At 36.9% G+C, this 142,201-nt stretch overlaps 11 protein-coding genes across 18 annotated transcripts in view; 5 read left to right on the plus strand and 6 right to left on the minus strand.

The window, feature by feature from the left end:
• The first annotated feature begins 282 nt into the window (after positions 1-282).
• On the plus strand, positions 283-25,106 carry gabrb1 (gamma-aminobutyric acid type A receptor subunit beta1). 4 transcript variants are annotated; one of them, XM_079854788.1, is made up of 10 exons: positions 283-368; positions 1,064-1,234; positions 3,214-3,305; positions 3,421-3,488; positions 13,693-13,913; positions 16,156-16,238; positions 20,694-20,828; positions 21,992-22,144; positions 22,312-22,550; positions 22,953-23,408. In XM_079854788.1, the coding sequence occupies exons 3-10, from the start codon at positions 3,233-3,235 to the stop codon at positions 23,298-23,300; spliced, it is 1,320 nt and encodes a 439-aa protein (XP_079710914.1). In that variant the 5' UTR covers positions 283-368; positions 1,064-1,234; positions 3,214-3,232; the 3' UTR covers positions 23,301-23,408. The 4 variants fall into 4 exon arrangements, with proteins under 4 accessions (XP_079710914.1, XP_079710915.1, XP_079710913.1 ...); XM_079854789.1 differs by having other exon boundaries at positions 328-500; XM_079854787.1 differs by lacking the exons at positions 283-368; positions 1,064-1,234 and adding exons at positions 2,015-2,845; positions 24,617-25,106 and having other exon boundaries at positions 22,953-23,186.
• Positions 25,107-26,867: 1,761 nt separating this feature from the next.
• commd8 (COMM domain containing 8) lies at positions 26,868-30,006 on the minus strand. 2 transcript variants are annotated; one of them, XM_079855268.1, is made up of 6 exons: positions 29,795-30,006; positions 28,993-29,149; positions 28,534-28,689; positions 28,260-28,412; positions 27,996-28,151; positions 26,868-27,290 (listed from the first exon to the last, which is right to left on the minus strand). In XM_079855268.1, the coding sequence occupies exons 2-6, from the start codon at positions 29,035-29,037 to the stop codon at positions 27,270-27,272; spliced, it is 531 nt and encodes a 176-aa protein (XP_079711394.1). In that variant the 5' UTR covers positions 29,038-29,149; positions 29,795-30,006; the 3' UTR covers positions 26,868-27,269. The 2 variants fall into 2 exon arrangements, with proteins under 2 accessions (XP_079711394.1, XP_079711393.1); XM_079855267.1 differs by lacking the exon at positions 29,795-30,006 and having other exon boundaries at positions 28,993-29,278.
• On the plus strand, positions 29,642-59,829 carry atp10d (ATPase phospholipid transporting 10D). Of its 2 annotated transcripts, none has more exons than XM_079855264.1 (23): positions 29,642-29,824; positions 32,396-32,741; positions 32,839-33,033; positions 42,090-42,294; positions 43,478-43,563; positions 43,643-43,749; positions 43,862-43,993; positions 44,730-44,842; positions 45,207-45,459; positions 46,765-46,979; positions 47,138-47,314; positions 47,941-48,577; positions 49,183-49,280; positions 49,433-49,559; positions 49,653-49,837; positions 50,862-51,132; positions 51,216-51,292; positions 51,617-51,742; positions 51,827-52,027; positions 52,225-52,305; positions 52,650-52,754; positions 57,431-57,618; positions 58,572-59,829. In XM_079855264.1, the coding sequence occupies exons 2-23, from the start codon at positions 32,455-32,457 to the stop codon at positions 58,783-58,785; spliced, it is 4,080 nt and encodes a 1,359-aa protein (XP_079711390.1). In that variant the 5' UTR covers positions 29,642-29,824; positions 32,396-32,454; the 3' UTR covers positions 58,786-59,829. The 2 variants fall into 2 exon arrangements, with proteins under 2 accessions (XP_079711390.1, XP_079711391.1); XM_079855265.1 differs by having other exon boundaries at positions 29,673-29,727.
• Positions 59,830-62,324: 2,495 nt separating this feature from the next.
• On the plus strand, positions 62,325-70,934 carry dapp1 (dual adaptor of phosphotyrosine and 3-phosphoinositides). Its single transcript, XM_079855619.1, has 9 exons — positions 62,325-62,545; positions 63,501-63,623; positions 64,431-64,564; positions 64,657-64,787; positions 67,823-67,870; positions 68,059-68,121; positions 68,212-68,297; positions 69,474-69,561; positions 69,761-70,934. The coding sequence occupies exons 1-9, from the start codon at positions 62,487-62,489 to the stop codon at positions 69,782-69,784; spliced, it is 756 nt and encodes a 251-aa protein (XP_079711745.1). The 5' UTR covers positions 62,325-62,486; the 3' UTR covers positions 69,785-70,934.
• Positions 70,906-72,357, minus strand: lamtor3 (late endosomal/lysosomal adaptor, MAPK and MTOR activator 3). Its single transcript, XM_079855620.1, has 7 exons — positions 72,273-72,357; positions 72,064-72,109; positions 71,952-71,986; positions 71,800-71,858; positions 71,583-71,716; positions 71,329-71,392; positions 70,906-71,222 (listed from the first exon to the last, which is right to left on the minus strand). The coding sequence occupies exons 2-7, from the start codon at positions 72,076-72,078 to the stop codon at positions 71,149-71,151; spliced, it is 381 nt and encodes a 126-aa protein (XP_079711746.1). The 5' UTR covers positions 72,079-72,109; positions 72,273-72,357; the 3' UTR covers positions 70,906-71,148.
• A 1,094-nt stretch (positions 72,358-73,451) lies between these two features.
• Positions 73,452-80,437, plus strand: rrh (retinal pigment epithelium-derived rhodopsin homolog). 2 transcript variants are annotated; one of them, XM_079856327.1, is made up of 7 exons: positions 73,452-73,723; positions 77,438-77,628; positions 78,011-78,110; positions 78,240-78,393; positions 78,556-78,724; positions 79,722-79,900; positions 79,978-80,437. In XM_079856327.1, the coding sequence occupies exons 1-7, from the start codon at positions 73,597-73,599 to the stop codon at positions 80,081-80,083; spliced, it is 1,026 nt and encodes a 341-aa protein (XP_079712453.1). In that variant the 5' UTR covers positions 73,452-73,596; the 3' UTR covers positions 80,084-80,437. The 2 variants fall into 2 exon arrangements, with proteins under 2 accessions (XP_079712453.1, XP_079712454.1); XM_079856328.1 differs by lacking the exon at positions 73,452-73,723 and adding an exon at positions 74,737-74,750.
• On the minus strand, positions 80,391-95,397 carry enpep (glutamyl aminopeptidase). The gene is made up of 20 exons (XM_079856321.1): positions 94,418-95,397; positions 92,585-92,726; positions 90,622-90,753; positions 90,415-90,535; positions 89,237-89,391; positions 88,063-88,176; positions 87,815-87,949; positions 87,662-87,727; positions 87,512-87,577; positions 87,086-87,246; positions 86,436-86,509; positions 86,196-86,332; positions 85,348-85,403; positions 85,013-85,163; positions 84,753-84,826; positions 82,700-82,804; positions 82,432-82,605; positions 81,155-81,295; positions 80,976-81,057; positions 80,391-80,870 (listed from the first exon to the last, which is right to left on the minus strand). The coding sequence occupies exons 1-20, from the start codon at positions 95,041-95,043 to the stop codon at positions 80,724-80,726; spliced, it is 2,859 nt and encodes a 952-aa protein (XP_079712447.1). The 5' UTR covers positions 95,044-95,397; the 3' UTR covers positions 80,391-80,723.
• A 6,401-nt stretch (positions 95,398-101,798) lies between these two features.
• On the minus strand, positions 101,799-106,467 carry lrit3b (leucine-rich repeat, immunoglobulin-like and transmembrane domains 3b). Its single transcript, XM_079856324.1, has 4 exons — positions 106,265-106,467; positions 105,218-105,672; positions 104,379-104,684; positions 101,799-102,518 (listed from the first exon to the last, which is right to left on the minus strand). The coding sequence occupies exons 1-4, from the start codon at positions 106,387-106,389 to the stop codon at positions 102,187-102,189; spliced, it is 1,218 nt and encodes a 405-aa protein (XP_079712450.1). The 5' UTR covers positions 106,390-106,467; the 3' UTR covers positions 101,799-102,186.
• Positions 106,468-107,547: 1,080 nt separating this feature from the next.
• On the plus strand, positions 107,548-118,382 carry metap1 (methionyl aminopeptidase 1). 2 transcript variants are annotated; one of them, XM_079856323.1, is made up of 12 exons: positions 107,589-107,789; positions 109,668-109,719; positions 109,853-109,962; positions 110,117-110,177; positions 112,079-112,102; positions 113,865-113,956; positions 115,050-115,133; positions 115,775-115,913; positions 116,324-116,455; positions 116,660-116,803; positions 116,933-116,998; positions 117,505-118,382. In XM_079856323.1, the coding sequence occupies exons 1-12, from the start codon at positions 107,676-107,678 to the stop codon at positions 117,669-117,671; spliced, it is 1,185 nt and encodes a 394-aa protein (XP_079712449.1). In that variant the 5' UTR covers positions 107,589-107,675; the 3' UTR covers positions 117,672-118,382. The 2 variants fall into 2 exon arrangements, with proteins under 2 accessions (XP_079712448.1, XP_079712449.1); XM_079856322.1 differs by lacking the exon at positions 112,079-112,102 and having other exon boundaries at positions 107,548-107,789.
• Positions 118,383-118,541: 159 nt separating this feature from the next.
• Positions 118,542-128,852, minus strand: adh8b (alcohol dehydrogenase 8b). Its single transcript, XM_079856326.1, has 9 exons — positions 128,723-128,852; positions 127,206-127,307; positions 126,958-127,099; positions 125,417-125,504; positions 124,962-125,181; positions 119,465-119,725; positions 119,216-119,345; positions 118,998-119,136; positions 118,542-118,923 (listed from the first exon to the last, which is right to left on the minus strand). Exons 1-9 carry the CDS (start codon positions 128,738-128,740, stop codon positions 118,893-118,895), a joined length of 1,131 nt encoding a protein of 376 aa, XP_079712452.1. The 5' UTR covers positions 128,741-128,852; the 3' UTR covers positions 118,542-118,892.
• A 7,427-nt stretch (positions 128,853-136,279) lies between these two features.
• Positions 136,280-142,201, minus strand: part of LOC307149758 (alcohol dehydrogenase 1-like) — a 6,297-nt gene continuing 375 nt past the window's right edge. The window contains exons 2-9 of the mRNA XM_079856325.1: positions 141,298-141,399; positions 141,067-141,208; positions 139,838-139,925; positions 139,537-139,756; positions 137,817-138,077; positions 137,566-137,698; positions 137,334-137,472; positions 136,280-137,231 (exon numbers count right to left, since the gene is read on the minus strand). Coding sequence (XP_079712451.1) covers positions 137,201-137,231; positions 137,334-137,472; positions 137,566-137,698; positions 137,817-138,077; positions 139,537-139,756; positions 139,838-139,925; positions 141,067-141,208; positions 141,298-141,399 — 1,116 coding nt within the window. The 3' untranslated portion in view covers positions 136,280-137,200. The remainder of the gene's footprint in view (positions 137,232-137,333; positions 137,473-137,565; positions 137,699-137,816; positions 138,078-139,536; positions 139,757-139,837; positions 139,926-141,066; positions 141,209-141,297; positions 141,400-142,201) is intronic.

The raw sequence follows: 142,201 nt of genomic DNA on the forward strand, positions 1-142,201 counted from the left end.
TTACTGCCACCGTCTGGGTCATATTTTGCCCTCTCATTTTTTTTTATTGATTGACAAAATATTGTATAGTGCATCATTTTATTTTATTTTTCAAATAGGAAGACTTTATGATTTGTTATGTGTGCAATGCCAGACCTGATAGGTTTATCATCCTGAAAATGTCCCAAAACTGCCATTTTATCCACAAGCAGTGAATTGCTGATTAAAAACCTGCCAATGAATGTGCCATCAAAATAGACGAATACAGACACTGACCTTGCTTTGAACCTTTAGCTTTTTATAGAGTGAGTCCTCCAGTGAGCCCATGACTGGTGTCCCTGAATCTGTAACACAACAGCCGACTGAAAGCCAGTGAGGAGAATCAGCAGGTAAATGATCAGGATGGTATTTTTCACTCACTCACTTATACTGTGTGCCGTTGTATTTGTGGTCTGTGGTTTTCCCAGTAGAGAGCCACTTCTCAATAAGGCTTGATGGACACACACTGTGAGGAATAGAAGGTGAATGTGATTCAATATTGATTCTTTGCTCTAGTTTGGGTTGATGCAATGTCTACAGTACGTGTGTGCATGTGTTCAAATTGGTGTGGCTGCTCATTTACCAAAGAGAAGTCAGAAGAAGATCAAATTGACATTTTGATTAAAAATTATGAACTCAAAAAAAGAAATATATCAATAAAAAAAAAAAAAAACATATTGATGAATCGTTCACAGTATAAAGTGCATTTAGAAAATAGATAGGGTAATTTTCCATTTCATGTCGACTTTAACCTCAGGTAAGGAAGTGGTTATCAACCGGTTTTGCTTCAAGACATTTTTTGACATCAAGAGGCAACCCCACAAAATACCCTAAGTAAATGTCTTTAAAATCACTGAAATAAGTGTAATGAATTGCAAAGAATATAAAAAATATTGATATAACTGAATGGGAAACTAAAGTTTCAAAGCTACAACGAATTCTGGCATCACGTTCTGTCAGCATTTCCTTTAATCATTCCACGTCTTTTTACTTTTAAGTCTGCATTGCTTTGAAATCTTTGGCATTTTTGAATATTTTCTTCTAGCTGGATCAACTGAGCTCCTTATCTGCACCGTTCACTCCAGTGCCCTCTTACACAGATCCTTCTGCTGTTCCAAGACCTAATTTCCCACCAGGCTTGGACTTTGTGCACTTGAGGATTTAAAGATCTCCAAAACCTACTTTCCTACCAACCCTCTTCTTCATGATATTTCAGGTCAGCTCAAAACTTATTATTATTATTTATTTTTTTGAAGGCTCTTTACAAAGCCAATACATATGGCTGAGCATCCGGGCATAACACTTAATGTCCAGAGGGGAAGAAAGCAGCCTGCCATCGTGTCTCAAACTCTTTGCTCCATTAAACAATAAATCTTCTTCCCATCGGCCCTGACATGCAGTTTAGTTCCTGTCAGGCAAAGTAGACGACTTGATAGCAGTAGTTATTTATATTGTAGTTTAGCGGACACTTTCGACTGAAACTCTCCCTGTCATATCATAGAAAATATACTGTATGATAGACTACTTTACAAATTGTCGATTTCAGTTTTGAATTAAAAGCATGAAGGTCCAAACCTAAACTTAACCCTGCAAGCAGATCATATGAAAATGAATGAGATAGAATCCACACAATTTAAATATAGGCTACAGTAAAATACAAATCACCATGAGAGTGAGTTTAATATTTCTTTAGTTTTTCTTATTCTATGTTACTGTTAGTCTGTTTAAAGATGTGAAACAACAAACAAAGCTTAATAAAAAAACAGAAAGCTTAAGTTATTGGTCCCAATGTTGCACTGCATTGCAAACACTTCAATTGGAATCCACAGGAAGCCATCACAGTAGACGATTTCACATAGGCCTATATTTTTAAAGAATAGAAAATGAAAGTAGGCTACCAAAAATAGTGGTTGAAAACAATATTCCATTTTTAGAGAAAACAAGTTTGCTTGTAAATGGACTTTACCCACTGTTACTGTGACAACAAAACCCTGTCTCGCCTATTCCTTTATTTGCCTATGCTGTATCTGCCTTTATTATTTAATAAATTATCAATTTAGGTTCCTGCTCTCCGTTTATAATAGATAACGACTATTAGCCTAAATTAAATACAGTCAAAATTATTAGTTAGTTTGACTTGTCTGTTTGAACAGAATCGCTATACTTAATACACACGGTCGACTGTTCTTTCCTCACATCAGCGCCAGCGGTAACGCCTGTCCTTCCCGGCCGACACATTAATTATTCCATCAGTCTCCATGGAGATCTGCAGATATTAATGCGTTTTTCGCAGTGCCCGCTGTTTTAATGCGTTTCCCGAGTTTCTAACAAATAATTCACTCTGTCTCGGGCGCGTGATGCACAGCAAATTGAAAGATGGCGCGAAAGAGCTCTTGAGCCGGCGCGCGCGTTCAGGTGCACACACGTCAGCTCTGCCTGCTCCTCGGATTGAATGAATAATTTTAGATGCACGGAAGGGATAGGCGCATAATCTAAACGCGACTGTACGTTCAAGCTTCTGTGCCATGAGCTGTCGTGTCCAGTGACCCGCTGGCGATGGGATCTGACCGGCATACTGATACGCTCCGACAGCAGCGTCAGCACCGGGGAGCGCGACAGCCGCAAGAACACCTCGCGCGCCACTTTGGATTTGGATCACGTTGCTGTGTAGTTGAAATCGCTGGAGCGCTTCTTCAGACTAAGTTTGGGATATTGCAACTCGGTCGATTAGAGAGATGTTGATCGCTCGGGATCAGTGGCGCGCGGGGATCTTGTGTCTCTTCATGCTCGTGGCTTTGACGCTTGGCCGTAGCCCGCCAGCGAACAGGTAAGACATAACGTGCTTGTGTATCTGTATGATCATCAGTCTGACTGCTTTCCCTGCAGAGCCATGTTAAACCAGCCAAAGATGGTTTGCTGGTCTCAGCTGGTCTCCCTGCCTGTTGGCTGGTTTTAGCGTGGTTTTGGGCACTTTTCAGATGGTCAGGAATGGATGAAAACCAGTTTCACTTGCTTGGCCAGCCTGAGGGACTATCTAGAGCAGCTGGGCTATACTGGTAGACCAGCTAAGACCAGGTCGCCCAGGCTAGAAGACAGTTAAAACCAGCTTTGCTGTGCTACAAGACCAGATTTTAGGCTTAAGATGGTTTCTTTCCGCACAGTTGAGTCACAGTTTCTTAAACTACTCTTCCCCAGTGTGAATGAACGGAGCAACATGTCATACGTCAAAGTCACCGTGGATAAACTTCTCAAAGGCTACGACATCCGTCTCAGGCCTGACTTCGGAGGTAAAGACGTTATATTGATTTAAAACACTTTTTTGGATGTGACCATTTTGATGGATGGATAATTGACTGTCATGAGACCATGTTAGAGAGATTGTGGTGTCTGTTTGCTTTGCAGGTCCTCCGGTTGATGTTGTTATGAGTATTGACATCTCTAGTATCGACATGGTGTCAGAAGTGAACATGGTGAGTCCACAGGCTGCTCAGATTGTTTCATAGATGGTGGGCTATTAAGCAAGCAGAAATATCTGTCAACGCAACCTGTTAAGGCTACAGTTAGTAAAGTGGTAGAATAAACTTAAGTTTGCTATTGTAGTCCATTCAGGAAAGAGTTACAAGCTGTTCCTATTTCTTTTACAAGCACAGCTGACTGTAATATTAGATAGACATTGTGTTCATTTTGCATTATGATTGTTTTGGCATTGGAGCTGAACTGACATATTCTTTTACTCTGACTCAGCAAAGCAGGCCAAAATAAGCAATTTTGTGAGGAACTACACACAAGACCCCATATACCCACACCCACAGGATGGTGCAGGTTGAAGTAATGGATTTAAAAAAAAAAATTTAAATACGAGTTAACACAACAAAAGGTTACAAGTATGTGAACATAAGAAAAAAGAAAGGAAAAAGGGGACACATACAAACATGCGCACATACAAATATACATATGTATATATACACACATATAGACATACAGTATATAGGCTACTTCTCTTTTCTGTATTTTTCGGCAGTCTGTAAAAATATACCTTGTCAAATCTAGTTGTACAGTAAATCACGTTTTGATGTGTTTTGTGTGTTTTTTTGTGGAATTCACGCTGAAAACAAATTATGCCGCTCAGTCTTTTTGCCACTTAGTGGGCCTAACCTATCATTTAAAATTATAAAAAAGTTGTACGAATAATAGTAAAATGTGCTCTGAAATAAACTTCAGTTGTAGCCTTGTGCATTTCCACTCTGAAGTCTGAAGACTAATGCACTCTGTGGGATTTCTAGGATACTCAAGTCTAAGGTTGAGGTTGTTACTTTTGTTATGACAAGGTGTCACATTTCTCATGCTGGAAAGAGCTTTTTTTCGTGAATTATGGATAGTGGGCCTGAACAAAAGCCATTTCTGTGGTGATTTGTCATACATTAATTATTTTAGCAGGTGGGAGGCCTTTCAGGGAGGACACATGGTGGAGGGAGTTAGTGAGAGAGAGATAGTTAGCATTTGCAGTGTCTCCCTCAGGACTCGCTGTTTCTAGAAATTCTATGTTTCTAGAAATAATATAGTTTTAAAATAAAAATAAATAAAAATAAATTCAACATGTAAATTACTAGATTAAATATATGCATTGCAGGAATACCACCTGGACCAATTTATGTCAGCTTACTCTCTTGTGGGAAAGTCTGGGTAAGAAACTAACCCAAAACCCAGTTAGTTATTGTGGAGTTGAAGTTACAGTATAAGGTAGAGTTGACTCTGGTGGTTGTTTTCATTCATTCTTGACAGGAAGAAAGGATCTGGCATAACATTGAGTATTCTTATACTCTGTTTTGAAGTTCTTTATCTAACCAGCTTCTCATGATTGCCTTTTATACTGTTGGGCAGAGGGTCAAAACCAAGGCAAAACAATACAAACAATAACAGAATCCAATAGTGTACATGAACGCCACCACAATGTCGTAAATATGAGTGGGAAGCTTGGGATTTTCTTTAAGTCCTGATCTTTACTATTTGGAAATGTGCTGGAATACCACAATATTTAAAGATATTTAGCAGTGATATTGTCAGGCTTTTCTATTTACAGTGAAGTAAGCTAATTGCCTGCACAAAATATGATAGCATTATAATATAACATACGCAACGATAAAGTTTACAGTGGCTTCATAAATTAATTCAAAACATAAAAAAGCAAAACACACCTGATGCACATGCCTTGTTCTTTATTTTCTAGAAGTAGAGTTTAAGAACGTTGCTCTATTTTTGTGTAATTAATTAATAGAAAGTACACCGCCATTTTACTCTTGAACTTGAACGCACCTGCCATCATAAACACGACTTCCCAGTTCCCACCTCGTAAATACGAACTTCCATGGAGGACTTGAACGCACCACAAATCACAGGCAAACAGGGATACCCAGGGAAACGGGCGTAAGATCAAAACCATAACAAGGGAAATGAGAGAGCGCTCAGAAATGCAGTGCGACACTGACAAGATCTTGCAGAGAAAGTAAGCTGAAATGTAATGAAGCATAATAGGGCTTCCCTCGACTAAAGATGTTTCTAGATTATGAATGGAAGACTGTCAAAACATTTAATGTCTTTTGTTGTTTGATTAACATTTATGACACTCACTGCTCTTGAATTAATAACTTTTGTAACCTTAATTGCAAGGATTAATCTGTATTTAATTTATTTTGGGAAGACCATTTAGTGTTATTTTACATTTGATTCCTTATTACATTTCTTTAGTATTTCTTATTTTCTTTATTCTATTTTCATTATTTGTGCTAATGCTTGTAAATTGTTTGTTCTTATTTTATTACTGAGTGTTTACTTGTCTTTTCTGTGAATTCAATTCAGAGTTACTAAATAACTAAATAACTATAAGCATATAATTTTAATAACAGTGATTTATTGGTTATGGACCATTCAATGAAAGTAATTATCAGCTTGCTATCGGCCAGAATTTTAATATCAGTGCACCCCAAGTGCTTTCAGAAAATCAGATATTGATCTCCTTTGGTCCAAACTCTCTCATCCTATTTTCTCCTATTTGTTTGTCTGAAATGAAAACACACATACACTCTGACATGATTTTCATAACACTTCAGGATTGAAGCAGCAGAGATCGACAGACGTGTTTTCTGTTTATTTGCTTTTTATAGCACAGAAAATCGCAGGTTCATAAAGATCTGCAAAAGGTGATTTGGCGGAGGAGTGAGAAAACCCGAATTTAAATAACCAATTTAGAAATGGCGTTAAACTAAAAGATAATCTACCTCAGCTCCCCTAAGAACATTGCAGAAGGTCAGCTGTTCTCAATGCTGTCACAGCTTCATATAGCCAGCTCTTATAAGCTTCTGCATTGATTGTTAATGTACACTGATGGTTACCTCAGTTGCCCTCGTTCACCTCGTCGTGACTGCAGTGTGCGGATACATGTTAAGATTGCAGTAAAAAAGCAGACTCTTTGCCGCAGCATAATGCTGGTGTTTTAGTAACGAGTTGTGTGGACTTAAGCAACAGAGACTTTATGAACTTTCTCAGTCTTGTTGTAAACAATTAATCAGTTTATTCCAAAGAAAAACTTGCATATTGTTGGTTTGATTGCTTCTATTGTTCTCCTCATTTGTAAGTCGCTTTGGATAAAAGTGTCTGCTAAATGATTATGTAAATATAAATGTAAATGTAAAAATACTGGGTGTTCATAAGATTAATCAGGTTATTTTAAAGAAAAAATGGGTGTTCATAATAACAAATAGCTTAAGAAATGACTTTTCTTATCTGCTGACGTCACTTAGGCCATGCAAGCTAACGGATAATTTTAATCAAAATATGTAAGCATTGATTCAGTAAACTTGCATTTGGTCTAGGTCAGGGGTGTCACACTCATTTTAAGTTGAAGGCTGGGTGGGAAAAAATGTAACCATGTGCAGGCCGAATGACCTTTTTTAAACCTTAGTGAGCTGAAAATTAGCCTACAATAATATTAACCATACAAAACTACAAATAATAGTAAAACTAGAAAAAAGGTTCAGGCTGTGCCAATCCAATCATATATCAATATGCATATTCTTTTTCTCACAATACTACATTTATATTTCAGGCCCTGTGTTGATTCATATCATTTCTGAAGATTCATGAAAAAAACTGTCTAAATAAACAAAGTCTAATTTCACATTGACTTTAATGCTGCGTCAAGCCGAATCAAGCCAAAGCAGATTGTTTTCTAGTGATTTTTCTTGATCTTTGTTCTTGTATTATTCGCTACTTTAAATCCTGTTGTGTCCCTCTGAAGTGAGTGTCTCTCTCAGCCTCTATTCTTCTGTTCCTCTGTGATGTCTTCTGTGTGATGGATTGGGCACAGAGAAATGAGTTCATTTTAGACCGCACTGTGAGATAGGGTGTGACTGTGATAGGTATGAGTGCATATGTGTGTGATGTTGTGTTTGTTTAAGCATGTGCTTTTGTTTGTGTCAGGGTGCTCTGTGAAGAAGTTGAGGTGCTGGACTGATGATTTTAAGCGGTTGTCAGGGGCAACAGCTGCTTCTAATAATAGAATCTGAAGGAGGCATTTGTCCTAAGTGAACCTGAGGCACACCCATCCTGTCTCTCTTTCACATTTCTCTCGCTTTCTGACTCGGTCTTCGCTTTCTCTGCTTTTCTGCCGCACTCACATAAATTCACTCAAATGTTGTCATCTTCATGGGACTGCACACTTCATGTCTGAAGAGTAGTTATGGATTTTATTTCTATAAAAAGGGTGATAGTATGAGAAATAAAATGTCCTTGATCTTTTGAAATGAAATAATTCTATAAATCACAAATACATGATATGTTTCAGAACTCAGAACCATCCTCAATTTAAAAAAAAAGACCACATTATTCATACCTGCAAACTTGTCGCTTTTCGGCGACAATCGCCGTTTTCTTGGTCAATTGGGTCATTTACGTGAATCGCGTAGAACCGGAGAGTTTTTGTTTGGGGGGGGGGGGTATATAACGCGTGGTGAGCGCGCTCATAATCCGCCGGCGCGACCACAACATTGTCCAACATCAAATGGCAAACGTAAAGCAAGCGGAACGAAACTGCTCGTGGTTGACGGACCGTTTATCAGTTTGGACCAAAGCAGCGCGAGCCGATCTTGATCAAGCGACACTGTTACTACACAGTGCTAATAAGAGATCCAGTAAAGAAAGCGTTTGAATTCGCCACAGAAGTAATAACATCGCTGCGACTCCTGCGAGATTTAGTGAGAAACATTCAGATTTCTCCGTTATTAACGGATCAAACAGCACTGACGTGGAAACCAGGAATAAACATTGTGGCATGAATGAACTATCCAGCGTCCACAGATCAGCAACATTCACCATGGATTTACCGTAGTAACACTCACTGCAACCATGTAAGTTTGGCAGGAATAGTAGGCTACAATGCCTTAAAGTAACATTACGTTGGTTTTATTTTGACAATGTTATGAATACAATTGCCTCAAATGTTAATCATTCTGAACTAAAATAAACCTTTGTTTATAACTACTACAATATTTTTTCCAAGGAGCTGTTTTGTTTTATATGCTCCTAAGAAGAGTCAATTATAGCTCCAAAATTGCTCAAAGTAAAAATATGTCATACTTTATGATGTTAGTTTTAATTAAAAAAAAGATTTTAAAAAAATTAAATCTTGGAAATTTCTCTGGTATTTCTTTCTTTTTGCTGTATCAAAAATGTACCAAACCGAACCGTGACACAAGTCATATCGAACCGTGAATTTTGTGAACCGTTACACCCCTACTGTTTACACAACAGCTGATGCGAAAGTAAGTGTAACATAAAGCAATTTGGCAAAGTGTTAATCTGTTGTTGCATGGGATTAAACATGAAATTTCTGATTAATAAAGCACTCAGAAATGTGTCATTTGCATTTGTATGTGCCCCCCCCCCCCCCCGTCATTTGCATCGCCCCCCCCCCCCCCCCCCCCGCGCGACACTGTCACCTTTTTTACTCTGAGGAGTTTGCAGGTCTGATTATTATAATTATTATTAATTATAATTATTTGTTATTATATATTATACTTTTTTAAATATTTGTACATTTTATTTTTGAATAATAATAAATTCATAATTCATAAATTAAAATGTAAAACAAATTAATAATAATAATGATAATTATTATTATTAGTTTAGTAGTAGTACACAGCTCCACATTGTGGCCTCCATATGTGGGTCAACCTGCTTCATGTAGAATAAAACAGCTTTTTCTAGGCCACTGTAATGTCTGGAGTCTGAATCGTGTGTCAGTGGACATAAATATATACTGTATATAGAACTGTTCAAAAGTTTGGGGTCAGTAAGCTGTGAATAGCTGCCCGAGAGGCATTTCAAAGATGGCCGCTGAGTAAAATGATTATTGCTTCAAAGGGACTTTGCCTGTACGCAATGCCGTTTGCTTCGGGGGTTGGGCGGAAGTGACTGACCGGCAGTTTCTCTCAGTTTTTCCCCTCTGTTTGGCCTACTGTGTTCGTGGTCATCCAGTTTGAAATGTTGACTGCAAACACGGAGGTTTTTCAGATTTTCCGGCATTGTGTCCATGTTTACGCTTATTTGCAGCCTTTAGCCACTGCCTGCCTACAATGCGCTGGATCCTTCACTGGAAACCAAAAGTAACTCACTCCAGCTTAACTTTTTCTCTCTGAGTACTTGCACCCGGGAACAATACAAGTCGACACCATTATGATTCAAAGTTTGCTAAGAAGTATTTCCTACTAAAGAAAAGTGGTATTTGACTCAGGTAAGCGTGTCCATAGTAGACTGGCGGGCGTGGCCTTGGCAGCTTGTCAAGTGCATTATGGGCGTTGAAGTTTTCCTACCTATTTAACGAAAGGAAAGAGACCAGCCTTTTTTCCCTTTCTCTAGTCAGGTGACAACGGTTTAAAAAATATTTTTCCATTCTACTGTATAGGCAACCAAATTTGATTGAAAGCCCATTTTGCCAGCAGTAAAAGTACCCCTTTAATCCCAACAGAAGAACTAACAATACGTGTAAAAAATGGGTAAACCTGCATGTATCACCTGTCTGTCCTGAAGGATCCTGAAGTTAGAAAAGAGCACCTGTAATAACAAAATTTAACAAAATCACAGTAAACTAGTAGCATTTACAGTTTTCACTTTAAAGTCATGCATATATGCAGTAGGCATCTCAAAAAGTTTTCCCCTCAAAGGCATGTTATGAAGTGATTGCATAGAGATGTTTAATTCACAATATAAGAATATGAGAAGAATTTTAACCAAGTCTTTGCAGTACAGATGAGTCTGGAGAAGCAGTAGTGCCGGACAGGTATACCTGCACCCCTTAGTAGGGCAGCTGAAACATCTTAAGTGTTTTTATAACATCACACATATGGAGAATCTCAGAATACTAATTGATCCAAATTATCTTCATTTTGATTCCTCACTGCTTTTTCTTTATGTGTTTACTGAAAGGTTTTGCATATTCCATTGGTTAATATTGACAGGATCAAATTTTACTGCATTGCAGCAAACAACTTGAACTTGCTAAGAATAGAAACATGACTGTTACTATCCTAACACAAGAACATATATCCTGTTCTATTGCACTATTCAAATGCTTACAAAAAAAGAATATTGAAGAAAAGAAAAATGTAAAAAAATGTATTGACTGAATTTTATTTTTTGCTACATCAGTTTAAATAAACTCTTTAATTAGTTGTGTTATATGTTTGCACAGTTAGTATCTTAAAACTGTTGGACTTTACTTTTAATTGCATGTGGCATTCAGCACTGATTTCATGGTTTTCAACTAACTTGGGTGATTCTGTGTTTTGGTCACAGCAATAATGACAACTTGTACAGGTACAAGGTAAAAACACAATTGTTTCTAAATCTCCACTGTATGATTATTTGATGTGATATAATATGATAGGTCTGATTATTAGATATGATATGCTCTGTCAGAGATTTACTGAGAAGTATTAATTCCGGTGAATGAAGCTAGTTCAATTATTGTGCTTTTTTGCAACATCTCAGTGTGGGTTTTTACAGCTGATTTTAAAGCCAAGGTTTTCTGCCAGAATAACAGATGCTGTGATTGTTTTATAGGGGTTTGTAAGTGTCTCTGAGAAGCAGGGTGATTCCACTCTGTCTGTTTAACATTCACTCTCACTTATCATGTTGGTTTAATGGGATCTCAACTTAATTTATTTCATCTCTTATTCAACTGAGAAACGTGGTGACTGGGGGATGGAGTTAAAGCAGAAGCCTCATTGAAAATGTGACTGCGTTTTACAGTCTAACCTTTGACTTTACAGTTAGTCCCAACACATTTGAGTTCCTAAGAGACCTTTTCATTTTCATAGCAACCTAAATGAAGTGCACAGTCATGTAAGTGGCAATTACTGAGAGCAGACTAGTGTTTGAAATATGGATGTACTGTTGGAACGGGATCTCATTTTAAGTTAGTGATTTCACTGACTTGATTAACTTGACCTCAAAGCAACTTTATTTTCCTTATATTGTGGAGAATGAAGCCCACATTGGTTATAATTTTGTTGTTTTGTCTGCAAAGGAGAGCTTGTCATCTTAGATGATGCTTTGTGTTTTTACACATCTGGAGGCAGTGACTATCTGACCTCATCTGAGAAAAGGTCTTGGCTTGGAAGGCAAGCTCAGCCTCGAGGTGATTGACATCCTCTTTGATATGTCAGAGTGGGGTGAAGATGTAGGTCCTGAGATTACAGATGCAGACAGAAAAGGAAATGAGATAAATAGCAGTGGGATATATTTTAGTATGTGTCTGTGACATATTTTCTTTGAGTGTTAGTGGGGCGTTTGCATATGCTAAAAGGCATGCATGTTTTCGCTGTTGAAACCACTGAGAACACGCACAATTTTAATGTAGTGTGCCTTTTTTTTTTTTTTAGTTTTGAGACTAAAGTTACACTTAAAATTTAATAAAAATGAATTTCATATTGTTAGATTGTGGCAAAATGTTGATCAGATGGAATCCCCACGTCAAAAATAAAGAAATATCAGATCCGACTCCGGACGCCGAATCCCTTCCAGAAGTAATTCCGTTTTGTATGGTTTCCAAACCCACTTAGCGATACCCCTTTAAAACTCATGAAAATAGTGGCAGGCTTCGGGTCCTCCTAGGATTTTATACGGGTTATTCAGCATGTTCTTCTTCAAACCGCAGCAGCGCGTCAGAAACAGAGGACAAGGTCTGTGCATTTATTGATAGATTTTTATGATATCTGCATCTGTGCAGTACTTTGTCATAAATGCTGTTTACACAAAATTTGTTTTTTTATTTTTTGTTCCTTTCATCTAGATGGCATGAGACTTTGTGACTTGTTCTTGCTATACTTTACAGGCCTACTTCAGTACAATAAAATTGTTTTTTATCATAAATCCAAAAGCCAAAAAAAAAAAAAAAAACATGAAAAGAACTATAAAAGGAAGTGAAAATGGCAAAGGAGCTAATGACTGGTCCTCTGCAGCCATCTACTGGTTATATTGGTAATTTCATGTCATTTTAAAACTGTTTTTATTTTCCACCAGGTGAAAAATAAACCCTCCACTAAACCATGACACATTTTCCATGGATAAAAATGAGAAATGTAGATCTTTTTAAAAGTTAATTTTACTGCACAAACGTAGAGTAAAAAAAAAATATATATATTTTATATATATATATATAAAACATTTTTTTTACCCACATATTGGCAATCTAGACAATTACAGTAAACTATGTTTTTTCTATATTCTTAATGATTAATAACGAATATTAGCTGTTTATTTAAAATGAGTAGAAATTAAATCAATATTCAGGTTTTTTTTTTAATACCCTCTCATCATGATGTGCAGTCAGTTCTCCTCAAGATCACAAAGGTGTCATGGCAAAGTAACAACAGGTGAAATTTATCACATAAATAACTAGAACATGATGATGTGCCTTTCAAGTGGAGTCGGAAACATTGTAATTACAAATTTAGAGCACATTAATGACTGAGCTAAGTGGTAGTTATGATTGGAAAATTCAGAAATCTCTGATACATGCGTTGCAGAGTGTTGTGACGGGGCATAATATACAGTAAATAACATTGTATAATATATAATATATTATTTATATTATCTATTTATAGTTATCTTAAATATATCTTTATATGGAGATCAGTGAGCACTTAGCAGAAAGCAAGGCTATAGCGAATTTATAGTGAAATCATTCATAGAAAATTATATTGAATGATTTTGCAAGTTATTTTAGTTTTTCATGCTGTATTTTAGTCGGAAGTATTAAAGGTATGGAATAGCTGATAATTAGCAGTTAATCAGACAACTTTATAGTTTGCTTTATGTAACACAAACATGAAATTTCAATACCATGTATAAATAAGTGATAAAAATGAATAATTCTCATCCTTTTGAATTCAGATGTAGTTGGGTTTATTGTTCACAGTATTATTATTTTGGCCTATTTCTCCATTATGTTTCTGACTTGAATGTGTGACTTTTGTTTTGTAATAATGAATGCCCGATTTGGAGGGACGAGTTTTCCAGGGGCACTTGAAGGCATTTAACAATCAGAAAGAGTCCAGATATTTTTGGTTTTCATTTTGAACTGTAAATTTATCATTTATTTTTGTGTGTGTTTTTCAGGACTATACCATCACCATGTATTTCCAGCAGTCCTGGCGCGATAAGCGTCTGTCCTACACAGGGATCCCTCTAAATCTTACTTTGGATAACCGAGTGGCCGATCAACTCTGGGTGCCTGATACTTACTTCATAAATGACAAGAAATCTTTTGTTCATGGGGTCACTGTGAAGAACCGCATGATTCGTCTACATCCTGATGGGACTGTGCTCTACGGCCTCAGGTCAGAGAGTTTGTGTGTGTGTGCAGTTTTTTTAAAGTATTTTTTTGTTTTACTTCTTCTCTCCCTCATGCATGAGATTAATGTTAGATTATTTTATGTGCGTGCAACTTTACATTTATCTCTGTCTGTATGTGTATGCTGTATTTTTGGCTGACCCTATTACCCTGACTGTCCTGATGTTGCTTTTTTTAGAATTTAAAGCCCAGTGAGAGAAGCGTATCCTGTCTCAGTCAGGGAATATAGGTTCTGTTTACCAAAGAAAGATGAGGCTGTCTCTGTCCTGGTTGAACCAGGCTATTTGAAAATCTTTGGGAGTTTTAATGTTTAAAAAAAATTAGAGATATAAAGTAAAATCAACATTTCAGTAATATTATGACATATTATTACAATTTAAAATAATCTATCTATTTGAATAAATTTTAAAATATAATTTATATCTGTGATAACAAAGCTGAATTTTCAGCATCATTACTCCAGTCTTCAGTGTCAAATGATCCTTCAGAAATCCTTCTAATATTCGGATCTGCTGCTCAGGAGACATTTCTTATTATTATCAATGTTAAAAGCAGTGTAAATGCTTAATATTTTTGTGGAAAATTTATTTTTTTCAGGATTCTTTGATGAATAGAGTGTGCATTACATTATAAATTACTTTACTGTCACTTTTAATCAATTTAATGCATCTATGGTGAATAAAAGTTTGAATTTCCTTCCAAAAAAATAAATGTAATTGACACCAAACTTAAAAAAAAAAAAATTTGTTTTTATGTTTTAAACAAAATACATTTGGTTAGATTTATGCTCAAAATAAGACAAACAACTATTTTAAGAAAATAAACAATCTTTAGTATCCTATAAAGATTAGCTTCTATTATTGTCACTGTAAACAAATAGAGAAAGAACTTTCAGTAGTCATTGTTAAAGGGATAGTTCACCCAAAAATGAAAAATAAACTAATTTACTCACAATCGAGTTGTTCCAAACATATATGAATTTCTGTCTTCTGCTGAACACAAAAGAAGATATTTTGAAGAAAGTTGGTAACAAAACAGGTTTGGTTACACATATTCTACAATCTACATCTTCTTTTGTGTTCAGCAGAAGACAGAAATTCTTACAAGTTTGGAACAACTTGAGGGTGAGTATAAGATGACAGAATTTTCTTTTTTGGGTGAACTATCCCTTTAAATCTACCAAACATAAAAGGAAAATGATGATTAATTAAAGTCAAGATTAATGTCTTTCTGCAGAGGAAAAGCTGCAGTCCTACACTTCTTTCCCTACATAGTGCGATATTCCCCCTCTCTCCATCTTGCTCAATACTGTATAATTTATATCTAATGTACTATGCTTGAGAGGTATGGACATGTGCTGCTCTACATAGGTGCACCTATTAGTGTATGTCTATAAATATATGTGATCACTGATTAGATAACTATCTCTCTGCCAGAAAAACAATACGGAGTATAATAAGGTGTTTTTGTGGGGGTGGATGTACCTGTACGTGTATACAGTGTGTTTGTTTTGCATTTGTCAGGGAAAAGTGCTTTATACCCATTCAGGGCTGCAGAACGAAGAAGCAATTCCATCTTAAGTTGTCAGAAAGTGCAGCAGTCACGCACTGAAAGGCCATCACGTGTGTGTTTCCGTGTTAATTCAAGCTCAACATAATTAAGATCCAGCCAGAGGCATTTCAGAGAGGGGCTGCACGCTGCAGACATGACTGAGACAGCGTTAAGGCAATTACACAGGAGAGGAATAAAGAGGGATGAAACACGAGAGTGATATAACGCAGTGTGCCTGCAGTGTTGTTTTACCAGCAGCTTGTGAGAGAACCTTTAAATGACACGTGAATAAACAATAAGCAAATATTACTGTGTATTACTATCCAATTACTTGCTACATTTCACTTAATGGCGGTTTATAGGGAGATTATTACATTTGTTTTGTAATATGAAGTACACATGTGCTTGTCCAATCATTATTAGTTCAGCATGAATTAAAGTTCTGCAAAGCTTTCCGAATATAAATCTCATTACAGGTGGAAGTAGGTGGCTGTAACACCATCTGCTCTTAAATGTTTCACTTACCTCTTCTGACATCTGGAGAATTTTTCTAAAATAATATAAGTATGTTTGATCAGTCAAAGTCAAAAGCAAACTTGCTATATTACTGTAGACATACTAAACAACTGCTCAATTGTAATAGTATCGTGTTGTTGTTTTTCGCCTCATATCTGTAGGATAACTACCACAGCTGCATGTATGATGGATTTGCGCAGATACCCGCTGGATGAGCAGAACTGCACGCTGGAGATTGAAAGTTGTAAGTGATGTTCACGGTTTAACCGTTAGCATTCATGACTAGCATGCTGAATAGATAGGTTGATTACATATCCACAATTAATCATGTATGTGAGTATTAGCTGAGAAAACCCTAAATGAATATTATTCAAAGTCATTATAGTATCATTAAATAGACTAAAAGTGGTTTTGAATCAATATTTAGTTTATTTTAGTTTTCTTATCATTGAACACAAGACTATCACTGGCCTATAGTTCACACAGTCGAGTTTGTTAAACTGTCCAGGGGTTGCGTTTACCATAAGCTAAGTTTTCTCAAGTTCAGTCATTACCAATATAGTTCAACAATTTAACATTTCCCCAAACCATAGTTCCAATGATTTCATTTACAAACAGCATTGCAAAGTCGTGTGATTGGAACTACAGTTCTTGACCTGTTGAATCATAGTTTCAGTTTAGTATGACATGTGGACTTAGATCATGCTCTTACGCACAATCTCATATATGCAAATTTCATTCCATGTCTTTTAGTTTGTCAGAAGAATGAAAGCGCTGTTTTTGAAGAGTGCATTGGGCGAATGTGCCCTAGAACCCCAGGGAAGCCTGGAGTATGATGCAAGAGTAGGGTGACCACCGTCAAACAAACCAAATGTGGGACGATTATAAGTTTGAGTGGGACAATGTGGGACATGTTACATGTTACATAACCTGAAACTGTTATACAATGTCTATCTAACTTAATAAAAACAGTTGTATTCTGCCTTTCAGCTGATAAAAGTTCTTTGTTCTTTAGTCCCTTCCAGAAAGACCATTACATCACAATTTAACATAACATGTCTTTATTTTACATGTCATTTAAATTCAACATCACTGAGCCCAAAGGCAGCAGGCATCATGCAAATAACTATTTTTGAAACAGTTCTGACCAAGTCCAACTAAAGTCCAACAAAATAAACAATGAACAAATAAAATATAAAACAACATGAAATTAGATCATTGACAGTCTTATATATTAAGAGTATATTAAGCTAAAAACTCTTTTTTTTTTTTTTTAGAAAGGATGTGAATTAAAACAACCACACCAGGCAACAGGTTGATAAATTCTGTTAAATAAAAATTTGAATTGACCGAATTAACCATTTGTTTTCTGACAGGAAACACATGGAACGAATCACTGGTCCACATTTTGATTGACAGCCGTCACAGCCAACTAGTGACCATGTTTACTCCTTTCTTTTCAACCATTGGATAGGATTAAAAAAACGGCTGTTGTATTTGTACTTCTGACGAAGCCCTGTTAAATAAAGGTGAAAAACTACTCCGCAAAAAGAATAAATAAAATGCTTTCTTAAAAAGGCAAAAGAAATCATGCACATTTTCTTAATATGATAATTAAAAACCAATAGACTGATGAAAATGCGGGACATTTTCTCAATATGCGACGGGTGGTCACCCTATGCAAGAGGGAACCTGCGATTGAATCAGACGTCTGGAATTAAAGGAACACTCCACCGTTTTTTGAAATAGGGCTTATTCACCGTCTTTCCTACATTTAGATAGGTGGGCAAACGCATTTTTGTCTCAGTCAGTGCATGCATTGTTTTAGTTTGGCAGCGCCGCCGATAGCTTAGCTTAGCATAATGAATGGAATCCTTTGTTGCCAGCTAGCATGTCATGAGTAAAAGTGATAAAAAAAACAAAAAAAAAACAAACAAACAAGCAATGCAGATTAAGACTAGGCTTTGGAAATTGAACAACAGGAGGAGGAGGTTGCGATCGCTCAACTGCCTGAGGACGTGAGGATGAGAGTCAACACGAACTGGTGGTGAGTATGATATCTCTGCGCCCAAGTAGGAGTGCTTCGCCTGTGCTTCAATATAGCAAGTCAATATCTGCCTAGGAAATCGCCTAGTCTTAATCTGTATTGCTATTTGTACTTGTTGTGAATACGCAGGCCACAAGAAGAACTTCATTTTTTTTTATTTTTTTTTTTTTTATCACTTTTACTCATGACATGCTAGCTGGCAACAAAGGATTCCATTCATTATGCTAAGCTAAGCTAGCGGTGGCGCTTCCAAACTAAAACAATGCATGCACTGAGACAAAAATACGTTTGCCCACCTATCTAAATGTAGGAAAGACGGTGAATAAGCCCTATTTCAAAAAACGGTGGAGTGTTCCTTTAACGCAAAGCAACAAAGAACAAAAATAGCGAAGTAGTCCTCTGATGCCATTTTCAGTATTTACAGCATTTAATGAGAATTCTATGTTGTTGAACAAATGTGGTTTGAACTAAGGGACGTGCTACAAAGTTACTATGGTTTCAGGAAAAGTTGTGACTGGCTGCCTACTGTAGTTAAGTTCTACAACACCAAATTGTACTATGGTAGGTAAGCACTGCAGCGATTTACGCTGTTGTACTGGAAACGCACCCCATGGTAGACCGTTCACACTGGACACGTTCTTGAATTCTGTCTGGGTTTTTTTTGTTCATTTTTTTTTTTATTATGTACATATGCAGAATGGCTTTTCCATCACGTACTCTTCAGCATCTTGTACAATGATTGTCACAATATTAAGACATCTAGTCAAGACACGTCTTAAGCTCTGAGCATATCTCCAACATTCTGTTACATGTGTTTCATCTCACTGTTTTTTAACTCAAGATCACGTCCTTTGTGAACGGCTTCACATGTGAGGATATAAATAAAGGTAGTAATTCCAAGTTGTATTTCTCCTCTGGTAGGAAAATGGGGCATGATTCATTTTATTAATTTTCTTTTCACACCATTCTGTTTAATTAATACCATTAAATTAATATAAAACATTGACAGCTCTAAAAATACTTAGAGAGAAGGTGAATGCAAAAAGTCCACATTTTCAATGAAAGCATTAAATGAAGATGCATGAATTTCTTGCAGCAATGCAGCAAAAACTGGCACAATCAGTTGTATAATCCTAATGCATGTATGCATGCATCATTATACATTTATCAAGAAAAATACCTGCAGAGAATCTGGCTGTGCTGACTAATCTCACCGTTTCATCTTTCTCAGTCTCTGCAAATGTCTTACTCTCTGTCACTCTTTCTTTTTGCTCTCTTTCATCTCCTCCCCTCATCTCTTTTGCACTTTGCCTCTCTCAGTGTGACAGACAGTGTTTGTAATTGGGTGTCTTCTTTGTTGGTCAGACAGCTGTATTCCTGTGAGGCTGCTGTCATGTCAGAGCTCTGAGATGCATATCACCACAGGAAGGAGAAACCTCAACATCACAGCAGACATAAACCATGTCGCTTTCACACGGCAGACATAAATCATGTCACCTTCTCATCATCCCATGGATGATGAGAATGTGGTGAAGGTGACATGATTTATGTGGACAAGATCAGACTTACTGTAATAAGAGACAAAAATACTTTCCACAAATAAGTTAAAAGTAGTTAATAGTTCACCCAAAAATGGAAAATTCTGAAAATAAAAGAAGATAATTTGAAGATTGTTAGTAACCAAACAATTTTGGAGACCATTGACTTCCATAATGGCCAAAAAAACACTCAAAATGTATTTTGGAATACATTTTATTAATATTTCATATTTGGGTGAACCATCCCTTTACGCACATGTCATGGAATAAAGTCTCTTTTATTCTTTTTTTATCAAAAGGTCAGTAAACATTTGTATTCAATTTGTTATGGAGCCTTTCATTTGGATGCTATTCATTTTATGTGAATTTGGCCATTTTTACAAACCTGTTTTTTTTACAAACCAAAATTAGTTTGACACAGTTTGCTTTTAAGAAACTCAGATGCTTAAATCTTTCATTGACTCTTAATGCTTATATCTTTCAACACATACATTTTTTAAATAAAAAAGACAGCTAAATATTTGTAATTGACTCAATATTTAAAGATATGAACCACAATAATTTAATCTCAATTTAGGAGGTTTTTTTTTTTTTTTAATTGGTACTGTCAATACAGTGGAAGAGGAACAGGCCTAAAACATTTTGGAACAGTCATTGGACACCAGAGTGTACCCTTTTTGTAGAAACCAATTAATCCAACATTACAGACTCGAACATTAAAGAGAAGGGGACCGGGAAGAGTAGACCTTCATGAGGATTATCGCTGTGTTTCAGTCACTCAGGAGTATAGGCTGATGTTTCTTTTGATTGGACTTAATGAAAAACGGGAAGAATTGACTATCGTAATACTTTATCTTCTAATTAAGCTTTTATGTTCTACAGTACTATGCTCTCTTGGAGATAAGCGCGCAGAGTCTGCAGGGACAATCTTTAGCAGTTAGACTTGGACCGGACCTCTCACAGAAGTGTTCTCACTGCATTCACATGCTGATTTACACTACTGACAACACAGACTTTGGGAATGTGAGAGAGGCCGCTTTCCCTTTGAGCCAGCATGCTGTTTTGTGGATATATGTGTATTTCTAAATGTTTCTGTCCCTCTTTTGTTTCTCAGATGGCTACACTACAGATGACATTGAGTTCTACTGGCAGGGAGGAAGTTCGGTGACGGGGGTGGACAACATTGAGCTGCCGCAGTTCTCTATTATTGATTATAAAACACTGTCTAAGAAAGCTGTGTTTGCCACAGGTACAGTGCGCTCCCTGCATGTTCATGAGATGATTATACTTTCTTTTGAGATGAGTCAGCCCTCCTCAGTACTGTATGCCAAGATTCTTTCAGTTCACTTCAGTTCAAACATGATTCATTAAAATAGTTGTATATTTGTAAGCACAGAAATTCGAAAGTGGTATGCGTGTCGATGTGTCAACAAAATTATGCAGTTCGCTGCTACATAATGTCTGGTCCAGTTTGCGGCTTATTTTCATCAAGACCCGCCCACTTAGATAGGAATCTATCTGACTGACATGTTAAACGACCAACCACAGTTTGTTTTAGTAAATCTGAAACATAGACCGGTGCACAGACCAGTGCACAAAAAGCTCATTCGAAATATGGTGTAACAGTCTCCACAGTTTGTTGACAAATGCATGCATATACACGACTATTCAAAAGTTTGGGGTCAGTAAAAAAAAAAAAAAACTTTTGAAAGAAATTAATACTTTTATTGACACTGAAGTAATGGCTGTAATGAGTAACTCAAACTCAGCTTTGCCATCACATGAATACATTACATTTTAAAATCTATTAAAATAGAGAAAAAGTTAGTTTAAATTGTAATAATAAACAACTTTATTTTATATAACGCCTTTAAAGCAGCTTCTCAAGGCACTTTACACAATAAAAATACAAAGAGAGAGGGAAAAAATACACAGATAGAAATACAAAGCGTACAAAAAACAAAAGAACACACTGGAATACAAAATAATTAAAACCATCAAGAAAAAGCTAACCTTTTAGGTTTTAGGCTGGATTTAAAAATGCTTCGATTTTGAGCATCTTTAATATAAGAAGGAAGTGCGTTTTAGAGTCTAGGAGCATTGGATGAGAAAGCCCTGTCCCGTACAGATAGAAAACGTGTCTGTGTCTAATGTCACACTGTTACTGTTTTTACTGTATTTTTGGCCAAATAAATGCAGCCTTATTGAGCATATGAGGCTCTATGATATAAAATCTTACCAACCCCAAACTTTTGAATGAATTATTACTGTGTGATTAAATTGAACTGAACTGTGTGTGTACAGAACAGGATTAAGCACTAATATGTGAAATGACAACTAAATTTAGCTGCAGTGTGTAAGTGGCGTTTGTGTACCTCACTGACACAAAACACTTTAATTTCTCACTTTCAGGGTCGTATCCTCGTCTGTCTCTCAGTTTTAAACTGAAGAGAAACATTGGATATTTCATCCTACAGACCTACATGCCTTCAACACTGATCACCATCCTGTCCTGGGTCTCCTTCTGGATCAACTATGATGCTTCAGCTGCAAGAGTTGCACTAGGTGTGTGTGTGTGTGTGTGTGAGAGAGAGAGAGGACACCTAGTACTTCACACCAACTAAAGACACATTTTTCTACACCTCCCTTTTCCCACTTCTTAAATTTACAATTAATGTCAACCAGTTTCTAAATAAGCTTTTTTAAGCATTGTAAAACTGACTTTTTTTTAGGAATCACCACCGTTCTGACTATGACTACAATCAACACTCATCTAAGGGAGACTTTACCCAAGATCCCTTATGTGAAGGCCATAGACATCTATCTGATGGGCTGCTTTGTCTTTGTGTTCCTGGCCTTGCTCGAGTATGCTTTCGTCAACTACATATTCTTCGGCCGTGGTCCACATTTACGGAAGAAAGTGGCAGAAAAAGCTGCAAAAAGCAACAATGAGAAGAGTAACAAAGTTCAGGTGGGTTTTTGACCAGCTCTATGTTTACACTAAGTAATTATTTTGATAAATACAGTAGAGGTGTTGGACTTCACACTGTCTCATATTAGTATATGTAGATTACCTTCATCAAACATTCACAAGTTTATTTTTAAAAACACTAATTTAATAACACTGTTAAATGTAATGTTTAGCAAATCTGATATTTTTTCGTACATTATAATGTGGTCATGCCTAAATTTACTGGATTTTAGTATTTAGTGTTTTATTTTAAATTAAACTCCGACATTGGCCAAAACTTGAAAACATTAATTGTCTCATCAGCATTGGCCAGACTTTTAATATTGATACATCTCTAAATTCTAAATCACTTTTATTTACTAAAATTCAGTTTTATTTATTCCTTCTTTTATATTAATAAAGGTTGATGTCCATGTAAACATTCCCCTGACGAACCTTGATCTTCGCCTTAGTGGGGCAGAGATGTTAGGTGCTCTTGGGGACCCGAGGAACACCATGTTCTCTTATGATAGTGCCAGCATCCAATACCGTAAGCCCCTTACAAGTCGGGACCTCTATGGACGGCCCACTGCCGCTGTCGAGAGGCCAATGGCACGAAAAAAGAGTCATCTTAGGAGGCGAGCCGATCAGCTGAAGGTGAAGATTCCAGACCTGACAGATGTAAACTCCATTGACAAGTGGTCACGTGTCATTTTTCCAATCACCTACACCTTCTTTAACTTAGTATACTGGCTGTATTATGTCCACTAGGGAGCAGCACTGACTCGACCCAGCCATTCACACATCAGGTCAGGCTCTCTTACCCTCCTTGCGGTTTCAACTGCCAGTCAGACAGGAGGAAGAGGTGCATTCTGTAGTTAGCCCTTCTCTGTAAATTATTAAACTATAAAAATATATAATATAAATCTGTATTATAATTTTTCAATAAGTAAATAAGTCAAAATGACTACTCAACTTTTGCTGCTTAATGTAGATTATCATAAATATTAGTTAAAATTGTTGCTGGATTTTTGCACTTTGCTTCTGTGGGATCAATTTCACTGACTTGCAGAAAGTGCAACTACGCAATGGGGAGAAAATATGCTTTTCTTAGCTGACGACTGCATTGCACATCTACTGTAGGTCAGGCAGGCTTGAATTTGTTAAACAGCATTTGAAAGTTGTTTTCATCATTTATCTTTCATATATGAAGGTCTTAAAAGGATGTTCTGGTTTTATTACAAGCTCTGACATTTGTAGCATAAATTTCATTACAACAGAAATTAATTTCGACCTGTCCCTCAGTTTTATTATAAATAATAAATCATTTTCAAATAAAGCTCTTAATTTCAAATTACTTTTATTTATTACTTTTACTTGTAGATATTATTAAAGCGGACGCCTTTGTTTTACAAAAAAGTAGGCTTTTTTTTATTTTTTTATTTAAGAAAAACAATTGTTCAGTTATTTGTGTTTTAGGTCAATATGAGCCAAGCTGAAGATTAAGAAGAGTAGTAAAAGTTTTGTCAACCTAAGTGTCGACCTAATTCTGTTCAATATCTGTGGTATTAGTTTGTGGTTACAGTAAGACACTTACAATAGAAGTATACAGGGCAGGCAATTGAAATAACCACATAACATGAAACGCTATGAAACTTTACACCAGTTGCCATAATGTAATGGTTGAGCACTGCTTACATGGAATTTATGTGCACTATAATTAACTTAATATAAGTTAATTCACCTAGAAAAGTAGTTCCTTCAAAAAATGACATTTTATAGTTGGTAGATGGAGCTTAACTTGAATTAAAACCTGGAACATTTCTTTAAAGCAAGACCTTTATTGTATATATTGTTCAAGTTTGTTGATGAAAGTCTTACCCCAGTTTAGACACATCACATACTGTAGATTAAACCTGTTCTTATAAAGACTTCACTACAAAGAAATGGGCTCATCATTTGGGTTACAGTATTTATAGGGCTTGGTTAAGACTACAACTACAAACAAACTACAAAAATTAATTGTCTTCAGCTCTGGTGTCTATATGTGGCCTAACACACTTTTTGTTCTCTATAATCAAATGTAGTCAATCTGCCAAGAATGGATGTCCTTGCATCAATATGACAACACATGATGACAAGCAGGATGTACAGGAGTTCAAAGTCTGGACAGTATGTAAATTTGTACATTAAAACATATCAGGTATCGGAAGATCTATGATGTCATCAAGTTTTTCTGTACTTTTTCTTATAAGCCAATTAATCCTGCATATTTCATTCAAAGCAGTAGTTGAATTTTTCAGCCCACTTTATATTAAGTGTCTAACTACTGTGTAGTGTGTACTATCATTTATATTAATCATTTCATACAATGCACTTATTATGTTCATACACGTTTCTTACACTGTACGTATATTTAAAAATACCTTCATGAAATTACAGCTGTAATTAATTACTCTGTTGTTGACCCTTCTCTTACACCTTAAGTGAAGTGACATGAAGGCCAAGTATGGTAACCCTCTTTGTCTATTTGTCCTCTGCATTGATTTAACCCATCCAAGTTAGTGCACACAAATTAGGAGTAGTGAGTAGTGAACACTGGGCAGTGATTTGCTGTGGTGCCTGGGGAGCAATTGTGGGTATTGAGGGTGAAAGAGAAGGCTGTTTGTTCAATCCCCTCATCTACATTTGCCTGCCGGAATTGAGAATTTAACCAGCAACCTTGGTCTGACTTTCTAACCATTAGGCCACAAATGCTCCATTAAACCTAAATAAACCTACCCATACCACCAAACCTGTCCCTAACCTTACCAGTATCCCAGCTCAATAGCAGCAAAAGTGTGTTGGGTATCACTTTATTTTACTGTGTTCTTGTTACAGGTTACATGTAGTTACTATAGTAATTACGTGCAACTAACACTAAACCCTCTACTTAACCCTCAACATGAACACAATAAGTGCATTGTACCAAATAAATAAATAGATAGATGTAGGTACATAGTAGTTAAAGACACCTAATATAAAGAGTGACAGTTTAATACTGTAAAGCCCAATAAAATCCAGACTTGATTCATTAGCAAGAGGTTAAAAATTATATAGAGCTTAATTATGTTAGTTCCTATTGTTCAATATTTGACTCGGCACTCCTAACACTATTGCAATCGAAATGTAGCTATGACTTTAGATATAGCCATTGTTAGGGATGTAGTTCTAACTATTTATATAGTAAGTGACTTAACTGTATTTACCTTTCAAATGTCTATTTAGCTTTAAACATATTCACTGCGGGTTATATATTATCCAAGCTCACCAAAATGTCAGATAGGACTTAATAACAAATTAGATTTTTCCTCTTTATGGCTGAACTTGTGCCTTTAAAAAAAAACAAAAAATAAAAACATTTTACAGGGTTTACCATTCAGTAGCTGGGTTGAAATTTTCTGAATGGATTTCCACTTTTCTATAGAACAAAGATTACTCAAGGGTACCACACATAATCAAAATGAAAGGTACTTTCAAGGGCTTTTCCAATGCCCTGCATTAATATTCCATGTAATATTATAAATATATGAATATATATATGCCATGTAAATAAATTGCTTGCATTGCAACACTCTTTTTAGTGTCAATCTGACTGGGACATAGACAGCTCAGTCCAGGAGTGAATTAACTCCATTAAAGATTCTCATTTAAAGCTAATCAAAGAGATCTCAAGAGTGGCAGAATAAAAACAAAGCTCACACACGCTCCAGCCAGAATCAGCATGAAGACACGAACACGTAAAACACATAGAAGTGTAAACATATTTAACTTAGGGGTCTGATAGGCCATATATCACTCACACAACGGCAAATGCCAAAAAAAAGTGTTTTAAACAGTATCCTATTATCCCTGTATGATTTCTGTAATTGCACTCATGCTATTGGCCGTGCAATCTTGTGCAGATGCGGAGTGTGTTGAAGGAGAATGCATTGTCACTGATTGAGACTGATAAGATGATTGTTTTTGAGTGTATGTTTGTATTTAAGCTTAGCAACCACAGTTGTACTTTATTTTAAATCGTAGACATTTTGAATGAATTCAAATAAAATATCCCACTAAGCAAAATGTGAAGAGCTGATTATTGCATTGTTGTTGCATTAACACAGGACATAGGTGTTCTTTTGTGAACTGGGAAGTCTACGAATCATGATGGACACTGATTTAACTGTGGATTGGATTAAAAAGGGTTAATTGTTCTCACAAACCATGTCTGGGGGGTTTCTGCCTTTTATCATTTTATCTGCCTATTACTTATTATGTTGACTCGCGTTGACAAAAAAGGAACAACTCTCAACTCATGTGGTGGCATTAATGTTTTTAATTGCTTTATTTAGAAAGGCATCCCTTGGGGTGTGAAACCAAAATTAATTTGCATTTCATGGAGAATTGAACAAGATCCTGGCATCCGTTTAGCTTTTCATCGTGTAAAATCCTCAGCTTCAAAACTATCCTAGCACCATTAATCACGCAACTTCAAGTCAACTCTAGTCCATAATGATGTAGCTTGAACAATAATATTCAGTCTGTTGAGCTCACTTCATAGGTAGAGAGACTGAGAGATTCCCGGTTCTGTCCATAAGGTTCCTGTTTGCCCGCATGCAGGCATTGTCTCATAATAAAGACATCAGAAATCCTCTCTTTGACAGCAGATGGCACAGAATCATCTTTATAAGGAAATGTACTGGTTGGTATGTATCTTCATTTCAACTGCAGCACCACCTAAAATAAGACACAAAGTCAGTTGGTGCCACTACTGTATAATAAAGTGCCCCTTTTATAATTTTTTGGATGTTGCATTTCATGTAGTGTTATTTAGCTGTTTTGAATGTAGAAGTTCTGCAAAGTTTCAAAGATCAAAGTGAACGATAAATGGGGTTATTGTCTCCCAAAAGAAAGAGCCGATTCTGAACTGCCTGAAACGAGTCATGAGTATGTAATTCCGGCCTTGCTGCGCAAACCTCAAGGTTTGCAGATTTTTTGGCTGCCCCTGAACACCATCTACTTTGACTCGCCCTTAAACACTAGTTTTAGTTGAGGCCTGGAAGATTTTGGTTCATGTTGTCGACATGTCGAGAAGACGCTCTTTTCTGCACTGCGAATTTAAATCCACTTTGTATGCACTTCCGAAAGATGAAGACTTGGGCTTGAATTGATGCGGTAAAACCAACACTATGATAACCGTTCTATCTCTGTGTTTACAAGTGCTGAGGAAGCCTCCTGAAATGCAGATATAAGAGCAGAGTAGGCTCTCGGAAAGGAGGGGTTTAAAGAGACCAAATCCTTTATCTAACCGTTTCAGACACTGTGATAAAAGAGGTGATGCTGCAATAAAGTATATAAGTGTAAACTTATTTTAGGAGACTCCGAAACAAAATTATAAATAGGGGCACTTTAAAAGTCCATTACCTTAACCTTAAGCATTACCTTATTAGCAGCCTCTAGTGAACTGATGAGAGTTTGCAGCTCCTCTTTGTTCATTTCTATATTCACAGATCTCTGAAGTCCATTCTCTTTCAGGTCCAGACTGAGATTGAGCAGAGGAGTGTTTAAAGCTGACAGCTTATCACTGGATAATGCCAGCTAGGAAGGAGAGGGGGGAGGAAGCAAGAAAGCAATATTAGCAAATGGAAAAATCAATAGATTTTCTTATCACTATGATTAATGCACACGTGTATGTGCTTGGTGCACCTTTAACTGCCAGTTAAAGTCCTGTAGCTGTGTGCTAGAGATGGCATTAGTTCTCTCCACCAGAGCATGTCTGATCTCATCAAACCTGGACCGCACACACTGGACAACAGCCTCAGCCCGTGCTGTGTCCAAATCACTCAGCAGTTCCTGGATCTTCAGACGTGCACATAATGAATCAGATGTTTAGTCAACCAATAAATCTATTTGAACATTTATATGATTCTGTACACAGTTAGACACGTTCATATGTCTATTCAGATTCTCCTCTACTAACCTCTTGATCTGAGCAGCCCCTTCCTACAGCAAAGCGGATGAGAGAAGAGAGAGTGTTCATTAACTCCACCCATTCTGTCAGACTCCACCGATCACCGTAATCTGTTTGCCTCGGGCCACTCCGCCCGCACACCCCATCCACCACCCTGTGCATGAGCTTACAAAAGAAATGAGGAATTGAAGTTTTCAGGGTTCAAATTCAAAACAAAGATTACTGTATAAGGAGTTTCATCTAGAATGACGCATTTTTAAACAACAGATAGCATAATCATTTTTGTAAAAATATGTGATCCCAACTGTTTTTAAAAAAGTAAACAAACAAAACAATTCACAAGCCAAAAACTATACCAAGCACTGACCCGGCTGATCTCAAGCTGATGGTGTGCTACTGGTGTCGAAACAGAATCAATACAACTATCTGTGCATTTATATAACTTCATAAATAGCATTATATACTTACTTTAGGACATTCTTCAGATGATAATTTGTCGAGCAATTTTATCATTATGCTGTCAGTCGTCTTCCTCAGCGTCAAAGATGTCAGCTGACCGAAATGTCACGTGACTTCATATTCTGTCGGCTGTCGCGTCAGTGCCTTCAAGGATGTCGTTTGTACTCTGGGGTTTATTAATGAAACATTTGACATGCTACTTAAAATTTACGTGTTAAAGTCCAACAAACTATTTCACTGTTGTCACATTTATACATTAATGTCAACTTGAACGAACCCGGAACTATTCGCTCACAAAATTTCAAATTAAAAGTTCATGTTAAAAGTACATTTACCAGAGAATGTGCATTTACTAGATTTCGATTTGAAATTAGATTCACATTTATTTAAATGAATTAATTAAACTTATTCGGACTATTTTTCGCCAAGCAAAAGAACAGGTTTTGTACAGACAAACTTTTCATATGTCTTAAAAGGAAAAAAAAAAAACTTAACGTTAGATGTAATATTTCACTCAAAATCCCTTTTGAAAATGCTGGTAATCAACGATTACTACGATTTTAAGTTTAAAAAAAATTTAAAAAATTGTTTAGATTGCCAAAGCATGATAATTACTTGCAATAATAATACTAACACCGGAGAGAAACTTGTGGGTGTTGTAGTGGTGACTGTGTGGGTGACCATGAACACGGCAGCACGCAGGGTTCTCGCGCGCAAGGCGGGCTGTTGCAGTTCTCCGATTCAGTAGATTACTCTATTTAATGTGCTCTGATGCATGATTTGTGCATGATTTGTACAGGATTTTACTTACTCTGAAATGTGGGCAGTCCGTGACTCGACGGTAAGTTTAAGGCTTTGTTATCTGGAATATGTGTTGGGTCCTTTAAGAAAGTAACAGTTACATCTTGGGCCATAATGCCGCCGACATAAGCATTTTATGATTTTACACTCCTTTTGACCTGTACTTACTCACTCGAGGTCACATACACATTTATTGTACCTGCTTTATATGTGTCTGCGGATGTGTTTCCGGATGTGTAAAATGAAGCTTTTCTTTTTTTTAAAGGCAAAATTTGAAGCATCACCATGTTTTCATCACAATCTTTTCTCGTCTTAAAAGTAGCACATGATTCAGGTTGTGTAATTAAGTTACAACAGTTGTTGGTCAACTCAAAACAATGTAATGTTTTGTTTAAACAATTTTTTAACTGTTTAAATTTTACAGAAAAGCGTACAATAGTCTGTTTAATGCCAAGTTTGATTGTGACAACTTAGGCTACCCCATATCATGTGACAATATGGCTATTTAGTTTTCAATGACATATATTTTTTTCCCTCTGCAGTAATGTTGAAAATGTCCGATAGTTTTTTTAAGTCAATAGGGTAGGCTATGTGTCTAGCTATAGATGTATAGTTCTAAATGGATCCATATGTGTATATAGATGTGTCCATAGATAGTCTGTATAGATACAGAATGTCAAATGTGAACCTAGCCTGAGAAATACTTGGGTAATAAATGTGTAAGCAAATGATCTCAGAGGCCTATGTGAGCTTCCTAAAGTGTTTTTTGCCAGTTTCTCAGTTTATTTGAGAATTTTTGTTTATCCATAAAACATTCAGTATTACATTTGATGCATGAATTTCTAAGTCCTGAAGTAAATGTAAGAATAACTTTCAATAGTTATATTGCAAGATGAATATTTACTGGACTGAAACAACTTTGGTTTATCCATTCATCATTTATTTATGTATTCATTTTTAGAAAAAAAACTTTAAAATGTGAGTATCATATATGACACAACAGGCCTCTGAGCAATGCTTATTTGTACAAGTCAATCATCATTGTATTGCACTGCATTAATATGTTTTGCCCCCCACAGTTAAAACTACAGAACTTTAGAACACATTATTGGAAGATATAGAATAGAGTGATAACTAATATTTATGTGCAATTTACATTTTATGTGTAATAAAACCTCACTAATTTACATTACAAGCTATCCAAATGTAATCTAATTTTTAGGTCATATAAATAACAACTGCACCAAATTGCATATTTTTGCAAAGTTTGTGCCCTTGAATAAAACTGAGGTGTTTTTTTTCTCCTCAAGTATAAGCTCCATATTCTAATTATATCATACTATATGAGACATAAAAGCATGATGTATCGAATATGATACAAAACATAAAACAAATATGCAAGCCAAAAAAAAAGGTTTTCTGGTTATTACTTCAAATGTCAGACTTTCCAGGTTTCGAGATTTGACAAATAAAATCTATTAATTATCATTTTGATTTGGCAAAAGTTTTTTAAAGGTTCTGTCATAGCTTCTGCATTAATTTTCATATATCTGAGTCTGTGGTAGAGTAGTGAGTTTAATGTAAAACTCGAGGTTGGGGACCAAATCTGTTCTGTGGGGTGCGGACTGGAGTCAGTCCTAGAGCCTCCAAACAAATCTTTGGAGGATTAGACCATTTCCTTTCCTAGAGCTCTTTCTATCTGGGTCTATTGGAGACGACTGATAGATTTCTTAGGCGTGCCGAAAGAACACCACAGACAGAGTACAATGGGGGAAAATCTCACAGTAAAACAAGCAGCTGTGAAAAATATGATACACCGATGGTTTACCAGATGAGAAGTTTATCTATGTATCATCTTTTTACTCTTTTAATTCCTTTTATAGCCTAACTGTATCATCTTTTTTATTTCTTTCAATTGCTTTTATAACTGTTTTAATTTTCCTTGCTTTTATTTTGTGATTATTTTAATTCCTTCTGTGTTAAGCACTTTGAATTACCATAGTGTATGAAATGTGCTATATAAATAAGCTTGCCTTGCCTTAGAAGATACTATTTCGGAATTGGTATAGAATGATGTGGTTAGCCTAGTCAAACATGTTGAATGTTGGGTAGAGGATAGAATATGCTAGTTCTAGGTTAGTTAAGCTAGATAAAGTCCTCATCTAATGCTTGTTTACAATTGTTTGTTTCCAACATTTCACATAACTAGTTAAATGAAACATATCCATGGCCACCTATTATCTGCACACTGTGTGTGTTTATATAGTCGTTTTAGGGTGTCATTTTTCTGCTTCCTCGTTTCAGGTCATGTTATTCTTGCAACATGTCCACCAAAGACCTTCAGAAAAATGAAACCTCTTGTATCTTGGCCTGTGTGAGCTGCTTCATTTGAAACAAATCAAACACTCCTTCCTCTTTCCATGCTGTAGGGAAGTGTGTGGTTAACTTGAAAATGGCATTAACTACAGGCAGAACTTCTGCCTTTTAGCAAACTTAAGCCTGTTCAACAGGTTTTATGCTTTCAAAAAGAGAAGAAATGGCAGATTGCAAGGAGTAGGACTATACTCTATGGATTTATAGCAATTGTATGTGTGTGTTTATGTGTGTTCAGGGCGAGGGCTGTGTGTAGTGCAGACAGGGACCTCACCATTTTGTCTTGCTGTCGTCCTCATGGAGCGGCTCCACTGGGTTCGACACAGATGTATGCAGCTGATATCCACAGACAGGAGGGGCTGGTACTCTCCTCCTTCATCACTTCCACCTAAGAGCAGTCTGGACGCTCAAGACCCTCTGGTTCAGCGGCTCAGTGGAAAGAGAAGAGTGGTGGTATCACAACGTGGCCCACAACATGCGGAGTACCACAGCTTCTCCAAGGGCTTTCAAGACAACAGCATCCGGACAACCAAGTATACACTCATCAGTTTCATACCCATGAATCTGTTCCAGCAGTTTCACAGGTGAGCTGAAAATATTATGTCTAAATGATTTAATGGTTGGTGTGTTTGTATTTAGAAGTTTTTGTTTGTTACTGACACATTTGGGTTCTTGCAATAGATCGGCAAATCTGTACTTCCTGTTCCTGGTGTTGCTGAATTGGGTCCCAGTGGTGGAAGCATTTCAGAAGGAGATTACCATGATTCCCCTAGCCGTGGTGCTCACCGTCATTGCCTTCAAAGATGCCATGGAGGATTACAGACGTTACCGATACGACAAGAAAATAAACAACACACTGACACATGTCTACAGCGGGTCAGTATGTGTTCGATCCTGTTTATCTGGTGTTGTCAGTGTTTCTGGTATGTGTTTTTTTTTTTTGTGAGTTTTTCCTGGTGAAAAAAAAAATGCCAAGCATACTTACAGTCAGACAAATTCAGTATACTTCAAGTGTGTTAATGATTAGTTAACTTGAAGTGTGCTATTTTGGAACAACTAATTTTGTACTACGTATATTTTACTTTTAGTATTAAATTGTTGTAAAGCATAACTTTAAGTGTATTTAGTGTACTTTTGTGTGCTAAATTGGAACAACTTCAAATATACTTAGTATACTTTAAGTATATGCCTGTGTAGGGACTAATTACATGCTTGATTATTGATATTAAAGTGTACTTTATTCGTGTTACAAGTACATTACAAATTCATTATGAGTGTCTTCGAAATATGCAAGCAATATACCAAGTGTATTATATTTGAGTAAAAAGTATATGCTCAGTAATACCTTTTGCTTATTCCAAATACTACAAATTGCACACTTTGTCTTCAGTAACAAATGCACGTTAATAAACAAATATTACTTAGCTATACTTTGTACAATATACTATTGTATACTATAATGTATTTTGAAAGTATACTTTCAATGCATTGTTACAATGATAATTTTCAGCACACAGTTAAAAATATACCTAAAATATATTTTTAAGTAAAGTGCAAATAAATACACTTTAAAAAAATAAACAGAATCTAAAACGTATCTTTAGAAAATATACGCAAGTACAATTATTTTAAAATGTGTTAAACGTTATATTGTGAAAATAGGTAAAAGCATGATGCTAAAATACTTTTAATATATTAGACGGAGTAAGTGTGCATCATTCTCAAAACATGAGGTCTGCTATTTAGAACACAATTTAAAGCAGAATTATCAAAAAGCTAACCTCGTTGTAGTTAAAACATTAAAACATAGCATGCCACAGGAAATGTGTTCAAAGCACCGCATCCACTACAAATATTCCTATTTATTGTAACTTCTGGATAATCATTTCAGTGCTTAACTCCATAAATGAGAGTATTTAATGTAAATGTGTTTATCAAAATGATTTAGTTTTTATAAATCTCGAAATGTGCGTGGAAAATGCTCATTTCTATGCCCATTTTGTGCATACGCAATGTTTAGGCTATACATCAGGCCCCGGCTCTTACATTTTACATTTAATGTCCTTTAATCCATTACAAGCTCTTAGTTAACACGACTGTAAGATTAGTTACTACGATTGCTAAATGTAAATGTATTTTTAGATAAAATGCATGATAAAATGCATTTAATTTCAGTTTTAGTTAAGAATAACAATGTTGGGAATGAGCTTCAATGTGAAAAAACTATATATATATATATAGTACCAGTCAAAAGTTTGGAAACATTACTATTTTTAATGTTTTTGAAAGAAGTCTCTTATGCTCATCAAGCCTGCAGTTAAAAAAAAACAAAAAAAAAAAACAGTAATATTATGAAATATTATTACAATTTAAAATAATGGTTCTCTTTTTTTAATATACTTTAAAATGTAATTTATTTTTGTGATGCAAAGCTGAATTTTCATCAGCAAGTACTCCAGTCTTTGGTGTCTTATGATCCTTCAGAAATCATTCTAATATGATGATTTGATACTCAGTTATTTTCAATGATGGAAACAGTTGTGCTGTTTAATATATTTTTTTGGAATACTTTTTTCAGGATTCATTGATGAGTAAAACGTTAACAGCATTTATTCATAAAAACAGCATTTATTCAAAATAAAAACATATCTAACAATATAAATCATTACCATCACCTTTTATCAATTTAACGCATCCTTGTTGAATTAAAGTACTAATTTCTTTAAAAAAAAATAGTTATTGTTCCCAAACTTTTGAACGGTAGTGTATCTTGTTACAAAAGATTTCTATTCTAAATAAATACAGTTCTTTTTAACTTTTTATTCATCAAATAATCCTGAAAAAAGTATCTCAGGTTATAAAAAAAATATTAAGCAGCACAACTGTTTCCAACATTGATCATAAATCAGCATATTAGAATGATTTCTGAAGGATCATAAGACACCAAAGACTGGCATAAGAGACTTCTTTCAAAAACATTAAAAATAGTAATGTTTCCAAACTTTTGACTGGTACTGTATATGTATGTGTGTGTGTATGTTGTTCTGCATCTTGTGACAGTGGCGTATTAAAGGGATCATATCATGAGGAACACATTTTTCCTTCATCTTTTGAGATAAAGAAATTCATTGTACTGTGAAAACACTTAACTTTCAGCTCAAATTTTCTTCACCAGCATTAAAGACTGAAGCCGATCTGTAAAAATGGCTCGTTCTGAAATCTTTCATTTTTTTTGATAAGAGAAATGTTACGTTCCCTATTGGTATTTTCTAGGGGAAAAAGGGAAGTAACCTTTTAAAGCTAAAGTTAACAGATCTGTGTCCCAGCACACAATACACAAAGTAAAATTTACAATACATTAATTTACAAGAAACAAGTGATTACATAAATACAATGAAAGAATCCTAAACATACAACTCCAAAAGAAAGAAAAGAAATAAAGCTTTTCCTTCAGGAGCGGGTAAAGCCAAAACAACAAACAAAAGATCACTACCTAGAAGGAAATCTAATTAATCTACAACAATAAATACAAATAAACAACAGAACTCTTACCTTACTTCCTAACTAACAAAAACAGGAGAAAATGAGAATAAAAGAAAATGGCACCCACTCCCTACTGCTCCAACACTCAATAATGGGCAAGCAATTCAAAGCTGTACACTACAGCCACAAGACATTTAAGCTGACCTTGGTTTAAGCTTAACACATCAAAGCTGCCACTACAGCCATAACAACACATTTAAGCTTAACATACACCAACAAGAGCAACACTCCGAGTCTGGTAACACCAACAGTCTCAGGCTCTTGGGAGAAGAAATCTCTCCCAGTCTCTCTCTCCGGCTCTGCTTAAATACTAGATCCTCTTGCCATTGATGAGGAACAGCTGGTAGGTCCCATCACCTAGATTAGGACAGGGAGGAGCACAAGAAATTTCACAAAACATACAACAAAACTACAACTCCCAGCAGGCCGTTGGGTCCATTGGCAGCACACACTCTCAATAAATCAATGAATGACACTTACACATTATAAAACACAAATGCATACGTCCTGGGACGTAACAAAAACTAATAACATTTGACTATATGTACACATCAGTGCAGTCTATCCAGTTTTTAGAAACCTAACCCAAGTAATGGTCAGGTAATACAAGACAAATCAGGAAGCTAGTAAGAGTAAAAAGGTGTAGAAAATCTTCAGAACTGTTACATCGCACTGTGTAGCATCGGTCTCTCTGCATATCCTTCAGAAGGATCCCAATGTTAGAAATCAATTAAACTATAACTAAGTTTAGCTTTACTGCTAAAAAACTGCGGTGACGAAAACCAATCGTGGTGTCTGCTCACAGTGCCTGTCTCTGTGCCAAAACACACCACAAAGACTACAGCCAGCGGCCAGCTAGCATGTACAGCAGGTGGCACTTACAGCACATTGAAACAGCAGTAGTCTGTATTCATCATTCAAAAAGGGAAACTGGAAGTGCTAGGACTGTGAATATACATTGAGAAAATACTGTCCCAAATGGCACCCTAAGCACTTGCGGTCTTCCTACGAGTCTGCACTTTCTTGACATAACGCCGCTTTGACTGTCGGGAAGAAGTGCGCATCTGAGGGCGCATATAGACCGCAAAGGGGGCGCTCGCGAGCATCCTTCTGAAACCTAAAATGAGAAACGGGTTACCCTACGGTCTCATGGACTTAACGGACACGCGCACGTGGCGGCCATTGTAAGTCCACAAGACTGTAAGTGCATATGAAATGTGCCATTTGGGACAGGGCCTGTGTGTGCCCTCTTGACCTTGTCATTGGCTTGCTTTCGTCATATTCGGTTTTCTGGTTTGCTAAGCAAAACAGCCAATCAGAGTGATCCCTCTCATCGACAGCTCTGATGCCGAGTCAACATGCTCAATTGGCTGAAAAGATGGCAATGTTGGCTTGACATTGGCAGACAACTGACTGTCCACTTGGTGTCACAGCCTTTAAATTGTTGTAATAGGTAGTAAAAATGGCTTTTTTTCCATAAACGTGGAACTCCCCACTATTCTCATTAAGAAGTGTTGACACACAGATTCACTATTCAAACACTGTGCCTCTGAGATGAGGAGCTTATTTCCAAGAAATGACATTGCATAATTCCCATATTGTGCAAAACTTCCCTCTATGCTCTCAAGGACTTTACCCGTTAGAATTATTGATTCTCCTTTGTTCCTTGTCCTTCCTCAGTCATCTATGTAAAGAAATTAGCTGATAAAGGGTATTTTTCTATAACAATGCTTCAGTATTTCCTTAAAGAGATATTTTAATGATCTCTAGTGTCTTGATGTTAAACTTAATGTAGTTGTGAAAGTCTGTAATTTCACAGTTATGCCCCTCCCACTTCTTAAGCCAGTGCTCATTTCTTATAACACATCTGACACAGGACACCCTGCTTTCCTTCTCTCTTTGTTTGACTATGGCCACTATAAAATACTAAAAATAAATATCTCACATACAGTATCTACAACATGCAATTAAAATAGCCTTAATAAAGCAATGGTTGTAATTGTATGCAGTCCTTATTAAGTTTTATAGTAATAATAATAAACATCTAGGCTTCAAAAGTCCAGGGCTCAGGGTGATAGATAGTGTAGCTTGTGTTCTCTGTCCGAGATAAACGTCACACTGCAAACGTGTTGCTTATTTACCAGCCCTCGGTTTTTCGGTCTGAAAACTGCCTCAGAGTCATAAAAAGCTCTACGTCTAGTTTGTTTATGATGCCTGGGAGTGTTTCCTGGAGAAGGAGCGGCCCGGGCTATATGTTATAGATCATTACAGGTTTCTGAACCACACACTACTGTTGAGACAAAGGTTTTGAAGGGCACTTCTCACTTCTTAGATGTCAGATCTTGCACATGATGATCTTTAATGGACAGAATCATAAACATGAATTAAACTAGTTGATGGTGAGACCTGTTGGACATGCTGGGGATAGAGAAACTTCCTGAATTGGCTGGACCATTCTTACAGACTGTCTTCCCGGAGCAGAGGAGTCAAGCTGCCATGATTCAGTCGTTAGACCTAGATCAAGGTGTCATGGCAAAAGATCTGACCAAAAACAGAAGGCTTGTCATGCCAAGTTGGACTGAAAATGAAGAGGTAAAGGAATTACAGCAGTCGTACTGCAGGAATAAGGTCCGGACGACTAAGTACACCTTCCTGTCCTTCATCCCCAAGAATCTTTTCGAGCAACTTCATCGTTTTGCCAATGTATACTTCATCATCTTGGCTGCATTGAACTTTGTGCCTATTGTAAACGCGTTCCAGCCAGAGATCTCCATCATTCCTATTGTCTTCGTGATGTCCATAACTGCTGTTAAAGACCTTTGGGAGGACCAACGGCGGAAGAAGTCTGACCGAAAGGTCAATAACTGCTTATGTGATGTGTATGACAGGTAAAAGCATGAAACATTCTGAATGTCAAAATTGAAAATATACACCTAATACACAAAATCTATAACCGTAAAGTACGTCAGTTTGTACTTTAACCTATTTGGTTAGGTGGCTGATATCTGCTATCAGTGGATCATGGCATAGCGCATATGTATTCAATATATATATATATGCTTTTTTGTTCTTCAACAGCATGTTTGCCATGTAGTAAGGTATTATTTAATCTAGCTGTGAGGTGACTTGACCCAGATATTTTACTTTAGACAGTTTCTTGATCCTGACACTGGCTTGTTCTTCAAACAGTTCGGAGGTTTGGCTTAATACCCTCAGTCACTGTAAAATGCAACAAACTTTGGTTTCTTCAAATACAGCCATTTGAATTTGCATGTTAAAGTGTCACAGCTACAATGTGTCTTCTAATCTGCTGCAAATTGCAGTTACATGTTTATTTCCAACCTGTGTCCTGTGCTATAACCCACATACGTCATTTTTTTATTAGTGCAGCTCTTAGTTAATGGTTAGCTTCAAGTATAGTTATTATTGATCTGTTTTATTTTATAAATTTAAATTAATATCTCTTGATTAAAGGTTTATTTTAAGCTTTGATATTCTGCATTTCAGAATGTATTTTAATTAAGGGTTAATACTATATATATAATATACTCTATTATACTGTGTAGTCATGTTGATCCTGTACACAGTTGCCGTTCACAGACAGCTGACTTTAGTGTTTATATTTTGCCTTCTTGCACTAATGTCCCGATAAATATTGTACCAAAGCGTTGTGTTATCTGACATTTGGTTCTAGCTAAGCTGTTAATGCTGCTCAGTGTAAAAAGGTTCCCATGTGATCGTCTTGCCACAGGAGGTCATATTTGTTTTTCTGTTCTGGAGCTGTTACTGTGGGTGACAATGAAGCGCAGGGCTTACTTGATTACTATGGCATTGAGGCTGGTGTGTTTATTTTAGTAGGAATAAAACAGTAATGTTGAATATGCTTTGTGCTTAAATCATATGGCACATCAGTGTACAGAAACAAAGCATCATTGGAAATGCATATACTGTACAGCATGTATGTTTTTGTCACTCTGCAGGTATATATTAAATACTTTTTGTTGTAGGTTTGTTTCACAATGGTTCTGCAGATAGTCAATAATACCACCAGCAAGAATGGTTTTCAGGGCCATCAATATTGAGAGGACTGTTTTAACTAATATTAACACATTTTACAGGTCTTTCTGGAATACTGTATTCTGCAGTGATTCTGCTGTCTAATATTTTTGTTTAATAAGCACTAAACTGTATATATGCGTTTGTTATTTCTGGAAGCCAATTTCCTACATAACTTTAATAGTTTATTGTCTTTCTTGCTTATTTTGTATAACTAGTGCAAAAAATGCCCGTGCAAAATCAGTTTTTGTGTGTGTTTTTAGTAATTGTTGGTTTGGTGTGTTTGAGTGCTCATTGTTACAATTACACAGCAAAAGTTCAGTGACATTTTTTTTTTGTGCATGGTAGAAAGCACACAGTGAACTCTGAGAAAACGCTGCGCTTGAGTAAACAGTTTGTGTATAGGCCACTACAAATGATGCCCGTGAAAGAGACTGTAAACGCATTGAATAGGATATGTTTAGTTGGTGAATAGCATAGGCTACTATTACACAGTAGCGATAACGTTAAGCGCACCAGAATGAAATATAATATTCAGAAGTAAACAGCATAGCTGACTTACAGATTCAGTTAACATCCACAAATGAATAAGCGTGTCGATTCAGGGAGCAGTGCAAAATGCCCGTGCAAAATCAGTTTTTGTGTGTGTTTTTAGTAATTGTTGGTTTCTTGGTAAAGAAAACACATTTTTACTCAAATTAATCAAAATGGATTTATCACGTTTTGGATCCAAACTATAATATTCAGAAGTAAACAGTGTAGCTGACAGATTGTCAGAATGTTTATTTTTAAACCACAACCTTCTTGGGGCTTCTTTGACCGATACAACTCTCTAGTGTCAGAATGTTTATTTTTAAACCACAACCTTATAAAAATGATATATTTAACGATATCTTTATCATTTCTCATCCAAACAACGTCAAACTTGGCACTGCACTTACTCGTGACCGTAGCGAGACACCTGTCAAGTTTGAAATCAACAAATGATGCCCGTGAAAGAGACTGTGAACGCATTGAATAGGATATGTTTAGTTGGTGAATAGCATAGGCTACTATTACACAGTAGCAATAACATTAAGCGCACCAGAATGAAATATAATATTCAGAAACAGCATAGCTGACATATAGATTCAGTTAACATCCAACATCCACAAATGAATAAGCGTGTTGATTCAGGGAGCAGTGCAAAGTGCCCGTGCAAAATCAGTTTTTGTGTGTGTTTTTAGTAATTGTTGGTTTCTTGGTAAAGAAAACACATTTTTACTCCAATTAATCAAAATGGATTTATCACGTTTTGGAACCAAACTATAATATTCAGAAGTAAACAGTGTAGCTGACAGATTGTCAGAATGTTTATTTTTAAACCACAACCTTCTTGGGGCTTCTTTGACCGATACAACTCTCTAGTGTCAGAATGTTTATTTTTAAACCACAACCTTATAAAAATGATATATTTAACGATATCTTTAGCATTTCTCATCCAAACAACGTCAAACTTGGCACTGCACTTACTCGTGACCGTAGCGAGTCACCTGTCAAGTTTGAAATCCATCGGACTAACGGTTCGAGAGATATGTGGTTAACAGACACACAGACAGACAGACAGACACACACACACACACACACACAGACAGACAGACGTTTCTGTAATTTATAGAGAGATGAAATAATTTCAACATTTTAAATAAGCAGAGTACTGTATGTACAGTAATCTACAGTCAGCCAATCATTATCACAAAATAAACCCCTTCAGGATCATACGTGACCCCGTTGCTTTGCACCAGGGTCCTGATCGGTGTGCTGAGGTGTATTATGGGATAATAACTTAAAGTTTATTAACTTTTTATTACAGTAAAATATATATAACAATTTTGTACAGCCATGCACAAAACAATCAATATTCCACATCTTATGTTTTGATACCAATCCATTCCAATCCAAATGTTTAACAAAATGTAAAAAATGTAACATGTAGTTACGATTGTCTGTCTTTAATTCTGTATTAATAGCATCAGCCAGGGAAGATTGATAGTCTGCTCTGAAAAAACCCCCCAATGAGATTCCATTGTCATCCGACTGTTAAAGTAGACTGATTTTTATCACTTAATCACTTTAATCGTATGCATAATATTTAAGATATTATTTCACCAAAACTGGTGTTTGAACTGCATGTTTGAAAATGAGTGTTGAGAAAAGCAAAACAATTAGTGAATTACCGCTCTGTTTCAATTATTCTAGAAAAGTGCCTTTCTTCATTTGTGTCTTCTGATGTGTTTATCTAATATTAATAGTGAATCCAAATAAAGCATTTCAATTGTGTGTTTGTATTGAAGGAAGCATCTGCGGTATGTTGAACGCCGGTGGGCGGAGGTGTGTGTTGGTGATCTGGTCCGTCTCTGCTGTAATGAGATCATTCCTGCTGACATGGTGCTGTTGCACTCATCTGACTCTAATGGAGTGTGTCACATCGAGACTGCCAACCTGGATGGAGAAACCAACCTCAAACAGAGGCAGGTGGTCCGTGACCTGCCACAACAGGTGTGTGCCTATGCATTTCATTGTTATCTTCATCACCATTGTTTTTGTTAGTTCTCCATAAATATATGAGGTAAAATATGTTTTGCTGTATTTTTCCACCCTATCTTTAATGTAAGAGCGGACTCGGCCATGTAAATTGAATGTGTGTGTCTTCCCGAGCAATCCGCTTCCAGTCATTTTTAGCTGTACAAAACAGCTTGTTATGCTGCTTGATATTGCAAACTGGTATTTCTTTCCATATTATTTTAATGTATTGTCATAATTATAAACACTGGTTTGTAGCACAAATAGTTTTACTGTTTACTGCAATTTGTTATTCTTCTAGTTATTTACCTATAGCGGCTAATAAAACGGAAATCTCGCAATTCACAGAAAATAGATTAATTCCACATTGCAAAAACAATGTATAAAGGTAACTGTTTTTGTACTGAAATCTATATAGCTTTTTAAAGGAAAGAAAATGCATTTCATATATACAAAAGTGGCCTAAAGAGATGTCCGGCCTTCTTCAAAATCTTCACCCTTTGTCCAAATGTTATTAAAATAGTATAATTTTATAAGCATGTTGCGTAGTCGTGCTTGGAGTCAATTATTTTATTTTTGATAACACAATGAAACATGCCAAGTTGTGTGGACATAATTTTTGGCCAGGCTGTCATACAAAGAAATTATGAACACATGGAAAAACAAGAGAGAATCAATGAAATATGAATAACTGATTATGTTGTAGTCAGTGTATGCTTCTCCTGTGAGCTTTTTGTTTTTCTATACATTCTTTTTTTGCATAGTAAAATAAAACCTGTGGCTTTAGTTTGCCCTTTTTTTTGCCAAATAATTTGTTTTGTTATTCATTTTTTAAATATTTAAAAATATATATTTAAAGTATTTCTCTCAAATTTTGATGGTTTAATAGAACTTTTAGGGTTTTTAAAAACAAATATAGCCTCTGGACATCACTTTTGGCCTCTACTGTAGACAATTACTTTAAATCACATCATCTAATGTTCTCTGAATTTCTTAATGTTTTTGTGGGGCATAAAGTAGGGTGTAACCATCATTGCAAAGAAAAAAGTCTCTGAAATGCTGAAATTCTTAAAAGAAAATTAAATGTATTAAATTGTTTGGCATAAAAACCTCTTTGAATAATGTGTTTAAAAAATGTGTGAATGTGATCTTCCTTTAGGGATCTGAATTTATTCCAGAAAACTACAGCAGTCGCATTGAGTGTGAAAATCCCAACAATGACCTGAGACGGTTCAGAGGCTTCATGTGAGTAAGCAGTAAACTGCTTCTGTAAATGATAAACAAGGCATTTTAAAGATTTTTTTTAATTTTTGTATGTTCACAGGGAGCATCCTGGTAAAGGACGGGTTGGACTCCATAGTGAAAACCTGCTCCTGAGGAGCTGCACTGTGAGGAACACGGAGACTGTGATTGGCATTGTAGTCTATGCAGGTCACTTTCACATCAAAAGATATGATGAGATTGTAGAAAGATAAAGAGCTTCACATTAAAAGATATGATGAGATTGTAGAAAGATAAAGAGCTTGTGTGTGATTGTATGCAGGTCACGAGACAAAAGCGATGCAGAATAACAGTGGGCCACGCTACAAACGAAGTAAACTGGAGCGCAGACTCAACATGGACGTCCTCTGGAGTGTCGCACTACTGCTACTTATGTGCCTTATCTCTGCTGTAGGTCAGTATTATGGTCATTGGAGTATTTGTGTCAGCATTTAAACTATTAAGTACTAGGTAGAGCTGCACGATTCTAGATGAATTGAAAATTATGATTTAGTTAAGTTTAGTTCCTTTATTGTCCTCAAGTGGAAATTTGTCTTTGGCTTCACTATACACCACACACAGGTACACCAACACAACATAACAATATACATAAAAACTATAAAACAATTAAAACAATAACATTCCCATATGTACATATACAATCTATGCATACATATCCACCCCTACTCATATTTATATCTTCTCAACATTTAAAATTCTAATGGTAGTTGGCACAAATGACATCTGGTACACATTTGTACTCGCTCGAGGTTGACTAAAACGTCTCCTTGATAGTTTTGTTTAAAATAGAGATCATGATTCACCTACGATTCTGATTAGGCAGCTAAACAATATTACATTTTAATGTAATTTATTAGAGATTCAGCAAAATTTTAATTACAGCAGTCTATTTAAAATAAAAAATAATAATAATTTGAATTCATTTTTTTTTTTTTTTTTGAGTGATTGAATGATTCATTCATAAAGACTTCACTTGTTTCATGACTGAATGAATGAGCGTTTTTGAGAGAACTAATCTCTTGAGTGAATGATTCAATGACAAATAAAAAATTACAGTCTGTAACAAAATGAGACTTTAATCATGCGTGTTATTTTTGTGGGTTTAGTAAAAATATGATTGTGATATATAGGTCATGGTGTTTGGTTGAGTGGACTACAGAATACTATTTTCATGATTCCTGATGACACGCACCCTGCGCTCGCTGCCTTTTACTTGTTTTGGACTATGATCATTGTTCTGCAGGTGAGTGACAGTGAGCGGACACATGCATGTCATATCTAATCCAATTATTATCTAATGGTAATGCTTTAGCTAAATCGTCAGGAAATTTGAGTATGTCAAATGTTATGATAGTTTGATGCAGGTTAATATCTGGTTTGCATAAATTCCGTATTCTGTTGCCTTATTTTTTGTCTTTTCTTTATAAAAAAGTTTTTAACCTTTAAAATTTTTACATGTACAATGATATTATAGTATATCAGGCCTATCCTTTACAGTTCATGAATCAGGCTTTCAGTTAAATACTTCAGTAAGCATATAACCAATCTTACTTGTCTATGTATCTGACATTGCTGTCCTCCTCTTCTTTCTTTTTTGTGTGTTGTAGGTGCTGATTCCCATCTCCCTCTATGTGTCGATAGAGATTGTGAAGCTGGGACAGATATATTTTATTCAGAATGATTTAAATCTGTATAACCCAGTACTGGACACAGGAGTGCAGTGCAGAGCGTTGAACATCACAGAAGATCTTGGACAGATCCAGTACCTGTTCTCTGACAAGACGGGAACCCTCACAGAGAACCGCATGCTGTTCCGCCGCTGCACTGTGGCAGGAACCGAGTACCCTCACCATGAGAACGGTCAGTTTACTTCAAAACAGCCTTCAAATACGCCTGATTGATTCTTTGGGTATGCTGTTTATAAGGATAAAAAATTTCAATTAAAGTTTTAAATCGATTGACTTGCTTATTTTTGATGTGATGATTTTACTAAATGTTTTTTTTTAGGCTGTCAAACTTAACATGCTAACTTAAGATATTCATAAATTGATTAATGTTAAGATATTTATTTTTGTTTATATTTATGTGTTTTTTGTGAACTTGACCCTCTCCTTTTCCCGCCTCCTTCTATCCCTTCGCTGGCACTCCGCTCGGCGCAAGGTCTTTATGCGCTCCCTCACGTTATCTCGCATCTCTTTAAGGGCAGGTTTTTTCGTCTTCAGGAGCCTGCCGACAAATCTTCTTCAGTCTTCTCAAGTCGCCTTTTTCAGTTTCCCTTGAGCGCCTGTTCTCTCCAGCATGCTGCGGGCCTTTGGTCTGTCTCTGCTCCATCCCAAAGCGCTCTGCTCCCATGTTCCAGATGATAGTGGACATTGCCTTCATCTTCCTCCCAATGTCACCAGCGAGGACAGACTCCAGGTCTATTTCCCTGTCGAAAGACTCCCAGTCTTTCCTGGCTGCTGCTGTTGGCCACAGCACTAGCTTTATCCTCTTTTCCTCTTCCTCAATGGCCCGAACTTGCTGACCTGTTTCCTGCCTGGCTTGCCTCTCTTGATTTTGCTGGTCGTCTGATACATTGTTGGTACTTGAGGGAATGCTGACGCCTTCGTTGTGTGCCTGGAGATTCTGGGTGCTATGGTCGGACACCTGACCCTGCCTCTCCTCCGTCTCATCAGGTTGCCCTGTGCTTTGCACACTACTGTGTCTTAAACAGCCCATCCTACTCTGGTGTATCTTCAGACCCCTATCGCCTTTGCAGACCTTTCCACACCTACAGACTCTAGTTATTCCGTTGTTCTGAAATGTTGCCCTTTGATCTTCATCCGTGGTCATAACAGTTGTCTGTCCTGTAGGTTAAATTATATTATATTGTACATTGTGTATATTAACATAATTAAATTTTAAAAAATTAGCGCAACAGCTAATTAGATTTGTAAGACAACTACACTAAGACAACTATATATATATGTATGTGTGTATGTATATATATATATATATATATATATATATATATGTATGTATGTATGTATGTATGTATGTATGTATGTATGTATGTATGTATGTATATACACACACACATTTTATCAAAAGTATAAATGGGTGTTTATGCATGAAAATATGTAGCTATCGTCATGGTCTTGATCATGTTTGTTTTTTTCTCCTCAGCGATTTCTCTGGAACAGTATGAGGCGCAGGGCTATGGCGATGCAGATCACTCTCTAACCCTGAGGTCACGCGCTAGCAAGAAGTCTCTGAGCTGTAAATCGCTCAGCTGCAACCGGAGTTCAGTGTCCCTCAATACCCTCACTGCAGAGTCTGACACGCACTCAGTCCACGACACGCTCCGCAGACACACTCCCGGAGCCTTCAGCAGCACCATAGTGAGAGACTTATCTTATCTTACTTTTCCTTGTCTTGATTACTTTATTTCTTTACTCCCTATATTAGTCATATTTTCATTTCACAGTAACACACTGTTACACACACTTCAAGTATTTATTGTCATAAGTAAATAAATCATAAATATTTTTTTCTCTAGGAATGTGCTGTTGTTCCAGACCCTCAGCTTCATGTGAAGCTGAGCACACTGTCATCCCCCATGCGTTCCCCTCTCCAACAAGAAGCTGCTGAAATCTCTCACATCCTAGACTTCTTTCTCGCCCTCACTGTCTGCAACACCGTAGTAGTTTCCTCACCCACTCAGCCAAGACACGTGGTATGATCCAAGTCTTTACTAATTAACTGATTGTCTGAAACTCATGCAGAAAGCATGACCAACTTGAACCCAAAATCTAGTTGGGGAAAATTGTTCACCTTCACACAAAATTCCAGATCACATGGATTCCTATTGAAATGGCAGGATTTCGCCTTTGAAAAGTCGCTAAACAGCTGTAAATGTGACCGCACCTTAAAAATTTGTCCAGCCCATAAGAAAATCAGCTAGGTAGAATTTTTTTGTAATAAAAATTTTATTCATATGAAGTATGTTGTAACCATTAGAGCAGGGTAAACAATGATTTTCTAAGATCTTAATCTTAATCTTAATCTGTGCCCGTTTTAAATGGATGCAGGAACAGACTGGCCTTAGTGATGGATTTAGGCCCGGGCCTTTTCCCAGTAAGCCAGTCAATTTGTAGGCCACTGTCAAAACTAAATTAACCTCAAACATGGTTCAAACTGTGCTAAAAATTCTACACTAATTTTTAATTGCTGAAAGCATAATCAAATTAGCCAAAATATTACATAAATTGATATTCAGTGCCTGCTTGTGGCTTGCAAATAATTATACTTCTTAAATGTGCATTTCTTTGCGTGTTTTTGAATCTGTTCATGTAATATCAGGTTCAGATGCCTGTGGTTCGCACACCCCTGCGCTCTCTAGAGGAGATGAAGGCCATGTTTCAGAAGCTAAGTCTACCCCGCTTTCCCTATTCACCAAGTCAAAACACGGACAGTCCTCCCAGCCTAACCAAGAAACTCTTCGCCCGGGGTCGTTCGGCTTCCTACTTCCCTAACAGCAACCCTCAAACAGCCATCAAAACGCTACAGTCTCCCATCACACCTTCTGGCATCCCTTCAAGCACTCCATCCACCCCTGTCACTCCTGCGCTGTTGCCCAGTGGGGCGTGGGGCGAGGATGTGGACGACATACAGAAGGCTAAAGATAACTCTGCTGATGAGATTGAGAGTGATGATGAGGATGAGGCGGAAGCGTTGCTGTACGAGGCAGAGAGCCCGGATGAGGCGGCATTGGTGCAAGCAGCAAAGGCTTATGGGTGTACTCTGCTGGGCCGGTCCCCAGAGCAAGTCCTCGTGGCTGTTCCAGGCACAGGGCCACTGTCCATCCCTCTGCTACACGTACTGCCATTTCATTCTGCCCGCAAGAGGATGTCTGTGGTGGTGCGCCATCCCCTCACTGGAGACGTGGTGGTTTACACTAAAGGAGCTGATAACGTCATTATGGAGCTGGCTGAAGAAGGTATGTGTGGTGATGTCTTTGCTTTACCAAAGCAGGTCATGTATGTTTTATTAAGGTTAGTTCAACAATATGATGATCTTTAACATCTTATATTGCTTCTGCTTACATACTGTATAAAGGCTTAAAAGGCCAATTTCTGTTGGCCCAAAAGTGTACAAAAGATCAAACCTCTCTAAGGGTCCATTCACACAGGCATTATTGCATTCCTCTTCACTGCTTTTCCACTGTTTTTCTATGTAAACATTCGCTAGATGGATGTTTTCGATCGTTAAGCTCACATCTCTCGACTTTTGCAGTGTCTCGCGCATGACAGCGTTCTTAAGACGTGGCTCTCAAGCAAACATCAGTTAATTAAGACCTTTAAAAAATGTGAATTCATGATCCCTCCCAAGTGTTTGGAGTATGTTTAGTAGATTACAGACTGAACAGAGTGTTGCTCTTTCAGTATTTATTGTAATCACAGACTGTTGAGGATTAAAAATGCACTAGTCCATATTGTCATTTTGTGTAGTCCTACTTTTCAGAAATTTGGATGCGATATTGTCACACCAGTGTTGAGTGTATACTCAAGTATTTGTTTTGACTATGTGTGCATGTGGGTGCAGCTGAAGATGGTTTCTCAAGGGAAGTAATTGAACGAACGCAGAAACACCTGGACCAGTATGCAAGAGAGGGACTGCGCACTCTCTGTGTTGCTAAAAAAGTATGTCTTTCACTTTCATTTCCCTTATTTGCAACACTCATTATCTTCTATTTGCATACAGCACATCAAATGTAACCTGACAATAGATTGCATCAAGATGCCTGTGCATGGAGGTTGAGTCTTGAAGAAAATTGTTGGCATATGATTGACAGGTGATGGAAGAGCAGGAATACAAAGCCTGGTTGAAGAGACATGAGTATGCAGAAACCAGCATTGAAAACAGAGAAGAGCTTTTGCTTGAATCTGCGGAGAGACTGGAAACTAATCTCACATTATTGGGTGAGACATTAAGACAATGAAGACAAAAATTAAATTGCCCTGAAATTATATTGTGTGTTGGTTGTCCTAACCTAATTCTTTCTTGGTTTCCAGGGGCAACTGGTATAGTAGACCGCCTTCAAGAGGAGGTGCCTGAGACCATTGAGGCTCTGCAGGAAGCTGGGATTAAAGTATGGGTACTCACAGGGGACAAACAAGAGACGGCTATCAATATTGCTTTTGCTTGCAAACTCCTCAGACCCACAGACCACTTACTGATGGCCAATTGTGACAGCAAGGTAAGTAGAGGTGGTGAAAAAAAACTAAAAAACAAAGTGACTATTTACACCCTGGTATAAATAGCTGGTGATGCTAAAGCTTACGGAAATTTGGAAGAACAAATCAGTCAGCACTATCACCAAACTGCGTTTGATGAAAATCCTGGTTTGGCCAGTTGCAACATACGGTTGTGAAGTGTGGACATTGAAGAAAGAGGAAGAAAGGCACAAGAGGCTTTTGAAAACAAGTGCATTAGAAAGTTGTTACAAATTCCATGGACAATATTGAAACAATTGAGCAGGTATACAAATTGGCTAGAACAAAAAGCGAATTGCTGAATCACATTAAATCCCGCAAGTTGCGCTATTTTGGTTATGGTAATGCGACAATCATTCGATTCCATTAAAGGCAGCATCGTGACCGGTTTAGTGGAAGGTTTCAGAATTCGTGGAAGACTTGCCAGATAATATCACGACATGGATTGGTCTGTCAGGAGCTGGCTTGTTTCATGCCATACGGAAGAAGACTCTGGTCATTACTTTCTCATCCATATAGCCAACCGCCACCAAGCGACGATGGTGAAATGACATATATAGCACTGTGCATTATTGTCAATTTAATATTTGTTTTGTATAATATGCAATAAGTTAAAGCACACTTGTAAGTAAATTCCAAAATATATTTCTATAGTATATTTATATTAGACTTTTCCAAACATCTAGGCATTCCTGTAGCTCAAACTGTAGAGCTTCATGCTGAGAATGCCAAGGTCATAGGTTTGATTCCCAGGTGAACTAATTGACTTGGCTTTTCAGCCTATATTGGTTTTGGTAATTCCCATTAATTTGTACATGTAATTAATTTAAATAAAACAGCCCTGGTTTTATATTATATTATATTATGTTAGAAAAAATGCAAAAGCTAGGGTAAAAATGCCAACAAAGTACAAAGGTAGATGCCAATATGTTCAGTCCTTTATGTTGCACTGTATTTAAAACTGAAATCTGAATTACATTTTTTGTATGTGTGTGCTTTGTCCCTCAGGAGGCTTGTGAGGCTCAACTTCATGAGTTACAACTTGAGATCAAACAAGTCACAAATGGAGGCGTGTCTAAAGCTGATTGTAGTTCTGACTGTGTGTTGGTTATTGATGGGCGTACGCTGGACTATGCTCTGCAGAAGGAGCTACAGGGGCCGTTCCTGGAACTCACATGCTGCTGTCGCTCAGTCATATGCTGCAGATCCACCCCCCTGCAGAAGAGCCTAGTGGTACGGCTCGTCAGAGACAAGCTGAAGGTCATGACCCTGGCTATAGGTGAGTAAGTACATTGAAAGGTATATGGTTGAATGTCCATGTAGAATGTTGTTTGAATTAAAATGTGTGATGCTCATATTCAGGTGATGGTGCCAATGATGTCAGTATGATTCAGATGGCAGATGTTGGCATTGGCATCTCAGGCCAGGAGGGCATGCAGGTACAAGCAGAAACCAGGGTTGGGTTTGGGTACTCCTTAAATGCAACAAAACATGTAATTGCTTTATTCGTTTTGACTAATTATGTAGAATTCTGACTAATTACACAACTTTTCAATAGTTTGGGATTGTTATGATTTTTCATATGCTCACCAAGTCTGCATTTATTTGATCAAAAATACAGTGAAAACATTAATATTGTGAAATATTACGTATAGGGGAAAAAACATTTGATTTAACATTATAGTTAAAACCTTGTACTTCATTTGACAAAACAGATCTTTCCCACTCTTGCAATGTTTATGATGTCTTCTCCCTTCATATAGGCGGTGATGTCCAGTGACTTTGCAATCTCGAGATTTAAGTACCTGAGAAAGCTAATTCTGGTTCATGGTCATTGGTGCTACACACGGTTGGCTAACATGATCCTCTATTTCTTCTACAAGAATGTGGTGAGTAATGTACACATTTACACAGTTCCTCTTATCTTATGAATCAATGCGGTCCTGACCTGTTCCTCTTCTTTTTTCATGTAGATGTATGTGAACCTGTTGTTCTGGTACCAGTTTGTCTGTGGCTTTTCAGGCAGCACGATGACCAACTCGTGGGTTTTAATCTTCTTCAACCTTCTCTTCACCTCCATACCTCCACTCATATATGGAGTGCTGGACAAAGATGTGTCTGCCGAGACACTCCTAGAACTGCCTGATCTCTATAAGTCTGGACAAAACTCGCAGGTGGTCATCCGGTCTCACACGTCGTTCTGTTGTACTCTGCTTTCTGTTGTGTTTAGCTCATGAGCTGTTTTGCATTGTGTTTTAAATGGTATGAATACAATAAGCCATCATTGTATTCATGAGCTGTTTTGCATTGTGTTTTAAATGGTATGAATACAATGATGGCTTATTTGTGGTTATGTGATGTGTGTTTTCAGGCCTATCTTCCATCAACGTTCTGGCTGACCATTCTCGATGCGTTTTACCAAAGCCTAATGTGTTTCTTCGTACCTTACTCTGTAAGTCATTCTGAAGTTCTTCACTTTACTGAGTATTCCTCATCTGAATCGAGTTTTTTTGGTTTGTTCCCAAATGACACTTGAGATCTTGACTGTGGCCAAAAACAAAAAGTGTGGAACGTTTCTTAAATGCACATTTAAATAGAACCCCCCCCCCACACACACACACACACACACCTTTTTTTAACGAACCTTGCCTTTTAAGCATTTATTAAATGTTACAAATTGAATGTTTGAAATATAATTAATCATTTAAATGTCTAAAAGGTTCAATACAATTCAAATATACTTTTCAGAGCAGTGCTCACATATAATAATTCATATTGTTTTTGTATGCTATGAAGGCGTATGCAGGGTCTGATATTGGGGTATTTTCCTTTGGCTCTCCAATCAATGGCTCCGCTCTCCTCATTATCCTCCTGCATCAAGTCATAGAGAGTCGCACAGTGGTAAGCCAATCACAGCTGTTCAATGCAAATTCATCATCTATAATGCAGTGTAATTTAAAAAGTAAATCTTTAGAATAGTTATTGCATTCCATGCCACACTGTGTCCTCACGAAGCATTACAATACAATCTACACTAACCAGTCAAAGGTTTGGAATAATTAAGAATTTATGTTTTTGAAAGAAGTGTCTTTCCCAAAGGATTCATTTATTAAAGGTACACTGTGTAGGAATTTCTCCCATCTAGCAGTGAAATTGTATTTTGCATTCAAACGAATAGTGCTCTCTAGCGCCTCGCTTTTTCAAATGCGTGTTTCAAAAAGCTTAATTAATTTAGAGGTAACATTAACTTACCTGTCGAGAAGAAAGCAGGCAACTTCAGCGTCCCTTTCAAAGTCTTTCTCCTTCATTAGCTCTTTCCACCTGGGAAAAGCTATCCCGATATTTACCCTTGTTTTTTTAATTTGCCGGTCACGTTTCCTTTTAAATTAAATGTTTTGCTTTTTTTGGCGATGAGGATTGCTTCTCCTGTGGCTCGGCATAAGTATGATCCTTCATTATGAAGTACCGTGCAGTGCAGCCTTTCAAATTTGCCGGGGCAGTGACAAGCGCCTCTCACTGATCTCCTTGTCCATTTCAGCTGGTTTCAGTCACGTGACGCTGGCTCTGAACGAAAACGCGCTGTGGAAACGCTTTGAGGGAGGCTAGTGCTTTTTGTCTCTCTCTGCAATTATAGTTTTTCAAAATGGCAGAACGACATGGAAGCCTCCTTGGACTTACCTGTCCAATGTAAATAAAGATAAGAAATTCTTCGCTTACGAGGATAAGTCATATCATTGGCAGAGGTAATTTTACACCAATGAGGACATATTTATGAATAAAAACATTGATTTTTAGCTAAAAAAATACTTAAAAAGACCTTTAAGCTAGCGCTGGACCCGAATATTCGAATATTCGATTAATCGTTCGGTGGGTTGGTATTCGATTTGAAAATTTGACATTCGAATATTCGTTTATTTTTTTTTATTTTTTTGCACACCTGGGATCCCCCGCGAAACGGTTCTCATTCGCACTTGAATAAGGCCGGCGACTCACTGGCTGCGTGACGTGTCCGTTTTTATTGGCTCCCATGTTAACAGGTTGGTGTTTGCACACTGCCTGCGTGAGACGCGTCTCAGGTGCGGCTCGAGCCACGCGGAAAATGTGCATGCTAGAAATAGAACCGACGCTTAAGTGTTCCAGCAACGGGAGTGTTCTGCGCAGAACAGCGGAGTTTGTATAGACCGAAGTGCATGCCTGAGCTTGTGTTTTGGGTTAAGCTGCATTGCTTTGACATTGTGGAAAATAGAATAATAGAAACAAAATGTATTAGCCTTTTTACCGTTATTATCAATCTAAATTAATCTCGTTTTTAATTTAACTTAATTTCGTTTTTCTTTATTTAAATTTCATTTTTCTTTATTTAAATTTCGTTTTTTCTTAATTTAAATTTCGTTTTTCTTTATTTAAATTTCGTTTATTTATTTATTTAAATCTACCCTTTACTGTGTCAGTAATTACAAGTCAGAAAAATATTAGACTAGTCAGAAAAATATTAGACTACATTAAAAGTATTGCTTAATTTAAAAGACCTGTGTGTGTGCGTTTTATATCACTAGTTTCGGAGAATATAAGCCCTGCCCGCGTGAGGTGCGCCGCTTCCCGCTCGCGCTGTTCTGTAGTTTTACTAAAAGTTTAAATTCTGAATGTGTGGCGTCTCGCGTGTCCATCTATATTGCACCAAATGCAACAATGAGACTGCACTCCCGTGTGAAGTCGATTGGATAAACGGTTCTCGAAATAATAATAATGCAAATGGACAGACAGACACATAGAGATCCCTGCCTTTATTAGAGAGAAGAATATGTTCAGCCCTCTCTCTCCGAAGCTTCGAATATTCGATGTCCATTACTACCGAAGCTTCGAAGCTCAAAAAATGGTATTCGGACCAGCCCTACTTTAAGCAGCACAACTGTTTTTAACATTGATAATAATAAGAAATGTTTCTTGAGCAGCAAATCTGCATATTAGAATGATTTCTGAAGGATCCTTTGACACTAAAGACTGGAGTAATAAATCACAGGGATACATAGAAAACGGTTATTGTATATTGTATTTTTACTTTATTTTCGATTAAATAAATGCAGCCTGGGTGAGCATAAAATACTTCTTTCAAAACCAGTTCAAAACTTCAAACTTTTGACCGGTAGTGTAAATCTGAAGTATTTGCCCCACCCCCCATGTGAAATGTTATTGGTCCAAAATACAGCTCCACATATTTGTACACTAATGATCAAATATCTCTTTAAAGGGGGGGTGAAATGCTATTTCATGCATACTGAGTTTTTTACACTGGTAAAGAGTTGGATTCCCATGCTAAACATGGACAAAGTTTCAAAAACTAAGTTGTACGTTTGAAGGAGTATTTTTGTTCCAAAAATACTCCTTCCGGTTTGTCACAAGTTTCGGAAAGTTTTTTTCGAGTATGGCTCTGTCTTACGTAAGATAGGGCGGAATTTCCTTATATGGGTCCTAAGGGCACTTCTCCGGTAAGATCGCGGCCGCGGCGCGCACTCGTAGACCAAGAGAGTGAAAGCAGTTCGCCATCAAAGCGCCCTGCCCGGCTTTTGGGAAGTCAATGTCACCAAAGAAGTGTGTTTTTGGTTGCCAGGGCAAGACAACCCTGCACAGATTCCCAAAGAACCCAGCGTTAAGGAACCCGTGGATGGAGTTTGTTTTCCTGAGCATAAACGGAGTTGTGTAGCTGTTTGTTCCCTGCATTTCGACGATGATTGTTTTATAAACAAAGCCCAGATCGTCTAATGCTTAAGGATCGAGCAGTCACAATGATAAACGTTCGCGGTCGTGCGTTGGAACCGGACGGTGAGTAAAACTGTTTGTTGAACAAATAATGTCTCTGTGTGTTGTCACTAGCTCGGCGCGTTAGCACCATAGACTGTAAAAAAATATGGACGTAGTGTCCGTGACGTCACCCGTAGGTTTCTGAAGAGCATTTTTGAAGCCTAAAGTGGGCGGAGCCGGCCGTCGCCATCTTGGCTTTGCGTCACTCCCGGATAACAGAAAATAGGCAAACAGGCGGGGCGTGAGTGGAGCTGAGGAGCCTGGCCATAGATATGAGCCTGGCTATCTGAAATCACCTAGCTCGACGTGATCGAGTTAGCTGATGATGTAAAGCCAATTAAACGTTCCTATTTTTGCCCTTCGAAATATTATAATAGTTAAAAGACATGGCTACAAGTGAGACTGTGTATTACTTCGAGAGTGTTTGTGTATGAAGGTGATTTATGTGCATACATGTCAGTCACTCTTTCATGGTCCGTCAGCGCGGCATCGCTCAAGTTCGTAGAGAGCTTATTCAGTCCATTTTAAATTCTGATGTTGGCCGTCTCTCAAATGGGTTATGGTTTAACCGTTAAACCATAGATATATTGCCTTTGAAGTGCAAGTAACGTTAAATGCGCTAGAAAATCCGCGCTCATTCATGTGCATTTATTGCACGGACGGAGAAAGCGCCGACGCCTGCATGATTTCATCTGACGGTAACTTACATAAGCATATTATAATCCATCTGTTCCGTGAGAGCAGAACGAACGAGCCTTTATTGACGTTTTAAATTTGAAAACCCCAAAAAGCAACGAAATTGCCAGACATCCATTAGTGCATGTTCACAAAGGAAAACAACTGAAATACAGCTCTGGTTTTTCTCTCGAACGATAACGACGGAATCCAAAGACGTGGGCTTTGTAACGTTACCCAAGTATTAAATTGTATGAAATAATAATCCCGAAAAAAAGCACAAACACTGCAGAGATGGCAAGTTCAGCAGCTAACATTGCTGAGGTGAAGTGACGGCTAGTAACACAGCAGACAAACGGCTAGCACTGACAGCGGCAATCCATCTGTCACTCAAGTAGCTTGGCCACACCCTTAAATTTAAATATTAATCAACTAAACGGACGAGTTATAAAATAATTCACCCCCCTCACAGTTGTTATGAAGGGCAAAATGAGCTGTATAGACCAAATCCACATACAGACACCAGGCTTTAAACACGTTTTTTTCTGCTGTAAAATTTGGCATTTTAACATGGAGGAGATACAGATTTGACTCACTTCTGACAACAGCCTCAAGCGGCCAGTCAACGAATTGCAGTTTAACTCACTTCCGTGTTGGTTTCAAGAGAGAGACTGGGAGGTTGCCGCTTGGTTAGCACAGCTAAGCTTCGCCCACACGGCCCGCCCCCAGCCGCTCGGTTTTTTCCGGAAAGACTCGGTACACCCTATCTTTCTTTGATTAATATAATAAAACAAAAGACTTTTTGGAGATATGAAGGATGCATTATTACTCTATAGGTACTCAAGATTAACAGGAGATTGAGTGAAAATGAGCATTTCACCCCCCCTTTAAGCATTATCTCAAATCATTCAGCACCTTCTCATTCAGCGTGCACAGAGAAATTGCATGTTGCATAAAACACCACAGAAACAACACAGCACTGAGTTATTCTTGTAAAAAAATTTGCATACCATACCACTCTCATTAATGTCTTTATTTATGGAAGACTGGCTCTGTATCTTATGCTAATGCTGGTCTTGTGTGGTTTTTCTTTTTTTGTGCAGACGTGGATACACGCTACATTGCTGCTCCTCAGTGTCCTGTTCTATTATGCCTTTACCCTGTTGTTCAGCATTACGTGTGTGACATGCAATCCTCCTACAAACCCCTACGGCATTGAGACACAAATGATGTCTGAGCCGCTCTACTATTTAGTATGTGGACTAACCACAGTCCTGGCCCTGCTACCCAGGTATTACACACACATACCTGAATTAGCTCATTCACTTACCAGTCACAATAACAAACTGTAATACTGATTCAAAACCCAGTTACCTGACTACCAAGATTTTATATTAAAGGCTTAAATACACTACATGACTTAAAGCATTAAAACACTTGGCAGTAGGCATCACACACTTGCAGGCTTTTTAAATGGTTACAGAAAAACTTGGCATCATACAGGGTTTCCCAAATGGAGTTCTTTATTTACACATTCGCATAATTTTGTGGACAGAAGTTTACCGCATTTCAGCAGTATTCCACCAAAATAACAGCTTGAGGACTTGAATTGTTAAAAGTGAAGAATTTAAGACACAAATATTAGTATTGTAACTTGTAGTATAAAATAAAAGTATTATTATTATGAAATGTTAAAATTTCTATTTCAAAGGACAATGGTAATTTACAACAGTAAATTCTGTCTTAATTTTTATAATTAGTTAAAACTAATAATAATAATTTGCTCGGGTTCCTTAGACACTAGCATCGAAACTAGCAATTCGGTGCAAAAGTCAAGTAGAGTATTTATACACTTCCAGTTCTGAGATGCCTAGTTTTTTCCTATTTATGTGGGAAAGAAATCGATTTCTTTTTCACAGAGAAGGCCTGAACATGCATGCTTAAAATTGTATAGTGTGATGAGAGCTGAAAAAGCAGTATTAATGACACCATTATTTGAGAAATGTTATTTAAATGTAGTCTTGACAAACAAGTTTTCAGTTTTTCCCCATTCAACTTGATAAGATCTATACTTGTATGACTTTTAACTACATAGAAAATAGTTGCCCGTTGAATTGTCTTTCCTTAAGACTTTGGACAAACTTTATTGGAATCAGTCACTTATGTTTTCATCTTGTCTTAAAGGCAGCTCATGATGGTACAGTATATTTCACTGTTGTCTTTTCATCTCTTTCTTTGTCTCAGGATCCTGTTTCGTGCATTTTGTAACACTATCTTTCCATCTGACCTGGTGAGAGCACAGAAAATGGAGAGATTCTCGGCACAAGACTATTCTTCTAGTTTACAGAAGTGGAGGGAGAACAAAGCTCAAAGACACGTCCCTCAAAGCCTCAGTGTGAATGCTGACATGCCCCATTTAACAGATTGTATCGCTGAACCAGGAACTGTTCTCTCATGACCAATAACAAAGTCCCTTTTGGTCATATAAACATGGTCATTAGCTCAAATAGTGACCGTATATTCTTGCACTTTAGTGATCGGTAGATACTCTAACCAGTCAGAATTCAGAGCTGGCCAATGAGAGTGTTTTCACTGTGATGTGCCTGGGCTCTCTCGCCCTCTGCGGGTGGAGCTTACAGATGAACTGCATCGCAAACTCATTCCTGTCCAGTGACCGCAGAATGGACTTGGAGTCTGGCTTTTGTAGGCTAAAGATATGCAGATAACTGTTTACGTTTCACACGGCTGGACCTGTGACATTTTTATACGCACTCCAGCATCACTCAAGAACCTCAAGAGTTGTGAGGATGAATTGTGGGTCAGGATGTGGCTGGTGTATGGTAAGATAATGTGGCTACTTTGCTCCTACTTTAATGCAATACTCCATTTTTGGTTATTGAGTCTAAAATATTCATGAGCTTGCACACGAAACATTAACATATATACATAAACTCACAATTTCCCACACAGTCCTTTTTCCAGATTTTATATTCTAGCAAAATGTAAATGACCATCTTCCTCTGATTGAAACTATGGGAATGATTGAATAAAGATGTTTTGTTTTTTTCAGTAAATAGGAAAAACATGACTGTTTTTAAATATCTGATCATCGAGAATGTTGATACCATGAGGACGTTACATTAAAGACATTAATTGAATTTTCCCTGCTCAGGAATAAAATTAGGTGAAATTAAACGGGAGCTAATGTATTTTTGACCCAAGGTCCTTGGTGTTCATTTGTGTTTTTATTCTGATAGTGAACATGCCTACTGCATGCATTACTAATGTACATGTCCAGTATTTCATGAAAGGCTACATTGCTTTTTGTACTTAAATGCAATTTTATTTTTATTGCAAAAAGTGAATGCTTAGAATGTGAATCGATAATCCAGAATGATCAGTTTAGATGATTTTCAGTCAATGACTTGAAAACATTGACAAGAAAACATATCTTGTAAGCCATGTGATATTTGTAAAACTTGCAATAAAACATTCAAAACCTAAAAGCTCGACTAGTGCATGAATATGAACATACTCACAACCGATAGCCTAGGTGTTATTGTAAAGCACTTGTTTTGAGAGATAAGAATTGGCTTTAAAATCAGGGATGCCAACTTTTAAATTTAGCTTGGAGTGAAAAAAAAATACACACGAAAACCCTGCATTACAATAAGTGTATTGTGATTGTCAAAACATTTGGTAACTAAACAGAATTTCATTAAGTTTAGTGTCATTTACAATGTTTAAATGGTACAATAACTGGTAGGCCTACTGTTTTTTAGTGCTTGACACAGATTTCACGATTTCAATTAATAAGCTTGTGTTTCAATTCTTGATTCAATATCGATTCATTTGGATAAATATCAGGTACAGGAGCTACATGTTCATTTTTCTCAATGAAACAATTTATTGTTTGAATTTCGTAATAAAATTGACAGAATTTGAAAGCTGGGACTTTGTTTGAGTAACCTGCTCTGTCTTGCTTGTCGGTGTCAGTGTCCTCTTTGGCGTCTTTGCTCCGTGATTTTTCACTCCTTTTTACTTCAGACCAAACATAGCCTACTGTTTTTGTGACCTCAGTTTAATCACTGAAACATAATTGTATGATTCACTGTTATCCAAAACAAATTACATTGTTACAATGTCTTCAAACTATAATCTATAACTGCTGGAATGACAGCATTGTAATGTAAGACAGAATTGCATTTGGTCTTCTTTCTAAAATTGATTTGCATTGTGACTGGTCTTCTTTATTGCATCTAACCACCTTTACACTGCAAATAAATAAATACATATGAAAAAATCTTGAATTTATAACTGCTATTAGTGCATTTTTTAATATTTAGAATGTTTTCTTAACTCAAGTCAGCCATTTTTGTGGTCTCATTGCTTTGATTCACTCGATAGCACACGTACGTCTGCAAGATGTCTGTTAAAGATCGCTTCATTGGAAACCATCTGCTGTTTACTAACATCTGATAGACATCTTTAAGATGTCAGTTTAACATACATTCTAAAAACCATTACATCTTAATGACATTTTCTAAACGTCTATTTGACATCTGACAGGAAACGTCCTATAGACGTATTGAAGATGAGCAAACACTCTAAAAAAAATACATCTTCCAGATATAAACACACACATCAAATAGATGTCTCCGTGATGTGCGAGTGCTACGAGTCATGCATAAGTCTTTCAAGTGATGACGTGACTGATTTCCACAGTAATGACTCAATGCCACAGTAATGGCCACATAAAGTGAAAAGTTTCTTATCGAATAGGACAGACACCTCATGACAAGACAAAACATAGGCTATCTTTAAAAATGAAATCAGATAGCAGAAATAATGAGAAGTAGAAGTACTGTGGTTTGTTAAAATATCCTTCTTATCAGTTTATCGAAAAAGAACGATTTTTTTGTTCTCCTGCACTCAGAAAATATTTAAGCCTTTTTTCAAGATTTCCATCCAATTGAATTGAACAATCTTTACATATTATTCATAATATTATGAATTTTAAATGAGTAAAAAAAAAACAAAAAAACTAGAGCTTCTGTTTCACCTCTGTTTTCTAAAAATAAATAAAAATAAATTAGATTATACATTTCAACTATAAAATAATAAATGAATGTCAATTTATTTAATGAATTTGAATATAATTACTAAAGGTTAAAGCTCGCCCACTTCATCTGAATCCCACTTTATCTAACACATTTAAGTAACCAAAGTAGGCCATCAATATTTAAACACCTTACAAGAAAACTAAAAAACAAACAAAACAGGAACTGTCACAATAATATTTGTTTACAATTAGTGAACAAGTGCGACCTTATAATTTCGAGAATAAAATCTTTTATCAGAGGGTTTTCTACTTTTAACCATCAAGGTGTCCTCATTTGAGTTGTGGACTGGGCACACCCACCAATGTCATATTGCATCAACCAAAACTATTTCATAATTTAATGAAATAGTGTCTCTTTCATTAAAGACCAGTGTCGTGCTCTGAATGTGTAAACCCATTGATCACAGTACAATCAAGCGTAAACGGCCCACTAGATAGCACACGTACGTCTGCAAGATGTCTGTCAAAGATCACTTCATCTGGAAAGCATCTGCTCTGATAGACATCTTTAAGATGTCAGTTTAACATACATTCTAAATCATTACATCTTAAAGACATCTTCTAAACGTCTATTTGACATCTGACAGGAAACGTCCTATAGACGTATTGCAGATGAGCAAACACTCTTAAAAATACGTCTTCCAGATGTAAACACGCACATCAAATAGATGTCTCCGTAATGTACGTGTGCTAATATGTGCCTACCTAATTATATTAATTGTCGAGTGAGTTTTGTCGCTAGTTAAGTTGCCTCGTCACTCGCGTCTACATGGTTGAAATGTGGCCAGTCGAATAAGAGAACAAGTGCACATAATGGTTCTATAAATTTTGACATTGATTTAAATGGTGGGCGGATCTACTTGACTTCCCTGCCTGACGCTTTCGGTTCTAGCGCAAGAGCAGCTCTACACGAGAAACTGTTACTTCGAGCTGATCTGAGATTATTTAGTAAATGACTGAGTCTGAATGACTGACTGACTGACTGACAGCGACCACACTGAAAATCTGCTCCAGTCACATCAGATCATCATCAGACCATGAGTGTCAGTTCAACACGGAGCAGCGGGGAAGAACTCGACGAGCTGGAGTCAGTTAGGTGAGCTCAAACAACTCTCTGTTTTATAATCTACTTGGATCTTTCTAAACGCATACACCACTCATGAAATAACAATACTCTACAGGCAGTGTACACGAATGAGCTCAGTTATTTTAACTCCCCTTAATGACGGTTGTACACGTATTTTATCCTTATTCTTTTATGGTTCTTGAGCTAAACTTGTTTCTGTGAAAGTTTCACAGTTTGTCGTGTTATGCTCAAATGTGAGAGTAAAAAATAAAAAAGGGAAGAGCAATAAAACAAGTATATAACTAGCAAACTATTGTTAGTTGTTTATTTGATTTGTACAATTGTTTGTTGTCGAGGTCAGCTGCGTTAGCGAATGAACGAGGAAATACTTCTCCAATTTTATTTCTTTAGTGAATGAAAGGGTTACAGAAACCTGTTCCCTCATTGACTGTCTGTTATATAATTGAACCTATTTTTATGAAGTGTTTTTTTTTTCTTCTTGTTAACGACAACAAAGCAAAATAAATGTAAAACATTATTTTATCCATTGTACATTTAAATTTCACATGATTAATCAAAGGCTTTTTTTCAAACATGTCAGATTTATATTTAACCCCTATTTTAGGACCATTAAGTTTATTTATTTTTTATTCATTATTAGTAATATTTGCTTAAGGACATTATTTTTATGACCAGTAAGCACATTCACCCCAATTCTAATTACAGTAATCCATGCGGATGTTTTACATTTAACTATAATTGAATTGCTAATTGTAATTTAATCTAATTGCTCATTAGATTCTCACTGTAATACAGTGATGATAAATCGTCCTGTCCCTAAATTTTAATATTTTTATGCAAAAGTTTCAGAACCAGCACATCTGGAACAATAGCAAATATGTCAGTGGATGTTGACAGTTGATATTTGACATCACCATACAACATGGCTTTGTGTTTAAGTGCCCCAATTTGTTTCTCTCTGTAGCTGGTATCATTATGATTTGTCCCGGCATGCAGCTGAAGCCCTTCTCCTTTCGAATGGGGTAGATGGGAATTTTTTACTCCGAAACAGCAACAAGGGTCCTGACTGCTTTGCTTTGTCTGTCCGGTAAGAAATATCCATTTGGGACAAAAGTTCAGAAGTATTTGCAGTTGACATACAAGTTGGATATTTTCCTTGTGTGTACTGACTGCAATTTATAGAGAAATCTACCCGCAAAGCTCCCTAAAATTAACCTCATTTATTAACCTCAATTAACCTCAATTAACCCATTGTGTGTAAGTGCTGCTTAATAATTTTTATGTTATTTTTTTTAGGATTCTTTGATAAATAGAAAGTTTTAAATAATAAAGTATAACATAAACTCAAATGAACGTATCTGACCTTTGCTCTGTGCAGCAGTAGACACTCCCCTTTGCTAAAATGAGTTGCAATCCTCTGCCCTCTTATTACTCAAACAATTTAAAAAGTCAAATGATGACCCAACATGACTTTTTGCTACTCCCTTTATTTTTCCATTTCTCTTATTTTCTGTGGGTATTCAGTTTACTTGAAGTTTTTCAGTTCCTTTTTCTTTTTTCAAAGTGTCAGTTGTGAACCACTGTAGTCTTGTGTCTTGCAAAATAAAGGTGCTTACTCCCATTTGAATATATAAATAAAAAACTGATTCACACAAGCTATGAGGCAGTACCCTGCTCACATCACTATGACAGACTGATATGTATAAATGCGTTTAATTCTCAGGTTAATTGACTCTTCATTTATAGTGTGTGACTTTGTAGAAATAATATTCAGCCTATTTCAGTGTGTGATATTGCTTGTATACCCCATTGATTGTAAAATCAAGTAATATTGAGAATTCAGTCACAGTATGGCAGCATTTACTCATTCTCTTTTCCATCAACACTTCTTTAGAGCAAAGGATTCAGTGAAACACTTTCATGTCCGGCGGCAGTTTGGCAGATATTCCTTTGGCTTCAATGAATTCCCTTCCCTTCAGGATTTTTGCAATCACTTTGCCAATCAGCCTCTGCTAGGCAGCGAGACAGGTTAGCTGTTTGCCTTTAATTTACAGTTCACAAACTTTTCAGCACTTCTGCGGCACAGTCACCCTGTTTCCTGTTTCACTCTTGTAACCAAGGAAACCTGATAGTGCTACGGTTCCCGTACCCACGGCAGGTGGAAGAGCCATCTATTTATGAGACTGTGTGTGTGCATACGGCCATGCAGACAGGCCGGCATGAAAATGACCCGGTGCCTAATGTTCCAGCAGTAAGTCAAAATTACATTATACAGACACACATGCACACATGTATTGTATCTAAAGTGCCCCAATTATGCTTTTTTTGGATGTTACCTTTCATGTAGTGTTATATAACTGTTTGTGAATGTAAAAGTTCTACAAAGTTTCAAAGATTAAAGTGCATGATGTATGGAGTTACTGTCTCCCAAAAGAATGAACCGATTCTGAACTGTCTGAAAGGCGTCGTCAGTAATTCTAGCTTTACTTCCTGCTCGAACCTACGTAGGTTTGTAACAAATGTGTAATGCTTATTTTGACCTGCCCTCAAACACTGTAGTTGTAGCTGAGGCCCGGAAGTGTTTGGTTTGCATGTTGAGAAGCAAATCCACTTTGCATGTGTAATCCCTTTGGTCCTACTCACCCCACTCCGAGCGGGACTCGAACCGGCATCTCCGGCATGGGAGGCGGGCACGCTAACAAGGATGCTAAACACCTCAGTCTCTAGTGCGCCTCTTGAGATCAAGGGAGTGAAGTTTACCTGCACAGCTCTCACTAGCTGGCCTCCGTTACACTCAGCCTCCTAAACCTCGCTCCCATCTGGGTCACGGCACCAACGTAGCCCCATCCGGTCCTACTCGCCCCGCTCCGAGTGGGACCATAGACTGTAAAAAAAGATGGACGACGCACCTTCACTCTCTTCCATTGTATAAGTGAAGGCACGCTAACAAGGATGCTAAACACCTCAGTCTCTAGTGCGCCTCTTGAGATCAAGGGAGTGAAGTTTACCTGCACAGCTCTCACTAGCTGGCCTCCGTTACACTCAGCCTCCTAAACCTCGCTCCCATCTGGGTCACGGCACCAACGTAGCCCCATCCGGTCCTACTCGCCCCGCTCCGAGTGGGACCATAGACTGTAAAAAAAGATGGACGACGCACCTTCACTCTCTTCCATTGTATAAGTGAAGCCGCCAGTGTCTCAATATGGCGCTGACATCTTGAGTCTCGAGTCTGCACAGTAGTGACCTGGAGCCTGAGTCATTTTTTAGGTGTGAAATAAACAGTTATGGAATGTAAAAAAATAAAGTTTTAAGCTCCAATCTTCTCCCGAAGATCCTGAAAAAAGTCTGTTGGCGCCTTAGTGACTACTTCATTTAGAGAAGCTGTCAATCTCAGCTGTCAATAATGACATCACATCCCCATTTCATAGCATCAAATAACTAACTAATACCAAACTTATTTAAAGAACGAACCTCCGTTACACGCAGCCCCCTAAACCTCCCTCCCATCTGGGTCACGGCACCAATGTAAGCACTCCAGTCCTACTCGCGGGATTTGAACCGGCATCTCTGGCATGGGAAGATGGCAGGCTAACTAGGATGCTAAAGACAGCAGTCTCAAACGTCATCCGCTAGTGCGCCTCTTGCGGCCAGGGGAGTGAGGTTTAGCTGCACAGCTCTCACTAGCTGGCCTCCGTTACACTCAGCCTCCTAAACCTCGCTCCCATCTGGGTCACGGCACCAATGTAAGCAACTCCAGTCCTACTCGCGGGATTTGAACCGGCATCTCTGGCATGGGAGGATGGCAGGCTAACTAGGATGCTAAAGACAGCAGTCTCAAACGTCATCCGCTAGTGCGCCTCTTGCGGCCAGGGGAGTGAGGTTTAGCTGCACAGCTCTCACTAGCTGGCCTCCGTTACACTCAGCCTCCTAAACCTCGCTCCCATCTGGGTCACGGCACCAACGTAGCCCCATCCGGTCCTACTCGCCCCGCTCCGAGCGGGACCATAGACTGTAAAAAAAGATGGACGACGCACCTTCACTCTCTTCCATTGTATAAGTGAAGCCGCCAGTGTCCCAATATGGCGCTGACATCTTGAGTCTCGAGTCTGCACAGTAGTGACCTGGAGCCTGAGTCATTTTTTAGGTGTGAAATAAACAGTTATGGAATGTAAAAAAATAAAGGTTTAAGCTCCAATCTTCTCCCGAAGATCCTGAAAAAAGTCTGTTGGCGCCTCAGTGACTACTTCATTTAGAGAAGCTGTCAATCTCAGCTGTCAATAATGACGTCACATCCCCATTTCATAGCATCAAATAACTAACTAATACCAAACTTATTTAAAGAACGAACCTCCGTTACACGCAGCCTCCTAAACCCCATCTGGGTCACGTCACCAATGTAAGCACTCCAGTCCTACTCGCGGGATTTGAACCGGCATCTCTGGCATGGGAGGATGGCAGGCTAACTAGGATGCTAAAGACAGCAGTCTCAAACGTCATCCGCTAGTGCACCTCTTGCGGCCAGGGGAGTGAGGTTTAGCTGCACAGCTCTCACTAGCTGGCCTCTGTTACACTCCTTCCCCTAAACCTCACTCCCATCCGGGTCACGGCACCAATGTAAGCCCTCCAGTCCTACTCGCCCCGCTCCGAGTGGGACTCAAACCAGCATCTCCAGCATGGGAGGCACGGATGCAAACAAGGACGTTAAAGACCACAGTCTCTAGAGTCATTCGCTTGTGTGCCTCTTGAGATCAGGAGAGTGAGGTTTACCCGCACAGCTCTCACTAGCTGGCCTCCGTTACACTTGCACTACCAAAGGATGAGGACCCGGGCTGGAATTTATACGATAAAACTGACGGCATCTTTACTGTTCGTGTCACTGTGTTTACAAGTGCTAAGGGAAGCCTTCGGAGCTGAAATTCAGAATGGAAAATTGGACCAATCAGAGCAGAATACGCTCTCAGAAAGGCGGGGTTTAGAGAGACTGAATCCTTTATAGAGCCGTTTCAGGTACTGTGAGAAAAGAGGTGATGCTGCAATGTATATTATCAGAAAATTAAAGTGTTTTTTTTACCTTGGATGCATGTAAACCTATTGTGGGAGACATCCAAAACAAAATTAGAATCCTTTAAAATAGCATAATAGGGGCACTTTAAAAGAGTTAAATGGCGGTTAGCACTAAGGATTGGGTTAAAAATCAATACATACATGCAGTGAGTGGAATTTATCTGTCTTGGTAGTATTGTCTGTGCTCCTGAATCATTGAAAGTCTTTTCATGTTGTTAACAGCTTGGCACAAAAGAAGGTTATCTGGTTAAACAAGGATTGCTTATCAAGGTATGGTTACACAATTTACTATATAAATATATATATATATATATAGATAGATTAATATAAAAAATTTAAACCAATGTTTACAGTAAAACTAATAAAGTAAATTGTGAACTGGTTAAATTGGTTCTAGAGTTAACCTAGACCTAGTTCTGTTGGCTGATGGGATTCCTCTTTATTTATTTTCTGGGCAGAGCTGGAAACAGAGATGGTTCACACTGAATAGATATGAACTTAAATATTTCAAGGACAAAATGGTAGGTCCATGTATTTTTTTGTACAATAAGATTTAGAATCAGATAACCGTTAAAGTTGATTATTTATCTCTCAGAAAACTGTCCCCTCAGTTTGTAGATCCGATACGAACCCTGAATCTGACGGAGTGCTCCGCTGTACAGTTTGATTACAGTCAGGAGAGGGTCAACTGCTTCTGGTGAGAAATTTATGATATGACTGCACTATCTGATTTCCTTTTCTTCCTCTTTTGGGTGTCAGGGATAGGCACAATTCTGAAAATATAGGCTTCCCTTTTGTTTAGTAGAGAATATATAATTTTATACCATTTGGTGGCATATTCTGAAAATGGAATAGAATCCAAAACTCTTTCAGACATTTATAAAAGGGATGTATATATGTTATAATTTTATTGAAGTTTGAATTTACTTCCTTAAATTCTATGACAGAAAAAAGTAATTACAGTTCTACATCCTGTTTGCTGCATTCATTCTAATTCAGGATTTGTAATTTAAAAGGCTTTCTCAGTTCAAGTCTGAATGGTGCCACAACCATGAGTTTACGTGATGAGGGTGGCTACAATTAATGAATGATCTTTACCCAGTTATTAAACTGAACTGAGCTGAATAATGTCATTATTACCTTGTTACATCTGCTTTACAGCAGAATTTGAATCACTTATTTGATAAAGTATGCATCATAATTCTGTTACTTTCCTGTTTATTATTGTGAAGCTGCTTTGAAGCAATCTATTGTATAAAACGCTATAAAAAATAAAGGTGATAAAATATGACTTGAGAAAATAATGTGTTAGTTTAACCATAAAGGCTTCAGGGAAATAAAGAGCAATGCTTAAAATGTTGATGCTAATGGTAGACTGTTAATTTTCTTACAAAAGCAAAGTTTCTGAAGAAAAAATAAGACTTTTTCTGTTGACTAGATGTCCTGTTTGTTTTTACATCTGAAACTTCTGCAAACTGGTCAACCATAAAATTACTGGCTATTTTTGACAACTGAAAATGAGTTATATATCTGCAGCACTACACAGTTCCTGTGCTCACTAAATCAGCATTAGAGAGAATCTGCATGACAAAACTCACATTGTCTGTGTACAGACAAAGATACAATGATAGGGTAAAAGCTAATTACAATTTCATATCAACATCCTAAAATTGTGCATTCAATATCTATTGCATGTAATATTTTCCTACATGTAAGTGAAGCTTGTAATGAGGAAGTGCAGTCAGACACTCCTATACATGGACTTCCTCCTGTCCACATGTTTTCCGATGTATGGAAATTTTATTCTCAATTTCAGCCTTTTACTTCACTATGCAACTCTTTATTAATATTCTTCTACTTTCATTTTTCCTAGTCTGGTGTTCCCCGAGAGGACGTTTTATTTGTGTGCAAAATCCGGTGCTGAGGCAGACGAATGGATTAAGATACTACGATGGAAACTGGTAAGCAGAAGCTAAAATGTTGAAAGAATGAAAGAACAGTCACTATGAATAATCAATGTACGTAATGGTTTAACAGTATAGTCAATTATTTCTTTGTTCCAGTGGAAATTAATCTATCTGACCCTCTGCACCAGTCTAATCATAGATGTATGTCTTTTTGTTGTCCTTATCTCTAATGATGACTACCCTGCATTTCCAGTCACAGGTAAAGAAAGGTCGATGATGTTCAACATGGAGAAGTAGCACTGGAGCAATGTGAGCTGTGTGCAGTTTTATGTTCATTAACTTCATCTGATTTGGCATTATGGTAGATATTGCATGAAGATATAATCTGGCCACTGAATCACACATGCAAGATTTTCCATCTAGGTCAAGTCCCAAGACACCATGCTATCATGCTTTAAAAAGAGTCTGGAGGCGGTGCATTACCAATGTTTGTTTTATAATTGACTGTAGGAAGGGTGTTTTTTTTCGGGTTTTTTTTTCCAAATATTGTGTTCTGTGTGGAACTTTCTTATTCTCCTCCAAGCCGGTGTCTCAAACATACGTACAACACCCCCTTATATGCATGGTTGTGACCATGAAGAAGTAAACATGTAAAATATAATGAAGTTCGTACATTGAAAGACCTTTGGATGTAAGATGCTTTTGGATTATTGCAGAAAACAAGATCTATTACCAACAAAAGTTCTTGCACATTTTCTACATCTTCACAAGTAAAAATGTTATGAATTTTGAAGCCTAAAGACAATCGCCAGAAGTGAAAAGCTAAAAGTAGCCTATATCTTAACTACAAATTCAACGTCACCATCACTATTATGAAAGCAAACTAGTGAATAGATGAGTTTTCCTATTCAGTGCGAGACCGTCGTTTGTGGTCGAAACATTGCAATTTATTAAACTTCTTTGGGAACAGAAATAGCAGTGCGCCAGTTCTTTTGCATTTCAGCTCAGTTTTCTTTTGATCGAGCACCTGCTGAAGTGATATTTGGATGTGCGCATATACTACTCTGAATTCATGTTTAATGTCCTCAACAATCTGTTGTCCCACTGAACCATTTGTTAGCAACCGCTTTTTTCAAGACTAGTAAAAGCTTTTTAGAAAAAAATCACATATACTGATATATTTTATGTCAATGAATAAAACAAACATATCTTACACTTGTGTTCATCACAGAACTCAGGTTTTTGGTCTACAAAAATGCATAATCCCTTCAGCACTCTATAGACCAAAATAAAAGGTATAAAATTATCTTCTAATGCGATGTGTGAACTGACAATGTGTGAACCTATACTTGTACCCATTTTCCTATGGAGAAGCCCCTTCTGTAAAAATGTATCATGTCAATAAATAAAATTTATTTTTGTAAACCAAAGCTTTAGACAAATTTATTAATTAGGAGGAGACAAAAAGGAGCAGGTTACATTCATAAAAGACATACAGCATCAAGACCAGCCAACATTATATATGTACATATGTGTGTGTGTGTGTGTGTGAGCTAGAACATCGAGACATCTGACTGGATGGACGATCGTGACCCTCTTGTCCAAATGTCTGATTCCTGTAGGTACTGAGATGAATAGCAACTAAGCTACTTCCACCACCTGTCTTAGTTCTTCAATCAGAGGGACTAGCTCCTTCTCAAGACTGAAGATTAAACCTAAATATGAAAGAAAAAAATCAGGGAAATTAATCATTGAACTGTTATTGTCATGAGCATACAACCAAATAGGCTCTGTGGCTTTTGTCCTATTGGAGAGACACACCTGTGTTGGCATTACTACTTGCGATGAAACTTATCACTAAGGGTAATCGGTTGAACTGTACAATCTGCCAAGGAAATACATAACAATGAAGTAGTTATAGTTGAGTAAACTTCCAACAAGAGATGACAACAAATATATATTTTTTGTATTCCCATTTTAATATGAAAAAGTGTTAAATGTGGAAGCACGTCATTACAGTCTGTGAAAATGTCCATAAGGAGCAAGTCGTGAGTGTGTGTTTTAATATAAAGTACCTGGTATGTGTTATAGTAACAAATGATGCTCTTGTTTTTGGACAAGCCGAGCTTGCTGCCCTGGTCAGTTGCCAAGGCAAAGGTGGACAGGAACGCTGGCCGCAGTGCATAGTCAGGGGCATTGTCATTGGCAACTAAAGGAGAAAACAAGTAAAATCTCAGGTGGAGCTTCAGCAGACATACAAACAGACATGAAACTCAGAGCTGAGGGTGTTACCTTTGATTACAGGGACTCCATCTCTATCTGTCACCACTATTGCATGGAGTCCTTCAACACTGATGATGGCAGAGAAAAGTAATCATTCATTACAACTCAGAATGCATAATGAAGTACAAAACTGGTCTAAAATCCAAGATAAATCCGTTTACCTTGGCAGTTGTTTATACAAATAACTCCTCAGATTCTGTAAGAATTAAATCAAACGCATTATAACATTTATAAGAAAAGTTGTTGCAGCAAATGCATTACAAACATACTCACATCTGCCATATTCATTAGATTGACTATGTAGCAACCCTGCTGCACCCTGTAGCAAAAAGGACGAAGTGGAAGTTACACTAAATTTTAACAGTATCTTGTGGGCATTTCATTGTCGACAGCAATTTCTAACTAAACATTTCTAAATATAGTAATTATAAATGGAGGAAACATATATTAAAGGCATATGACGCAAAATGTAATGGTATTACCTTCAATTCAAGCCAGTTTTATAAAAAGTTCTTCACTTGTTTATGTGCGATCATCACATGACAGAAAACACAAGGTTTTCCGTGTACGTAATATCCGTTAAAACGTCATGTAAACGGAGAGTGCGTGTACACAAGGCCATCTAGTGGTGGCTGTTGGTTTTGATGTTAGAATAGTGTTTGTCTTCATCCCTTTATGTATACTGTCAATGGATTAGTTAAAATTCAAGTAGCCTAGGTGAAAGTGTATAGTCATTTTATCTCCCCCATTTCAGTCCACATTTAATATAACCTAGCTATCTGTTTATTTGTTTCTTTATTATGCACACACTAATGTGTAAAAGCACTTTGAAAAAAAACAAAAACTGATATATAAAAATATTGCCTTTACATGTAAATCATTTGGCCTTGAATTTTATTTCAAAATGAATAAAATTATATTCTCTGAATATGAATGTAAAAAGGAAAAAACTTCCATCATGGTGTGACTTACAGGTCTTATAATGTGGAATGTTTGCCAAGAAATACTTTTCTTAAAAATAAAGGTTCTTTAATGGCTTCAATGGCTCCATGAATAACCTTTAACACCCACAGAAGCTTTCCATTAGACAAAAAACAGGGTTGTTTAGATAGCCAATTTAAAATGTCCTGCACACTAAGAAAAATGGTTCTTTCAAGACCTTTTCATTAAAAGACTCTTTAGGGAACCCATAAGGTTACGGCATTGCTGTGGGAAAAAAACAAACACACACACAGACACACTATATATAAATCTGTTATAACAATGATGCTTTGCAAACTTGTGATAGGCCACTCAAGGTCCACTTCATCTTAAACAAACTGTTTAATCCGAAAGTGATGCAATAACATTCTTGAAATAACAATAATGCTGCCACTGAAGATGCTTTTTACTTATTTGCACTTATCTACATTGTCCTTGTTTGAACTACTGAATTGTGCTTATCAATTTATTGCTGCACTTTTGTTGTTTTAATGGTGAATTATGCTAATGACTTGTACTCCACATTCCAATAAAGCTTTTCTATTGCATAGAATGAAAAGCTTTCATGTGCGGATTAGTACTGAAACAACGGTTTCTTCAGTCCTCACAAACCAAGCAGAAAACATAATTAGAACATAATCCAGGCCAATGCTTTTCCAGCCCTTCATTCCCTCAATCACCCCATAACCTTCTACATCCCATAAGCAAACACAGTTTTATGATTTCTCTCTAGGTAGGACGGAGGAGTCTGGACTGCATGGTTTTGTTTAAACAGATGTGAATGTTAGACAGATCTGAAACCTGAGTGGTGTATATATAACCTATATGATTATGTGTGACAAAGAGATGGCATCTGGATTTCTGAACGCTTCTGCTGAGAACGTTTATGGTGAAAAGAGCGCTTTCTCACAAACAGAACACAATATTGTCGCTGCATACCTCATCACAGCAGGTAAATAGCAGTAGTTGTGTGTATATCTTTTGTTTTTGATGTTAGCAATTAGCTATTAATTAACTGAAACTTTTAAAATAACTAATTTAATAATTATCAAGTTCATAATTTAATAGCCTAATTTTTTGAATTGGCATATTTTCTCATTAAAAAAGAGTTTAGTAGCCTAAGCTAAATGCCAAGAATTGCCTTTGGGGCCTAAACAGGAAACATACTCAGAACTTTGTCTAACTGACAAGGTTCTCTTAAAAATATGAACAAATAATTGAATAGAACATTTGTTCAAAGTTATCTGGTTTTTAATAATGTTCTCAAAATGTTAGCATAAAAATGTTAATTAGGCCTAGGCTACACCAATCATGGAAATTTTTTCTTTTTTTAACATTTTAGTTCGACGGTTCTCTCAAAATAATGAACAAACGTTAACGTTAATAGATATTTTGTTTAAAGTTCTCTGGTCTTCAGTGTTCTCAAAATATGAACATTGCACACAGAACACAAAAACGTTAGGCTACTTTACGTAACGTATAGGCCTATACGGAATGTATTTTAGCCTACGTTTTAGATGGACAGTTATGAAAAAACATTCTTCTAGTGGGCTAGCCTAACGAAGAACATTCGTTCAAAGATATCTGGTCTTTATAATAATGTTCTCAGTCAAGTTATTTACACATCGGTCATGGGATGTTTTTCAGAATTTTTTTTTTAAATGTCACTGCGTTTTTTTTAAACGTTCAGAGAACAATCAAAAGTATAACGTTGCCAAAAATAATTTCCAAATTTAATAGAAATGTTCCCTTAACTCTCGTAAAACCAAGAAGAAAAAAAAAAAACATTTTAAAAACATTTTTAAAAATTTACATTTTAATCATTAAGAAAATAACGTTTTCATAATTTAATGGGAACCTTAGCTTAGAATATATTTTCGTTAGCTGATGGGTAGACTTAAATTCAGAACAATGTTTTTAAGCATTCCTTGAAACTGACATTTACAGATTCAGCCAGGCGTGTGAGGTAACCAGCAGGGGTGTGTATAAAATGGGGAACTGAAAACGGGAAATGTTTAGAATGGACATGAAATATGTGTGCGAGACAATGTCTTTGTGTCCACAGATGTTCTAAAGGGATTGTTCATCCAAAAATGAACAATTTTGTCATCATTTACTCACCTTCAAGTTGTTTCAAACACTATGGAAGCCCGTTTCCGCCACATTGAGTAAAAAAATAAAGATTCTTTAAGTCATAATAATGAGAAACTTTCTCATAATTATGACTTAACATCTCGTAATAATGAGAAACTTTCTCGTAATAATGAGAAACTTTCTCGTAATAATGACTTAACATCTCATAATAATGAGAAACTTTCTCATAATAATGAGAAACTTTCTCGTAATAATGACTTAACATCTCGTAATAATGAGAAACTTTCTCGTAATAATGACTTAACATCTCGTAATAATGAGAAACTTTCTCATAATAATGAGAAACTTTCTCGTAATAATGACTTAACATCTCGTAATAATGAGAAACTTTCTCGTAATAATGAGAAACTTTCTCGTAATAATGACTTAACATCTCGTAATAATGAGAAACTTTCTCATAATTATGACTTAACATCTCGTAATAATGAGAAACTTTCTCGTAATAATGACTTATCTCGTAATAATGAGAAACTTTCTCATAATAATGACTTAACATCTCGTAATAATGAGAAACTTTCTCGTAATAATGAGAAACTTTCTCATAATAATGACTTATTTTCTCGCACTTCTACGCATGCGCAAAGCAGCGGAGCAGAAGGGCGTGCCACACTAGCGACATCCGCTGGTCAAAGCCGTGTAAATGCATCACAGCAAACTTGGCACGCTCTGCAGTGAATAACATTAAAGATAAATGATCAGTATATGAGACAGGCTTCCATACTAGATAGTCTTTTATTCATTTGTAATATTCATTTGTATTTTTGTGTATGAACAAGCAGCAATACAAGGGTGATCCATGGATTTCAAATAGACGGAGGGATGACAGCACACCTTTCCAAATCTGTTTAAGAACACTTCATCTGGAAATCTGTGTAAGGGTCCGTTCATACAGAACGCGCTTTTTCATTGCTTTTCTAGGCAAACGCGCACTAGACGGACGTTGCGCTCGCTCTTCTGCAGCGTCTTGCGCATGACACGGCGTTCTAAATTGAAAAGAAGTTCAGCTTTTAAAAACACGTCTCGACCTTGCGTTTTCCCCCATTCCACTGCCCACTTATGTTTAAATGTCCCCAAAGTCATAAACATCTTAAAGGTGATTTCTGTATTGATATCTTCCAGATGAACCTGCACATCAAATATCCTAGAAGCATCTGCAAAATACGTGTTATATTAACACACATATGTGTTACACTTAAACTTGACGAATAAATGTAATATTCCAACTTTAATCTGATAGTTTTGTAAATTCATGTTTACAATTTCCATCGGTGTGCACAAGCAGGCGTCCTTCGTTACCATGGTAACCGTCCTGCTTCTGCATTCCACTTTTACACCTTATCGTGCGCATGGAAAAGTATGGAAGATAGGCCTACTGATGATGTTATTTAATGATACTACAGATTGCACTTAGTAGATCAAACTGACTTTAATGAAAACAACTGTTTTGCAGAGCGTGCCAAGTTTGCTGTGATGCATTTACACGGCTTTGACCAGCGGATGTCGCTAGTGTGGCACGCCCTTCTGCTCCGCTGCTTTGCGCATGCGTAGAAGTGCGAGAAAATAAGTCATTATTACGAGAAAGTTTCTCATTATTATGAGATGTTAAGTCATTATTACGAGAAAGTTTCTCATTATTACGAGATGTTAAGTCATTATTACGAGAAAGTTTCTCATTATTACGAGATGTTAAGTCATTATTTCGAGAAAGTTTCTCATTATTACGAGATGTTAAGTCATTATTATGAGAAAGTTTCTCATTATTACGAGATGTTAAGTCATTATTTCGAGAAAGTTTCTCATTATTACGAGATGTTAAGTCATTATTATGAGAAAGTTTCTCATTATTACGAGATGTTAAGTCATTATTACGAGAAAGTTTCTCATTATTACGAGAAAGTTTCTCATTATTACGAGATGTTAAGTCATTATTACGAGAAAGTTTCTCATTATTATGAGAAAGTTTCTCATTATTACGAGATGTTAAGTCATTATTATGAGAAAGTTTCTCATTATTACGAGATGTTTAAGTCATAATTACGAGAAAGTTTCTCATTATTATGAGATGTTAAGTCATTATTACGAGAAAGTTTCTCATTATTATGAGAAAGTTTCTCATTATTATGAGATGTTAAGTCATTATTATGAGAAAGTTTCTCATTATTATGACTTAAAGAATCTTTTTTTTTTACTCAACGTGGCGGAAACGGGCTTCCATACTAACCTGTATGAGTCTGTTCCAAACCTGTAAGAAGATATTTTATAGAATAGTGGTAATCGGTAGCCATTGACTCCCATAGTACAAAAAAATACTATGGAAGTCAATGGTTACCGTTAACTGTTGATTACCAACATTCTTCAAAATATAATGTTTTGTGTTCAACAGAAGAAAGAAACTCATACAGGTTTGGAACAACACAATGATGAGTAAACGATGACAACATTTAAATTTTTGGGTAAACTATCCTTTTAACCTCCTGCTCTCCCTGTCTGTGTCTTTTTCTATCTCTATCAGGAGTGGTCAGTCTGACTAGTAACATTGTGGTGCTGCTGATGTTTGTGAAGTTTAGAGAGTTGCGTACTGCCACAAATGCTATCATCATTAATCTGGCTTTCACTGACATTGGCGTAGCCGGTATTGGTTACCCCATGTCAGCAGCTTCAGACTTGCATGGGAGCTGGAAATTTGGCTACATGGGCTGCCAGGTGAGCACCTCCTACTTTTTCAACAAACACAGTCATTTTGATTGTATAATTAAGCAAAATTGTAAATATAGTCATAGCTAAGTAGCATTGTTAGGGGACAATGATGATGAGTAAGAGTATCCTATAAAGCACGCATGTTCTTAGTTTTGCAACCTGAACTAACCTTGCATTATATTTATAATATTTTAACAAAATTGTTTCACTACTTTTTTCTTCCGAAGACATAACATTAAAAGATAATGCCAACAAGTGCTAGATATTAAAAATATTTGAGACACACATTTTCATTAAAACATAAAATCTCATTATTTTTTGCTTAATTAATTCCACTAGAACATACTTTCTTGCATAACAATAATAGAACTTGTTGCCTCTGTTACAGATCTACGCTGCCCTGAATATATTCTTCGGAATGGCCAGTATTGGGCTGCTCACTGTGGTTGCCATTGACCGATACCTAACCATATGTCGATCTGATGTAGGTATGAATCTGTCCAAACAACTGCCCGAATGAAATATGAACCACTAAGGACTGTCATTGACTTAGTGGAGGGTCAATGTCACTTTGTGCCAAATGCTGTAGGATATCTATTAATGTGTGTTTGTTACAGGACAGAAGCTGTCAACATTATCATACACACTTCTAATTGTGGCTGCTTGGCTGAATGCTGTGTTTTGGTCAGCCATGCCCATCGTTGGTTGGGCAGGATATGCCCCTGACCCCACAGGAGCCACCTGCACCATCAACTGGAGAAACAATGACGCGTGAGTGAAGATTGATATTACAGGCCAGGCCATAGATACCCATTTTATTCCTTTACTAATCTTTTATCAGTTTTACCACTCTGTAAAGCTTTTTTCCTTTAGACTGTGAATCTTAAAAGTGGAGAGGGGATTACAAGTGGGACTAATCCTGTTTGCTTTTAGATCTTTTGTGTCCTACACAATGACTGTGATCATTGTCAACTTCATCATTCCACTGTCGGTCATGTTCTACTGCTACTACAATGTCTCGGTTACTGTGAAGAGGTTCAAAGTTAGTAACTGCCTAGACAGCATCGACATGGATTGGTCTGACCAGATGGACGTGACCAAGGCAAGCAAAAGTATTTTATTTATTTTTGCCAAAAAAATCCCATTCACATGAGGGTAAATGCAACCATTAACTATCAAAAATCAGTTTAAGTAATTGAAATAAACCTTAAAAATTTAATTAATTAAATGAAAATGAGAAATTTCGTCTTGCAACTTAAAATAAAAAAGGTTTAAGTACTAAAATGACTAAAACTGAAATAATTATAAGTTAAAGCTAAATAGAAATATTTTATAAAAACAAAATTACTAAACAAACTGAAATTAAAATGAAAACTGAGGGGATGTTTACACAAGATTATTTTCAACTAAAAATGAAAAACTTTTTATGCGTTTTGGCTGTTCATTTACAAAACTGCATTTTGGGAGCCTAAAAACGGCAAACTTTTGAAAATTAGTAATAAAAGGCAAGTTTTTGAAAACGATACCTTTATCGTCTCTGTGTAAACTACAAAAATGCGAATTTGTGAAAACGGTGACGTCATGTGCATGCAGTGACATCGCCAACTACTGGCCTGGCATGCATCATTGTCGTGTAACATTCCCTAAATATGTAAAAAAACAAAAACAAAGAAAAAACCTTTGGCAAAACGATCCCCATTTACACGATCCGCAAAAATGACTAAAAACGCTGTATTATGCTGCCAGACCAGTAGTTGGCAATGTCACTTTGTAAAGAAAAACTACGCGCCTAGAGAACAGAATGCGCATGACGTCACCGTTTGCACAAATTCATGTTTTTGTCGTTTACAGAGACGATAAAGGTATGAGTTTCAAAAACTTGCACTTTGAAACCCGTTTTCGAAAGTTTGCGTTTTCAGGCCCCCAAAACACAATTTTTTTTTTTTTTTCATTTTTTGTTGAAAATGGTGTTGTGTAAACGGCCCCCTAATTAAAATATAAATAAATACAATAGGCTAATAGTTTATATAAATACTGCTTGACTGGTTTTGCCTGCCCTCTGGTTTTCGTTAACTTGAATGCTTAATTATTTTTTATAGATGTCCGTTATAATGATAGTGATGTTCCTGGCTGCCTGGTCTCCATATTCGATTGTGTGTTTATGGGCATCATTTGGTGACCCCAAAAAGATTCCAGCTGCGATGGCCATAATTGCCCCACTCTTCGCCAAGTCCTCCACCTTTTACAATCCTTGCATCTATGTCATCACCAACAAAAAGTAAGGCCTCCTTGTCCCATCTTTGTTGTCACTTTCCTTTTCTTTCCTTACTAATAAGTTGCATTTGTTGACTGCAGGTTCAGGAGAGCCATCACTGGAATGTTACGATGTCAGACACGACAGCGAATGAATATTACCAACCAGCTTCCAATGTCAGTGTCTTCTGTGCCACTCAACCCTTAAATGAAGAGAAAATCTGATATTTAAACATTCATAAAACATCAGCGCTGGACGCTTTCTGTCTGCTCCACTGTTTTAACACCACTAGAGCACGATTACTTTGCAGTCTCAGACGAATGTAACGTGTTCTCATACCATGAATATGGTTCCTGCAACTGGCATTGCCTTCTTTTAACCTTGCTATTCAGTATCCAATCTCGATGCCTGTTACATTATGTCTGCTGCAAATCTTGTGAAATTGCTGTTCTTGATACTGCATGTACTCAAAATGTTCTCATTTGAATAAAAACAATTACACAATGATTTGTTTGAAAGATTTCTATAATTTTTCTATTTTCTTTATAAAATGTGTCAGATTTAAGCATCCTTTATGACATTTATTTCACATTTACACATTTTACAGATAATGAATTTGATGTGTACTGCAATCATTAAATAAAGAACAGTGCCTAAGGATTTGTAATGCCTTAGAAAATACTTTTTTAAAACTGTCATGACAACAGAATCCAAGGCTATTTTGTCAGAAGAGTGTTTTCAATTATGGCTCTTAGCTAAAGATTCATTTTCAAGCTGCCCTGAGCAATTCACTGACAAATTTAGTGGGGGGTGGGAAAAACTGTTCTGACGCTGGACCCTTCCAGCATTAGGACACATTGTTCTCCAGCCAGACCCGGATCTCCTCCTGATTCCGTCGCATCCATTCAATATTGTTCTTCACAGTCTCTAATGCCTGCTTCCTGGGCATCTCACCTGCTCCTGCATTTGGGTTCAGGGCAAAAAAGTGCTCCATCTAAAAGGAAACCAATTTGTGACAATCAAACACTGAGGCATTTTGCACAAAAGTGCATTAAAATCGTAAGATAGTATTCCATTCCAAACACAGCCTTTGTCTCACCTTCCATAGCAGCAGCTCGGTGTTGTATGTACTAGTAATTCTGGAGGGCAGACGGCCCAAGTTCCTGTCATTGATAGTATATCTAAAACAGACATGGGATCACATAGATAGAACATTGTTATTTTCAATAAGAAGAATACTGATTTTCCCTGTTACTTTCAACTGTTAGATGAACTAACCTGTTCACTAGGTAATCCCAGTTGAGCGTCATCCATTCCCAGGCCATAGTTTTGCCATATGTGTTGCGTGACACGTATTGCACTAGACTAAAAAGATCTTGACTTCTCACAATGGTTTCATCTTTAGCAGCTTCAAGTAACCTGTTACAAAAGAAAGACATTTGAACAAATGATTCATTGAGTGCTAGTTTACTATTACAAAGGTCCTGTTTACACCTGATATTAAGATCGGATCAAAAGAAACGAGGGAGACACATTCCCGTTTATTCCCGTCTCTTTTGTCCAATTTCAACCACTTCTGTTCAGATTTTTTCCAAGTGGAGGGTGTATGGGTGGGTAAATGTATGGGCTTTTTCAGATCATTCGATCTGATAGCCACAAGACCACGCCGAACGCTGTGAGTGCATGTTAGAAATCAGGAATGGTGAGAGAACATTGTGCTTGGTATGTTTTTTCATCAAACCAAACTTGGGTCTTCAGCCGACAAAATTTAAAAGCCTTCTGACTAGCGCGCTTCCCATGTTGTTTTCGCGTTTTGCCAGTAGGCGGAGAGTAATATCTTTTGTGGTTGTTTAAGCACATTCGACCACATGAGCGTCTACACAACGAAAGCAATCTGGTCGAATGCGTTTTCGACTACCTCTGAAAGTTGTCAAAAGTGGACAAGCTCAAAATGTTACAGACCCCGTTTACACCTGTATTTAGCATCGTGCACTTGTGATCCGATGACCAAAACGGACTTTTTGTTTACCAGGTGTAAACAGAGTTTTTTTTGTGTGCAATTAGGCTATGAGTTAGTCAACTGTAGATGAAAGAATCTGAAGCAGTATCAGTATTTTTTCAGAGAACAATGGATTATCAAAAAAGTAAAAAATACAGGACAGGGACTTGGTTCTATGCGTCGTTATTGATTGGATTCTGAGATGTGGGCATCGCACTCAAAAATAAATGTGAGTTGCAGTTGATTGTGCAGTGTTTACGTGGACTAAGTGATTGGAAAAGTTCATCATTCGTCACCAGAGAGAAGTCTTTCATTTTCACAGGATGAGTTACGGTTAAGATTAGGATTTGGTTTAGGGTTAGTTACTTGTAATTATGTATAATTTACTGTTATTACTGTAGTAAATACATGTAGTAAAGTGTAACTACTACGTCACCTTAAAATAAATTGTTACCCAAAACAATTTTTTTAAAATAAAGCATGTATTTGTAAGAATCAATCACAGTAAAATCATTTCATGTCGACTTTAATTCTGCACTGGGAAGAGGGACATTACCTATGAAGGAGAGTGACATTTTCTACAGAAGCCAGGCCGTAGAGCAGCTTGTCCTTCTCCTGGGCGAGAGAGGCAGAGAGATACTTCTGGAACATGATTTCCCAGCTCCGTTCTGATTTTGAGTTCTTCATTCCGTATCGGTACACCAACAACCGTAAGTTGACAGCCACACTGCTGCTCCCCAATCAGAGAAAAAGCCTCTTTGATACACTGACTCTGAGTAGACCACTATACATCCTGTAAGGTATTTATGTATGAATGTGATTACCTAGTTGTTCCATCAATCCATTTATTGAAAATGTCAGAGGCTTGGTCGAGAGCTTCCTGGTCATTCATCTGACATGCAAGGCCTAAAACTGTCTCCCTCAGCAGTCTGGGAATGGAAAAAAGAAATTCAGAGGGCGTTTACACGACACCATTTTCAACTAAAAATGGAACAGTTTTTATGTGTTTTGGCCGTTCATTTACAAGACAACAGTGTTTTGAGGGGCCCGAAAATGCAAACCTTTGAAAATGGGGTTCAAAATGCAAGTTTTTTAAAACGATACCATTATCGTTTCTGTGTAAACTACAAAAACACACATTTGTGTGTATTTTGTGTTCAGTCTAAATAAGTATGCGCAAGTACTTGACAACCAAAACAACAAAGTGACATTGCCAACTACTGGCCTGGCATGCATAATACTGTCATGATTCTGCCTTCCTGTCTGATTTTCCCTGGTCTTGAGGCAGGATCATGACAGGCCCATGTTTTATGTGCAAGCACATGGCCATTTGTTTGGGCCATGTGCTTGTGTTGTCTCGTTCTCTTGCCCCGCCCCCTTATCCTCGTTTAGTCATCATTGCTTTACCCTTGTCACCTGTTTCCCTCATTAGTTTCTCCCTATTTAATCCCCTTGTGTTTGCTGTCCTGTGCTGGTTCATTGTTATTCATTGTGTGAGTATTCCGTGATACTTTACCTGAGTGAAAACCTTCCTGTGAGTATTTGTGAAGAACTCTGCCTTGTAAAGTCCTGATCTTGTTGCTGTTAGTTATTTGTCTAGTCAGCTGTCTAGTCTCAGTCTAGTGTAGTTTGTCTTTGTTTTTGCCCATCAGCCTTGTTTTACCCCATCGTGGGTTTTGTTGTCCCATTTTTGTCTTAATAAAACCGTGTTAATGTCTGCACACTGTCTGCGTTTGGGTTCTCTCCTGCTTCCACATAACAAATACAGTGTCTTAGTAGCGGATTTGTGGGAACAGGGACCATTTTAAGAACGTTGTCGTCTGCAAAGTTTTTCACAAATGCAAAAGAAGAAAAAAAAATGTTTTTTTAGTACATCGTTGTCATGTAAATGTACACAAGGTTTGTTGAGATTTTTACATTTTTAAATATTTTTTTATAATTTTTATATAATTTTTTTTTTTGAATATTTAAACCTGAAAATTAACCGTTTTAAGATTATAATAATATCAAAACAAAAAAGTTAAATGAAGAAAAAAAAATTAAAGTCAGCATGAAACTGAAGTTGAAGTTGGGAAGTTTTCTTCCCTATTGTGACATTTCTTAGTGAAACGGCTTCTTGAACAAGACAAAATGTAGGACGGGACTTAATTTTGTCAATCAGGAATTGATTCGTTATCGTTTGCTATTGCTGTTATCTCATTTGAGTGACAGGTTGTTCCGCCCTCATGCCAGTAAACACATCATCAGAAGATGTCGCTGCAAGAGGGAGGGGAAGTTATTTTGATTAATGATAACGAGGGCACATGAATTTAAAAAAAATTATGATCTGCAGCTGTAATAAATCTTTTATAATGAATACTGCAATATTACATGAAGAAAATAAGAAATGTCCATTTTGAATTCATGGTGACTTTAAGATTCAGAATTTCAGTAATCAAAAAAGAAAATTTTAACTTTTTGTATAGATCATCAGATGTTCTTTAGAACACAACATGTGGAGCAATACTGCTGTCATTAAAGCAAAAGGAGGATGAAACAAACACTAAGTCTAAGCCATTACATTTTTAAAACTTTTTGATCAAATTGTTATGAAAAATTTATTAAATTAGAAAAGTGTGCAAAATAAAAGAATTTCCACTGTATATGTGTGTATGTACACACACATGCATACTATTCAGCACATACACACAAATGCATACTGTTCAGTGCAAGTGTGTGTGTGTGTGTGTGTGAACACATGTGCTGAATAGTATGCATGCATATATGCAGCATTTAACTCTAAGGTTTACAAGACTGATAAATCCAAGAATGTGTCCTTGGCTTGGCCTGTGCTATAGGAGAGGTTTTCTAGTTAGTTCTGCCAAAAAAATGTCTCACCGCTCTGTTTGGGTCCCCTCATCATTCCACCCAAGCTCTCTGGATATCTTCTGCACATGGTCACGGAAGAGTTGCTAAACACGATTTCAAACAGAGCATATGAAAAACTGAAGATTTAAAATAGTAACTTCTTGCAAACATTTATATAAAGAATATCAGCTATAAATCTCCCTCTTGGAATAAGACCAGATTTTAACATTTTACATGTTTTTTACACTCTTGCCATGCTCTGGAAGGTAGTGAAGACTTTAGAATCCAACCTGGAATTTGGAGTACAGCTCTTTGTCATCGGCCAGCATGTCTCTGACGTAGGAGATAGAAGTAGATACTCGATCCCACACAATATACTCAGTTTCATTGGCCAGATATCTTGTTAAGTTGAAGGCATTTCCATAATCGACTATATCTGCCCTGTTAATGAAAAACAAAAGGCAACACTTTTAAGCATGACTTCATCATTCTTACTTTCTAACCTCCACTATATCCATAAAAAGCTGTGCTATGTAAAATCATCTCAAATTCAGTTTTTTTTTTACTGTCAGAAAGTCTAGGTTGAAAGCGTTCTGCTGTTGGAACATGTTTTTTACGAACTCACCGTCCAAATGCAAATACATCATCAATGTAGCTGCTTCGATCAGTTGCATTATACACCTAAAAAAAGAAAAGAAAAGAGAAGATAAGCATCATGTGAATTTATATATTTTATGACACGGCTCTCTGCAGAACATCTTTGCTCTGATTGGCCAATAGCAATATCACTCCGTCGTCCGTGGTAACGCCAGTAACGCTGTCATCTGGCGCTATTTTCCTGTCTCTCACATCGTGGTCCGCGGACAATCTCGTTCAGATTCAAACGGAATTGTTGTAGTAAGTATTGTCTGTAAGTATAAATTACCTCAGGCGACTTAAAGGTGCTTTATAAAATAATTTATGTTACTGTACCATCGTTACAGTGTTTGTCTTGTTGCTAGGATAATTGTTTTGTACGTTATAGGGGACTACTTTTTTTCTTTTAGCGTAAGCTAAATTGACCCTTTTCACAGACTGTGATGGCGCGGTTTAACGTTTTTTTTTTTAAATATGTATACTTTTTTTAATGTATACATTCATAACACTATACTTTGTATCAAATTACCAAAAAACAAAACAAAACAAAAAAACTAGGATAGCTAACGTTAATGCTGCTGTGAGGGTGTTTCTCACTCAGCGGCTCTATGGAAGTGACATCTTTCTCTCTTCTGACTGCCGTTATCAATCCCTCTCTATTTTTTTCTCTTTTTGAAAGTTGTGAAAACACTATTGTGGGGTTTTTATTTTGCTATTTGAACAAATTGGAACACACAAAAATATATATTTCATTTAGTCTCACGACTTCTGCTTCTGAGAAACTCGGAAATGTGAAAAAAAGGTATATTAAAGAGAAAGAAATATTAATGATAATACCTTATGATCTGTGAAAAGTTGCTCAGCGATAGTGCTCCACACACTGTCGTGGTGATTTACTCGATAAAAGCCCATGTGGTCTTTGTTGACTTTGATAAGATCATCGGTTGCAGGGGAGTATCCTTCAATGACTTCCTCTATATAAACACAGGCCAGAAATTAATTACACAGCAGAATACCTCAATTAAAATAACTTATTTCTCTGTGTCAAAAACAGTCTAAGCATATTATCTTGTTAACCTGTTTTGTCAAATATGAAAGAGTTGTTTTTGGAGCTGAGTGTGCTCCATTTCACAGGAATGGTCCATTTGTATCTGTGGGACAAGAGATCATTGTGAACTAATGAACTTTTCAGTGTGCCAAATGAGAGAAGAAGAATCAGAGGTGAGTTCAGTTCATTATCTGTGTTCCTGTGAGGAATAATGATAATTATTATTTGTAAACATGTTGTAGTTTATTGGGGACAGATGAGATAAGGACGTAAAGAATAGAGCAGTGCTTTTCAATTCATGGGTTGTGTGTGACTGTAAAATGAGTTGTAAGTCTGTTCTGATTGCGGACAGTAAGAATATAATCAAGAATTCGAAAGGCAAAATACATGGCCTTATTAGCTTTTAAAAGGTACAAAAACGCTGTATTAAAATGTATTTTGTTGTTGACGTCAAAGGCTGTGCATTTGTTTAACAGTATTTTGGTGCAAATTCATCTGTCACTTGGCAGTATGGTGAACTCAATATTTGATAGTGTATGCATTTTCCTAATCTGCACATGCCATGTCACTTTTGCAAATTGTTGAGCCTATGCGGATCATGGTAATATTATTGAATTGCAGTGTTTGATTCCACAGACATTTTTGGTGTAGAGGGATTTGGGAATATCATCAGGCTCACCCCAGGGGAGTGGTGGGTTGGCTGGGGTCAGCATTGGGGTCCAGGAGGAACCTGTTCTGGGTGAGTTTCGCTTCAGTGTCTGTGATGGTCAGATTCAGAACAGGATAACCCATCTGCTTGGTCCATGTGTCCATAATGCTTGCCACAGGTAAGCCACTCTCCTAAAGTATGACCAAAGATATATATAATAGGCATATATCTAAATAGTGTGCAGACATACATTTATTAAAAAACATTAATTTATTGAAACAAATTAATGAGAGTTAGTAGATATGTCATTGCAAAGTTACTCATAGTTAGTAGAATTCTATCGAAATACAGTGTAACCCATATTTTTCCCTAAATGTGTCACGGCATGAGGTTGCTTATAATATATATATATATACGCATTAAAACGAAAAGGTATGACCAATAAAAGCTATTTACATCTTCCATGGCTTTCCAAAAGTCTGCAGTCTTAGCATTCTGGAAGGGGAAGTTTTTCAGATATTGCTGTGGTAAAAAAAGAAAGAGGTTTTATTTCAGATAAAAGTGTGGAGTCATTGGAAAACGTATGTAAAAAGTGAGGCGCCTTACTCGACATCCATCCCTAAATTTGTCACGGCCAAGCAAGTCCTCCAGCATACGTAAAATAGAAGCGCCCTAAAGCAGAATGAGATTAGAGCGACCAATTCATAGCAAAAAGAGTTAATAGAGCAACATCACTAGGTTAGCCATCACTGAATTTACCTTGTTATATGAGATGGCATCGAACACGGATGTGATCTCAGCAGGGCTGGACACATCCACAATAATAGGATGGGAAGAGAGAAGAGCATCATCGACCATGACAGGAAATACATCATTGATAAGCATGATGTCGCGCTGGGAACACAGATGATGAATTTGGCATAAACATGGCCTCAATGTGATTGGATGGTTTTAGAGAGATGTTGCCTATTTAGGAATACATTTGAATGATTCAGGCATGTGCTCACCATTCCCCAGTCAGTCTCGGCTTGTTCCACACCCACATACTCAAAAAAGCTGGCAAAGCCCTCGTTCAGCCACAAGTCGTCCCACCAGTCCATAGTCACAATATTTCCAAACCACTGCAGATTAGAGACAAAACAAGGGCCGGTTGCATAAATTGCCTAGACTAGTCTAAAAAGTTAGTCATCTATTTTTTTTCTTCAAGACTGGTCCTAACTTTTTAGTTAGTCAGTTACATCAAATGGAAGTTTGATCTAATTTGAATTGGAAAATGAAGACTGATTGCCTCTTGTCGAACTGTTAGTTGGTCAAACTATACTGTAACTCTTAAGACACAGTATTAACAGTGGCTAAGATTATGCAACTGGCCACAGTTCCTTAAATGGTAGACCCTAAATACCTCATGCTTATTCAGCCCTATATTGTTTCTGTAACCGTGCCTTTAAAAAAAAAAGTGTTTATTCAAAGTTAAAAAGAAATTGGACATATTTCAGGGATTCAATACTCAAACTATGCAACCAAAGTCAGCAGCAGCATAATGAAAGCTCAACAAAAAGACTTCAAATGAATGTCTTTACAAGGAAATAAGTTACAAATTATCTAAATTACATTAGATTTTATACCACCTATAAAAGGTTTCTACAGTTCTATTTTAATATGACATTTTTAGCCCTGTGTAATTTCGGATAGTTTTTGGATTCTGCTTCCAACAACCTTGGACCTGGCCATAAAAAGATAATCTTATCAATGTGACAGCAGTCATTATCCTAAAAAACATCACTGCGTTTGATGTTTCTGAGAAGGTGTAATATGTAACTGTGTGATAGTAATCTTTACGATAATCATATTTTTCTCTGTCAGTCTTGTTACTGTAAAATCGGCCTGATAAATTCTGCCTCTTTGATGGAAAATGCAGTTACAGGAAGCAGTAAAATGAGATGCAGGCTCAGTACAGGTTGTTCTGCCAAGGCCTGTTCTGAAGTGTGACTGATGAAGAATACGCTATTGTCCTCGCTCTGCGCAGTGTCCTGGACAGAGCACCTGTAGTGTGCTTTAAAGCACTGCTTGCTTTGAATGATATTAAAGCTGCAGTCTGAATCTGATACATGATGCTAGGTTAACTAGCTCGTAATCTTTCAGTGATTACCATTAGACCAGATATGTGATAGGGTTAGTAACCTGGTGAACAAGCTCATGCGCAATGACACTGGCCACTCGCTGTTTGTTGATTGAAGAGGACTCCTTCTCATCGAACAGCAGGTTGGTTTCTCTGTAAGTAATCAACCCCCAGTTCTCCATCGCTCCTGTTCCAAAGTCTGGGATTGCTATCTTATCTGCAGCAGAAACAGAATACATCCTATATTCCTTTGTCACAATAATTATTGCATACTGTAGATAAATACATGATATAAATCAGTTGATAAGATAAAATACTATATAAATCTGAAATCAGTGACTTTTGATAAGATAAGTTTGTACAGCTGTTTCAAATCATATAAAGGTAAATGACAAAAAAGTGTTCAAAGATATTTTTTATAAAATGTTAATTTTAAAAAGTATTGAAAAAAAATAAGAAATGTATGTATATATATGTGTGTGTATATATATATATATATATATATATATATATATATATATATATATATATATATATATATATATATTAGGATTTAAAATGCACTCTATTTATTCATTTTGGTTACATATGATTTTGAAAACAAAATAAAAATTATTCCCTTTTCAAGAAAAGCTTAAATACAATGAAAAGTAATAATATTTTCCTTACACCTGGCAAGTAAGAAGATACACTTATTAATACTTTCAGAAATATTTTAAAATATATATTAAATGTAATGTTAAAAACCTTTTCCAAACAAATATCATTAATGATTAATTCATAAAAATCATAAATGTAACATTTTGGGGGAGTTGCACCACATGACATTTTACAACCTGAAAAAAAAAAAACGTCAAATTGACAGTACATAATTTTTTTTTTTTTTCTGTGTGTTGGTCACATCACATGACTTACACATATTATTAAGTAATAAATCTGTTAAAATATTTCTGTTTAGACAATCTTAAAAAATAATGTCCACTTACAGTAATTACTTAAGGGTTTTTTTTAGAATTGAATTTTTTCCCCTTCATTGTGATATTGGGGCAGTTTAAAATGAATATGAAAATAAATGTAAGTTCAGAAATTAAAAACAGGCTAATCATTCAATTTATTATATGAATTGGTTTTATGAGTCATTGCACCATAAAATAAAATTATAAGTAATAATTAATGATGATGATGATCCCACTAATATGATAAACAGTTAAAAATTGTGAAAATGTATTTGCTGATTTACCAAGTTTCTCTATAGAATATTCCATGTCAAAATACTCCTCAAAGTAATCGAATATGATCTTAGTGACATTTGCAGCATATGCAGTGGTTGAGATCTGCAAAGGCTGAGCATAAATCCTCAACTGTCAGGAGGAGAGAAAGAGATGAATAATGAAAATCCACAGAGGTTTCAGTGTTCCGACTGTTAGGAAATAAGAAAATTTCTTACTGGTATTCCTCTTTTCGATGTTCGCTCCACAAAGGTGAACTTGTGCACCGCAAAACATACCAGATAGGTGCTCATCTTTACAGATTTTTTAAAGGAGGTTTTTGTCTTTTCATCTGACACTTTCTCTTTGTTCTGTGAAAGAGAGCCAAAATGTGTTTAAAAGGAATATTAACATCTAATATACAGTTGTGGTCAGAGTTATTGGCACCCCTGGTAAATATGATCAAAGAGGGCTGTAGAAATAAATCTGCATTGTTTATCCTTTTGATCTTTAATAATAAAAAATAGCACAAATCTAACATTTCATTGAAGTAAAATAAATGAAAGTGTGTGTGTGTGGGGTGGGGATTAATACTAATATTAATGTCCATATTAATATTAATATTCCCATTAATATTAACATTTTTTAAGCACAGCAGGGTGACGGTGACTAGGAATATGAAATTGTCTAGCTATGACAGGAATATAAATATGAGGAAACACAAAGGCCAAATTCCCTTAATCATCCATCACACTTTTTTGTAACATTTTGGGGAAGTTGCACCACATGACATTTTACAACCTGAAAAAAGGTCAAATTGACAGTACATGATTTCATTTTTTTTCTGTGTGTTTCACACCACATGACACGAGTAAAACCAAAGAATATAGTTCTGATGTGCAGCAAAAGATTGTTGAGCTTCACAAAATAGAAAGTGGCTGTAAGAAAATAGCTAAAGCATTGAAAATTCCCATTTCCACCATCAGGGCATAAGAAGTTCCAATCAACTGAAGATGTTACGAATCTGCCAGGAAGAGGATGTGTGTCTATATCGTGCTAATGCACAGTGAGGAGGAAAGTTTGAGTGGCCAAAGACTCTACAAGGATCACAGATGAAGAATTGCAGAGATAAGTTGAGTCTTAGGGTCAGAATGCCTAAAAATAAAAGAAAAAAACAGCAAACAACCCCTACATCACCACATGTTGTTTGGGAGGGTTTCGAGAAAAATCATCCTTCCTCATCCAAAAACAAACTTCAGCATATTCAATTATCAGATATGACTGGAACTTCGAAAAGGGACTGGATTCTATGGTCAGATGAAACTAAAAAAAGAGTTTTTATTGCAGCAAACACACTAGATGGGTTTGGTGCAAACAGGGATAAAAAGTACTCCACGCCCATGGTTAAATATACCGCTGGATCTTTAATGTTGTGGCCTATTGTTTTGGTCCTGGACATCTTGTTCAGAGACATGGTATCATGGATTCTAGCAAATACCAACAGATAAAAAAAATCTAAACCTGACGGCCTCTGCTAGAAATCTTATAATGGGCCGTGGTTGGATCTTCCATCAGGACAAAGGTCCAAACCGCACATCAAAATCAACACAAAAATGTGTCACTGACCACAAAATGAAGCTTCTGCCATGACCATCCCAGTCCCCTAAACTGAGCCCTAAAATGAGTGGGGTGAACTGAAGAGGAGAAGCACCAACATGAATCTGGGAATCTAAAGGATCTGGAGCGATTTTGTATGGAGGAATGCTGATCTCTTGTCAGTTGTTCTCCAAACTCATCAGTCATTATAGGATAAAGGAGGTTGCAAAAAGTATTTAATAAAAGGGTGCTAATACTTATTGGAAAAAAGCATTTATTTCAAAATGTGATTTACCCCCATTTAAATTCTTTTACTTCAATGAAAGGTTAGATTTTTGCTAATTTTTTTTTTTTTTTTTTTTTTTTAATGAAAGATCAAAAGGATAAACAATGCAGATTCATTTTTACAGCCATCTTTGATCATGTTTACCAGGGGTGCTAATAATTCTGACCACAACTGTATCATCTGATCAGATCTTCGTTTACCAAAACCATTAAGACCACACACTTGCACATAACACACTAGCAGACTGATGGTACAATTCTTGGTTTAAAAGTTCAAGTTCTACAAAATGTTTTTAAGACTCAAGCAGCAGGGGAATATACCTCCACAGGCATGTTGGACAGCGCTTCATATGCACTGTCATGGGTGATGGAGATTGTGTAGGTGGCCTTTTTGTTGGGCTCATCAAAACATGGAAAAGATTTACGAGCGTCTGTGGGTTCATGGTCTGTTGCAGCGATTTTCCTATAAAAGATCAGAGCGGGGTTCATAAAAATCAAATATGGGTTTACATTTACCCCATTAACCACGTGGGGAAAGTCCAACCACATTTTCATTAACATCTAATCAAGTTTGATTATGGCTTTAAACTTGCTGTCTATGTGTGCAACAAACAAAATAGTTTTTGGTGGCCTCTGGAGTTTTGCCCTTGCAAATGCTATAAACAAAATAAAAAGTGATTAAAATTTACGTTGATAAACATAATTCCTGTAAAGTGTTATTATAGATAATAAAGACTTGTTTGTTGATCACATGATATGATAGATGATCATGTGATCACCCATGATACATGTAGCATGACTTGCTATTTCATAACGTATTAGGAATGGCATTCCTATTGTAAGCTGTTAGTATTTCTCAGATTTGAAAGCTATATTACTTCATGATTAAATAAGCTTTAGCAGATGTAGATATCTCATTCTTGGCACCTTTCTGCTTTTGTTCCAAGAAATGAGGGTCCAGTTCAGTTCAGTTCAAATTTCACACCATTTCCAAATCAAATCAAATACTGTGACCCTACTTACAGCTTGGCAATACTCAAGCACGTGTTTCATTGTTAAATAACATTGTAATCTCTATGGGATTTTACACTATTTTTGATATCTCCCTTAGCGACTATAATTCAATTCTCTTTGAAGCAGAGGTCTCAGACCTTCTTATCCAAACTGTTGGCTAAATTCAGACTTTCAGTCCTGTCTAGTGTTATCTGTTCCCTGTTTACAAATCAGAGGAGCTGAGATGTTCAGTAATTGTGAGAAAAATTTTGATAAACAAGTTGCTATGTAATTTCTGGATATGTTGTAATTTGCATGATTGGGATCTCACTGTTAGAGGCAAGCAGTAAATCCCAGAAAGTAGGACAAGGGTGACAACAGTGCTGATAAAAAAAGTTTCCCATTTGGTATTGCCTGATGGCCCTGAAACGGTCATGATTGACAGCTGAGGAACTTCAACATCTTTATCAAAGTGCCTTTTTACTATAGTAACTATTACAGCCATATAAAAAATGATCCATAATTAAATTTCATCACATTAAACTCTGTACCGAGTTGTAAAGTACTTGAATAAATGTATTTTATTTACTATACGCAAGTATTGTTTTGTTGAATTTGTTCAGCAGAAGAAAAAAAATTCATACAGGTTTGGAACAAATTGAGTAAATTATGACAGAATTTTCATTTTATATTGTTACAAAATATTAGCATATTAGAATGATAAAAGAAGGATAATGTGACACTAAAGATTGGAGTAATGATGCTGAAAATTCAGCTTTACGATCACATGAATAAATTAAATTTTAAACTACATTAAAATAGAAAACATTTGTTTTAAATTCCAATAATATTTCACAATATTACTGTTTTACAGTATTTTTGAATGCAAACTTGGTGAGCATAAGAGGCTTCTTTCAAACACACAAAAAAAATCTACTTTTGATCAGTAGTGTAAACATATACATGTAAACTTTTTCACTTTCAATAATGTTTCATTTTATAATCATTAAATTGTGACAGCACACATACTTTCAAGTATAATTGATACTTTATACTTTTATACTTTTATAACTTTTCATACCTCTGACCTGTGCATAATGACTTATTACACCACAAAAAAAAAAAGTTATACATTTCTACAATAGATGTTTTGATGCTTACCTGGTAACTCCATTCTCCTGATATGTGGTCCTGTAGAAACCAACCAGAGAGCCATTGAGCCAGCCCTGGAAGTGAAGAGTGAGGACGTAGTGCTCGCCTGTACCAGTGACACTCAGCTGCTCGGCCACCTCTACCACCACGTACTCCTGCGGCGTGTACTCAAAGCATTCCTTCACCCTGACAGAGGTCAAGCCGGACGGGCCACTGCGCTGTAAAGTGGGCACCGCGGTGACAAATGTCTCTCGGATGTGGAGCCACAGGTGCTGACTGGGCTGCGTCAGGGTCAGATGGATGGACACGCTCCCGGTGTAGGTATCGGTATCGAGGTCGGGCTCCAGATGCAGATCGTAATGGACCGGTACCATGTAGTCAGGTAAACGGAAATTGTTCCATCCGCCGTTTGTGTTGTCGGATGGTTTGCAGGGACCCCGGTTATCTGGGGGTGTTGTAGGTGATGGTGTTGGAGTTGGTTTGGTTTCATCTTCGGATGAGGAGGTCTTCTGGCTTAAACCAACTCCAAGCCCCACAGCAACACCTGTCACAATGACGGCGGCGCAGATGATAGCAGCATGCTTTCCACGGATAAAATACCGTTTTTCCTTCTTTTCAAACTCCAGACTTTCCATGGCAAGCCGTCAAACACGGACACAAGTGTCAGAATGTGTACAAACACTCAAAGTTCACAAAGTCAGAACACTCACTCCCCGTGAACCCACACACACAAAACACACTATCCTTGCACTTCCTTTTGCCTCTAAACAGAGGAAACAGCTGTGTCTGATTCCCAAATGTGTGGACATACGCAGTCCCACACTCAATCATGCAGGGCAGCCTGTGGGAGGCTCAGAGGTTAAATCAGGAGTTAAGTTTCACCGCCCTCCAAAAAATTGCTCTGATGTCTGTAATGTCACAGCCACGCGGTTGTCAATGCGTTTACACAGGGAAGTGATTGTCCTCACACTAAATCTCACGCTGATAATGGAAACACATAGGAGACAAGGGCTGAATTTGTACCGCCCTTCAGTTAAACATAAATCAAAATATGTTAATCAGCAGTCAAAAAGGAATGATCACAAACAAGCGTCTGAGAGAGAAAAGTGGGGGAGGGAGGCATAGGAAAGCAGAGTAACATGGAAAGAATTATTATGAGGAGAGGAAGGGGCTTAAGGGAGAGAACTGGGGAATGTTACCAAGCTGACACGGTTTTAAGTGACTGAACAAATAATATACAGGATCCAAAATGTAAATTATGAACAAATTTGTCAGACATTAAAGTCTACAGCAGGTAGATGTGGTCCTTTATTCACTCCATCATACAATCAAAAGGGACAAATGTGATCAGAAACCTGAAATAGGTGGATCTAAACACAATCACTCCATGTTAGTGACTGTACACAAAAACCCCATATGTAAAGTTTAGATCACATGCATTTTTATTCCTGAATGTAGTTTTATTTATTCATATTTAAACACAATTGATTAAATATACATATTTGGATTAAAAATCTCAGGTGAACATTTATACAGACTTTTATGCACCAACATTTATAAGACTTGTTGTCCAACAATATATTAAAATTTACATTTAAAAAAATCAAATTCAAAATGTATTCTCTATATTTCAATGCAAAATGATCTTAGAATGATCTTACCTAAAATCTGTGACTGTCTAAGGGTACATTAACATGACAACAATGTTAAAAACGGAAAAGTTTTCCTTCGCATTTTTCACGTATAGATGACATTGTTGTCAAAACGATCTCCGTTCACACGGATCTACAAAAAGGATAAAAAATTCTGTATTATGCATGCCAGATCAGTAGTTGGCGATGTCATTTTGTAAAGAAAAACTAAGCGCCTATAGACTGAACACATAATACGCATGTGCTGTCACGGATCTGCAGGAGAGAGAACCCAGATGCAGAATGAGCAGTAATGGTGTTTTATTGACAAGATTGTAGACCGGGCACAGCTAGGAGAGTGAGACAGATGACACGATGGCAGGCAGGAGGATGACCACTGGGACCAGTCCTGGGTGACAGCGGGCTTGAGGACTGTGGAGGAAGAGGCGGCACCAGGTGGGATGATGGTGAGTAAGACCAGGCAGGAACACAAGGAACCAGAGGCTTGATGATCTCTCAGTAGCTACAGTCTTGCTGACAGACAGAGGCTCATAGAACCAGAGGCTTGACACTTGAGAACCAGACAGTCTTGCACCAGTCTTGCTGCTAGACAGTGAGAGTCAATGGCCAGGAAATCTCAGGATACAGGGCAGGGCAGGAACGAACGCAAGACTCACAATGAACAAGACAAGACACAACAAGATAACAAAGACAGACAAGACAAAATAATAAATGTAACAAGATGCTAAATAAAACCTGATGCAAAACAGCTAACAAAAGAAAAAAGAAAACTAGAAATAACTGACTGAAACTTATAAATGCAGGGAAGATGGAGATGAAAATCTTGAGTAGAAAAAAAAATCACAAGAGAAAAAACAAAACTGGGATCACAAGGGCAATTACTAACTAGAACAAGACTAGAGGGGAAAAAAAACAAAATAGCGACAAGAATAAAACAGAAACAGAAACAAGATAAAATACACCACTAGAGCAAGGGCAAGTGTAACCAGCCATACTCGACCAGCTCCAAGCGGGATTCGAACTGGGGTCTTCAGCGTGTGAAGCAGGCGCGTTAACAAGGACGCTAAAGACTGCAGCCAATAACATGCCTCTTGAGGCCAGGGGAGTAAGGTTTACACACAGCTCTTAATGTCTGTTACACTCATCCCCCTAAACCTCACTCCAATCCGGGTCACGGCACCAAATGTAACCGCTCCTACATGACCCGCGTAGGAGGCGGGCGCACTATCAAGGAAGCTAAAGACCACCGCTGCTACAGATGAGCGGTTTCGAAACACTTACACTTTACAAACCTTTTGTTTCGATTCAGTGGTTTGAAACGTGTATCAAACTGCCAAAGTCAGGTGATTTCAGTAAACAAGGCTTTGTCACGTCATAACTTTTTTGAAACTTTCTAAAATTTCAAAGGCTTACCGCTGGGGGGCGATAATCTCTGTGAACCATTGAATCCAGAGGCGAACCACTGAACAAGTGCCTGAGGCTTTACCTGATCTCTAATTAGTTTTATACATTTGTAGACATTTTAATTATACATTAGTATAATGAAAAGGAATAATAGTCGTTAATAGTATATCTTATTGGTCTGTTTAGCTGAGCCATCCAAGGAACAAACAAAAACCAGCCCTGAAAATTGATAAAAGAACATATTATACAGACACTTAATATTTAATGGTATTAGATGATAGTTAAAAGCATTTGATAGATTTTACTTTCAAATAAAACCTTTGCAATAGGTTTGTAAAAGGTGTTTTTATGCATGTTTGTTTGAGTTTATGTTGCATTTACACTGTTCTGACCAACAGGGGCACCAGCGTGAGGCATTTCGAACTCTTCGAAACAGTGAATCATTTTGCTAAGCAATTGGCTCAATTGATTCCTAGCTTTGAAAAGCTTTGTTTCTCCCTACACCAACTAGCCTAGAAATCTAGACGCACCCTAGCGGCAGCAAAATTTATTTTGCAGCCAGGGTAGTCTAGCAACTCTACGTTGACTTTCGGAGCTGTAAAAACCTAAATTGGGTCAGGCCAATCACATCGTGTATAGAGTAGGCGGGGCGGGGTTAACATAATGACGGCAGAGTTGCGACGGTTCCCTGCTACTTGAAAACAAAGAATGGCTGCTGCTGCTGGCGAACAGTCTTTCGAATCGGCTTTGGCCGCGACTCTGGAGGACTTGGAGTTAAGTTTTTCTTTGAGAAAAGAACAAAGAACGGCACTTAAGTCATTCTTAAAAAAGGAAGATGTGTTCGTAGTTTTGCCCGGCCAGATTCAAAAGTTGAATCTATCAACTAACGTCAGCTCCGCTGTTGGGAAAACGCTCTGGTTGGTTGAAGCGCTGTCCTATTGCGTGCAGAGGGAATTTGAAAGACAGCCGTTTATCCCGCCCCTCGGATTGAGCCGTGTCTATCTATGGTGAGTTGCCAGACCTAACATCTTGATGTAGGTCTGGCTTGCCAGGCTATACACCAACAGCTGCTAGCGTCAGTCTCTAGCGCGCCTCTTGAGGCCAGGGGGGGTTAACACGCACAATTATTAACTGCAGACACAGGCAAGCAAACAGGAACACATCACAAGGCACACAACAAACCCACAATGACATGAGGGAAAGGAACACAATAAAAAGGAGCCACGCATGAGGATTAGGTGAACACAATCAAGCAAATGAACACTAGGCAAGAACTAAACAAAAGGGCGTGGTAACGGCAAACAAGGAGACCTCACTGTTTTCACAAATTTGCGTTTTTGTAGTTTACACAGAGACAATAACAGTATCGTTTTCAAACACTTGCACTTTGAAACCCATTTTCAAAACATAGCGTTTTCAGGCCCCCAAAATGCCGTTGTCGAGTAAATGAACGGCCAAAATGCGTAAAAAGTTTTCCATTTTTAGTAGGAGACAGTATCGTATAAACGACCCTAAACTGGAATGACTCAATGCATGTCTTAATTGGATCTGCTTCAATGTTACATTCAAATAGTGAATATTTGGATTATTATGCTTTGGTAATTTAAGCTAGATGGAACTATTTAGTGTGAGTTTCTATAAAAACATCACAAAAACGAACTACTGTATTGCAATATTTGCAATGTAGACTTATAGTGCTTGGTGACTGCTCAGGGAAAACTCTTAATAAATCCACAGACTTTCTCACCATAAATATAGTGGTTTTTAGGTGTATATCTGATATACATTTATTGCCCTCCTATAAATGTATATCGTACATTTATAGGAGGGCAATGATATGAAAGACTGTTCATTAATGTATCATAATCTTATAATCATAAATCATTTGTTATTATCAGTCTGTGAGACATAATATAAAAGGAGTAGAAACAATAGTGCTGTGACATCTCAAGTTCAAGTTCAAGACCTTTATTTGTCCCCGAGGGGCGATTAGTTTTGCTGCAGTAGCAAAGAAGTTAACATACAGTACATGACAACAAAGCAACAACATCATAGAAAATACAAAAAATAAAATACAAGATCAGACAAATGTATAAATGCATACCACAAACATTTAAAGTTTAAGTTCAGTATACCTTACGTTCAGACGTCACCTCTTTTTTACAGAGTTAAGCAGAGAGATAGCAGAGGGTACAAAGGACCTATTTGTTTTGGCAGATGGCTGACTAAAACGGGAACCAGAAGGCATCATCGTAAATTCTGCATGCAGGGGGTGAGAACTATCAGACATGATGGATTCAGCCTTTTTAAGTACATGTCTATTGTACAGTTCAGTTAGTTTTATCTGCTGAATCCTGATGATTTTGCTGCTAACTTTATTTACCATTGCTAATGTGTTTTTCCGTTTAAACTAAGAGAAGCATACCAGCAAATACAAGAAAAAGTAAAAACGGACTCAATAAAAGATTTATAAAACAATGTCATCAGGGATCTGTCCACTTGAAACTTAGCTAGCTTTCTCAGACAGAAGAGACGTTGCTGACTTTTCTTACTCAGCATGTCTGTGTTTGGTTCAAAGGTCAGCTTGTTATCATGATTCCCAGATACTTGTACGACTCAACAAATTCAACCTCTTTTCCATCTATAATCGTCTTTTCAGGAGTTGGATGTTGACGTCTAAAATCAATGCACATGTCCTTTGTCTTTGTAACATTTAAGTCTAAAAAAGCTTCTTTGCACCAGTTTAAAAAATATGGTAGTACCGGGCCGTAAGATGTTTCAGTGGTGTCCATTAAACCATGACTGCGTCATCTGCAAACTTTACAATATAGTTATTGGTCAGTTCACTCCGGCAGTCATTAGTGTATGTACAGAAAAGGAGAGAGGACACAGCCTTGAGGGGACCCGGTTGATGTCACTGAAATTCCAGAAAGATGTCCATTTACTCTCACTCTCTGTGTCCTGTTAGTGAGAAAGTCCAAAATGCAGCCCACCAAGTTGCAGTCCAACCCGAAATTTTCTATGAGCTTCTGCACCAATAAATGGGGCTGGATAGTGTTGAAGGCAGCCTCAATGATCTAAGAAATACAGGAAGCTTTTACAGATATTTAGATGAATAATCTCACAGAATTTCATCACTCTTTATTCAACCCAATATAAAAGTAATTTTAGAAGAAATTAGGTCAGCAAAATTTTCACCTGAACTCTTTGTTGCACACAGATACTGGCTCGAAATTTTAATCGACAACTACTAAGTTAAGTGCTTAGATCTAACGAACCATACATTACAGAAGATATATTTTATATAGCCTTCATTGTCTGTACTTCATTGTACAGTACCAGTCAAAAGTTTGGAAACATTACTATTTTTAATGTTTTTGAAAGAAGTCTCTTATGCTCATCAAGCCTGCAGTTAAAAAAAAACAAAAAACAAAAAAAAAAACAGTAATATTATGAAATATTATTACAATTTAAAATAATGGTTCTCTTTTGTAATATATTTTAAAATGTAATTTATTTTTGTGATGCAAAGCTGAATTTTCATCAGCAAGCAGTCTTTGGTGTCTTATGATCCTTCAGAAATCATTCTAATATGATGATTTGATACTCAGTTATTATCAATGATGGAAACAGTTGTGCTGTTTAATATATTTTTTTGGAATACTTTTTTCAGGATTCATTGATGAGTAAAACGTTAACAGCATTTATTCATAAAAACAGCATTTATAAAAATAAAAACATTTCTAACAATATAAATCGTTACCATCACCTTTTATCAATTTAACGCATCCTTGTTGAATTAAAGTACTAATTTCTTTAAAAAAAAAATAGTTATTGTTCCCAAACTTTTGAACGGTAGTGTATATTGTTACAAAAGATTTCTATTCTAAATAAATACAGTTCTTTTTAACTTTTTATTCATCAAATAATCCTGAAAAAAGTATCTCAGGTTATAAAAAAAATATTAAGCAGCACAACTGTTTCCAACATTGATCATAAATCATCATATTAGAATGATTTCTGAAGGATCATAAGACACCAAAGACTGGAGTACTTGCTGATGAAAATTCAGCTTTGCATCACAAAAATAAATTACATTTTAAAGTATATTAAAAAAGAGAACCATTATTTTAAATTGTAATAATATTTCATAATATTACTGTTTTTTTTGTTTTTGTTTTTTTTTTACTGCAGGCTTGATGAGCATAAGAGACTTCTTTCAAAAACATTAAAAATAGTAACGTTTCCAAACTTTTGACTGGTACTGTATGTATCAATACTTGATGTGGCTACAGCCTAATACACTAGTAATACTATTCACCAGATAGATTCTTCAATTAGAATGTGACTTTTATTAGGCCACTGATATGACTAGAGTTTCATGTGAGGGAACATCATATTAACATGCTTTTTAAAAGTACAATTTCAATTCATTTGTAAGTGTACACTTACTTTAAATAAACAAACTGCCTTTGTTGTGAAGTGTCTTTAGTTTAGAGCTGCCATCTGGTGGTCATGGCTGTGTAATACATAAAAAAGTAACCTTCCATTGAAATATACAAGGATATGCTGATTCATATGAAAACTGAAACTTCATGAAAGTACACATTTAAATGTGTCAGGTGAAAATTGACATGGAGACATTTTGTGAAGTGGATTTTCAGAAGCAATCAAAAAGTGTTTCTGTGGCAGGTTCTGTACAGCTGTCCTGTCCCTTTTCATTTAGTCTCTGCTGGCTTTGGGGATTTTTATGACTCTCTTTGGAAGGGGGGGCTTTCCAATCATGTTTCGAGGTAACAAAGAAGGTATCGCCTTTGATTTCGGTTTGGGTTTCCTCTGTAAATAGTCTGATTTTGCAACTGTTTGCTGTTGACCAGAGTTTTTGGAGTTTGCATATTCCGCCATTATCCCGACCACATTCAGACTGACAATGGCCTCTGATATCCCTGCCATGTTTTGTGCTCTGCATCGGTACTCCCCTGCATCTCTATAGGATATTCCATTAAGACTGACCGCCGACCAACGAATTCCCACACGTGGAGACTCATGTACATCTGCAGGCAATGGGTATAAAAGTGAAGTGATCATGTGATCAGACATTAATCAAGTGAATTAAGATAACACTCACTTACATGACAGTTTACTAGCTGATAAATTGGTAAAACATTTGCACCAATGTGCTTTGAAGGTAAATATTTAAACACGAAGGTTTAAAAACCAAGTGCACAGCTAAACAGTTAATCATTTTAAAGGTCCAGTAAGCGATTTCTGAGACACACGGTTAATATCTGAAATCAACCCAAGCAAACACACCCCTCCCTTCATTGCTCTGCCCCCAAAATGCACTAACATGCAATGCAAAAGTGGATGTCTGTCTCTTTATCATAGCAGAAGAGAAGCAAAATAAAGCGAAGAGGGCGAACAAAAGACAAGAAAGGACAAAAAATGAACATAGAGTACACAAAAGTATATACAAGCAAGAGTTTGTTGCTAGTCGCCAGCAGCAACTGTCCTGTTACCATTGATATAACATAACAACAACAGCATTGGTTCTGAGAAACATAGCAAAACCAGTTACTCACGTATGGAGCAGAAACAACGCAACCTCGGCATCCATTTTCAGGCCTTCCCGCTTAGGTCTCTCCAACACTAGAAAGCTTTTCTAATATTAATGCTGGTCCAAAAGCTCTTGCCTGATCATAACCCTTCTTTTTCCAGTGATATTCCTCTGACCTTTTCTCTTTTGTAATGTCTCTCAGCCATCTCCTATACAGTCTTTCTTCAAATCTCCCTCTTGCTCACTCTCTCTCCTGTCCCATCATGAGTGGACACGCCCCCTACTGCTGACTGACAAGTGTGTTGTGGCGCTCGGTCTTATCCACTTTAAACAGCGTTTCTCAGAAATCGCTTACTGCACCATTAAGTGTGACAAAGTCCTAAAGGTAACTTACAGCCAGAAAGTTTTCTGGGCAATCTTCCGGAGTCAATGCTGCTTTTCATCTGCTTACAACAAGCTTAAAATAAAGGAGAATATAGTTCAAAACTCTGAGATCACCAACTAAATTACAGTAGTTCACTAATTCAACATTCTAAATTTTACAGTAAGGTCTCATTTGTTAACATAAGGTAATGCATTAACTACTAGCAATATATTTTACAGTATCTTTTAAACTTAAAAGTTAATTTTAGTTAAAAAGGTTCATGTTAACAGATACAACTTTTGATCTGACGTATTAGTAAATGCTGAGATTAACTAAGATTAATAAATGCTGTAGAAGTATTAGTCATTGTTATTTCATGTTAACTAATCAAACCTTATTGTAATGTGTTACCAAATTTTCATTTAGATTCATATTTAATCAGCATAACAAACTAAGTGAAAAGTTCAACTGAAAAATCACCAAATTTCAGAATGTATTGAATTTTATTTTCACAAATTTGTTCATTTTAAGTCCTAACTTTTCTGTTTTATATTGTTTAATTCTAAAACTTAAAAAAAAACTAATTTATAAAAGTAAAAATAAAACAAGGACGATACATAAGCTATACTAGAGAAAGAGACACAACTGTTATTTTAGTATTATTTATTTATATGCTATTATAGTACTTATTAGTATTTCAGATCAACTTTTATTTTTTATATTTTAATTTTAGTAATTTTGTTATCTGCTTTTGTTTTTTTATTATATATTTCTAATTAGCTTAACTTAGCTTCAACTTAATCTTATGTTATTTCAGTTGTTGCCAATGGAAACATTTCTCATTTTTGTTCATTCATCTAATACTTAGATTTTTATTTATTTCATCTTTATTAGAATAAACATTAAATAAAATTATAAAAGTTTTATTGTTAGTCAACAATAACAACACTTGTGTATATAGAAAATATACCACATGAGTGTACAAGAAGATACCTTGGTTATAAAGGTTGGGTCTGGCAGATTTTATCCACATAATTGTTGGAGCCGGGTGTCCTGTTGCATCACAGCGAAGTAGAACATTGCTACCCAGTAAAGCTGTGATCTTTGTGGCAGAGGTCACCGCGTAGGGCCTGCGGCAGCGAGTGAGCTCCACACTCTGAAAGGGAACTCCAGCGAGATCTGGCGGTTCACTACAGGTCAGGAACTGATCCAACAGGACCAGAGAGGATTCCGGGGCTTTACTAATATCAAGCAAGGTGGAAAGCCTACAGTCACACACCCAGGGGTTGTCCTGAAGACCTGTGAGAGGAATGAAACGGATGAGAGAGGGTGACGTGATGATGCATTGAGTCTTCAGAGGTATGCACTGATTACATAAACTGTTCTCTCCAGAAAGGGCTTTAGTTTCCATTAGAGGAACAGCATGAGCCATCAAAAGGCTGAAAACTCTCAGATCGCACTTAGATATCACATATGTGTCTGTGTAGGCTACACCACTCAGGTTGGGTAAATATTTCATTAACATAAGACATTCATGACTTAATTTGGTTTCACTGACTTTGGCGGTGTTGATGTGTGTGTGGAACAGTTTGTCTAGTATAGTTGTATGAGGGCCAATCAGGGTGTGTAAATAAAAAAAAAGCTATTTATTTTGGCTCACTGGTACAGGTACAGTAGTAGACAAACTTGAAACTTGGTACCCTATATTGTCCCTAGTACCATATGCAGATCACTGACGTAGAGTTATCATCAGTAACGTACAATAGCATTCTTCATTTTAGTTACAGATTAACAAATGATCTCTGGTGTGGTGTCTCCCTTTTATGTTTCACCTAGAACCACTGAGCGCTGGCTTTGAGTGGCGTCACTGAGCGGCCAGAGAGCAGTCAGATCATTGGGCAGCGTGCTTAGCCTGTTGCTCGAGAGGTCCAGATAAGTCACATTGCCAAGGTAACGCGCAGCCAGGGGTGGGATTCGTGCCAGGCGGTTATTGTGAAGTCCAAGTGTTCGGAGGCGGGGCACATCTCTGAGTCCCTCCCAGGGGAAGGTGGACAAAAGGTTCCCATCCAATCGTAACTCATGAAGGGAAGACAGGTTTGTAAAACTCCTTGGATGCAGAACGGTAATGGAGTTGTATGTAAGCCACAAATAAAGCAGTTCTGGCATGGCAGAGAAAGCGCCTCTAAAGATCCTGGAAACAGAGGTGCGCTCTAGGCGAAATTTGACAGTATCACATGGCAAATCAATTGGAATGGCAGTCAAGGCTGGGTTCTTACAGAGCACAGTTCTAAGAAAAACACAAAACATAATATATAAATATATTAATAATATATAGTTAATACATGTATATATAGGCCTATGTGTGTGTGGTCAAAATATTTCCTACGCTGTGGGGATGAAATGCCCCCACAAGGATATTCAAATCTGAATAACCTTTGTTGTGGGGACTGCAGCAACAACCTGTTCATACTCAGCATCCCAACACTAAAAATTAGCATTTTATAATGCTACAGTATGGTTGCAGCATTAGCCAGGCCAATTTATCATATCGCAATATAAGATAAATTGGCCTTTATTTATAAAGTCTGTAAAAAATGTTTGGGTGTTTATAGTATTGTGCATTTTGCTCTATTTTAGTGTTGAAGGAAATGTCTTAAAACTTAACAGGAAATGTACTAGTAATTTTCTGTCAAGACATTATCTGTTTTTCTACGTATTTTTTCTGACAGTGTATACACCTGTCTCCCCTAGATTACATTACTGGCACACTGTAACAAGACAACAACAGAGTGAAGGAGAGAGCGTGTGGATCATGGAAGAATTCAGGATCAAAGACTTGACCAGGTAAAAAGATTACTGAAAAAACTATTTGACTGTACCTGAGTCCTTTTGAGTTGCTGCGATCATGGAGCACACAGGTGCACAGAGACGGGCATGATGGACTCTGTGCACAGACCACCAACGCTAAGCACAGAGTGAGGCCTGCATATATGACTGGATGCATTGCTCTAAGAGACACATAAAGGATCTCATACACTACTGTCTCAGGAGCAGGAGTCCGAGCAGGAGTGTGACATTCCCAAACACTGTTGTAGATTAAGACAAAGTCTAAAAGGATTAGTTCAGATTACTCTGGAGCAGATCAACACCTATAGTCAGTGAAGTAAAGAGACACATGCTTTACAATAATAATATATAAAATGGAAGATGCATTGAATTAAATTTAAATAATGTGTTTTCTAATGGACATTTTAGAAATATAGTGCAGGGTGACCGATAAAATGTTTGCTAGCAAATTGGATATAGCCTACACAAAAATCCAATAGTGTTGCAATTGCTGTTCCATCTTGAATAATAGTGTTTTCTCTCGCGAATGGAATCGTATACAGTAATTTGGCTTGTAGCCTAGCTGCATGGCCACTTTTGAAAATAATAGTTAATAAAGCCTCAAAACATTTGCACATTTTTGTTTCAGATCATTGGTTCGGAGCTTGTTTCAAATTCGCCAAGTCACAAGATTTTAGAAAACAAGAGGTGTGTTCTACTTGAAGCAGTGCTGCGCAGACCGATCGGTGTATGACATAAAAAGTACAGCGAGAGCGATTAGAGCCCAGATGGCTCTGTATGCTTTCGAATCGCTCACACGGTACTTTGATGTCTGTCTGCACAGCGCCGCTTCAAGTCGAACACACCTAAGGCTTTGTTGTCATTGAAGATTGGCATATTTCACAATTCCAATGGTTCACCTATAGGGGGCGTTGATTTGTTGAATCAAGTGTTAATTGCTTCTAAATACCCCAAGCCTTGCCTAACACAAAAAGAAAAAGAAAAAAAGAACACAATTATTTACAGAACAGCTCATAGCTGGGTTTCTCTTGATATTCAAGAGAGGAATGGGAAATAGATAAACCTGTAGTGGAACTTCGGAGGCGTGATTACAGAACGTTTTGAGCGGAGCTGGGTAGGTCTCTGTTGCTCCGCTCCACTCATACACTGAACTCCAGTCCGGTATTCGGTCTGCGTTGCTTGGTGAGGCCTGTGATGCTTTTGCTTCTTGTAAAACTATTTTAGTTGTTGGAGAAGAAATATTCGAACTAACTTTACAATGATGTGTGGTCAATAATTGTGGCTGCAATAAGGTGAAATAAATAAACACACAATTTTGCAATGATGCACAAGGTGGTGTTGGAGTCCCTCCCTCTGATCTCGGATGACTGCAGCGTAGAGACAGCAGCAGCTCTCTCTCTCTCTCCCTCTCTCTCTCCCCCTCTGACCGACAGCAGCAGAAGCATGGCGGCGGTGGAGACACGGGAGTGCGAGACGGAAGGCTGCTGCAGCGAAGCTAAGCTCCAGTGTCCCACCTGCATCAAACTCGGAATTCAAGGCTCATACTTTTGCTCTCAGGTGAAGCTCTGACACTTTGGTTTAAGAAACAAGCGAAGCTCTCGGGTTTTGTAGCGCATGTCACGCTGCCGGCCTACGGGACTGAACTCAGCATTAGCTAGCTAGCTGTCTTACTGTACATCACAAACAGCCACTTTAGCCCTTGCTTTGAGCTTTGACGTTTGCATTAAAGTTTTGTGCATGGTGATTTTCAGGATGACATATTAGTCTGAGATGTTAAACCCTAACACGGAGTGAAAATGTAAATTAGCGAGCTGTTTCTCTGCTCAATGTGCTTTAAATGACTTCAGCTCAGCGTGGCCCGCTTGCTGCTCAGTTGTTAAATTAATACACCAACCCTGTATTTATAATCTCTAAAGTTAAATGACAACATGATGCATTAATCTGTGCAACCTATAAGGGAGTGTAGATTTAACCCTGACTCTCATCGTTCTCGTATGATTCGCTGGGCACTCCTATGTCTCAAATCCTAGTGAGCTGCAACATGGCCATGATGGTCAAAATGCTGTCTAGGTTGGAAGCTCACTGGGGTTTAATGCAAAAAGCCTATGATCAAAAAATGCTGTACAAGTACACATCTTATTACATTTTGACATATCTTTGGACTCTTGCACTTTTGGAGAGGCTGATTTTATGACATGTGGTTGGCAAGTCCAATATATCTGATTTGACATTTCCACCAATTCCATCCGATTCAAACATTCACATTTGCAGTGCTATAATTCACCCTCATGTCTTTCCTCTGTTTTTTTTTCTTGGTTTTTTTTTTTTTCATGCACTAAAAAAGTCAATTGGGTTCTATCTTGTTTGGAGCCCAACGTTCTTCAGAATATCCTAATTTATGTTACACTGAAGAAAGAAAGTCATACAGGTTTGGAACAACATAAGGGCGAGTTAGTGATGACAGAATTTTCATTTTGTGTAATGAGCTCTCACTATAATACTTTAATATGGAGAAGTGCAGAGCTCTGTCATATTATATAGGATATTTTCATCAGCTTTTCTTTCTAATTTTGCTAAAGTACATGATCCTACTCACCTTTAAATAGTATATTAGTAGATGTACGCAATGTAACAGTTCAGTAACATTATTATTATAATGCTATACATAATTATAATTTTTACATGCTTCATGTTTTTTCTTTTTCTTTTGATTTGATTAAAGACCCATGAAATTACATGATAAACACAGTTTTATGTACTTCCTATTCAAACAGGAAGCTAGACATATAAAAAGCCTTTACTTTAAAACAAGAGGATCGTGATTTGCTATTTATTGCAAGCATAATTTTTGGACAATGATTTGGATATTCCGGTTATATTCATTGCAAGATCATCACTCATAATTATATTTTATACGTTTACTGGAAGAGAATGTTACATTTTAAATGCTATAATATACACTACCATTCAAAAGTTTGGGGTCAGTAAGATTTAAAAAATAAAAAAATGTTTTTGAAAGAGGTCTCTTATGCTCACCAAGGCTGCATTTACTTAATCAAAAATATAGTAATGTTGCAAAATATTATGACTTTTCTGAAATTATAGTTGTATCTATAATAGTTGAAAATGACTCTGTAACGTATTCTGATAGTATGTATACTCAAGTCTTCATTGTCACATGATCCTACAGAAATCTGTACTGATTTGCTGCTCAAGAAATGTCTTATTATTGATGTTGAAAACATTTTGTTGCTTAATATTTTGCAAAACAAATTTGCTCAAAGAAAAAACGTACTTAACCTAAACTACTTAAAAATGGTAGTGTAATTTTGACACTAGCAAATACATCAACGTTAACAGAAACTTTTTCGAGGGCCTTTAAGAAGTGAAATTGTTTGAGTAATAACCTCTAATAAAGTTCTTGTATGTTTTCAGGAATGTTTCAAAGGCAGCTGGGCCACCCACAAACTGCTCCACAAAAAAGCAAGTATGTGTGTTTTATTCACTCTCGCTGTTGATGAGTGATGTTCAATTCTGCATTTGCATTTTATATCCTCCATAGTCCATACAAATCATATCTTGCATAATGCCATCATTAATATCTGCTGTTTTATTTGTAGAGGAGGACAAAGTAAACGATGAGGGAAAGAACTGTGTGGAGAAAGAAATCAACACAGACCCATGGACTGGGTACAGATACACTGGTAAACTGCGACCCCACTATCCACTGGTAAGAACGCAGCACACTAGAGATGGACATGAGCACAGACATCATAAAATTTGCATCGAAATTGCAGCACATGCACGCATATGACGCTTTTCCACTGCATGGTACGGCTCTCCTTTGGGGGTTTTAAATTTTTTACATTTTTGGTTGTTTTCAGACACCCATGCGGCTTGTTCCTAGCAACATCCAGAGACCAGACTATGCAGATCATCCTTTGGGTAAGATTGCAAAACCCTTCACACATACATTTTGACCTCATTTTGTAAATTATGCTCCACAACACTCTAACCTAAACTAGCTTTCTTGCCCCCAGCCCTTTATTTGAGTCATTGCACTATTCCGACCGGCTGCCCTGTATGAAGTTTAAACTTTTGACCCTTGCAATGGGCCACTGATATACAAGCGTTTAAACTAACGGTCTCACTCTCCATCTCATCTGCAGAAGTGCTGTTTGATTTTTAAAGTGTTTGCTGCAATAGTGCACCTCTTCTGACCACATTAAACCTCTGTTTATTGTATATACACATCTACTGTGTTTACTGAAAACTCTAACTCTGTTTTTTTGTTTGGTATTTCATTGGTGTATCATCTGTATTATTAGCATTTGGAGTTTAATGAACTCTGAATCGTATGTTTGCGATTAGGAAATGAGAAAATGAGGCCAAATGCATAGTTAGAAAAAGTTATATTGTGAAATTAACTTTTTTCTATTTTTATGTTTTCTATTTTCGTATAATTTAAAAATGTAATTTATTCCTGTGATTCAAAGCTGAATTTTCAGAATTACTTCAGTCTTCGGTGTCACATGATCCTTCAGAAATCATTCTAATATGCTCATTTGTTGCTCAAGAAACATTTGTTCATATTATCAATGTTGAATACTGATGCATGTGTTTCAGGATTCTTTGTTGAACAGAAAGTTAAAAAGAACAGCATTTATTTGAGATAAAAAAAATTATATAACTTTATATAAGTTTTTAAAAAATGATAGATCATCATCACTAACCTTCTAGTTACTATGCCAGTGTGTCTGAGAACCATGAAAACATCAAGTTCTTTGAAAAGGTGTGGTTTTATTTATATGCAGATGCCACTCTGATATTTGTATTTAAAGGGATAGTTCGGCCAAAAATTATATTTAACCCATGATTTACTCACCCTCAAGCCGTTCGAGATGCATATGTCAATCATTTTTCAGACGAACACATTTTCAGTTATTTTAGAAAATGTCTTAGATCTTTCAGTGGTTATAATGTGAAGCTATGGGGTCCACCCCAAAATGTGCATGCATCCTTCACAAAAGTAATCCATCCGGCTCCAGGGGGATAAACGAAGGCCTTCTGAGGGTAATCCGTGCGGTTTTGTCGTAAAAATATACATATTTAAAACTTTATAAATGAAAATATCTTGCTTCCGGCAACAGTCGACGCGCGTTCACGGCAGATGGATGCCGATGTAGGACATTCTAAGGTAATCAGAAAATAACGGTTCATTATGTAAGGTCTTTATACACCACTGAAAACATAGATCTGTCAACAGATCCTCCTAAATATTACACAATGCACCTTTAAGTGTGACTTAAGTGCCCAAATACTTTTTGGGGTCCCTGTAAATGATGTTCATGATGAAACGATTTTTCAAACAATGATAGATGGTACACGTCTTTAAGAACGAATCATGATTTTTCTTCTAGTCTAGATGCATCTCTCATGAATCACTGTGTTATTGTGAATAAATGCTCATTTGTCCCTCATTAACGGATGCTGCAGAATCTTCCCGTAAGTAACCATTATGTTGGTGATTAGTTAGTATTAGGCTCCTATAGTTACAGCCTTTCATTCCTCTGTTATTAGCTCATCCTTGAGTCTCCTGCCCCCGGCTTTTAAACAGCAGAATAGTGATGTATTGAAAAAGCCTGAATGTCTTCAAAAGCATCCCCTGGTTAGGTCAGGAATGTGTGCACATTTTTAACAGTACATTCAATTGCACTTCTTTGTGAGAGCGTGTGTGATGGTCCTGAAGTCACTCTATACACGTTACCATTTATTTCCGTGTATGTGTGTGTTTGGGGGTGGGCTGCTGCAGTGTGTGTCTGAAGCTCTTCTCTTGCTCTCTGCAGCTGCAGAGGTTGGGTTGTTGGCAGGTACGAAGCCCCGCCGCTTCCCATGTGTGTCTTAGCCAGTGCTGTCCTCTTGTTTTAATAGTATTACAGGGAGCGGTTGGCTCCGCAGTGGGCGTGTGAGTGTATTTTTGTGAGCGAGAGTGTGTCTGTGTAGTAGCATGGCTCTGTTTGTTTCTGCATGGCTGATATCGTCACTCAGCTGGGACTAGAGGTGGGCGATATGACCAAACGTTGTATTGCTTTTGCTGAGAATTCAATGAAATATATGGTACATCTAAACTTGTTTGCGTTAATACTTTTTTTTTTTAGACACATCCTGCTATCTCTTTTTGCATTACTACTACAAAAGGGCTTTTAACTGTTTACATAAAGGCTCTAGCATTTCGCATCCTCTTATAATATGTTGCTGACGATACAATCAAGTGTTTCACCTACTGTAAAGGTGAGAATGAAATGCTCTCTTCAATCTAGTTGACACATTTTCTGTCACCATTTGACATTTTTTTTCTCCCAAACGCTGAAACATACTGTTTATACTATGTTAGTGTTTCTGTGACTGTCCAAAGCACGTGAATATGAGGCATGCGATTGGCTGTTTGTTGCTAAGCAGCATCTAGCCGTAACATTCTAGCATTATGTACACGTTTGGCACCGCAATGCTCCAGAGCAGGGTTTCATAAGCCGGGTAAAACCAGAGAATGTCTAATAGGAAGAGAATTGGCACTCTCTGCTTACTTCCGGTTTCTGGACTGGCTGCAGTAACACGTCTCTGTCCATGCGGGGGCGCTCGCAGGCGAGTGCAGAATGAATGGAGGTCTATGGCGAAAAACCCTCAAAATCCACTTTTCTCAGGATATAATTTTTTGTCTAGTAATTTGAATGTTGTATTCGAAAGGAGATGCAAAGAAATTACACATTGCTGGGTGTTAGATTTTTTAGAGTCACTTATTTGGTTTAAAAAGTCTTTTAAAATGTCAATGACGTCAGAATGCTGACGTCATTAGCAGAATGCTAGCGTGTTATGGGCAACAACAACTCAACCTGTAAGAAATCGAAAAGAAATAAGTACTCGTTCATTCAACTTTCGACCTATAACCCATGTTGAACTTGCAAAACCTACAATAAAATCTGAGATTTCTCAACGGCAATCGGGTGAAAGAGACACATTTAGCCGTCTAGCCCCATAGACTCCCATTCAGTCTGCACTCGCCCGCGATCACCTCCAGTGGAATTCTAATGGAACTGCAACCAAGATCGATACAATGGGGCTAATAGGAAGTGCCAAGGCTCTCCGTAGACGGGCTCTGGTAAAACGCAACGCTAACCCCACTTCTAAACGTTTTGTGAAACGTTTCTCTACCCGGGGTTAAAAACAGTGCTTAGAACAATAATAACCTGGGATTAAGTGCAGTCTGCAGTGTGAAAAGCCCTATACAGTGTCGCTATACTAAATCTCAATCTCTACCGCCACATGATATATAGTCATACCGCCCAGCCCCAGCAGGAACTGTCTGTGATCACATCATTGCCAAACTGTCATGTCCTAGACCTCACTAGATCAGCGACCATATGTGTGTGTGTGTGTGTGTGTGTTTGTCTCTAAGAAGTGGTTATGTTGTCTTCATTAGCTGACTGGAGACTGTGCTGTTGAGATTCTGTTGTGGTGAAGGTCAGTAGGCAGAGCTAGTCAATATATATGAGTGATAGTAAGATGCTTTTGTGGGTAGATGGGTATCAGTGTATTTTACTGCTCACCAATTCACAAATTCATCACGTCTTTCAGGAATGTCAGAGTCAGAGCAGACCATGAAAGGGACGTCTCAGATTAAGATCCTCAACGCTGAAGAGATTGAGGGCATGAGAGTTGTCTGCAAGGTAAATCAACATCATAACTCCACAAATAATAACTTTGCATGCAGAATAATATCTGTGAAATGTTGAAGTTTTGGGTGTTGTTGTGAGAGTCAGGGATAAAGTACAATAACAACCAAATATTAGAGAACAGGAATCTGTATTGTTAATGAACTAGCTTTAGTTTTGTGTTGTACCTGAATGAATAGAATTACGTTGTTAATATGTGTAACAAAATACAATTCGAGAAAGATAGAATTTTATTTCTGAGCGGCGTCCCATAAACTGACGTAAAAATGATTTTTTTTCATGTTTCAATTGCCTGTCATGTAATGCAATGCACCAGTTTTAGCAAATCATCTTGAAGGTTACCGAAATAAAACAGGAATACTGATGTATAAACAAATGTAATAGATTTAATTAGGATGCATGGAGTGAGACATTTTTCTGCCTCTATTTAACTTCTAATTGCTCTGCTGCTGTTTGTTCTGCCTTCGATTTAAAAAAATATATATAATTAATCATTTATGTGTAGGAGAACCTCAGAAAAACAAGATAAATTCACACATTTTATGCAAATCAGCAGAAAAATTGGCTAGTGTCGGCCTATCATGTCTATCATAAGCAGAAGAGATATGAATTGTTGACTATAAAGACTCTTTGTTTGTCTTTCTTTCTTTCTTTCTTTCTTTCTTTCTTTCTTAAGCACATTTAAAAACAACCATGGGTTGACCAAAGTGTTTTACATAGAATAAGAGAAAAACAAATTACAAAGCAATATAATAGACCTATTTGACTTATATTTTAGACTAACATCATCTGTTCAAATAAATAGGATTTTAGTATAGATATAAAAACTGAAAGAAAAGGTGCTGTTCGGATGGCTACTGGGAGCTTGTTCCAGAGTGTTGGACGAGCAATAGCAAATGGTCGATCACCATCGTAAATGTCCCGATCTGAGTGGTTGCGATGATTTGAGCGGACGCACAATTCCGCAAGATAGACTGGTGCAAGATTATATAATGATTTAAAAACCAAAGTTAAAATGCAACCACTGCAAGGAAATCAAGATAGGGGTGATGTTCTGAAATTTACGCGTGCCAGTTTCCTCCTTCAGCTGGCTCGAGAAGTACTTGACATTGCTGCCATGATGGTGAAACCTGGAATGACAACCGAGGAGATCGACCATGCAGTGCATTTGGTAAAACTTCACTATCTTTTCTCTTTAAATATTACAAAGTAGTAGTCTGATCAATGCATAAAGTTTAAATACTGGTTATCGAAGGGGAAATGTGAAATTGCTGATGCCTTCATATGGAAATTTGTCTCTTTTATTTGTTCTAAAGCAGTCGTTCTTTACCTTTTTGACTCCAAAAAGTACACCTGGTCCTTTTATTATAATAATAATGAATAAACTCAAAAATATGTTAATTTATTATTGCACATATTTGTTTTAGTTTTTTAGCATATTCATTTAGATTAACTTAGTATAATATAACTATAATTGGTGTTAATATAACTAAATTTAAATCATTTTAAGACATTTTGGGGTCCCCCTGGAAGTTTGCTGAGGCCCCCTAGTGGGCCCCGGACCCCTGACTGAGAACCACTACTCTAAATGTCATGGTTCGTGCTGGACTACTTTTTGCTAGCTTCCTTCTAGAAAAAAAAGAGCATAATTTTGACAATTATTTGAACATATTCTTAATGAATACTTAGATTTTGTTTTTGTAAACTCTACTTTTGTTAAGGTTAGAGTAGTGCTGCATTTATATGGCCAACTTGTGTGTTCTGTTGTGTTGTGTTGATGCTAATGTGGTGTCTCCATGTTTACTGGTTAAGGCGTGTATAGCGAGGAACTGCTACCCCTCTCCTCTGAACTACTACAACTTTCCCAAGTCCTGCTGCACCTCGGTCAATGAAGTCATCTGTCATGGGATACCTGACCGCCGTCTCCTTCAAGACGGAGACATATTGAACAGTATGTATCGGCATGCATGTGCACATATAGTATATACATGCATCTTACTTGCAAGATTTCACAGGAGATCTTAATTTTGCCTCCAAGAATGCTGTCTTAAAAGAATATACACACTCTCCCTCTAAATTTAAAATATATTACATATTTCAGTTGTCAGCTACACATTAACTAGGCATTAGAGATTTTAACACATTTTCACTTTTCTGTAAATGCATTGGCAGTGTCCAGACTGTTGCTTTTTCCTCCTGCTCAGTTTATGATCATGATCTTCACTGAATGCATAAATCATTTTGTCACTGTAGTTTTCTGCAGTTCTGTGTAACATGCAGAATAACATTCAGACTTAAGTTGAATTGCACTTCATATTACATGCTCACTTGACCAATCATATGTTATTTTTTCCCCTGCAGTCGATATAACGGTTTACCACAATGGTTACCATGGAGATCTGAATGAAACTTTTTTTGTGGGTGAAGTAGATGAGGGAGCCAAGAAATTGGTTCAGACCACTTATGAATGCCTTATGCAAGCCATCGACTCTGGTGAGAATGAAACTACTTGCAAACAAGCACAAAACAATTCAACAGACCCCATGCTATGCGAATTAGACATTTTATTTGGACTAGGTGATGTCGTGTACAGTATGTTTGTCTGATGTGATGTACACTAATGACCTTTAGAGGGCAGACTTGCACAGCGGGATGTCTGTGTTGTGATCTGAGGTGGTTTTTTGCTGTCTTGTCTAGTAAAGCCTGGTATTCGGTATCGTGAGCTAGGGAACATCATCCAGAAACATGCCCAGGCCAATGGTTTCTCTGTGGTACGGAGCTACTGTGGTCACGGCATTCACAAACTATTCCACACGGCACCAAACGTACCACACTATGCCAGTGAGTAACATCTCGCCCAGTTTGATGCAGTCTGTATGATACAAACATTGCACTGTGATGTGATGAAATCTGCAGAGATTGCAAACACTCATAATGCTTGTACTGTCCTTGTTTTATGTATTTCTACAGAGAATAAAGCAGTTGGAGTGATGAAGCCTGGACATGTGTTTACTATTGAGCCCATGATCTGCGAAGGTAAGAACAATGTTTAAAAAGTAAGGCTGTAAAGTTAATATCATGGTTTTCACAAAAATAATAAGCAGCACAACTGTTTACAACATTGATAATAAGAAATGTTTCTTGAGCAGCAAATCAGAACATTAAAATGATTTCTGAAGGATAATGTGACACATTGGTTGTTGATAATTCAGATTTGTCACCACAGGAATGAATTACATGATAAAATATATTAAAAATAGAAAAAAGTTATTTTAAATTATAATAATATTTCACAATTATGGTGAGCATAGGGGACTTTTTTCAAAAAAACATAAAACTTTTGAATGGTTGGGTATAACTTAACTATTTAATTTTGTATACCTACAGTATTCTTGTGTATCATGCAAGCAAATTGCTGAACCCGTTTTTAACAAGTTTTCTTTCCTTCAAAATACTGTTAACAAAAAAAAAAAAAAAATGAGACTTAGTGTGATTTAAATATTATAATCAATTGTTTAGTAAAGAGTCTTTGCTCTGTGCAGGTGGTTGGCAAGATGAGACGTGGCCAGATGGTTGGACTGCAGTCACTCGTGACGGCAAACGCTCGGCCCAGTTTGAGCACACGCTCCTTGTGACGGAGACTGGCTGTGAGATCCTCACACGTCGCCTTGAGGATAATGGCCGTGCTCACTTCCTGTCCCAAATGTAGGATTGGTAGGGTTATATCAGCCCTGTTGTGCAGTGAAGGATACAGCAGCTCTGCCCCATATCACCAATCAGCCAATCACATTGTGGTTCTCTGTTGGGCAGGAGATGATTGGCCAAGTGGCCGTATCAGTGGAATTGGGCAGGAGATGGAGATTTGGTAACTTTTGAATGTGTCACCTGGCAGTCACATTAATCAGCTTGGATCTGAGAAAATTTAAAGGCACTGGCCTTTAGCCTGGTTTCAGTGCCACCACACTCTGTCTACAAGGCAGAGGTATCTGCGTGAGTGGTTTTGCGTGTACGCACCTGTGTGTTTATGAGAGTGTGTCGGCTGTGTGAGGTTTGCTGTCTCAGTCTGCTTCAGTGTGTTTGTATGCCTTGGCTCGTTGCAGTGTACCGGGTCTGTTTTGTAAGCCATTGTTGAGGTTTGAGATGCAACGAGTGTATGTGATAAAACCCTGTGGAGTCTCTCCAAACCTTATCAAATCAAGATTGATATATGAAAACTCTTTACAGCTGAAAGAGTGCCTCGTAATGTTATTGAACATTGTACAAATGTTTTTCATAAACTTCTATCAGCGTTAATAAGGTTCAATTAAATCAATCCAGTTTGAGTGAGAATGTCACCTAGGGAAACATTAGGTTAGGTACAATGGTGTAATTATGTTTTGTGATGGGGAGAGGATGGCCTTTCTGAATTGTCCTCTCACTACAGTCATCCTTAGTCAGTGACAAGATGATTTTTGTTTGTCTTTGGTTGTTTAATGCCACTTAAAGAGCAATGCGAAAGTCAAAAAAACAGTTGCAGGCCTCTTTGTCAGTTTGATGCATCTCATGGAATCAATTACAGTGTTTCAGTATTCAAGCTGAATTAAAGTATATTTTCTCCTTTATTTGGACTTGTTAGTTTTTTTAATGTACAACAAATGCCAAACTTCAAGCAATCACAACAGAATGCAATTTCAACAATGACTTATGAAAGCAGGTGAAAAGATAATTCAAGAAGTTACTCTGTATTGAATTGTTGTTGCTTTTGGTGAAACAATTAAATTCCTTGCCATGCAGAACTGGAGTACAAGATTCAATCCATCATTTTAGTTCCACACCTTTCAGAAATACAGAAAATTAAACTAGTATTAAGGTTGTCTGCTTTAAGTATGTGCAGTCCATTCCCATCTGTCTTAAACTGTGCTGTAGAAGTTGGGTGAAGATCATTTGCTTCTCATTTGGAAATATTCAGTATGCATCGAATGCTGTAAAATAGAAGAAAATTGTTAAAACTTTGACAGGATTAAATTGAGAAACAAGTTGAAGGTGAGAAATGTACCATTGTCCAGTTTTCATGAGCTTGACGGTATCATTGATCTCCTCCAGATCCATTTTGTGTGTTATAAACTCGTCAAGCTTTATTTTGCCGGCCATGTAGTCTTGAACCAGTTTTGGAATAGCGTCCTTGACCTTATAGCCTTTACATAAACAAAAATGAATCATGCACATGCATATACTCTGAAAGCCATAGAAAGCATTAACTGACAGCTGGTTTACCTCCTAATAGAGATCCCTTCCAGGTTTTCCCAGATATGAGCTGAATTGGTTTTGCAGAAAAGTCTGCATCAGTATAGCCAACCATAACACTCACACCCCAACCTTTAACACACGACTCCAGTGCGCTCCTCTGAGGTCAAAGATACGTTAATTCACACACAGAAAGATTGCAAGTACTGAAAGCTTTTAAATAAGTAAATAAATGCTGTTTTTTTACATACTGTAGAGTACGTGTCAGTGAGGTCTTACCATTACTTCAGTGTTTCCCACACACTCGAGTGAGAAGTCCACTCCTCCATTGGTCATTTCTGCCAGTACTTCAGAGATTGGTTTATTGTATGCTTTTGGATTCAGAAAATCAGTGGCACCAAAGATCTTTGCCTTCTCAAACTTCTTTTCATTAATATCCACAGCAAAGATGCGAGAGGCTCCAGCGTTTTTACAGCCCATGACTGCAGCCAGACCCACAGCACCCAGTCCAAACACTGCACACACAGAGCCTGGCGTAACCTTCACACAAACACATACAAATCACTATTGTAATGCACCTCAACATTCACCTTACTATTCAAGCCACAAAAAAACAAAATAATAATAATAATAAAAATAAATAAAACTGTTAGGACAAACAACACATTCTCACCTGTGTAAGGTTGTCTCATTTCTTTTAAGAATTGAAATCTCTGTGGTTTCAAAACCAGAAGCTGCGCAATGCTGTGGCATCATTGATTGTTACTATGAGTGACGACATGCTGACATGCACGACAGTCTATGGTCTGGAGTGGTCGAATGTGCAATCTACGTTTACATGTCTATGGTGAAACCACCGAGATTTAAATTCCTGAAGAAATGGGACAACCTTTCACAGGTGAGAAGGTGTTTGTTTGTTTTATATCTATTAACAAGTTTTTACTACGGTGCCTTTTAATGTTTTTACTTTAACTATGGTAACCTTTTGATGTCGTGTTTGCTAAGACCTTTGTCTTGTATTGTGTTAGTTTAGCAAAATCATCTGCTGAAGTTTATTGCTGATATATTCATGTCTAACTACGGTTGCAGACACTGTCAACTTGTTCTTGAATGTTCATGGACCGGCTTTGACCGTTCCAATATGGCGGATGGCTTATGTATAGCTGCCCATAGAAACAGCTGCTAATGAGGCATTTAAATGGTCACAATAAATTTAAACCACAAGGAAGGTTTATAATATGGAGCACGCTAAATCTCAATCCTCTGGGAATCTACTGTTTTAATAAACGCTGAACAGAGGAGAGTCTGCTGACAGAGCTCGTAATAAAACGAGAATCACATTGGCATGGCTTTTCGGAGATGAAGTGAGCTGAGGAATTTGGAATGTTGTGAAAGCGACGCAAATATGGCGCTTTTATTACTCAACAGATAAGGTATTTTATTGAACTGATAAATGTACATGTCTAACAGTTCATTGTAAAGCATGATCTATTGTGAATTGGTCATTTCATTATGGTTGTGCTTGTGCTGGAATCTTCTAAAGGAAGTACCATGTCTTAATGGGTAGACTATAGCTACAATAACATCTTCAGCTAGTCAGCAGATCCTTTCCATCTTAACTGGTTATATCTCTTAAACCTAATAGTAAATGTTTTATGAGCAGTAGGATAATCTAGGATAAAGTTTTTCGAGTTTTTTATATAAGGTCCAGAAAGTTCTCTCTCTCTCTCTCTCTCTCTCTCTCTCTCTCTCTCTCTCTCTCTCTCTCTCTCTCTCTCTCTCTCTCTCTCTCTCTCTCTCTCTCTCTCTCTCTCTCTCTCTCTCTCTCTCTCTCTCTCTCTCTCTCTCTCTCTCTCTCTCTCTCTCTCTCTCTCTCTTCAATTCAATTCAATTCAAAATGAGCTTTATTAGCATGACTGTGTAACACAATGTTGCCAAAGCATCAACATATTATATATAAATAATAAAACATATATGTATAGATCATGTCATATGTAGCATAGTAAATATAAATAAATAGATAAATAAACACAATCTATCCTAATAAATGAATAAATACAGTGGGTCTCTCTAGAGAATTAGCTGTCTCTGGCGTTGTGAATAGCTAACACATATTTAGCCGCTAGTGCAGCTGTACTATCATCTTCTCCCAGTAAGAAGAACATTTTTTCAGTGTCACTCAGTTCAGAGAATGATGGAATCAAGATTTCAAATCTGGGCAGAAAGGTTTCTCTTATACTGGAGTATTTAGAGCAGAAGAGCAGAAAGTGTTCCTCGTCCTCGATGTGCTGTAGGTCACAGTGTCTACAGATCCTCTGCTCTCTCTCTGTCCATGTTAGTCTACGTCTTCCTCTCTCTATCTCCAGATCATGGTCACTTAATCTGTATTTGGAGAGGATTTGTCTTTCTTTAAAATGTTTAATAAATAGATAACTGGCCAATTTAGTGGTTCTATTGAGGGTCGAGTAACATTGGAGTTTATTCTGGAGGGCAAAATGTGCTTTTAGTGATTCATCATGGGTGTCTTTTAGATGTTTGTGGATTTCGTTAATGATAGGTTTGGGGTTGATGGGGAGTATAGTCTGATGGACGAGTTGGAGAGCGAGTGTGTTCAGAGGATGAGGTTCTGCTGAGCTTTCATTGGCGAGGAGGGCTTTATATTGCACTGACTCTGGATCAGACTGATGGAGATGATGCCAGAACTGAACACATCTCTTCTGGATCTCGATGTTCAGCGGGTACAGGCCCAGCTCAGCCCTGCAGGCGGCAGTGGACGTGTTTCTGTGAACCCCGAGAATATTTTTGCCAATTTCCAATTGTAATTTTTCTACTGATGTTTTATCCCAATTTTTACAATTTAGTACTGGTCCCCAAATTTCACATCCATATAAAATTATTGGTTTTATTATTGAATTATATAATTTTATCCAGGTTTTAATGGGTAATTTTAAGTGTCCACATCGTGACTTTATAGCATAGAAAGCCCTCCGAGCCTTTTCACCGAGTGTTTTCACAGCCAGACCGAAGCGTCCCGAAGCGCTGATGTCGATGCCCAGATAGCTGTAGCTAGAGCTGTGCTGCAGGACATGGCCTTTATACAGGAACTGGTGTTTGTGTGCCTGAGATCGGGCTTTCTTCTGGAACACCATGACTCTGGTTTTGTCCAGATTGACTGTCAGGGCCCAGTCGTGACAGTATTGTTCCAGCAGGGACAGGCTCTGCTGAAGGCCCTCAGGTGTGCGGGACAGCAGGACCAGGTCGTCTGCGTACAGCAGACATCTGACCTCTGACCCCTGTAGAGTGAGGCCGGGCGCAGTAGAGCTCTCCAGCGCTGATGCCAGATCATTGATGTAGATGTTGAATAGAGTCGGGCTCAGACTGCAGCCCTGCCTCACTCCACGCCCCTGCTGGAAGAACGCGGTTCTGTGGTTACCGATCTTCACCGCACTTTTGCTGTTGGTGTACAGAGATTTTATAATGTCAAATGTTTTTTCCGCCGATGCCAATTTGTAGGATTTTGTACAATAGACCATCATGCCAAATTGAGTCGAATGCTTTTTTAAAGTCTACAAAACATGCGAATATTTTCCTTTGTTTGTCGTTGATGTTCTTGTTGATTAGAGTGTGGAGAGAATAGATGTGGTCGGATGTGCGGTGTTTTGGTAAGAAGCCAATCTGTGCTTTATTTAAGATGTTGTGTGCTGAGATGTGTGAGACGATGCGTGTGTTGATGATACTGCAGAACAGTTTTCCCAACACACTGCCCACACTTATCCCGCGGTAGTTATTGGGGTCGAATCGATCACCGCTCTTAAATATGGGGGTGATGAGTCCCTCAGACCAGATCTCAGGGAAGTGTCCAGACCAGAACACCAGATTAAATAATTTGGCTAGAGTTTGGATCATGCTGGGACTGCTGAGTTTAAGCATTTCGTTATTAATGTGATCTTGTCCACATGCTTTCTTTAATTTAAGATTTTTAATATGTTCTAATATTTCAGATATTGTTATTGATTTATCTAATGGATTTTGATAATTCTTAATAGTTTTTTCCATGTCTTCTAAAGTTTTCTTTATTTTACTCTGAGGCTGGTTGAGGTCAGCCGGCTCAATTTTTTGATACAGATTTTCGAAGTAAGATTTCCAGATTGTGCCATTCTGGAGTGATATCTCTAATTTGGGTTTTTCGAGTTTTTTATATAAGGTCCAGAAAGTCTCTCTCTCTCTCTCTCTCTCTCTCTCTCTCTCTCTCTCTCTCTCTCTCTCTCTCTCTCTCTCTCTCTCTCTCTCTCATATTCATCCAGAGAGCTGAAGCACGACAATGTTTTTTCCCCGCAAAATGCACGCAGTTTTGTTTTTGAACCGCTAGAGGGCCAAAAGTTATAGGATACCTTTAATTAGCCTACTGGCCTGGGAAGATACTGTTATTGATTCCTCTTCTTTTAAAGGAGCTGTATGTAAGATTGTGGCCAAAACTGGTACTGCAATCACTTTCAAATTACTGTATAGAGCGGTGTATCCCCTCCCCCTCCCCCTGACTCGAGGTTGCCAGATAGGCTGCAGGATCCAGCAGGAAAGTAGGCTGCTATGCAGCTGTGGTAACTAGAGCAGAGCTGGCAACCCGGATGCAGAAACACTACTGACTTCGTGATTGGTAGATAGATGGAGGGCGGCGCTTCAGGCCAAAACACAAGATGACAACATCAATATCAGTTGAGGGCTGCAACTTCACTTTTTAAATGACAATATCCTGGCCGTACTACTTTTGTCAGTGATATAAGTATTTGAAATGAACATGATTTCTTAATGTCTAGTGACATATCAGGGCCATTTTATGATTAATTGAAATACATTTCTTACATACAGCTCCTTTAATTATTTTAAATTCTTCTAATACAACTAGAAATCTTCACTCTAAAATATGTTCTAGTGTACCATGTTAATATAAAGGAATTGTGTTGTTAAAGGAAATGTCCGTAAACTTAACGGGAAATATAGGCTACTGGTAATTTTCTATCAGGGCATTAAACATTTTTCATTGTTTTTTTTTTTTTTAACAGTAAAGAAATATCACAATGGATGTGCACTTTAGAATCCTGTTGGAAGTAGCCTAGGCCCTGGTCATGCAGGTATTTTCCCCCTTTTGTTTATGAATACTGTGAATTAGGACATGTTATTCATTTCATGTAGCCTACAGCTTTTTGCATAATATTTAGTAGGGAAGTAATCATATTCGGATGTGGGGATGAGTCATGAATCATCCACATTTCTGATTCACTCAAACATTGATTCATTAATTAATGAACACACAATAGGCTTGTTCGACTTGAACCGGCGCTGCACAGACCGATCGGTAAATGACATCAAAGTACCGCGAGAGCGAATAGAAAGTAGACGGCTCCTTATGCTTTTGAATTGCTCTCGCGGTACTTTGATGTCATAAACCGATCGGTCTGTGCAGCGCCGGTTCAAGTCGAACAAGCCTAATGTGTTAGCCTGGATGCCCATGTGGATGCCAGCCGAACATTTACAACAAAGATGGCAGTAATCACTGGAGAATTGAGATTTCACACTTACAAATAAGTCAGATATAATAAATGCATATTTGGCATGCTGTCCGAGGAGAGGGCTCTGGGCTCAGCATTCGGCCCGAACCCAAAGTACTAACAACAGACACTAACAACTGTTGATTCTGCTTTTGTTTTGTTTGGAATGGTGTTCTTTGACAGATTAAAAATGGTAAGTGTATAAATGCTTCTTGAGTCTCTATGCTCACCCCAGCTGTGTTGACAGCAGCTCCATAACCAGTAGCGATGCCACAGCCGAGCAGACACACGCGGTCGAGTGGAGCATCATCATGAATCTTTGCCACAGCAATCTGGTTTGTGACGGTGTACTCAGAGAAGGTACTGGTGCCCATGAACTGCAAGATGGGCTGACCACGGCAAGTAAAACGTGTTGTTGGATATGACATAAAATCAACATATTTATTTATCCTGTCAGAAAAGAAGACAAAAAACTTTGAAGACAAAAAACTTTGTAGACAAAAAACAATGTAGGCTAAGCTTTAAAAAAAACACACACAAAAAACAAGGATGAAATGTCACAATTTGTTCTGTTAATTGTTCTGCCGTGATTATTACTTGTCCTGCCAGAGAAATTATTATTTTTTGCTTCTAAAAAGCAAGAAATTGAGTATATGTAAAACGTTGTTTTGTGTTTGTTTCTCACCAGTTGCGGTCGCACAGGTTTGCTTTTGGAGACTTGCAGAATCTGCATTCTCCACACTGAGTGGCCGCGAGTGGAATGACCTTATCACCTGTTCAACACAATACACAGATATAGTTTTAGTTTACAGCAATATACATATTTTTGAGCATATAATGAGCATATATTTACACTCAAAAGTTAAAGGATTTAAGATGTTATTTTAGTATTATTTATACACTATTATATAATATATTTTTAGTCATTTTGTTATGTTTTTGTTATTTTATATTTATTTATGTATTTTGTTTTATCTTTAATTTATTTCATTTTTGGTCATTTTATTTCAGAAAGTTTAAAAAAAAGTAAAAAAAAAAGTAGGCTATATATAGGGGAGACCGGGGACAGTTGCAACACTTTTTGCATTTCTCTCAGTTACTCAGACTATTTGGACTAGACCAACCAAATTTGTATGTATTAAAATTGCATCTGTCTGCTAATTACCCATACCATTTAAAGATAATTATATATGACATATCGTTCACAGTATTTATTTGAATGGAAGAAGTCAGATGTTGCAACTGACCATTACAACCATTACAAAAACTTCTAATTAATCAATCACAAATACAGTGCAGACATTGATAATATTGTGAATGATAATTGTAGCTGGAAACAGCTGATTTTTAAAGAAAAATCTACAGTTACACAGAAGTCCTGTGTTTAAGGTGGCTAGCTACACAACACCTTTTTCTACTAACAACGTAAAACGTTGTGGGTGCCTGAAATAGCAAACTTTTAAAAACGGTCTCCGTGTAAACAACAAAAACGTGAATCTCTGAAAATGAAGACGTCATGCACATGTGTTCAATCTATATGGTGTTTCATCACCATCCAATGGCCTGGCAGCAATACAGCGTTTTTAGTCATTTCCGCGGATCCGTGTCGTGTAAACTTAGGCTACCCTAAATCTCATGTCACGTTTGCTAATCCAAGTTAATCATTTTAAAAGGCTAACTGATCAGTATAAAACCCTTTTGCAGTTGTGTTAGCACAGCTGTAAACTGTTGCACTGATTAAGGATGCAATAAAAGTGGCCATCTTTAGATTAGCTGAGTCTCTGGTGCATCAGGACAGGAGTTATGGGTTTGATTACAGACTCAAAATGGAAACAAAGAACTTTCTTTGAAAATGCGTCAGTCTGTTGTTGTGCTGAGAAATGAAGGCTATTCAATGCGAGAAACTCTTACTTTGAGTTTGAGTTGAAACTCTTACTCGATCAGTCACAGCAACTACAGGCAAATAATATCAGTGAATCGTGAATAATCAGTGAAAACTCAAAGCTACATGACTTCAGATACTTGGAAGTCATATGTATTACTTTTATTATACTTATTCGGTCCTCAGTCTCTGTAATTGCATGGAAAAAGTAGTGCATAGTTCAAAAATGCTCCTTTTGTCTCCACTGAAGAAAGTCATACAGGTTTGGAACAACATGAGTAAATGATGACAGAACTTTCATTTATGGTTGAGCTATGCCTAGAGATGATGTTTTATTTTGTGACCTGGTTTGAAATCAGTGACTCCAGGTCCAACACTCTCCACCACACCAGCGCCCTCATGTCCCAAGACAGTGGGAAAACCTCGCTTGTCCTTTGCCTCAAGCAGGTGGAAGAGGTCAGTGTGACACATACATGTAGCTACAATCTACGTGATGGAGGAAAATCTTTGTTTATTGACACAACTAAACAGTATTGCATGTTTTAAAATTAGTTGCTTGGTTTTGTAACATCTTTCATGGGGCATTTCCCACCTTGATTCGTATTTCTCCTTCTTGAGGTGGGGCGACTTCTATTTCCTCCATCATCAGGGGAGCATTGGGCTCCCAGGCAATGACAGCGCGGCATTTGATCACCTTTGGCACACAGATGGAATTGGTTCATCATATTTTATGTATTTAATACTTGACTTTATATAACTTGAGCGGTTGCATGATCTCTGCTCTCTAATTGTGGTTGGAGGTTGTCCAGCCAATGGAAGCATAGAGCCACAACTATCTGTGATTTTACTATCACTAAAGATAAATATTAACTCAATGAAACTGCAATAACAGTTTTAGTGTGGTTAAATATCCATTTGATTAAAAACTGGGGGATATTTATATTTATATATGAGTCTTATATTATTATTATTAAGTTGGCTTGAGAGAGCCAACTTACTAAAATCCTATTTAAAATTATTATTATTATTACTAAAAATGTATACTCTATCTCCTCCTAGAGCTTTAACTCTACATACTCCAAACTCGGCTCAGACACTCAAACTGATCTGACTCGAGTTGCTTTATCTTTTCAAACTGATCGGACTTACGGTTTTCCTAAAAATGACAATCAAAACTCGGAAAAACTCCCATTGACTTAACATTGCGGAATGTCTACATTTTCAAACTAAACTAAATTAAAATCTAAACACCTTGAAACCCTAGACTAAATCAAACTATATGAGCCATTGAGACTCATTAAACCTAATAAACTTATCTATCTATCTACTTTAAACTAATTTAAACTTCAAACTACTAAATTTACTTCAATAGACTCCATCAGCTGCCATTCTGTACTATTTCTAATCCATCGAGACTCATTTCTTTCTTTCTTTCTTTCTTTCTTTCTTTCTTTCTTTCTTTCTTTCTTTCTTTCTTTCTTTCTTTCTTTCTTTCTTTCTTTCTTTCTTTCTTTCTTTCTTTCTTTCTTTCTTTCTTTCTCTCTCTCTCTCTTTTCTTTCTTTTTCTCTCTGTCTTTCTTTCTCTCTGTATTTATCTTTACAGTTGGAGAGGCTCATTATAGACTCCATTAGTTGCCATTCTATGTATTATTTCTAATCAATTGAGACTTATTTAAGCTTCCCTTCTAACTAATATTTCTAAACTTAAAACTACTAAACTAAAACTTAAACTAATTAAAACTGAAAACATTCAAACTTTTAAAACTACTAAACTAAAACTTAAAAACTACTAAACTAAAACTTAAACTAATTAAAACTAAAAACTTCTTCAAATTCTTCAAACTTTCTGGCAAGGCTTTTTCATGCCAACTTAAAGTTTGTCTACAAACTTTTTCATCTAATTATTATTATTATTATTATTATTATTATTATTGCATTAAACTGATCAGAGAGAATACAGATTAAACTTAACTGTACCTTATTTCCCCCATGTGATCAATAGGTTAACGGAAATGAGTGTAAAGGTATAAAGGGACTGAAGTCATATTAATAATGCATTAACTGCTCTGCAGCACAAAGGAAAAGAAACTAAAAGACAAGTTTACGAACCTTCCCTGCAGTGGCCATTTCCCAATGTAGTCGTTGCTGAGATGAATGCAAAGAGAGACAGAGAATCAAGATGGCCGTTTCTCAATATGCGTTCTTGTCTGTAACGTTACTTGTGTTCTTGTGAAACGTCATCAGATCAGTCGCTGCCCAAGTATTGTTACTATGGCAAGCCCTTTTAACACAGATAGAGATATCTGTAATTCATATTTGACTATAGGCAAAACTGAATTACAGATATCTCAAACGTCATTATGACTAGTGCAAATTATTGTGCATGACCTACGTTGCTTTATTTTAGATATCCATAAATAAGTAATTTCCCCTCCCCGCCATAATCAAAGAAGAAGTGGGTTAATTTCCTTATTTCTATGAATGGAAGAAGAAAGAAGTAGTCACACTAATTCACTTTAAAAAAGATGCTGACATGCATGCTATTGTCGCCATGGAAGTACAATAACATTAACTTCCTTAGATGAGAAAAAAATGTCTTGGTTCAGATTAGTTCTTCTTTTTTTTTTTTTCAGTTTGAAACAGTATCTAACAGCATTAAAAAGACGATTAAAAACTCCTTCGCCCTCTGGTTGCTCCGACATGGTGCTAATCAGTGCTAATTACAAGTTAACAGGTGCTATGTGATTTGATGATTTGAACAACATGCTCTGCTCCCGCCTAAAGTGTGATGCGGGCCTAATTTGCATACAGATATCTGCAACGTCATTTGGCCAAGTCAAAACTCTAATTCAAGATATCTGTAATTACATTTTGATAGGCAGAATGAAAGTTACAGATATCTCAAATTTCAGATATCTCTAATCAAAATTAATTTCAAGATATCTATAACTTGATAATAGATATCTACAGTTAAATTTTGACTATCCCTAACTCCAGTTTGAGATATCTACAACGCCATTTTGACTAGTCATAACTCCAGTTACAGATATCTACAACGTCATTTCGCCTAGTCAAAACTTAATTTAAGATATCTGAAAAGGAACATGTAGATATCTTGAATTGAGGTGAATTAAATATATCTTGAACTGGAGTTATGACTAGTCAGAATCAAATTGAAGATATCTCAAACTAGAATTACAGATATCTTTGCAGATATCCATAATTCACATAGTGGATATCTGCAACTGAATTGTAGATATCTGTAATGATAAACCCCATACAAATGAATGGCAAAAGTGACGTCATTTGTCCTAGGAAGAATGTCTTTGTGGATATCTAAAATGACAGTTATGGATAGGAAGAATGTAGTTGCGGATATCTGAAATTTTATTTTTGACTATAGGCAAAACTGAATTACAGATATCTGCAACACATATCCAGTCTAGCTGTTAAATGTTAAAACGGCTTGCCATACTGTTACAATCATAGACTGTAAAAAAATAGGTTGGGTTCCAATTGGCAAGCCGTTTTAACATTTAACAGCTAGACTGGATATGTGTTGCAGATATCTGTAATTCAGTTTTGCCTATAGTCAAAAATAAAATTTCAGATATCCGCAACTACATTCTTCCTATCCATAATTGTCATTTTAGATATCCACAAAGACATTCTTCCTAGGACAAATGACGTCACTTTTGCCATTCATTTGTATGGGGTTTATCATTACAGATATCTACAATTCAGTTGCAGATATCCACTATATGAATTACGGATATCTGCAACTGAATTGTAGATATCTGTAATTCTAGTTTGAGATATCTTCAATTTGATTCTGACTAGTCATAACTCCAGTTCAAGATATATTTAATTCACCTCAATTCAAGATATCTACATGTTCCTTTTCAGATATCTTAAATTAAGTTTTGACTAGGCGAAATGACGTTGTAGATATCTGTAACTGGAGTTATGACTAGTCAAAATGGCGTTGTAGATATCTCAAACTGGAGTTAGGGATAGTCATAATTTAATTGTAGATATCTATTATCAAGTTATAGATATCTTGAAATTAATTTTGATTAGAGATATCTGAAATTTGAGATATCTGTAACTTTCATTCTGCCTAGTCAAAATGTAATTACAGATATCTTGAATTAGAGTTTTGACTTGGCCAAATGACGTTGCAGATATCTGTATGCAAATTAGGCCCGCATCACACTTTAGGCGGGAGCAGAGCATGTTGTTCAAATCATCAAATCACATAGCACCTGTTAACTTTTAAATTGTAATTAGCACTGATTAGCACCATGTCAGAGCAACCAGAGGGCGAAGGAGTTTTTAATCGTCTTTTTAATGCTGTTAGATACTGTTTCAAACTAGAAAAAAATAAAATAAAATAATAACTAATCTGAACTAAGAACTTTTTTTCTCATCAAAGGAAGTTAATGTTATTGTACTTCCATGACAAGAATAGCATGCATGTCAACATCTTTATTAAAGTGAATTAGTGTGAATCTCTTTCACGCATAAATCTTACGTCAACAATAACCTACGTAATTTTAAGCATGATCATAAACATAGCATTGCAACATTTTATATATTTTTTTGTATTTAAAATATTGTATATAATTTTTTTTTATTTGTATACAAAAAACATTTTCTGGTGTTTTTTTCAATTACAGCCAACGCCATGACTGCTTCTTTCTTCTTCCATTCATAGAAATAAGGAAATGAACCCACTTCTTCTTTGATTATGGCGGGGATGGGAAATTACTTATTTATGGATATCTAAAATAGAGCAATGTCATGCACAATAATTTGCACTAGTCATAATGATGTTTGAGATATCTTTAACTTTCATTCTGCCTAGTCAAAACTGAATTACAGATATCTGCAATTGTCATTTAAGATGTGTGACAAGTTGAATGTCGTTTTCAATGACGTCATTGCAGTATTGCAGATATCTGTAATTCAGTTTTGCCTAGTCGAAACTGAATTACAGATATCTCTATCTGTCGTTTCGACTAGTCACAATTACGTTACAGATATCTTGAATAACAATTCCAACTATCCAAAATGTAATTACGACTAGTCAGAAAGACATTGTTGATATCTACAATGTTAATTCCGGATAGTCAAACTTAGCTTTTAAATGTTAAAAGGGCTTGCCATACAAGTCCAGTTCAAATCCCCGGATGTGTTTTCATGATCCGCCCCTTTTACCTATGATGCATCGAGAGCCAATAGAATCTGTCTGCATCCTGCAAGACTTCAAGTTACGCCCCTTCAAATTACGTCATTTCATGTTACGCCCACTTCAAATTGCTCACTGTTTTTTCGACTTTTAAAAGCAGCGCTGCACAGACCGGTCGGTGTATGATATGATATCAAAGTACCACAAGAGCGATAAGAGCAAACAGACAGCTCTGAATGCTTTTGAATCGCTCTCGCACGAGTTTAACATTAACAGAACATACTAGAGTTGATTAAACTGACTCTTAGCTGTTCAGTAACCGAAATGCTTGTTTTGGTATACAATAAAGCAAGCTGCAATCTGCATTAGTGCCAGGGTACTGATAATAATGTATTGCAAGAAACCATATTGCAATGTATTGTTTTATCAATTATTCTTCCCACCTCAACTAAAGTGGAGCAAGCACTAATATATCCTTTTGGAATTGGGCTTTATTTTTTATTTTTTTTATTTTTTTTTAAATAAATAATTTTAAACATCTTTTGATGTCTTGTTGTATGCCTGATCTGCTGATAATTAAAAATGTTGACTCATATCAACAGCACTAATGAACAGCTAAATGCATCGCTGACAAACAAATCTTATGATACATGACAAATGAACAACAAGCACACCCATAACAAAATAATTTAACTGAAAGGCAACACAATGAGGGTAAAAGAGCAAATGAGGAATTGTCACTCAAAAGCACCACAGCTTTACAAAAAAAATAAAGAGGACACAGTCGTAAACTGGTATAGAAAACAATAAATTAGGCGACCTCTATGCATTTACATCTATTAGGTGACATCGATCTTACCCATGCATTTACATTTAATAATGGAAAGTGACCACTCCAGGGCGATCTACTACTGGGTCATTCTGTCATAGGTGGTACGGTACGGTAGGCATTTATTTGCGTTTCCAATATCAAAAGTTGTGAATGGTACCAAAATGCCGAACTGTACCGTACCACTTTTTGGGTACCCTTCCGTTGCACATGTAGTACGGTACTAAAGGGTGGAGCTAGACTCACTGCAGGACGTTGATTGGTTGACAGAGAATCGTCACTTGCGCGTGCTACAAGGGGAATGACAACATAAGAAGCGCCATTTTTTTTATATAGTTTAATATAATACTGCTGTTACTGTGTCACAAAATGTAATTTTAAGAGTTTTTTTAGGTGAGAATGTAGTTGTTTAAAGCTCAAATCTGTGGTTTATTTATAAAGATTTATGAAAATTTGATCCAGGTTGTGAGATACAGGCAATCACCGGGCGCTCGGCGCTCATGTACCCCGCTTGGAACAGACTTTCCTCGGCTAGTCGTTCTGCCGTTTGCCGCTGACTCTGATGTCTCTGTAGTGGTTGAGATATAATTCGTCTTGTGTAGACCTAACGGGCGATCTTTGGTCTTGTGAATCTATAATATTTTGTTCCCTGGCCAAACTGAGGGCTAAGTGAAATTTCATAACATTAAATTTAGGCTATTTAACTTTACTGTTGTAACGTTAGACTAGAGTCTAGAGCGCTGACTTTGTATGTTTGACTGAATTGTTTGCTTTGTTTCTTATTGTATAGCTTCTTGTACTTTTTACTTATACTTTTATAATGGCTATTATTGTATTATTGATAAAACTGAAATTTAACGAAAAGAGACAGGGTTTAGTTTTGTAATTTTTTATTTTATTACAGTGAAGATGATCAGAGTACAAATGCACATATTGCCTGAACCATATTAATAAGTTTAATATTTTTAAAATTTAAACGAATGCAGTGTTGTGTTAAAAAAAAAAAATATATATATATATATATATATGTTCGGTTTTAAATGGATGAAGCAGTCTCTCTCTCTCTCTCTCTCTCTCTCTCTCTCTCTCTCTCTTTCTTTATCACTAGAAAAAAATTAAATACCCGTTAAACATGAAAGTATTATTCAATAATTTAAGACATTTCTCCTTATGTAGAACCTTTTTGGCATAAAGGCTTCTTTAAAATTGAGTCAAGAACCGTAGGCTTCTATAGGCTGAAACCCACTGAACATTTTTTTTGTGTCCCTACCATAGACTGTAAAAAAAAGATGGACGATGCCCTTTCGCTCTCCTCCATTGGTGTGGTCCCTACCAATGATGTGCATACTATCCATCCTAAATAGTATGAATAAGTATGTCCCAAAGCATAGTATGTTGAAAAGAGTATGCCAAAAGTCTCTGGATGGTCTACAATTTCTGGTAGATTGTCGAAGTGTGGATCTGTGTACACTCTAAAGGCTAATATTGCCCACAGCCCATTGCGCTTTGGATGAGGATAAGGTTCAGACCTACAAACACAAATAAAAATTGTTCAGTAGTCAGGGCACTGTCTCAATCACAAATTCCTACCAGTGCACTGAAACGTTCGCTCCCTAAAAAATCCCACAATGCACTGTAAAAATCAGGGAGTATCAATGCTCACTACTATGTTCCCTTAACGGAAGTTCTGAACAGTACGAAACATCAATCACGTGAGCCAACTCAATAAACATAATGACACGCGATAGATGTTTTTTTTTGTTGTTTTTTTTAAAAATACAAACCATTCTTTAATTATTCACAACCTTGGAAGCTATGGGAGCTGATTGAGTCACACCCTGGGTCCCCAGCAGCAGTGTTGAAGAACTTTCTGGTGTACACTAGGCTACTACAATATATTTGTCTGATGTGATGTACACTAATGACCTTTAGAGGGCAGACTTGCACAAGCTTGCACTGTCCTTGTTTTATCAAATGTCTTTATGTGGTGAAAAAGCAGTGTTGGGGAAAGTTTTAAAAGCAATGTGTTACAATATTGTGTAACTAGAAACATTGTTACAGTACATTGTGTTACTTTTTTCTCACCTGGGCTGGCCTTGTTTGTTTGTTTGTTTGTTTGATTGTTTAGTTCTATTTTTGGTAAATACACATCAAATTATTCACAGGATGGAGGAAATGCAAATTCATGTTTGTACAGTACAGAGAACAAACCTTTCAGCTGCTGCCATTCTGGATCGCAGAAGAAGAGAGAAGAAAGTTGAATTAACACTCATTCAGCAACAAAAAAAAAAAAAAAAAAAAAAAAGTAATGTTTATCTAAAGTAATTTTTGGTTATGATTGAATTGGATCATCAAAGGTCAGCAGCGAAGACATTAGTTAATAAAGCTAGATTAAATGCCTACATAAAGTGTATTTGTGTTAACATTTAATTATTGCAGGTTTGTGTAATATTCTGAGTTTACATTTCACTGTTTTTATTCATTTTGAGGAGCACTGAATCTGTTTTTGTGCAAATGAGATGAGTAAATACATGTTCAGATTTAGACTAGAACTACAATAACCATCATATTTAAACTGCACAATGCCTCTGCACTTACTCCCGGGTTTCTCTCAACATGAGGACAGGAGAGGTGTCAGATACACTGAAAAAAATGATTCATTGACTTAGTTGAATTTGCTAAAAAAAATTATGTTAATTGGTTCCACATAATTAATTTTAGCTACATTTAAACAAATGCATTACGTTGAACTAAGTTCAACTTAATGCATTAGTTAAAATGTAGCTAAAATCAATTGTGTGGAACCACTTACGATAAAAACATTTAGTAAATTCAATGAATTTACTGAAATCATTGAATTTACAAAAAAAAAATATCGTAAGTGGTTCCACACAATTGATTTTAGCTACATTTAAACAAATGCATTAAGCTGAACTTAGTTCAACGTAATGCATTTGTTTAAATGTAGCTAAAATCAATTATGTGTATCCAATTAACATAATTTTTTTTAGTAAATTCAACTAGTCAATGAATCATTTTTTTCAGTGTATTTTGTTGTAAATTTAAAAGTAATGCTTTACTTAAGTTACTTGAAAAAAGTAATCAGATTACGTAACTCACGTTACTTGTAATGCATTACCAAAGCAAGCATCTGTGATACAGTTCTTGTGTTTTTTTTAATGTCCATTAATATGTGAAAACAGTTGCATTTGCTCAGAGGGTCCACAAATGAATCACCTTTAAAGTATCAAACGTGTCGACTGTGTGAGGTTTGCTGTCTCGGTTTGCTTCAGTATGTTTGTATGCCTGGCTATATGTGTTTGTTTGGTACAGATTCTTTTTATTTAATTCTTTAATCTTATCAAATTATGATTGATATATGAAAACTCTTCAGTGCTGAAAGAGTGCCTTGTAACGTTATTGAACATTGTACAAATGTTTTTCATGAACTTCTTCCAGTGTTCATAAGGTCCAATTAAATTGATCTTTGAGTGAGAATGTGCCTGTGAACACCTAGAGGAAACATTAAGTTGAGTACAAATGGTTTAATTATTTTCTGATCATTGCCACATAAAGAGCAATGTAAAAGCCTGAAAAGCAGTTGCAGACTTGTTGGTTTGATGCAGATACATTTCAGTTTGCAAGCTGAATTAAAGTATATTTTCTCCTTTATTTTGCTCTATAACCATTTAAAACGAAGGGTGAATCTTCGGCAATTATCACAAAGAAATTAAAATGGATTGAAGTCATAAAATGTCAGATTAAATATCACATATCAAAAGCAACTGAAAAACATTTCTAGTGTCATCCAAGCAGTTCATGTATTGAATTATTGCTGCTGGTTTTCACATAATTTAACTTTAGGTTCATACCTTTCAATTTTTATCTAAACCTTTCAGAAATAGTTTCAGTATGATAAACTGGCACTGAGCATGTCTGCATAAGATCTGAGCAATCTATTTCCACCATTTTTAGAAGAGTCTGGAAAAATGGTTTCTACAAGTTGACACTGAATTGACCACCCAAGACAGAGAGATATGAAAAAATCATTTGAGAAAGACATGATGTAAAGTATTTAACGTGTATCAGTGTTTGGATCAGTTTGGCAGGTTATGAGTTCAAGCTGCAGGGTGCAGCTGCAAATATTTTGATACTTCCCAACATTCCCATGATTAATATGTAAGCGAGACAAATGCTGGAGAGTCTGGCTTAGAGGAGAGAAATAAACTATTTTGACGGCATCATAAATTGGTTATACAAAACCACTTGAAATGATTTACATGCTTGTCTCTTTTTTATTTGCCACAGATAACATTCTTGCAAAACTTCTCAGAACCATTTTTCCTTGCAGATGAATAGAAGTTTTTGATGCTAAACATTAACGTTTACATGGACTTGTAACTCACTTCATAAAGCTGAGGGCTGGAAAATGCTATTAAAGAGAATCCTTGAAGCTCGTACTTGAAACCGGTTACCAGCTGTTTCTCAAATACTGCAAAGAGGGAGAAGATAATAAAGGGAATATAACCGTGGCCTAGAATATGATTGGGTGAAGATGATTTGCTTCTCATTTGGATATATTCAGGATGGATCGAATGCTGTAAGATAGAAAACAAATGTCAGTACTATGTTTATACAAATGTTTTTTCCCAATATTAACCTCAGGCTCAGACACAGAAAGATGAGAGTGAAAAATGTACCATTCTCCAGTCTTCATGAGATTGATGGCATCGTTGACCTGCTCCAGACTCATGTTGTGTGTTATAAACTCATCAAGCTTTATTTTGCCGGACATGTAGTCTTTAACCAGTTTTGGAACAGAGTCCTTGCTCTTAAAACCTTTACATAAACAAAAATGAATGTACTGTATGCACAGGCATGTACTCAAGTTCTCTGAAAGCCACAGAAAGCATTAACTGACAGCCTGCTTACCACCAAACAGAGATCCTTTCCAGGTTTTTCCAGATATGAGCTGAATTGGTCGTGCAGAAAAGTCCTTCACATCAGTCCATCCAACCATAACACTCACACCCCAACCTTTAACACACGACTCCAGTGCGCTCCTCTGAGGTCAAAGACGCGTTAATTCACACACAGAAAGATTGCAAGTACTGAAAGCTTTTAAATAAGTAAATAAATGCGGCTTTTTACATACTGTAGAGTACGTGTCAGTGAGGTCTTACCATTACTTCAGTGTTTCCCACACACTCGAGTGAGAAGTCCACTCCTCCATTGGTCATTTCTGCCAGTACTTCAGAGATTGGTTTATTGTATGCTTTTGGATTCAGAAAATCAGTGGCACCAAAGATCTTTGCCTTCTCAAACTTCTTTTCATTAATATCCACAGCAAAGATGCGAGAGGCTCCAGCGTTTTTACAGCCCATGACTGCAGCCAGACCTACAGCACCCAGTCCAAACACTGCACACACAGAGCCTGGTGTAACCTTCACACAAACACAAACAAATCACTATTGTAATGCACCTCAACATTCACCTCACTTTTCAAGCCACAAAAAAATGATTTGGACACTTTAGTCACCCTTAAAATGTATGAATTTATTTGCATTAGATGAACAAACTGGCATCTACAAACTTGTTTTTTTGTTGTTGCAATTTGCAAATATGTATACATAAAGTGTCCAAATCCTTTTTATAGAGGGTTTAACAGTTTAAGAAAAGCAAGTTTAGATAAATAGATAGGAGCACATAGGAGTTATTAAATAGATTCAGTTTACAGCTCTGAACTCTGTAGTGTCTGCATGATGGTACCAGCTGACAGTTATCCAAATGACTTTAAAAGTCTTTACAAAATATATTGAAACAACCAGAATATACACCAGAATGCTCTCGTCATGTTATCCCTTCTTGAAGTAAAACCAAGCGTCAAGTCAAATTTATTAGCTCTTCACAATACACATCTTTTCCAAGCAGCTTAACAGAAATGTCTTTAATGCCTTAGTGCTTTAAAAAGTTTTAGGGCTGGGCGATATAATGATATAAGTGATCATCTGGATTTACCTATATTTTATTTATATAAGTGATCATCTGGATTTAGATCCACCTATATTTTATGTATAGTGTTGTCTAGAAGATAAAGCTTTCATTTATGCGGCCGACAAATGCGACCTCTGGAGGGCACATCTGTGGAAATGAGCTATTTATGAATGAGCCATTGAATTATTCACTTAACCAACACACTCACTCTGTAATACACTGACGTTAGCGAGCGCATGGGGGGTTGTGAGCCAATGAACTGTTAATTATTTATTAAATCATTAAAATGAAAATGACAATAAATAATTTTTAAATAAAAACATTCAAAATAAAACACTTCACTGAAAACATTTACCTGCATTTTATGTGACCATTAACAGACATCAGTGAACCTTGCTCTTGAATGTGTTGTTCAATTATTTAAATATTAACTTAAAATCTAAAGTAAATGTTTTAACCTTGTGTTCAAAATCTATAACCCCTGGTTTCACAGATAAAGCTTCAGACTAGTCCCAGACTAAAATGCATGTTTGATCTGCTTTAACTTAAAGCAGCTTGCACTGACATATCTTAAAATATGTCAGTGCCATTATTTTGTCTCAAGATGCAAACCAGTAATGTTTTTTTTTTAATTAATCTAATCTCAATCTAATCCCTGTCTGTGAAACCAGGCCCAAATTACTCAATATTACTGCAGTTGTATAAAATAAAGATCTTATCATCACAGCTGACATTAACTTTTAATGTTTGTCTTTATAAATTGTTTTTCCCTAAAGTCAGCTTGTGCTATTTTTCTTTAAAATGAATGACCCTTGAATTCAACATTTTGTTATATAAAGCAAAGACATTCAGTAAAGTGTGGTTTAAGTATCCAAACACTTCTTGAATACACACAACATCTATACACACCCCAGCTGTGTTGACAGCAGCTCCATAACCAGTAGCGATGCCACAGCCGAGCAGACACACGCGGTCGAGTGGAGCATCATCATGAATCTTTGCCACGGCAATCTGGTTCATGACGGTGTACTCAGAGAAGGTACTGGTGCCCATGAACTGCAAGATGGGCTGACCACGGCAAGTTAAACGCGTTATGGGATCAGACATGATGTTGTGATTATTACTTGTCCTGCCAGAGAAAAATGATAATAATTTCTAAAAAGCAAGAAATTGAGTAAATGTAAAACGTTGTTTTGTGTTTGTTTCTCACCAGTTGCGGTCGCACAGGTTTGTTTTTGGACACTTGCAGAATCTGCATTCTCCACACTGAGAGATGAAGAGTGGAATGACCTTATCACCTGTTCAACACAATACACAGATATTAATTTATTTTACTAATTTATTTTACTTGCATAAAGAGTGCATCTCAATCAGCTCCCTAGCTTCTCGGGTGGTGAATCAGTATAGGCTATCGTACGTACGATATACTGATTCACCACCCGAGAAGCTAGGGCACATGAATTCGGGCACTGTAAAGGACAGTAAGTACTCTGGCTCACTACACACTGGGACACTGCTGACAGATTTCCTGCGACATGACAACGTCCTCATTGTAGACCATCACTCCTGGCCTTTATGAGCAACAGCAGAACTGATATCTTTCTGACATTATTTTTTTATGTTATTTAAAATACATAATGATAAAAAGATTGTTTGTTAAATATACGTGCAACATTTCAGCTGTAAATAAATTATTAATGTTAGCTAGATTATGTTCAATACCTAGCGATGAATGTTTATGCTGAAATGTAATTAAATAGGCATAACGGTTTTTGTTTTTTTTCAAAACATCTACCGCATCATTAGGTGTATTGAGTTGGCTCACGTGATGTTTCATGCTTCAGAACTTAAGGGTAATGAACATCGATACTCCCTGGTTTTCACGGTGCATTGTGGGACTTTTTAGGGAGTTTCAGTGCACTGGAAGGATTTTGTGATTGTGACAGCCCTTAAAATGTCCGATTCTCTAATCAGTGCCCTGACTTCTACACTAGCTGATTGAGACACACCCATTTCATTCATGAACAAATCAGATAGACTTGTTTGCGAACCAGATGGACCGATTCATTGAAAAGATTCAAATCAGAAGACATGGGTGATTAAATGATCAAATTACTTTACAAAAGTATTTTTTCCCCCTTTTCCTTGAAAAGTGTTAATATGCCAACAACTCTGTAGTGTTGAAAGAAAAACACACATTTGGTGTTAAATTTTGACACTACGCTGTTGGGTAAATTCAACACTAACCAGTGTTGACTAGTGTTAAATGTTAACTATTTAGAGAGTTGCTGCAACTCTGTCATAGTGTTAAATATTTAACACTTTGAAAAGTGTAGTTTTAACTCGATCTAGTGTGGACCAATAGACACTTTTAAAGTGTTGAATTTAACTCTTTAGGTGTTGAATTAGCACTGCTAAAATGTAGTTTTAGTTAATGACCTGGTTTGAAATCAGTGACTCCAGGTCCAACACTCTCCACCACACCAGCGCCCTCATGTCCCAGCACTGTGGGAAAACCTTGCTTGTTCTTCCCTTCAAACAGGTGGTAGAGGTCAGTGTGACACACACCTGTAGCTACAACCTTCAAGACAGGAGAACATTTTTTTAATCAATAAGTTAACAATATCACAGTATTAACTGATTTTACAACTTGCATGGGGCATTTCCCACCTTGATTCGTATTTCTCCTTCTTGAGGTGGGGCGACTTCTATTTCCTCCATCATCAGGGGAGCACTGGGCTCCCAGGCAACGGCAGCCCGACATTTGATCACCTTTGGCAGAAAGAAGAGATCGGTTCAGCATGTTTTATAGACATTTAATGGTTGACTGATGTTTATATAACTGCTGAACTTGAGCACTTGCATGATCTACACTCTCAAACCGTAGTTGGAGGTTCTCCAGCTGTTTGGCTTAAGCCAGTGTAAACATTAAACATCTGTTTTTAGAGCCACAATTATCTGTGATTTCACAATAGCAGATAAATATTAACCCAACGAAATTGCCAGAGCACATTTTTGTAGTTTTAGCATGGTTTACTATATTTTCCATTTGACAAAGAACTGTCAAATATATATATATATATATATATATATATATATATATATATATATATATATATATATATATATATATATATATATATATATATATATATATATATATATATTTCCCCAAAATACTTTTCAAAAATAATGTTATTTTTTAATTCTTCTGGATTTCTTTATATACACAGTATTATTATTATTAGCAATGCAGCAAGTCAATATTGCATCACAGCATATCATATACACAAGTTTTACATTGTATGTGCATTTTATATAAGGCATTGATCTTACATATTTTAGCCATTTTTTTTGGCTTAAGCCTGGCTTAAAGCATCGAGAACAGTCTTATGAGAGTCTTATTAAAACTTTGGCATTAAATTGATCAAATAGAATCTTATTTGCAGATGTAGCCTATTTGCATAGTAAATTTTTCCTCATCAATAGCTCAATGGAAATGAGCGTAAAGTTATAAAGGGACTGAAGTCATATTAATAATGCATTAACTGCTCTGCAGCACAAAGGAAAAGAA

This window comes from Squalius cephalus (genome assembly GCF_949319135.1).
Source record: "Squalius cephalus genome assembly, chromosome: 21".
Lineage (NCBI taxonomy): Eukaryota > Metazoa > Chordata > Actinopteri > Cypriniformes > Leuciscidae > Squalius > Squalius cephalus.

Bases quoted from the DNA above. Each gene is read 5' to 3' on its own strand.
- enpep (XM_079856321.1), bottom strand. From the start codon at position 95,043: ATGGAAAGTCTGGAGTTTGAAAAGAAGGAAAAACGGTATTTTATCCGT. The intron at 87,578-87,661 runs GTAAGGCGCCTC...TTTTTACCACAG, and splicing joins AATTTAGGGATGGATGTCGA to CAATATCTGAAAAACTTCCC. The intron at 85,404-86,195 runs GTATTATCATTA...TTCTTTTTTTAG, and splicing joins AACTTTTCACAGATCATAAG to GTGTATAATGCAACTGATCG.
- metap1 (XM_079856322.1), top strand. From the start codon at position 107,553: ATGATGCACAAGGTGGTGTTGGAGTCCCTCCCTCTGATCTCGGATGAC. The intron at 107,790-109,667 runs GTGAAGCTCTGA...GTATGTTTTCAG, and splicing joins GCTCATACTTTTGCTCTCAG to GAATGTTTCAAAGGCAGCTG. The intron at 116,999-117,504 runs GTAAGAACAATG...TGCTCTGTGCAG, and splicing joins TGAGCCCATGATCTGCGAAG to GTGGTTGGCAAGATGAGACG.
- gabrb1 (XM_079854786.1), top strand. From the start codon at position 2,754: ATGTTGATCGCTCGGGATCAGTGGCGCGCGGGGATCTTGTGTCTCTTC. The intron at 16,239-20,693 runs GTAAGTGATGTT...TTTGTTTCTCAG, and splicing joins CACGCTGGAGATTGAAAGTT to ATGGCTACACTACAGATGAC. The intron at 22,551-22,952 runs GTGGGTTTTTGA...ATATTAATAAAG, and splicing joins AGAAGAGTAACAAAGTTCAG to GTTGATGTCCATGTAAACAT.
- commd8 (XM_079855268.1), bottom strand. From the start codon at position 29,037: ATGATAAAATTGCTCGACAAATTATCATCTGAAGAATGTCCTAAA. The intron at 28,152-28,259 runs GTGCACCAAGCA...TCTCCTTCCTAG, and splicing joins ACTTTAACTGGCAGTTAAAG to CTGGCATTATCCAGTGATAA. The intron at 27,291-27,995 runs GTAATGCTTAAG...GTCTTATTTTAG, and splicing joins CACTAGAGGCTGCTAATAAG to GTGGTGCTGCAGTTGAAATG.
- lrit3b (XM_079856324.1), bottom strand. From the start codon at position 106,389: ATGCATCCAGTCATATATGCAGGCCTCACTCTGTGCTTAGCGTTGGTG. The intron at 105,673-106,264 runs GTACAGTCAAAT...TGTTTTTCTTAG, and splicing joins AGCAACTCAAAAGGACTCAG to AACTGTGCTCTGTAAGAACC. The intron at 102,519-104,378 runs GTATCTTCTTGT...CATTGCCTGCAG, and splicing joins ACCCAACCTTTATAACCAAG to ATGTACATGAGTCTCCACGT.
- atp10d (XM_079855264.1), top strand. From the start codon at position 32,455: ATGGAGCGGCTCCACTGGGTTCGACACAGATGTATGCAGCTGATATCC. The intron at 43,564-43,642 runs GTGAGTAAGCAG...GTATGTTCACAG, and splicing joins AGACGGTTCAGAGGCTTCAT to GGAGCATCCTGGTAAAGGAC. The intron at 52,306-52,649 runs GTAAGTCATTCT...TATGCTATGAAG, and splicing joins GTTTCTTCGTACCTTACTCT to GCGTATGCAGGGTCTGATAT.
- dapp1 (XM_079855619.1), top strand. From the start codon at position 62,487: ATGAGTGTCAGTTCAACACGGAGCAGCGGGGAAGAACTCGACGAGCTG. The intron at 62,546-63,500 runs GTGAGCTCAAAC...TTCTCTCTGTAG, and splicing joins GACGAGCTGGAGTCAGTTAG to CTGGTATCATTATGATTTGT. The intron at 64,565-64,656 runs GTTAGCTGTTTG...CTTGTAACCAAG, and splicing joins TCTGCTAGGCAGCGAGACAG to GAAACCTGATAGTGCTACGG.
- lamtor3 (XM_079855620.1), bottom strand. The intron at 71,393-71,582 runs GTACTTTATATT...TTTCCTTGGCAG, and splicing joins GTTACTATAACACATACCAG to ATTGTACAGTTCAACCGATT. The intron at 71,223-71,328 runs GTGTGTCTCTCC...TTTCATATTTAG, and splicing joins AAGTAGTAATGCCAACACAG to GTTTAATCTTCAGTCTTGAG.
- rrh (XM_079856327.1), top strand. From the start codon at position 73,597: ATGATTATGTGTGACAAAGAGATGGCATCTGGATTTCTGAACGCTTCT. The intron at 78,111-78,239 runs GTATGAATCTGT...TGTTTGTTACAG, and splicing joins CATATGTCGATCTGATGTAG to GACAGAAGCTGTCAACATTA. The intron at 78,725-79,721 runs GCAAGCAAAAGT...TATTTTTTATAG, and splicing joins ACCAGATGGACGTGACCAAG to ATGTCCGTTATAATGATAGT.
- adh8b (XM_079856326.1), bottom strand. The intron at 127,100-127,205 runs GTGGGAAATGCC...TCCATCACGTAG, and splicing joins AAGGAGAAATACGAATCAAG to ATTGTAGCTACATGTATGTG. The intron at 119,726-124,961 runs GTGAGCATAGAG...GTTTGTGTGAAG, and splicing joins CTGCTGTCAACACAGCTGGG to GTTACGCCAGGCTCTGTGTG.